A 144179-nucleotide genomic window follows, 5' to 3' on the forward strand; every position below is an offset into this window, starting at 1 on the left:
TACCATGTTGACAACAACGGGGAAAAAGAACTGGTGGCCGGCGTAGGGAATGCATGGGTGAAGGAGTTTCCAGAACCCTCCGCTGGGTACAAAATTGGTCCCTGAAGTAGTCAGGTGGCAGAGTTGATGGCTGTGCATCAGGCCATCCTCACTGCTGTCCAACATCAACTCCACGAACTGGTCATAATCACAGATTCGGATTATGTACGGAACGGGTTCGTGGAGCACCTGGTTAATTGGAAAACCAGAGGCATGTTATGTGCTAATTACAAACCCCTGAAACATGGGAAGTTAATCCAAAATATTGATGATCTGGTCACATCGAATGGGATGACCATCTACTGGAAAAAGATCAAGGGTCATTCCAAAGTAGAGGGACAAGACAAAACTGGAAATTACTTAGCTGATCAGCTGGCCAAAACCGGGGCCATCCAAGGGGATCTAATAGAAATAGAGTCCAGGTTGGGGGAAATCCAGGTCACTGCCATCACTAGGTCCCGGACCAATGCTCACAATGATCTTTCAACTGCACAATGGAGTAAGGAGACCCCTGATGCTGATTTGATTACAGCTCAGAAGGGGGATCCAATAATTGGTAAGTTTTACCAACACATTGAGGACCCTGAGAACTTTCCCCTGACGGATACCGATTACATTGGGAAAGAGGACCTAAGAGTGTTGATGAAATGTCCAAAAATGTTCCGAATCCAAGACGGTTTGTTGATAAGGAAATCACAAGCTGGCCATGATCAGTGGGTGGTCCCTACCTCATTCCGAAGCCTGATGTTAAGTCACGCCTATGATGCGGCCACAGCCGGTCATAGGGGGTTTCACACAACACTGGAAATCTTAAGAGAGGTTGCATACTGGCCACACATGGGGCAGGACCTCGACCAATACTTGAAGGGGTGTCTTGTGTGTGCACAATTTCAGCCATCATCCCTCACACACCGTGCACCTCTCCAAAAGAGGGAGATGATACTGCCATGGTCAGATTTGCAAATCGACTTTGTAGGCCCTGTAATTCGCTCGTCTAGAGGAAACAAGTACATGTTGACCGTTACATGCTTGTTTACCAAGTGGGTGGAATGTCTCCCAGCCCCAAACTGCAAGGCAGAAACAGCAGCTGCCCTGATGATTGACCACATCTTTTCCCGTTTTGGTCTACCTCAAAGGATTGAGTCAGACAGAGGTAGCCACTTCACCAGTGAAGTAATGACAAAGATGTGGGAGATACTGGGGGTTAAAAGGAAGCTACACATTGCTTACAGGCCAGCTTCTTCTGGAGCAGTGGAGAGATACAACCAAACCATTGTGAGCATATTAAAAAATTTTGTGGCAGATTCTGGGCCAAGTTGGGATATCCCATTACGTCTGGTCCTAATGGCCATCAGATCTACCCCTTCATCTGCAACTAAAATGTCACCATTTGAGTTGATGACCGGACGCAAGATGGTGCTTCTCCAGCATCTGCTCTACAGGACCCAAGAGCAGACACTGATAAATGCCTCCACAACTCATGAGTATGTGGAGAATTTAAGGAAGCACCTTCAGCATGCTTTTTCCTATGCTCAGCGGAATCTAAAAAGATCAGCTGATAGCATGAAAACCCACTACGACCTGAAGACCACCAGGAAGGAATATACTGTGTGGGACCGGGTCTATCTATACAATTTCCAGAGGAACCAGGCCAAACAGCGAAAAATGTTGCCTACATGGAAGGGACCGTTTGAAATTATAGACAAGATCTCCCCTGTAGCGTACAAGATCCGCAACCCCAAAGGTACTCTGGCAAGGGTGAAGACAAGTGGGTACATATAAATCAGCTAAAGTGTTGCCATCCCAGGCACACCCTGCAGCAACTCGAGGAGTCCTCTGCAATACCAGAGGGGGCCGCTCCATATTAATTCAGTTCCAACCCTAAAATATCCCACATATAGTCTCTAAAATATTATGACGCTTGTAGGCCACTGTCTCTGAAGTATATCTTGTTTTTCAAAATTGGAATGCTATGTCTATTAAAGTATAAAATGTATATGTCGCCCCACTATATCAATAGTGGGGGAGAAATGTCTATGAATAGGTATTGGCGCTTTCCTTTGTCGTCCTAGGAGAAAGAAAACCTGGGGACTGGCCAAGGAGGATGCCCAGGGACCGGGAGTAAAGATCCGAGGGGCCCGGGGTACCGTCCAATATTCCCATCAGGACCGGCGAGGAGGACCGATCGATCCAACTGGGTGGAGGAAAAGATGCTGAACTGTGCCATCTACAGAATTGGAAGAAGATAATGTGGACATACCAGCGCAAGGCCTCAAAACCTCCTTTGCACCCGACTTCCCCTCGACTTGAATCAAAGCGTAGTCGGGCGGGGGGGTTTGTGAAGGGTTTTGACCCATGCTGAATCAATAGACTGGGTAGATGTGGGGATGAGCTGTCGCCGCCCATTATTCTATCCCAGAACAAACTAAATCAATAGACTCAGTGGATGTGGCGATGAGCTATCACCGCCCACATTCACGCCCGAATCCAGGAGAACTGCGCAGTTGGCACAAGACCACTCCAAAGATACAACCTTCTTGTGGGGGGGTTCCACATCACCACTCTACTGTAAGGATGCCATCAAAACAATGTTAAGCAAGGGTCCTATACTATCAAGCAAAAGACCACTCTATTGAAATGCAGTATTTCAAGACAGATCCCAAAAATGGATGCAATACCGGTACTCACCACTATCAGAAAGCCGGCGTTTTAAAACCACCAGACTTTTTTGTAAAACTGAACAGAGGAACCAAAACTAGGCCAAGGAAAGACCTGCTAAGAGGTGGACACAATGTAAAACTATATTCTGAAATTACTTGAAGGAAGTAATTATTTAATGTATATGTAAAAATTGTAAGTTTGATTTAAACTGGGAACTAAAGTGACATTTAGCTGAATTCTGCCTGACAACTACCCCCGACAGGAGAAACCTGCTCAGCCACTCTTCCCAGGCCTAGCTGCATCCTGCTTCCCCACCAAAAGGAGTTGACACCTCTCTGATTAGATTAGCGGAGGGGCACCTGCAGGAGGTTGAACAAAGCCTTGTCCTGGACTCAGGCAAATGTTATATTGGGGGGGCCGTAAAGTGGCTTCCTCTTGGGAGAAGTGGGAGGAGAAGTGCCTCTGGGAGCCACCCAAGCTGGAGGCGGGGGCAGACAGAAGCTTCCCCCATGTGCGTTGGAACCTAAACCACACCCATCTGGGCCAGAGCATAATTTTAAAAAAGATGGATAATTCACAGTACGGACTTGTCAGAATTATATAAGTAATATCATTATTCTTGTGATTTTTCTGTGCACGTTGGAAAACTGGAAATTACTTAGCTGATCAGCTGGCCAAAACCGGGGCCATCCAAGGGGATCTAATAGAAATAGAGTCCAGGTTGGGGGAAATCCAGGTCACTGCCATCACTAGGTCCCGGACCAATGCTCACAATGATCTTTCAACTGCACAATGGAGTAAGGAGACCCCTGATGCTGATTTGATTACAGCTCAGAAGGGGGATCCAATAATTGGTAAGTTTTACCAACACATTGAGGACCCTGAGAACTTTCCCCTGACAGATACCGATTACATTGGGAAAGAGGACCTAAGAGTGTTGATGAAATGTCCAAAAATGTTCCGAATCCAAGAAGGTTTGTTGATAAGGAAATCACAAGCTGGCCATGATCAGTGGGTGGTCCGTACCTCATTCCGAAGCCTGATGTTAAGTCACGCCCATGATGCGGCCACAGCCGGTCATAGGGGGTTTCACACAACACTGGAAATCTTAAGAGAGGTTGCATACTGGCCACACATGGGGCAGGACCTCGACCAATACTTGAAGGGGTGTCTTGTGTGTGCACAATTTCAGCCATCATCCCTCACACACCGTGCACCTCTCCAAAAGAGGGAGATGATACTGCCATGGTCAGATTTGCAAATCGACTTTGTAGGCCCTGTAATTCGCTCATCTAGAGGAAACAAGTACATGTTGACCGTTACATGCTTGTTTACCAAGTGGGTGGAATGTCTCCCAGCCCCAAACTGCAAGGCAGAAACAGCAGCTGCCCTGATGATTGACCACATCTTTTCCCGTTTTGGTCTACCTGAAAGGATTGAGTCAGACAGAGGTAGCCACTTCACCAGTGAAGTAATGACAAAGATATTGGACATACTGGGGGTTAAAAGGAAGCTACACATTGCTTACAGGCCAGCTTCTTCTGGAGCAGTGGAGAGATACAACCAAACCATTGTGAGCATATTAAAAAATTTTGTGGCAGATTCTGGGCCAAGTTGGGATATCCGATTACGTCTGGTCCTAATGGCCATCAGATCTACCCCTTCATCTGCAACTAAAATGTCACCATTTGAGTTGATGACCGGACGCAAGATGGTGCTTCCCCAGCATCTGCTCTACAGGACCCAAGAGCAGACACTGATAAATGCCTCCACAACTCATGAGTATGTGGAGAATTTAAGGAAGCACCTTCAGCATGCTTTTTCCTATGCTCAGCGGAATCTAAAAAGATCAGCTGATAGCATGAAAACCCACTACGACCTGAAGACCACCAGGAGGGAATATACTGTGGGGGACCGGGTCTATCTATACAATTTCCAGAGGAACCAGGCCAAACAGCGAAAAATGTTGCCTACATGGAAGGGACCGTTTGAAATTATAGACAAGATCTCCCCTGTAGCGTACAAGATCCGCAACCCCAAAGGTACTCTGGCAAGGGTGAAGACAAGTGGGTACATATAAATCAGCTAAAGTGTTGCCATCCCAGGCACACCCTGCAGCAACTCGAGGAGTCCTCTGCAATACCAGAGGGGGCCGCTCCATATTAATTCAGTTCCAACCCTAAAATATCCCACATATAGTCTCTAAAATATTATGACGCTTGTAGGCCACTGTCTCTGAAGTATATCTTGTTTTTCAAAATTGGAATGCTATGTCTATTAAAGTATAAAATGTATATGTCGCCCCACTATATCAATAGTGGGGGAGAAATGTCTATGAATAGGTATTGGCGCTTTCCTTTGTCGTCCTAGGAGAAAGAAAACCTGGGGACTGGCCAAGGAGGATGCCCAGGGACCGGGAGTAAAGATCCGAGGGGCCCGGGGTACCGTCCAATATTCCCATCAGGACCGGCGAGGAGGACCGATCGATCCAACTGGGTGGAGGAAAAGATGCTGAACTGTGCCATCTACAGAATTGGAAGAAGATAATGTGGACATACCAGCGCAAGGCCTCAAAACCTCCTTTGCACCCGACTTCCCCTCGACTTGAATCAAAGCGTAGTCGGGCGGGGGGGTTTGTGAAGGGTTTTGACCCATGCTGAATCAATAGACTGGGTAGATGTGGGGATGAGCTGTCGCCGCCCATTATTCTATCCCAGAACAAACTAAATCAATAGACTCAGTGGATGTGGCGATGAGCTATCACCGCCCACATTCACGCCCGAATCCAGGAGAACTGCGCAGTTGGCACAAGACCACTCCAAAGATACCACCTTCTTGTGGGGGGGTTCCACATCACCACTCTACTGTAAGGATGCCATCAAAACAATGTTAAGCAAGGGTCCTATACTATCAAGCAAAAGACCACTCTATTGAAATGCAGTATTTCAAGACAGATCCCAAAAATGGATGCAATACCGGTACTCACCACTATCAGAAAGCCGGCGTTTTAAAACCACCAGACTTTTTTGTAAAACTGAACAGAGGAACCAAAACTAGGCCAAGGAAAGACCTGCTAAGAGGTGGACACAATGTAAAACTATATTCTGAAATTACTTGAAGGAAGTAATTATTTAATGTATATGTAAAAATTGTAGGTTTGATTTAAACTGGGAACTAAAGTGACATTTAGCTGAATTCTGCCTGACAACTACCCCCGACAGGAGAAACCTGCTCAGCCACTCTTCCCAGGCCTAGCTGCATCCTGCTTCCCCACCAAAAGGAGTTGACACCTCTCTGATTAGATTAGCGGAGGGGCACCTGCAGGAGGTTGAACAAAGCCTTGTCCTGGACTCAGGCAAATGTTATATTGGGGGGGCCGTAAAGTGGCTTCCTCTTGGGAGAAGTGGGAGGAGAAGTGCCTCTGGGAGCCACCCAAGCTGGAGGCGGGGGCAGACAGAAGCTTCCCCCATGTGCGTTGGAACCTAAACCACACCCATCTGGGCCAGAGCATAATTTTAAAAAAGATGGATAATTCACAGTACGGACTTGTCAGAATTATATAAGTAATATCATTATTCTTGTGATTTTTCTGTGCACGTTGGAAAACTGGAAATTACTTAGCTGATCAGCTGGCCAAAACCGGGGCCATCCAAGGGGATCTAATAGAAATAGAGTCCAGGTTGGGGGAAATCCAGGTCACTGCCATCACTAGGTCCCGGACCAATGCTCACAATGATCTTTCAACTGCACAATGGAGTAAGGAGACCCCTGATGCTGATTTGATTACAGCTCAGAAGGGGGATCCAATAATTGGTAAGTTTTACCAACACATTGAGGACCCTGAGAACTTTCCCCTGACGGATACCGATTACATTGGGAAAGAGGACCTAAGAGTGTTGATGAAATGTCCAAAAATGTTCCGAATCCAAGAAGGTTTGTTGATAAGGAAATCACAAGCTGGCCATGATCAGTGGGTGGTCCCTACCTCATTCCGAAGCCTGATGTTAAGTCACGCCCATGATGCGGCCACAGCCGGTCATAGGGGGTTTCACACAACACTGGAAATCTTAAGAGAGGTTGCATACTGGCCACACATGGGGCAGGACCTCGACCAATACTTGAAGGGGTGTCTTGTGTGTGCACAATTTCAGCCATCATCCCTCACACACCGTGCACCTCTCCAAAAGAGGGAGATGATACTGCCATGGTCAGATTTGCAAATCGACTTTGTAGGCCCTGTAATTCGCTCATCTAGAGGAAACAAGTACATGTTGACCGTTACATGCTTGTTTACCAAGTGGGTGGAATGTCTCCCAGCCCCAAACTGCAAGGCAGAAACAGCAGCTGCCCTGATGATTGACCACATCTTTTCCCGTTTTGGTCTACCTGAAAGGATTGAGTCAGACAGAGGTAGCCACTTCACCAGTGAAGTAATGACAAAGATATTGGACATACTGGGGGTTAAAAGGAAGCTACACATTGCTTACAGGCCAGCTTCTTCTGGAGCAGTGGAGAGATACAACCAAACCATTGTGAGCATATTAAAAAATTTTGTGGCAGATTCTGGGCCAAGTTGGGATATCCGATTACGTCTGGTCCTAATGGCCATCAGATCTACCCCTTCATCTGCAACTAAAATGTCACCATTTGAGTTGATGACCGGACGCAAGATGGTGCTTCCCCAGCATCTGCTCTACAGGACCCAAGAGCAGACACTGATAAATGCCTCCACAACTCATGAGTATGTGGAGAATTTAAGGAAGCACCTTCAGCATGCTTTTTCCTATGCTCAGCGGAATCTAAAAAGATCAGCTGATAGCATGAAAACCCACTACGACCTGAAGACCACCAGGAAGGAATATACTGTGGGGGACCGGGTCTATCTATACAATTTCCAGAGGAACCAGGCCAAACAGCGAAAAATGTTGCCTACATGGAAGGGACCGTTTGAAATTATAGACAAGATCTCCCCTGTAGCGTACAAGATCCGCAACCCCAAAGGTACTCTGGCAAGGGTGAAGACAAGTGGGTACATATAAATCAGCTAAAGTGTTGCCATCCCAGGCACACCCTGCAGCAACTCGAGGAGTCCTCTGCAATACCAGAGGGGGCCGCTCCATATTAATTCAGTTCCAACCCTAAAATATCCCACATATAGTCTCTAAAATATTATGACGCTTGTAGGCCACTGTCTCTGAAGTATATCTTGTTTTTCAAAATTGGAATGCTATGTCTATTAAAGTATAAAATGTATATGTTGCCCCACTATATCAATAGTGGGGGAGAAATGTCTATGAATAGGTATTGGCGCTTTCCTTTGTCGTCCTAGGAGAAAGAAAACCTGGGGACTGGCCAAGGAGGATGCCCAGGGACCGGGAGTAAAGATCCGAGGGGCCCGGGGTACCGTCCAATATTCCCATCAGGACCGGCGAGGAGGACCGATCGATCCAACTGGGTGGAGGAAAAGATGCTGAACTGTGCCATCTACAGAATTGGAAGAAGATAATGTGGACATACCAGCGCAAGGCCTCAAAACCTCCTTTGCACCCGACTTCCCCTCGACTTGAATCAAAGCGTAGTCGGGCGGGGGGGTTTGTGAAGGGTTTTGACCCATGCTGAATCAATAGACTGGGTAGATGTGGGGATGAGCTGTCGCCGCCCATTATTCTATCCCAGAACAAACTAAATCAATAGACTCAGTGGATGTGGCGATGAGCTATCACCGCCCACATTCACGCCCGAATCCAGGAGAACTGCGCAGTTGGCACAAGACCACTCCAAAGATACAACCTTCTTGTGGGGGGGTTCCACATCACCACTCTACTGTAAGGATGCCATCAAAACAATGTTAAGCAAGGGTCCTATACTATCAAGCAAAAGACCACTCTATTGAAATGCAGTATTTCAAGACAGATCCCAAAAATGGATGCAATACCGGTACTCACCACTATCAGAAAGCCGGCGTTTTAAAACCACCAGACTTTTTTGTAAAACTGAACAGAGGAACCAAAACTAGGCCAAGGAAAGACCTGCTAAGAGGTGGACACAATGTAAAACTATATTCTGAAATTACTTGAAGGAAGTAATTATTTAATGTATATGTAAAAATTGTAAGTTTGATTTAAACTGGGAACTAAAGTGACATTTAGCTGAATTCTGCCTGACAACTACCCCCGACAGGAGAAACCTGCTCAGCCACTCTTCCCAGGCCTAGCTGCATCCTGCTTCCCCACCAAAAGGAGTTGACACCTCTCTGATTAGATTAGCGGAGGGGCACCTGCAGGAGGTTGAACAAAGCCTTGTCCTGGACTCAGGCAAATGTTATATTGGGGGGGCCGTAAAGTGGCTTCCTCTTGGGAGAAGTGGGAGGAGAAGTGCCTCTGGGAGCCACCCAAGCTGGAGGCGGGGGCAGACAGAAGCTTCCCCCATGTGCGTTGGAACCTAAACCACACCCATCTGGGCCAGAGCATAATTTTAAAAAAGATGGATAATTCACAGTACGGACTTGTCAGAATTATATAAGTAATATCATTATTCTTGTGATTTTTCTGTGCACGTTGGAAAACTGGAAATTACTTAGCTGATCAGCTGGCCAAAACCGGGGCCATCCAAGGGGATCTAATAGAAATAGAGTCCAGGTTGGGGGAAATCCAGGTCACTGCCATCACTAGGTCCCGGACCAATGCTCACAATGATCTTTCAACTGCACAATGGAGTAGGGAGACCCCTGATGCTGATTTGATTACAGCTCAGAAGGGGGATCCAATAATTGGTAAGTTTTACCAACACATTGAAGACCCTGAGAACTTTCCCCTGACGGATACCGATTACATTGGGAAAGAGGACCTAAGAGTGTTGATGAAATGTCCAAAAATGTTCCGAATCCAAGACGGTTTGTTGATAAGGAAATCACAAGCTGGCCATGATCAGTGGGTGGTCCCTACCTCATTCCGAAGCCTGATGTTAAGTCACGCCCATGATGCGGCCACAGCCGGTCATAGGGGGTTTCACACAACACTGGAAATCTTAAGAGAGGTTGCATACTGGCCACACATGGGGCAGGACCTCGACTAATACTTGAAGGGGTGTCTTGTGTGTGCACAATTTCAGCCATCATCCCTCACACACCGTGCACCTCTCCAAAAGAGGGAGATGATACTGCCATGGTCAGATTTGCAAATCGACATTGTAGGCCCTGTAATTCGCTCGTCTAGAGGAAACAAGTACATGTTGACCGTTACATGCTTGTTTACCAAGTGGGTGGAATGTCTCCCAGCCCCAAACTGCAAGGCAGAAACAGCAGCTGCCCTGATGATTGACCACATCTTTTCCCGTTTTGGTCTACCTCAAAGGATTGAGTCAGACAGAGGTAGCCACTTCACCAGTGAAGTAATGACAAAGATGTGGGAGATACTGGGGTTAAAAGGAAGCTACACATTGCTTACAGGCCAGCTTCTTCTGGAGCAGTGGAGAGATACAACCAGGCAAATGATTTTTCTGTGCACGTTTTAAGAGGGGTTAGGACCCTCTGGTGTATGCTGGGGGGTTGCTAGCGGAAAATAGGGTCTTACTCCAAATGTCTGCACGTTAAAAATCTGACACTTCATCAATTAATGTCCATACTCCTTGCGCACATGTGTGTAATTTTTGGTAAATGTCCGATGATGGTAAACCAGTCAAAAAGCGCAAAATGTTGTCATTTTTGAATGCAAGCCCACAGGAAGATCAGAGGCGGACAAGCATGGACCATAAGGAATATATAATGTGTACATGTAATTTAAACAAATTGTGTATCTGGGAAATATGTATTTGAATCAAATATAGATTTGTGGGCAAATTGACCAGGGGAGGATCCTCTGACCCATAAACAGACCTCATCATGATGACTCACATTTCCTTCCCTCAATCAAGGGAGAGAGGAGGAATTGGCCAATGATAAGTGAGAGGGGCAGGTTTAGTTATGACCAACGCACACACCCACTTTCCAAAGCACATAAAAAGAGACTGCTGACACAGGTAGTGACATTCATGTTCCATTTCTTTGGAGCATTTTGACAGCCAACATCCCATCCAGACAGAGACCAGGACCAGAGACCCATAGACTATAGAACTTTGAACCTAGAAGGCCCACTGCAAGCAAAAGTATTCTCAGCAGGCCTTCCGAATCCAGCAAACCTAACCAAACTATTCAACAGCCGGGTGAGCTATTTGAATCCTTTGCCAAGAATTTTTGCCGGAACCGCAGACCAGACCCAGACCGCTGTGAGCAGAGCCAGAGATCCGGATCGCTGTGAGCAGAACCGGTGCCTGATTGACCCGCCGAGCAGAGAGAACCGCCGCTGGACATGCTGACCAGATCCGTGACGAGGCCCATTCATTTCAAATTAGGAGTGAGTATCCGCCAGAACTGTGTAGAACCCAATCTCTTAGTTAAAATAATCTAATCCAAACTATTTTAACCTAATTAGAACAGCCTCCTAGAAATCGTGTCATCTGTCATTTTTAAAGCTGCACAACTGTCACCTGTCAATTCTGCAGCTGTAAGCTGTCACCTGTCATTTTCAGCTTACTTTAAATTCGAAAATCTACCTTTATTAAATCGTCCGTATCTCTGGAACCGTTTGTCCTAGGAACGAGATTTAACTTTCTTCTGAAAGCTTAGAACCTAACATTCCAACAAGCCTAGAACCGACTTCCTACTCCTTATACTTTTACCGCAATCGCGATTTACGCACTTGCACAATTTACCACGATTTGCGATTTGGCTCAATTTCTCCACTTGTCAAAATAGCAGCTCCATTCCTTCCTTTGTTAAAATCTGTTTGCAACCTGGTAATAACTCATAGAGCATTGCTAAAGTGAGCCTGAACTAATACCAACAAGCATCTCTCACTCACCCTGAATCTCTAGAGGGAATTAAAATCAGTTAGCACATTTTCCCATCCATTGCCATCACATTTAAAAGCATTTTGGGCCTGCGTTTCAAACTTCTACCTGTTTCCTCTAAGCTTGCTGAGGGGGAACTGAATTCCGTATTGTATTTGATTGTATTCCTGAACACTGTGTGTGTTACTTCCATCTCCTTGCATTGCATATAGGGGGGGTGAATTGCCACCAGGGGAAAAGTGAACATAGTATCTCTTGTGAAACCATATCAGTTTATTTGCTGTACTGCATTTATTCCATCTTGCATTTCCTTGAAACCATAAAGCATTTCAGCTACCTCATCCTCTATACTACTTCTTTTTTATTTTAATGATTTTTATTGTTAAAATATTGATTTTGATACAGATATCAACAGGTTACAGACTTTGAATAAAACAAGAACAACAGAGAAATGACATAGTAATTGATTTTGATCCTTTGTAATAGTATTTCTATAAGGCTAAATCATTTGTTAAATTCACTTGCGAATGTAATATGAACTATAATAGATATAAACCGCATTAATATAAAATGTAGTTTAGAATTAATTATATCACAGGTCTGCAACGAGTGATTTATATATAGTGAAAATAGAGATTTGGGGGGAGACGTACAGGGAGACAGACTAGAGACATATAAGGATAAGGAGGGAAGAGGATAGGGGGGGATGGGTATATTGGGTTATTTCATCAAAATAATCTAATCATTTCAAACATTATCAAGTTCTAGCATTTTTGAATAAGTATGGCAATATGAATAATGATGCTAATATAAGAATGTAAATTTATGTACCATGAGCAGTTGCATTAAAACAGTTAAGATACCTGGTGAAAAAATACCATTTAGCATTATATTTAGGAATTGTGTTGTGATTATTGGCCATGCACATCTCTAGTTTATGAGTGTTACAAATGGTGTTCCACCAGATTTTGGTGGAAAGTGAACTAGAGTCTTTCCAGTTAGCCGTAATACATTTTAAAGCTATACAGATGAATAAGTCATAAAGTCTTGCAGAGTCAGATGGGAAATAAGTTGTAATGGCTATACTTCCTAAAAATATGTTAACAAAGGAAAAGGGCACATCAACACAGAAGATACATTTAAGAAGCTTCCAGATTTCCTGCCAAAATTTAACAGTAAATGAACATTCAAAAAACATATGCATATACGTGGCGGGAGATATGCCACATGACCAACATTTAGCATTATAATTCGGATTAGACTTAGCCAATTTGGTTGGAGTAATAAATGCTCTGTGCATGAAGAAATAATAGTGTTGTGATATATTTGCTGATACCGATATTTGTTTAATTTTAGCAAACAGACGATGCCATATTTCATCTTCAAACATGAAGCCCAAATCAAGTTCCCATTTCATACGTATAGGGCAAATCTTAAAATTTGAGGTGAGCATATTGTAAATTTTTGAGGCTCGAACTTCACCACCTGTGGTAAGGTGCATTAGTCTAAGGGCATCAGGAGTAAGAATTTCATTGGAAAATTGGGCAAGTGCATCAAGGCAGGAATTAATTAAGTTGTTATAAAATTGAAAGTCTTTCTTAGTAATGTTAAAAGTGGTGGAGAATTGCTGAAAGGAAAGGACATACGTGTCATCTATAATCTGTTGGATGAATCTGATGCCCTTTTGAATCCATGTTTTGCGGTTAAGGATCTTGTTATTAATTACTATGTTCTTATTATGCCATAATAGTGGGGAAAGATGCTTACTAGGAGTTATAGTGTGAGGAAAAAGAAAGGTTTGTAGAGCAGATATTGAAGCTTTAATAGGGTCTGAAATCTTTTTAGTTGAATGTTTGAAAATGTATATGTAGTCCGTGATTTCGTGTGGTAAAACTACTTGTTTTTCTAATGTGCACCAGGTTGGGATATCAGCGGATATAGGATCAATGAACCATTGACGAGATTGTTTTATAAGAAATGCATGATGATATGATTTAAAGTCAGGGAATCTAACTCCCCCCATATCATAGGGGGCTTTCAGTTTTGTCAGGGCAATTCTCTTACTTTTTCCTTTTCCCCATAGAAAATTAAGTAGTATAGAGTAAATGGATTTGAAAAAGGAAAGGGATAATGGGACGGAGAGAAGTTGCAGATAGTATAGTATTATGGGAGTAAGCATCATCTTGATAGTATCTAAGCGCCCCCACCAGGAGAGGTAAAGTGGAGACCATTTGGATGTTAGATCCTTGAGGGTGCCCAGTAGTGTTTCAGTGTTGAGTTTGATCGTATTTGGGATAGTAGGGGCAAAACGAAGACCTAAGTATTTGACTGAGCTATTGCACCATTTGAGGCCAAAAGTGACGATATCATGTTTAAGGCAGTATGGATTTAAGGGCATAATTTCTGATTTCTGTGTATTTAATTTATATCCTGATACTTGACCGAATTGTGTTAAAATACTCAAGAGGTTGGGAATGTGAAGTTTGGGGTTTTTGATTAATATAAGAATATCATCTGCATATGCAGCTATTTTATTTATTGAAGCACCGACTTGAATTCCTGGGATGTTTGTGGTAGATCTTATTGATTCTAGAAGTGGTTCAAGAGAGAGGATATATAGTAATGGTGAGAAGGGGCAACCTTGACGCGTTCCTCTTAGTAAGTGAAAGGAGGAGGAAGTTTGACCATTTAAGTAAATAGCCGAATTGGGGGCAGAGTAAAGCAGTTTGACCAGTGAAATAAATTTTTCACCACAACCATGCCACCGTAGAGTTTGAAACATAAAATTCCAGTTGACACGATCGAAAGCTTTTTCCGCATCTAATGCAATGGCCGCATAGCCTTGTGTGTCTTTTTTGTCATTGGCAGCAAGGTTGATGGCGTTTAATAGGAGTCTTGCATTAGAGGATATATTACGTCCCTTTACATATCCTGTTTGATCTGGTTTAACTAGACTTGGGAGTGAGGATTCGATTCTATTGGCAAGTATTTTGGCAAAAATTTTGCTTTCAATATTGATAAGGGAAATGGGTCGATAGTTACTAGGAAGAGTAGGGTCCTTGTTAGGTTTTGGAAAAATGATAAGTAAAGCTTCAGAAAATGATCCCGACGAACATTTTTGCGAGATAAAATATGAAAAAAGGTTTTTGAGCTTAGGTGTTAAGGATTGAGAGAATGTGTTATAGAATTCTGTGGATAGTCCATCAGGGCCTGGTGCTTTTCCTTTTCCGAGGCCATGGATGGCTTTGGTAATCTCGATAGACGTGATGTCTTTTTCTAGATGAGATAGATCAATGTCAGGGTAGGTGGTTCTACTGATGTTGTTCAAAAAGGAATCAATGTTTTCTTTGGGAATAGCGCATTCTGGAGTATATAGTTCCGTATAAAATCTTCTAAAGCATTCCAATATTTCATCAGGCCTATGATGCATCTTGCCCAGCTCATCTTGAATGTGAGAGACTTGAACTTTTTCTTTTTTGGTTTTTAGATAAGAGGCTAACATTTGACCTGCTTTATTAGAAGTATGATAGATCTTAGTTTTATACTTAAGAATGGTTCCTGGCCCCAACTCGGTAATTTCTTTATTGATTTCAAAGCGTATCTTAATGACTTGTCGTAGATTGGCTGAGTTAGTGTCAGTATAATAATGTTGTTCTGCAATAGTGAGTTTAGAGTAAAGATCGTCGAGATGTTTTTTCCTGATTTTTTTATCCTTGCCTGATAGGGCCATTATGTGGCCACGAAGGGCCGCTTTGAAAGCATCCCAATTATTGACAGTGGAGGTATCTTGATCTTGGTTTTCGTTAAAGTATTGTTGAATGAAAGCGTTGATGGATTGAATAGATTTAGGATCATTTAAAAGAAAATTGTTAAGTTTCCATCTAGGAGAACCCTTTTTCATATCTGTAAGGGAGAAGGAAGTAATGACAGGAGCGTGGTCAGAGATAATGATATTGGCAATCTTTGAGTCTATAATGGATCCCGAAAGAGTTTTAGTAGCAAAAATATAATCAATACGTGACAATGTGTTGTGTGGGGGTGAATGGTAGGTATAATCCAAATGTGAAGGATGAGATATCCTCCATGAATCAATTAGTCCTGTCTCTCCTAGACAATTTATAAAGGATTTGTGAGTTTTGTTGGGTTTGAATATGCAACTGGATTTTCGATCTAAAAAGGGGTCAAGAACCTGATTGACATCGCCACACATTATCAGGTTGACGAAATCATTTTTCAAAATCATTTGTTTGATATCATTCCAAAAGGAGGGATCTGGTAGTGTAGGTCCGTAAATGTTGAGAATTGATAATTGTGTCGTGTCAATTAGCAGTTTCACCCAAACCCATCTACCATTTGTATCTGCATCTTGGGCAAGGATTTTGTAGGGTTGTTTTTTGCTAATAAGTATCGCGACACCATTTTTCTTGGATAAAGCTGGGCTAGCAACAACCTCATTCACCCAAAGAGATTTGAGTTTCATTGATTCTTTGAGGGATAAGTGTGTCTCTTGTAGACAAGCTATTGTTGGTTTAAATTTATTTAAGTGAGATAGTACTTTACATCTTTTCATTGGATTCTTGCAACCCTTAATATTCCATGTTATGCATTTAAATATCATCTGGCTGGCGGAAATTTGATATTCATACATCTTATAGCAATCGTACAAAAATACACATATACCATTGTCATTCGATTGAAATAATGTATACACCAATATTTGTGCTGAAGGAGGGAACATTGAGGGTCAGGGAAGGGAGATAGGGGTTTGATCACATCTTGACCGATAGTATACCATGACGAATGAATGAATTTGGGGATCAAACAGGACATGGGATAAGGAGTTAAGGGGATATATATATGGGGGATAGGAAACGCCTACCGAGTCGCTAACTAGGAAAAAGCGACTTCCTGTGGAAGATGGACCCAAAAGAGCGCCCACCCCACATAGTTAATATCAATGTTAGTTCAAAGCATTAGGTAATTAGATACTTATGAGTGTAAAAGTCAAGTGATGGGGAACCAGTTTCAAGTAGTAGATGAATTAGAGGCCGTCGCTGGAGAAGAGATGTCCATGTTTTCATTTTTGATGGATTGTATGAAGAGCCTTAGGTCAGCGGGATCATCATAGACCGCAGAGCGTCCTTCGTATGTAACTTTAAAGGAGCAAGGGTGGAACAGGCCGTATCGGACATTAAGTTGTTTAAGGGCAGGCCGGAACGCCAGAAAGACCTTTCTTCTTTGGGCTGTACTTCTAGCCACATCCTGTGAGATAAATAACTTACTGCCATGCCAGATAAGAGATTTACGTTCTTTAGCTGTGGAGATGATAAGTTGCAGTTGAGAGTATTCTAACAGGTAAAAAATGAGCGTTCTTGGTGGCTGACGAGCTGAGGGAGAGGCTGAGGGTTGGCCAATCCTATGGGCACGTTGTATATTAAAAGTGGTTTCCAAAGGCAAATGTAGTATGGCCGGTAGGAATTTTTGTAGGAAGGCAATGGGGTCTGTGCCCTCAGCTCCTTCAGGCAGGCCCGAGATGCGTAGGTTGTTACGCCTACTCCGATTTTCCAAATCTTCGTTATGCTTTTGAAGTTCTTTGATGGATTTCTCCATTTGTGCAACCTTGGGTGATAAATCTTCAAGCGCGCCAATTCTTTTCTCTGCCTCATCTACTCTGTTGATAACTCCCATCCACCTTTCATCAAGTTGTTGTAACTTTGTGTTAGTGGTTTCCATAAAGGGTTTGAGTGCCCTTATTTCAGCTAGAATGGTTTCAATCGCGGAGTCTGAGAATCCAATTGGAGGTGGGGAGTCATTTTTGGGTCTTTTTAGAGTAGTTGAGGAGGCGGTGGCGTCTTTGGTAGAGGTGCCATTTTTTAGATTTGCCTTGCTGGTTGCCATAACTGAGAAGATGATAATATGTGCGAGTAGTTATGGCGTGTAATTTATTTATTTTTTTTTTTTTTTTTTGTGGAAGATATTTATGCTGACGAGTAGTATATAATTATTACATCCATATTATTCCCAAAGCTTACCTCTGACCTGGAGAGACCAAAACGTGGAAAAGCCCTGAATAATAAGGAATATACTACTGAAGGTTGCAATATATTTGTTGTTTATAGCTGTTGTCCATAGATAGGGTTTGGACTAGTGGAGCTGTAGGTATAAACCGGCTGTGAGATTATAATCCTGCTTGACAGACCAATATCGGTAAGTTGCAACTAGAAGGCATGGTAGTAATATAAGGTTTAACGGAGAAATGGGTTTTTGTAGAAGGGAGATTGACTGACGTGCTTAGTATTGTGAGCCTGTTCGCCCCTTTAATAACTTTTATCTTCCTTAATAAGGTTGGAGACCTGTGTTGCCTCTATTATACTTCAAACTTTTCAGTCTTTCTTGTTTGTTTTAAACGTTTTTTTTTTTTTTTTTTTTTCCTAAGCCTTTCCCACCAGAACGCTTTTAGATAAAATGTTAGCGTGTGTGCTTAAAAGCAGTTTCTTACTTCAAAGATGTTGGTTTTTTTTTCTCCAGTAGGTGGCGTTCCCGTGAAAAAGTGCTCGAGGTTTAGGCCCAGCCAGCGGTGTCAGCTGATGAAGGACGCCGCCCCTCTCCTCACGAGGGGCGGTTCGCGTTCCGACGTCCCTCCGATGCGGAAGCCCCTGACTGGAACTGCAGCGTGTGAAGTTCCCTCTGACGCCGGAGCCGCGGAGAAGTTCCACCGAGTGCGAGCGGGACATTCAAGACGCTCGGCATGAAGATAAGGTAAATATTAATAAAATATAATGTTCCCTAATGCTATTTTATTTTAATGTGAGGCGGAGCCGATCCTCTAAGCGGCCATCTTGCCTCGGCGCCAAGCCACGCCCCCTGTCCTCTATACTACTTCTAAGTAACCAAATCAGTTTACCAGTAGAACATTATCCATTGTTGATCACTGTCATATTTTAAGTGTGATATCCAATATTAATTTATTATAAAAGTGTGATAGATATATATTGTTATATTTCTCAAATAAACCTTTTAAATTTGCAAAACAGACCTACTTCTTGGCTCAGTGGGGTCAGGGGGATTCTAAGAGAGGGGTGTTATATAAGGGTTGTCATCCAGAGCACATGAACTGGACCTAAAAATATATCAATACGGGTTTCCCTCAGCATCCAGACTAGGCATTGACTTAGCTGTAGTGTTGAAGTGAAGCCGCTTAACAGTAAGGTGAGGAGCGAAATGAGGGAAGAGGCACCAAACGCTAATATGGAGGAGCAGGTGGACTTCGAAATTGTTCCCCCCTGCAGAGTGCTGTATTGCAGTAAATACACAGAGGACTGTTGTCTTCAAAAGATATGAATCAACAACCTCTTTTATTGCTTGCAAGGTAGCTGGTGGGATTTTGTGTCCCACAAAAGTAGGCTGTGTGGTTACACTACTGGTTGCGGAAAATGGGATGGGGGAAGACAGTCTACTACTTGCTAAGAAAGGAACAGCCTTTCTGAGAGCATTGCAGTAGTTTGATTGGGTGTGGTGGTGCATGGAAGTGGCCCCGTAGGAGTACTGTCCAGGTAGTCTGCGACTGAGTACAATTTCGCATTCAGTGCATTTCAATTTGGTAGCTTTAGTTGTTTTTTTATTTATTTTTGCAGGAGAGGTTAGAATGTAAGGTGAGGAGGGAAGTGGGGGAAGAGGCACCAAGCTCCAATATGGAGGAGCAGGTGCACTTTGACATTGTTTCCCCCTGCAGAGTGCTGTATTGCAGTATAAACACAGAGGACTGTTGTTGTATTCGAAAGATATGGATCAACAACCTCTTTTATTGCTTGCAAGGTAGCTGGTGGGATTTTGTGTCCCACAAAAGTAGGCTGTGTGGTTACAGTACTGGTTGAGGAAGATGGGATGGAGGAAGACAGCCTACTACTTGCTAAGAAAGGGACAGCCTTTCTGAGAGCATTACAGTAGTTGGATTGGGTGTGGTGGTGCATGGAGGTGGTCCTGTAGGAGTGCTGACCAGGTAGTCTGCAACTGAGTACAATTTCACAGTCAGTGCATTTCAATTTGGTAGCTTTAGCGTTTGGTACATTCCAAACAGTGGTAATGAACTGCCACACCCATAATTCTCTCTTGGTGCTAGAGGTAGGCACTTCCTCTACCTCATCTTCTTGGTCCTCTTCATTGTCTTTGGAATTACTGCACTTTTTTGTTGTGTATGTCCTCCCGCTGGAGGTGGTGGTGGCTCTTGGGGAGGAAGGATGGCAATAGCTGATGCCATTTTTAAGATAAATAGCAGTTTTGCTAACACTATTCAATGTATGTTCTCTGTACTCGATTGTTGATGGACAATGAGTAAGAACAGGTGTAGGAGCTGTGCAAGGGGAAAATGTTGAGCTTGAAAGTTCCTACATCAGTAGAAAAATAATTTCCAAACTGTCCATGAAGCACAGGCCCAATCATGAAGTGCCGATACGTTTGCGGACACGTCATCATGCCACGCACAAGCATGTGGTCACGTGTCCCTGTTCAGAAGGTCCGCATGATGTCAGACGTTCACGGATTTAGATGGACATAAAAACAGTGGAAAAAGTTGCAAAAAGTGTGTAGAAGTGTTCCAAATAATGCTAGAAGGTGGGAAATGGCAGTGTTTTAAGGTGAAACGTTCTAAATTGGGCAAAAATGTTGCTATTTTGGGATAAATATGATATTAGTAAGTTGTAGGAAATTAGCATGCACTGGTAATAACCCATGAATAAACTTTGTTAAACGGAGGTTATGGTTAATAGATTAAGTAATTCATGATAGATCTCCCGATCACCCCTGACATCAACATTTATTTCATATGTAATGTCATAAGTGATGTCATCAATGACATTTGTGATATCATCATTGATGTTCTGAGTGTTAGTCTTAGCAGTGCATGGTGGTGGTGTGAGTTATAGTTGCTTAGCTTACCATAACTGGCTAATTTCAGAGGTTATTCGGTTTTACATGTAACCATAACCTCCCTTTCACAATGTTTTTTTCATGGAATTTCATAGGTTTTTATTAGTGCAACTTAACCATAGCGTCCCTTTAACAAAGTTTTAACAGTGAATTTCAAAGGTTTTACTCAGTCATCGAAGTTCACAGAGAACGATGTTCAGTTGACTTTCTCTGAGGCTGGATGGGGAGCACTGTAGAGTAAAGCTAGTTATGAACTGGGAGAAAAAACACACAATGAAGAGGAGAATGAAGAGGAGAATGTTAGGTTGAAGTTCTCTGTCTCTACCACTGCTCTCATGCAGTGAGTCTGCACATTATGATGAGCTAAAGGTATCTGACTCTAGGATGCTACACTTTCTTTGGAACCCACAGGCACCAAGGAGGAAGAGAAGGAAGAGAAGAGGAAAGTTCAACACTTCCAGACATGGGAAGGAAATACACTGCTACTCGTGCACCTGTGTACAGTGTATTTTAAGCACAACCTGAAAGACCAAAAAATACAAAAGATAAGCTTATGGAAGCCTCGTCAGCAATGCCACTCACACTACCTTTGCAGCTAGATGAGCATATTAGGACGTGTCTACATTATATTGTATTGGAAATAAATTATTCTGTTGTAATTTACTTTGTCAGAATTCGTTTTTTTTTTTTGGTGGAGGTCCATCCACACCACTACTACCACCCAGAGCCCCCTATATCCTCTTACACTCAATTTACTTCCCCATGAAGAAACATTGTCAACATACATTAAAACAGAAATATTTACTTAGGCAAATCAATGGCATGCAAGTAGGACACTTTTGCCACCAAAATCTCAAGTGTGGCAATTGTTCAACCAGGACAAAAACTAATATCTCTGCATCAGTACTATGCACATGAAAACTGCGTGTCGATAGAAGTCAGAGAGAAACTTAGATCCCATATGATGGCGCACCAGACCAAGCTTACAGGATCTTAACTGCAACCTTCATACCAGTAGTAAATAGACATACTCGATGCAGCCAGCCCATATTGTCACCGCAGAAAATATTGCTGATTGTTCAGGACTCAGAACCCTAACTTCACTTGAACACTAATACCACTTTGCACCCGGCAAGTGTGAAGGAGGCATTTGAGCAAATATTCCCGTTCATATGAAAGAGTGTGCTGCCTTATCACTAATCTGGTGGAAATATTTTCTAAGGACCTCTTGTCAGATATCTTGGCCAACTCCTTTGTTGTATTGATTTAGGAGTAAAGCTAATTCTTTCTGGGCACCAGAGTCTGCAATCAGATACTATTTGCAGTGGGACAGGCCGTAGACCAGTCTAATGCCAGAATGCCCCCTTCACCATAAACATGTGGTAAATCTGACAGAGCATTGGTGGCATGAATGTGACAACACACTGAGGGACCTCCCATTCCCTTGCCAGAAGAAAGTCATTCCAAGCTTGAAGTAATCCGTGGTAGCAGCACATGCCTACAGTTCAGCACTAGGTCACTTTGTTCATGTACAGATGTGAAAACAAAGGCGGTGGAGGAGATTACATCTGCGAGAAAGTGGAGGAACTGGTGGCCCAGTGCCTTAACCCTTAACACCAACAGCTGGGATTTGTTGTTTATGATAATTAATCTCACACCCTGTCCTATGAATTGACAAGACGATGTATTTCTTTAATCATGTAGTCATACATTTCATCAAAAATTGCCAGCTTGTTAAGGACATTTTGTTGTTGCTCCAAAGATCAGCTCTCAATTGTATTGGGTTTACAGTACAGTGCAAAAACGGTGCTCCACTAATATCATGTCACCCTTTGTAATGCTGTTTTGCACATGTTAATGTAGCTAAAGTAACACTGCAAGGTCTTTTTTTAAAATTATTGTAACAGTCGAAGCCAACTATTAGATGGAATATTCTTTATGCTAAGAAGGTGGCAGTTACTTTCTGATTTCTATTGAGTGCTGTGGCGTTTTAGAAGGGTGCTCAATGTCTTACCCTGCATACTGCATCACACAGTCTGTTAATGCAACTGATGAAACCACGAGAACTCAACCTGGCTAAGCTGATTAGTGTGCGTTGCTCATGTGCTTTCACCCCTGCATGTGGATTTCCACATTGCCTCAATAATAAATTACACTGAAAGGCTCCTGGTATCATTTTTTGACCCACATTTCAAGATCAAAGTGAACGGTTTTCAAGTGCATTTGGTGGATGGAAGCTCTGAGAATCTGGCAGACTGACTACAGTTAAAATGTAAAAAGTGGAGTTTATGCATCAGGTGGAAATTAAAGTGCACCAAAAACAGAGACAGAAAGAAGACATACAACCCACCACCAGCACTGTCAAAAATGCCACCTTCTTCATCATCAGGAACTATATTTCTCTTGTCACCTACACCCAGAGCCAAATTCGGTTAACTCTACTGATAATATCGACAATTTGGAAATAAAGAGTCGGTTGGATATATTTTTCACTCAGACAGGTGTACCCAAAGCAATTGGATATTTAAAAACATACGACAGACGTTCAGAGGCTCAGACGGTTTGGGATCATTTACATGTTTGGCTCACAAGTCTGTGTCTTACCAGCAGCATTTTCTAGAGGAGCCTTAGAATGCTTAATCTGCCCCTGTGCCAGTTTGTAAGTGAGTGTTTAGTCCTGTTGTGGATAATATATTTAAATGCAGGAGCATCCTTCCAATATTAAACGATAGATCCCTTACAGAAGTCTCTGGGAGATCATGGTTGGGCGAGTAACTTCTTTACTCAGGTTCAGTAGACAATATTACAGGTTACAGGTAAGTTCATTGGGTAAAGACATGGGGAGATATCCACTGGCACCCACTCCCACAGGCACCCAGCTCTCTACTGACATCCAGGGAACACGTTGGGCCAATAACACATACACATTCCACACAAAAACATTCCGCAGACATTCCAACAGTTTGCATGCTCACAGCACAGGGAAAGGGGAGAAGTCAAAACACAACAAAATTCACCATTTTGAGCATTACACATTTAAAAAAAAAAAAAAAAAAAAAGAACCAACACTATATTGACGAAGACTATGGCAAGACTTGTAGACATAGCCAACATACCATCTCAAATAAGGAATGGTGTCCAGTTCAAACCATACACAGAGAAGAGGAGTGAGGCTGTGTAGTGTTGAACACACTGGGCCTCATTCTAAGTTTACCGGTCCGGGAACTAGAGTACCGGTAAGCTTGCCGGTACCATAGTTCCCGGACCGGCAAACTATGAATTGTGTTTGCGGCTGCCTTTCTGCCCGCCAGGTCGGACATGGCGGACAGAAAGGCAACCGCGAGCACAGCATCCAACTTCCCCATTCCCATTCAGCCCTATGGGGCTGAATGGGAATGGGGAGCATCTTTTTTCCAGCGCCCGCAAATGGGCAATTAATGGGTCCGGCAGGGCTGTAATTACCTAGTAATTGCCCATTCGCGGGCGTGGAAAACAATTGACACCGGCGGCACCGTGCCTGTATTACAGGCACACCTGCCGCCGATGTCATAATGAGGTCCATTGACTGCTTGTGAATAATGGTTAGCGATTTTTGTATTTTGTATTTTTTTGATTGTTTTATATAGTGCCTTAATTCAAGGTGCTTTACAGTTAACAAGTAACACATAAAACATGGAACAGTAGAAGCAAAACAGTAAATATGAATCAAAACATAAAATCGGTATTTAGAACAATTTGCAAGTAAGAAGGGAGAGGAGAGGAGGGGGGTAGAGAAGGATCTTGAGGAAGACAATAATGAGTGAAGTGAGCAACAAAAGAGAGGAGATCATAGGAGAGACGGGGACAGATAAAGATAAGGAGAACAGAGAGAGGACAATAGAAGGAGGCAGGGGATAGAGAGAGGGGGAAGGTATCAGGGAGGGGAGTGATGAAGAAGTTCTTTTAGTAAGGAGAAGAAAGATGAATAGGTGGGTGAGGAGCGGATAGAGACAGGTAGGGAGTTCCAGTGTAAGGGGGCAAGAAGCTGAAAGGAGCAGAAATGAGAAGAGGCACATGGTGGTGTGGGAACAGAAAGTAAGAAGAGATCAGCAGAACGAAGGGAGCAAGAGGGGGTATAGAATGAGAGGAGAGAAGAGAGGCAAGGAGGAGCAAGATCATGAAGAGATTTAAAGACAAGACAAAGGAAGTGGAATTTAAGCTGGGAGTGGAAAGGAAGCCATCCTAGGTAAGAAGGTGAGTTGGAAATAGAGTCATGAGAATAGAGTAGACAGAGAGTACATATGGCAGAGTGATAAAGGGATTTGAGGGGGGCAGGATGGGAAGCAGGAAGACCGAAGAAGAGAGAAGAACAATAGAAAAGGCGAGAGAAGATGAGGGAGGAAATTAAGAGTTTGGTAGCATGGAAGGTGAGAGAGGGATGGACTTTACGGATGTTGAAGAGATGATAGCGACATGCCCGAGCAGTGAGGGAGATATGATGAGAGAAGGAGAGGGAAGAGTCAAAGTATATGCCTAGATTACGAGCATGGTTGGAGATTGGAAGATTAGAAGGGGAAAATGGAAGGATGGAGGTGGCGATGGAGAGGGTAGGGAGTTGGAAGGAAAGAACAAGACTTCAGTCTTGTCAGTGCTAAGAGAGAGATAGTGAGATGACATCCAGTCTTTAATGGCAGTAAGGCAGGAAGAGAGGTTGAGATGTAAGTCAGAGGTGAAGTCAGAGATATTGACTGAATGCAGCAGCCTGATGAAATGACATTTACATTTTAGCTATTACTGTTCTCTTTTAAGTCCAGCTCTTATTCCGAATTGTTCAGATTCACCCTGCTCTTGGAGAGTCAGCAACATGATGCATTTGTAGATTCTCCTTGCTGAAAGAGACACGCAAAAATAAAATATGTCTGTTTGTATTGGCTACATGAAAAGCTCACCAGTAGACCTGACTATTTTCCACAATTTCCCTGCTACTATTTCTCATGCAATTTCTGAAGACACAAGTATTTACCTGCTACAATTTTTCAGTTTATCCCCTTTTACTATGTTTCAGGCATGCCTAATAGTATTTCTTAGGATCTAAGAAACAATACTGTGGAACTTATTTCAAGAACTTTTCTTTGGTCAAACTTGAAGAGAAAAGTATCAGAGTATCTCAAGGCTTGCCTGATCTGTGCCAGAGCAAAATATCCATCTGGCAGGCAAACCTCTCAGGTTGTTAACACAAACAGAACTACCCACTCGTCCCTGGGGGTTAATTTCCACAGATTTTGTGGTGGATCTCCCGGAGTCGGACTCTTGTACTTGCATCATGGTCACGGTCGATACATTCACTAAAATGGTGCACTTTTCTCCTTTGCCAGGCCTTCCTACCACGGCAGGCATGGCTGAAGTGCTTGCACGAGACATCTTCAGGCTTCATGGACTGCCCGATAAGATTATCTCTGATCGGGGTAGTCAGTACATGTCCAGGTTTTGGCAAGCCCTTTGCAAACGGATTGGGATAGAAAGGTCTCTCTCCTCAGGGTTTCACCCTCAATCTAATGGACAGACTGAACGTCTCAATGCTACCTTAGAGCAATATTTGCAGTTCTATATCAACTAGTACCAAGATAATTGGGTTTCCTTGCTCCCCAGAGCAGAATTTACCTATAATAATACTAAACACTCCGCCACTGGTCTTACTCCATTCTATTGTTCTTATGGGGTGCATCCAAGATCATTCTTGCCAATTATTTACTGTCCAACCATTTCACCATCTGCGGAGGAGGTACTACTGAACATTACAGAAGTACACACTACGGCTTTGATAAGTCTGGAGGCTAGCAGGAGGCATAACAAGACGTACGCGGACCGACGTCGCAAGGATTGTCCTGATTGGACGAGGGGTGACAAGGTGTGGTTGTCTACCAAGTTCTTACCCCGATGGGTGCATCCTTCTAAACTCTCTTCTCGTTACCTGGGTCCTTTCCCCATTCTTTCTAGGATCAATCCTGTCTCTTTTGGACTAGGACTCCCGCCTTCACTTAGGCGCATACACCCGGTCTTTCATGCCTCTCTTCTTAAGCCCTAATATGCTGATCCCTATCAAAGACCCATTCCCCGACAGGCCATACATCATAAACAAGAGAAAGAGGAGATTGAGGTCTCTGCCATATGAGACTCTAGGTATTACCAGGGTCGTCTACAATACTTGATCTCCTGGAAAGGGGTACCCTGAGTCTGAGGACTCTTGGGAACCTGCTTCTCATGTTCATGCCCCCAGGCTTCTGGCTCGCTTCCATTTTTTACATCCCAGTACGCCCGGGGTCCTTTGCACTGGATGGGGGCATACTGTCATCCCCCGCCGTGGCTGGCGATACTTCCGCATTGGAGCCTGCGGTTCTGCGTGTGGCCACGAGTGCTCCATTATGCGTCCTGTGGAACCCAGGAGTAGCGGTGTAGTGGTTGCAGCGCAGCGTCCGTCGGAAGGTACTTCCCCCCTCTCCTTCCGGCGGCTCTCGCGTTGCAACCCTTTGGATTTTGCATCCGCCTCTTGGGTCCGATGCTAATGTATCTTTCTATCCCTCCATATCTTGTTTTCTTCCTCCCTTCCTGCTTCCTGAAATTCCCTTGCCGAGTCCCCTTCCCGCTCGCGGAGCTCAGGTGGTGCTTTCCTTGGGCTCCTCCTCTCTGTCCTTGCGGACACGGAACCCGCCAGCATTTGCATCCTCGCTCTCTTTCTCCTTTCCTTCCTTCTCTCTCCCTACCTTACCGCTCTCCGGCGGTTCTCTTCCCTGGCTCTCCCTTCTTACCTGCTTAAGTATTGATTCCTTTGGAAGTACCCTCGGTCGCAGGACTGCAGCCACAACATCTACCCAGATATTCTCAAGTGCTCACACAGCCACTGGCTTGGGAAGTTATCGATGCCGCTGACATTCCATCGTAGAGGAGGAAACTGTGCTTCATTGGATAAGGGTTTTTTATGCCTTCTGGCTTTTTCCCTAATTTAGCCCAAAAACGGGAACGGGGCCACATGTCTGCTGTCTAACAAGCATTCACTGTGTCTTCCTTCTATGGCAGGCAGAATCCACCGTGAAAGGAAAGAGACTACTTGACCTGGCGGCGCCTTCACTCTATGGACCTGGAATCTGACGGTTCAGGTGAGGAAGGTGTGGAAGAGAGAGAGGGGGAGGTGACCACAGGATCTGAGGTAAGACACCCCCTTCATCTTCGTCCTACAACCCTGCATCTGAATTGTGTCCCACCTCCAGCTGCCCTTCCTCCTGCTCCTCTTCCAGTTCTGTGTGTTCCTCATGCTACCCCACATCTATTTCCTCATGCTCCACTTCCAACTCATGAGCCACCTGCTGGACCACATCCATCTCCACCTGCTGCCCCATGTAGAGCTTTTCATGTTTCATTTACTCCTCATCTTTAACGTGTTGTCCCATATCCATAAATCCACGTTCAACCACCTCCTTATGTTCCCACTGTTCCCCACATACGCTTCTTCATGTCCTACCTGCTGACTGAAATCCACGTCATTGGGTTCCTTGTGCTCCTGCCTCACATCCATCTCTTCATTTTCCCAATCGTGCTGCTCCTACAACTTTGCCTACACTTCTTCTACCTCCTGCTCACTCTCTTAGCTAGGGTAAAGATGTACATAGGCATTGATTGTATCATCAGCCTTTGACGCCATCTATTTCTAAAATCTGCATCATCCCTCATGCCCACTTCACCATACCTCATCCTAGCTCGTTGCAAACTATCCATGGCCTATTGAAGGTCAAATCATCCACCTTATGCACTCAAGTGAAATCTCAATCTATTTTTCTAAGTGGGATGACCAGATGTGGGGCCCAATCACACTGTGCTGAGGCATTTAGGTTGAACCTCTCTGAATGACGCAACAAGTAAGGCATACAGTATTGCTAGGGTAGCTTTTCTTCTCATACAGAAGGAAATTATCCTAGCAATTTGGGAATGACCCTTCATTTTCATGCAGGATTTATAACTGCTTTCTATATATTTGGTCTGCTGCTGCAATGTAACAGGATGAATGGATAGACAACCGTGGTTAAGAATGGTTCACTAAAGCTTTTCAGTGTACTTACTTAACTATCATTAATTTAGTCTGATTGCAGAGTTGAAGGTGGAGGAGGATTGTTGACCATATTGCCAGGTTTTCCCTTTCACTGCAGTTCCATTCCTTTCCCAACATTAATTGGCTAGCAGAATGGTATGGTAAGGTCTCTATAAGACCTCACTTGCCTTCATCTACGAGTTTCAGGGATTGATGGCTTGGCCCTATCCAAGTGTGCTGCCAGCTTTTGGGAATCTCCTCAAGATGCAGAAGGCGGCTGCATTTATTTTGAATAATGGAAAAAGAAGGACTACATATAACCACCATTGGTTGTTCTAGTTTCAGGCTAGGCTGCTTGGGAACTTGTGACATTTCCGGACTCCCTGCACACTGAAAGTTGGAAATTGTGACATGCTCGGTAGCACTGGCTCAGTATCTCTCTGTCCCAAACTTACATAGGTAGGAATTACTGCACAGAGTTAGTAATGAGAGTTTGTAATGATATGAAACCTACAGAAGCATTTGAAAATACAAGCTGATAAATATTTCATATCAAAGTCACCCTATCGAATTATCATTCTCTGTATGAAGTCATGTTTAATTACTATACTTTCAAGAAGTGCAACATGTTAACTGGTCAGTTTGTTTTAAAGTGCACTTTCAATACCAATCATCGCAATTTAAAACCATTGGACCAGCCATATTACACAGTGAATTCCACAAACTAATTTAAACTACTTTGTTAGAAATTACAAACCCATGAACTTCTCGAAGACACAACGATCCAGCCAATGACGACTGATCTCCTGAGGTCCCAATTTCCTATTTTTATTTTATTATTGTAATGTAGTTTAGTTTCAAAACTTTCTACACATTCACATTAATGTTTCCTAAAATGCATATGTCCCATTAACTTTTCAGCTATTTCTTCTGTACTCTTACACCTGTCTTCTTGTTATGACCATGAATTGCCCATTTTATAGTTCTCTTTCGTAGTCTAAACTAACTCTTTAGCTTGCTTTACATCTCTCATTACTTTTTCAAGCAGATTTATTCCTGCCCATGTTAGTCTTTTGTTGTTTCCTGTTAGAAATTTGGTCCACCAATCTGCCTTCATTCGTGAGCCATGTTCTCTTACCAGGTTTCTTAGAACTTTATCTCTTTTTTTGTTATGGCTTTGCATTCGAACAGCAGATGTTTTACTGATTCAAGTGTGACGTCAAGGTTACAGCATCGGCACTACCCATCATTTATCCCTCAGTGTCCTCCATTATGAAGCTATTCATTTGTAGGATACATGTCCAGACTTATTTGTAATAGATTCTCACGATGGAATTTGCTTGGAAATGTCACCAAGTATGTTGGCATTGTGTCTCTTTTCCTGTGTTTCGTTTGCTACATTTACTAATGCATTGTATGATAGTTTTGTTGCTCGTGTTTGTATCCAATCGAGCTTCATCAGTTTTTCCTTGACTTTATTAGGATTCATCAACAGCTCTTCCTTTGATGAATCAATGTGTTAGAGGTATTTAATACATTTTTCTTTCCTTTGGCATAGTAATATTGCACTTTTCCATCTCCCTTTGTAGTTAATATTTTGTAGCCAATCACCGGATCGTTTAGTGAAATTTTCCATAATAGAGATTATTATTTCCATTGTATTATTAAATGTATAGGGTGGAAACCCAACTCAGCTCTTATGTTGCTATTGGCAAGCTTTTTGGAAGTTTTAGGATCGGTTTCCAAAACCTGCTTTCAATTTCTTCCCAAAACTTCCATGATATGCTGAGGCCAGCCTCCCCTCCATATGTGATTATCAGCAGAACTTTATGAGTATAAAATGCTTGTGTTGGTATCAATGAAAACTTCCCATAGTGTCCGTTCATTATTTGACCTTGGGGGCTTAGCATTATAATATTTGTCTGCAGATCTTTTTTCCATCTGTCTTCCGCAATTGAGCGATTGCAGATGATGCCTAAATATTGTATTTCCTTTATTAATTCAAGATTGTTCGTGCCAATATTCCACTTAAAGGCCCTTGATCTGCTGTTTCCACCAATACTATGAAATTCCGACTTGTTGGTGTTGGTGGTTTGGTCGTTTTGCTTCATGTAAATCTGGAGTTTAACTAACAAATGTTGAAGCCCTATTTATGTCTGGTTTACCATGGCCAGGTCGTCAGCACTTTAGATCATCACTATTTCATTGTTATACATTTTTGGCAGATGGTGTTTTACATCATTTATTGCATTTGGAATGTCCGCTATGTATAATTCAAAGAGCATTGCTGCAAGTGGGCAGTCTTGTTTTACTCCACGTTTTGTTTTTTAATGAGTATCATTAGATCTCCTTTGTTGTTCGTTCTTACCCTCGTTGATGATTTACGCCATCAAAAGCTTGCCTTAGATCTAGATGCCAAGTATAATTTCCCTTTTGCAGGCATTTAGCTTTAGGATTGCCAATATAAACAAGTTAAGGTCTGTCCCTGTCGCCTTTGTAAATCCGGTTTGTCTGGTGTCAATATTGTTGATTCTTTGGGCCAGTTTGAAAGTTTTTCTTGGAAGATTGAGGCAAACAATTTGCTGATAACGTCGAGTAACGCTATCGGCACAACGTACTTTCATCGCCTGTATTTTCATCCCATGGCATTTTAATGTGCATATTACAACAAATATCCTCATTGAATTTTTTGGGGTGGTGGGAAAGGGCAGATAAGAGTTTGGGAGGGTAGGCAATATCCAAATATAGGTGTGTGAGGGGAGCTTGGAGGGAACCCCAAAAAAAAAAATGATGAGCATTTTCACTGGGGATGAAATTGCAGGTGACGGAATTACATGGAACCACGCTATCGGGCTATAGTTTGCTGGGTCGTTTCGTGGACCTTTTTTGAAAATGGGCACTGTAATACTTGATGTCCACGACGTTGGTATTTTCTTACACTTCTCGATGTTCTGGAAGAACGTTATTATTAACTTTGCCGATCAAATAGGATATTTCTTTAATTACAGGTTTGTCAACCCGTCAGGTCCTTCCGCTGATGAGTTTTCAAAAAGTTTTTTGCCTCTGCTCTAGTTTCTCTGATGTTATGTCCACTGCCCACTGCCGACAGCTTTCCTTCCGTTCAACTATTGGTTCTGTATCTGAGCTGCCAAAAACCTTTGAGAAGAATAGTATCCAGTATTGTTCTGATACACCATTGTTTAAATGGCTCTGTTGATTCAATGGCTGGTTATTCAATAGTAACCACAAATCTCTTGTTGTGGTTTGGCTCATTGCTCTTAGCATCAGTTCTCCCTGTTCTTGTTCTCGTTGTGATTTGAACCCAGTTAACCAGTTTCTATAGTATTGTTTCCTAAATTTGATTCATATTGCTTGTTGTGTAGTTTTTTCACACTTTGTCTTTATTTGCCATATTTTTTTTTATCTCTTTGTCCTCTCAGCTACCTACTCGCTATACTGATATTTATGCTCTAGTAGTGGCCATTTCATACCTGTTTCTTTTAGTTTATATGCAGTTACCAGTGAGTCATAGGAGGCGTCATCAACCTCCTTGGTCATTCGTGTTTGGTAGTCCTTGATTAGAGTCATAATATCTGCTTTTCTCAATCTGATTTGATTTCCTCCATGATTTATTTCTAATGAATCCTAAATCCCAGTTTCAGGTTTTACTTTTTTTTTGCTGATCCAAGTTACTCTTACAATGTTGTGATCACTAGTATTTTGTGATAAAATGACTAGCCGTTTGACCTGATGAAGATGGTTTTTAGAAATCCTTACATAGTCTATTATGGACTTCTGAGTTCCATTTTGACAGGTTATTCTACCTGGGGTGTAGCCATTTATATGTCCATTTAACATACATAAGTTATGGACATCTGCATTTTCACCGATTTGGAGTCATTTTTATCGCCTTTTTCGTGAACTTCCCTGTTTGTTGAGACAGTTTATGTTTAGGACTCCACAAATCACTATAATCTGTCTTCTCGTGTCTGTTTGTGCTTCTGTAATTTTTCCAGATATTCAACATTTTTGTTGTTCTTATTTTTGCATGATTCCAATAGATGTTAATTATCATTACATATCTCTCTTTGATTTGTATTAATGCCCATTGGACATAGCTATTTAGATTTCCATGCCTGAGTAATTTTATGTTCATATGCTTTTTACCAGGATCATCAACCCTGCGTAAGGTCTTCCCTGTATTCCTTTTAAGGCTGGGTTGATTAACAGTTCATGGCGTAAGCAATGCAGTGTTTCTTGTAGCCAAGTTTCTTGGAGGCAAATTATTGATTCATGTATCAATTGCTAATCTGGTTGGTTCAATGGGTGCTTAAATCCCCTCATATTCCAGGTGATCATCCTCGTTCTCTTCAACATTTATTTGTTAATCCTTTTTGGATTTCTCTAGAGCCTTTGCTAACCATTCCCAGTCATTATTTTTTGGGTGTATCTTTTTGTCGACAGTCTCTTTGTCAGTATTCTTATCAATCTTTATTTTGTTCCTAAATGTCACTTTGATTGGATTTCATCTCATGTCTTCAATGTCTGTTACTTTCTTTTTACTGCCACCCCCCTCCTCTTGAGATTTTAAGGTTTTTTTTCTGAACATCTCTTTTTTTTAGTGGTTCCATGTCTGGTACAGAGGAATAAGTGACTTTTTAACCACATTGAGCCAGATCAGACCTTCCGTTTAGCAACTGAGTTTTCACTTTTGCTGATTTTAAGTGTAGAATGACTTTATCTACTCTTTTTCATCGCAATATTCAACAATTGCGATGTTGTTTGATGAAATGTATCTCAAAGCAGGGATCCCCCAGTAGGCGTGTGATGTTGTTTTGATTTAAGTTGATTTCTCTCCGTTTACTTTGTGTATATTATATCCCAACCTTCAATGTCTTCTCTGCTTGAACTTTTGTAGAATTTGCAGCTTTAGAGCTCTGACTCTTGTCATTTAAACTTTTTGCTGAACTAATGGGGTTCCATTCCATTTGTTTTTTCAAATCTTTCAATTGTGTTTTTAAAGTCTGTGTGCTGCTTTGTTGTTGCAGATGCTCCATTTATCGGCTAGAGTGAGGAATTGCTCCTCATTGAGTGACTCCTCCTGTTCACTATCTTCCTCTTTGTTATCCGACAGACCATCCTTGCAATTGCACTGGATTCCCAGTTTTCTGTTGAAGCTCCTGCTCGTCGTTCTGTTTGTTAAGTGACTCCAATCAAGCACTCCCACTAAGTCAGTGCCTTGTCTGGGATTGCTCAAGGGAAGCCCTTATTTATATATTTTTATGACAAGTTATACTCTGGATGATAAACCCTTATATAACGCCCCTCTCCTTGAATCCCCCTGACCTCACTGAGCCAAGAAGTAGGTTTGTTTTGCAATTTAAAAGATTAATTGGAAAAGTAAACACGATATATATATATCACACTTTTATGAATAAATTAATAATTGATAGCACACTTATTAATGTTGATCAACAATAGATAATATGACACTAGCACACTTCTTTGCAAACAATGAGGAGTTAGTATAGGAAGGATAAGATAGCAAAAAATACTTTTATGGTTTCAAGGAAAAGCAATGAGGGAAAAAATGCAGCAAAGAAATAAACTTATGATTTCAACAAAAGAAAATATGATCACTTTTTCTTTGACAATTCCCTCCCCCCCTATGCAAGATAAGGAGATGGAAGGAGAGCACACAATTCTTAGGAATACAAAATGCAATACAAATTTCCAGTTCTCCCCAGCGAGCTTAGAGGAAACCTGGTATGATTTTAAAGCAGGCAAGATCGTTTTAAATATGGTGGCAATGAAGTGAAAAATATGCTGAAAATGCTTTTAATTCTCTCTAGAGGTTCAGGGTGAGTGAAAGATACTTTAAATCAGTTCAGGTCAGCCCTACCAATGATTCAGGGATGGTTATCAGGTTGAAAACGGGATTCAGTAATGGAAGCAAAAGTCAGATATTTTTACACGTGGTTGAAATCAAGCAAACTGTCAATTCGCGGCACTTCTTTCTGAGTGCGTCGATCGCGATTACGGAGGAACTATAAGGAGTAGCAAGTCGGGTTTAGGCTTGTTGGAAAGCTTAGAAGCTTAGCTTTAAGATGAAAGTTAAACCACGTTCCTGGTACAGTTCAAAAGATACGGACAATTTAATGGAGGTAGATTCTCAAAATAAAAGTAAAGCTCAGAATGACAGATGACAGTTTTGCAGAATGGACACACAATTTCTTATGATGCAGTTCTAAATAGGTTAAAATAGTTTGAATTAGATTATTTTAAACTAAGAGATTGGTTTTGCACAGTTCTAGCTGAGTACTCACACTATGAATTTGAAATAGGCCGTCAAGGTCTGATCAGGTTTTGACTGGACTCCTGGCGGGTGGTTCTGAAGTCACAGCTCTCTGGGTCAGCTCTGCTCTGCACTTCACAGCGGTCTGGTCTGGGTCTCTGTGGTTATGGTCTCTCTGGATACAGCACTGCGTTCTGGGTCTGCTACCGGTTCTGGCAAAAGTTCTTGGCAAAGAATCTAACAGCTCGCCCGGCTGTAGAATAGTTTGGTTGGATTGCTGGATTCTGAAGGCCTGCTGAGAAGAGTTCTCAGCTTGTGGGTTAGGCCTTCTCTTTAAGTTCTGTAGTCTATCTGGAGTCTAAGTTCTGGATGTTCCTTCTAGATGTTGTGTGGTCCGGCAAAATGCTCCGCAAGAAAATGGAAAATGAATCCCTTGCCTGTCCAAGCAGTCTCTTTTTATGTGTTCTGCAAGAAGGTGTGTGCGTGGGCATAACTAAGCCTGCCCCTCACAAGTTATCATTGGCCATGCTCTCCTCTCTGCCTTGATTGGGGGAAGGAAATGGAGTGTCATTGTGATGAGGTAGTTTATGGGTCAGAGAATCCACCCCTGGTCAATTTGCACACAAATCTATTCTTGATCCAAATACATATTTATCTATGTACCATTTTTCTAATATTATATGTCCAGTTAACATATTTTCTGTAGCACCAAACCATCCAATCCCTGTCTTTGTAAGATGTTGTGTCCACTTATGACAGAATTCTGCCCTTTTCATCAATAACACAACCTCTAAACTTTTCCAAAATTTACACAAACATGCACAAGGAATATGGGCATCAGATGATAAAGTGTCAGATTTTTAACATACAGACATTCGGAGTAATACCTTATTTTCCGCTACTACCCCCAGAACATAGCACAGAGTCCTAACACCTCTTAAAATGTGCACAGAAAAATCACAAGAATAATTATATTAATTATATAATTTTGACAAGTCCGTACTATAAATTATCCATCTTTTTAAAATTATGCTCTGGCCCAGAGGGGTGTTGTTTCCCAAAGCACATGGTGGAATTTCTGGTTTGTCCACTTCCTCCAACTCAAGTTGCTCACAGAGGCACTGCCCCTCCCAGTTTCTCTCAAGAGGAAGCCATTGTTCTGTTTCCCTGCTCCCAGGTGCTCCTCCCCTGATTCAATCAGAGAGGTGTAACCTCCTTTTGGTGGGAACAGCAGAAGGCAGCCAGGTCTGCGAATGCAGTGGCTGAGCAAGTTTCAACTCCTGTCGGGGGAAGTTGCCGGGCAGAATTCACTCTCTTGAAGCCAGGCTTCAACCAAATGTCACTTTTGTTCACAGTTTTTCTTCATTCAAATGAAACTTAAAATTTCTACACATGCAGCTAGAACGCTGATTCTAAGTTCAAAACTATAACCTTTAAACAGTTGCAACCTATGTGACACTCAAAGTAGGTCAATCATTTATTTTGAACATTTCGATTTTAGTGGCTTTAAGTCCAATTTCACTTCAGCTGCTGACATCCACAGCTCAGCCAGTTTTGTTATAAACATTGTTTTGGGCTCTTCATCTTTCCAGATTTTGTACGCACACAAGACTACATTCTGCCAAATGTCTGCTGGTGTTCAGTGAGATTTTTGAATATCTTGCAATGTTTAAAATAGGCATTTTTAGCTTGCATTTCAGAGAAACAAAGGTGATTTCAAAGTGCTTTTTCATCTAACAGGCACTGCTGTTTTTCCTTTGGCACCACGTTTCACTCATGGTGCTTCTGGCCCACCACACTCGCACTGGTGGGTGGCAGGTTAGGCGACAATTTTGGTGTGCACAAAAACTGCACGGTTTTCCTGGATTCTGGCGCAATGTAGGCTTTTTCGGCCATCTTGGATTTTCTGAGCCCACAGCACCAAATGTTGTAGCATATTAGTTCAAACGTGGGTCAGGACACCCAACAAGCCCCTCCGCCCGACTGCGCTTTGATTTCGAGTTGAGGGGATGTCAGGTGCAAAGGAAATTTTGATCCACGCGCTGGGATGTCCGCATCATCTTCTTCCGATTCCGCAGATGACAATGTTCAGCATCTTTTCCGATTCCACAGATGGCACAGTTCAGCATCTTTTCCTTCATCAGGGTGGATCGATCAGTTCTCCTTGCCAGTCCTGATAGGAGTATTGGGCGGTAAACCGGGCCCCTCGGATCTTTGCTCCTGGTCCCCAGGTCGTCCTCCTTGGTCAGTCTCCATGGTTTTCTTTCTCGTAGGATGACAAAGCAAAGCGGCAATACCTATTCGTAGACATTTCTCCCCCAATATTGATATAGTGGGGCGGCATATACATTTTATAAATCCATAGATATTTACATTCTTATTTTTAAAAAAAACAAGATAAAATCAAGAATTATTCAAGAATCATAATATTTTAGAGATTATATGTGGGATATTTTAGGGTTGGAACTGAATTACTCTGGAGCGGCCCCCTCTGGTATTGCAGAGGACTCCTCCAGTTGCTGCAGAGTGTGCATGGCATGGCAACACTTTAACTGATTTATAAGGACCCACTTGCCTTCCCCTTCTGCCAAACTACCTTTGGGGATGTGGATCTTGTAGGCAACTGGGGAGATCTTATCTATAATCTCAAAAGGTCCCTTCCATGTAGGCAAACATTTTCGCTGTTTGGCCTGGTTTCTTTGGAAAATGTATAGATGAATCCGGTCTCCCACATCGTACTCTTTCATGGTGGTTTTCAAATCGTAATGGGTTTTCATGCTATCAGCTGATCTTTCTAGATTCCGCTGAGCATATGCAAAAGCGTGTTGAAGGTATTTCCTTAAATTCTCCACATACTCATGAGTTGTGGAGGCATTTACCAATGTCTGCTCTTGGGTCCTGTAGGGCAAATGCTGGGGAAGCACCATCTTGCGTCCAGTCATCAGCTCAAACAGTGACATTTTAGTTGCAGATGAAGGGGTAGATCTGATGGCCATTAAAACCAGAGGTAATCGGATATCCCAACTTGGCCCAGAATCTGCCACAAACTTTTTAATATGCTCACTATGGTTCTGTTGTATCTCTCCACTGCACCAGAAGAGGCTGGCCGGTAAGCAATATGTAGCTTCCTTTTAACCCTCAGTATCTCCCACATCTTAGTCATTACTTCGCTGGTAAAATGGTTACCTCTATATGACTCAATCCTTTAGGGTAGACCAAAACGCGAAAAGATGTGGTTGATCATCAGGGCAGCTGCTGTTTCTGCCTTGCAGTTTGGGGCTGGGAGACATTCCACCCATTTGGTAAATAAGCATGTCACCGTCAACATGTACTTATTCCCCCTAAAGGAGCGAATCACGGGGCCTATGAAGTCGATTTGCAAATCTGACCATGGCAGTGTCATCCCCCTCTTTTGTAGAGGCGCACGGTGTGTGAGGGATGTTGGCTAAAATTGTGCACACACAAGACACCCCTTCAAGTATTGGTCGAGGTCCAGCTCCATGTGTGTCCAGTATGCAACCTCTCTTAAGATCTCAAATGTTGTATAGGGGTTCACGCCCCTATGACCGGCGGTGGCCGCATCATGGGCGTGACTTAACATCAGGCTTCGGAATGAGGTAGGGACCACCCACTGATCATGGCCAGCTTGGGTTTTTCTTACCAATAAACCGTCTTAGATTCTGAACATTTTTGGACATTTCATCAACACTCTAAGGTCCTCTTTCCCAATGAAATCGGTATCCATCAGGGGAAAGTTCTCAGGGTCCTCAATGTGTTGGTAAAACGTATCAATTATTGGATCCACTTTTTGAGCCGTAATCAAATCAGCATCTGGGGTCTCCTTACTCCATTGTGCAGTTGAAAGATCATTGTGAGCATTTGTCTGGGACCTATTGATAGCAGTGACCTGGATTTCCCCCAACAGGGACTCAATCTCTATTAGATCCCCGTGGATGGCCCCAGTTTTGGCCAGCTGATCAGCTAAGTCATTTCCAGTTTTGTCTGGTCCCTCTACTTTGGAATGACCCTTGATCTTCTTCCAGTAGATGGTCATCCCATTCGAGGTGACCAGATCATCAATGTTTTGAATTAACTTCCCATGTTTCAAGGGTTTGTTATTAGCACATAACATGCCTCTGGTTTTCCAATTAACCATGTGCTTCACGAACCCGTTCCGTACATAAACTGAATCTGTGAGTATGACCAGTTTGTGGAGTTGATGTTGGACAGCAGTGAGGATGGCTTGATGCACAGCCATCAACTCTGCCACCTGACTACTTCGGGGACCAATTTTGTACCCAGCGGAGGGTTCTGGGGACTCATTCACCCATGCATTCCCAACGCTGGCCACAAGTTCTTTTTCCCCATTGTTGTCAACATGGTAAGAGCATCCATCCACATAGACAGTGGGCATTCCCTCACACTTGTCTTCTTCAAAACATTTTGTGGGGAATTAAGGTATGCCTCCATGTTGTCCTTGATTTTTAGACTTTCGTCCTCGAGACAGTTTTCTCTGGCACAATCATGCAAGTCAGCCAGACCTTGTGCGAGGGGACTCTTCTTGTTTTGGCCATATCTGACCTCCACAGGAAAGCCTTGCATTGACAGAATCCAGGATGTAATTCGAGAATTACTCACGTTTCCGGCCCGGATTCTGTCACTTTGAAGATATTGCAGAGGCTGGTGTGGTGTCTCCACTATGATGTGTTCCCCCTGGATAAACAGGTGGTAATTCTTCAATGCCCACACAGTTGCCAGGAGTGCCTTCTCACAATCGTTGAATTTTTCCTCCACAGAGGATAAAGTTTTGCTCACATGGGAGATTACTTTATTGACCTTGCTTTTGGTATAATACTGCCGTCAAGCACGTATTAGAGAACCATGTCTCCAGGAAAAACTCCTTGTTTCTGACAGGGTAAGCTAGGCAGGGCGCTTGTGAGAGGCTTCTTTTGAGCTGTCTTACTGCCTCGGATTGTTCTGGACCCCATTCCCACTTGACCCCCCCCTTCAAGAGATGAATCAGGGGTCTGGTGATCTCTGCGTAGAGCTCAATGAACTTTCTGCTGTAATTAGTCAATCCAAGGAGGCTCCTTAGTTCCCGCAGAGTTGTGGGGTCTTTCAGTTTCTGAAGTGCTTCCACTTTCTTTTCCTGGGGACAGAGACCCTGAGGAGTAATCTCATGCCCCAAGAAATTAACACGGGTTCTACGCCACTGTGCTTTTTGGAAGGAAAGTTTTGCTCCGGCGGCTCTCAACTGTGTCAGAACATAACGGATCTCCGCTATGTGTTCCTCCACAGATGAACGTTTGATGAGGACATCATCTGCATAAGCCAGGTTACCCCTTGCACCCAGGTCGGGCATGGCCTTATGTAGGAAAATGTTGAATTAATTGCCGGAGTTGAGGTATCCGAAGGGAGTCCGGGTCCATGTGTACTGCTGGCCCCCAAAGGTAAAAGCCAGCTTGTATTCGACCTCCCTACTGACAGGCACGGTCCAGTATCCATTGGTCAGGTCTATTGCAGTGAATACCTGTGACCCTTAGATCTGGGCCAGCCCTTGGTCAATGTAGGGAAGAGGCCATCGGGAAGTATGGACCCATTTGTTGAGCTCCCTAAGGTCGGCGCAGAGTCTCCACTGGCCGTTTGGCTTCAATATTCCCAGCACCGTATTAATGAAGGTGCTGTGTAATGGATGGATTATTCCCCGGGACTCAAGGTTCTTAATTATTTCAGTAAGGGACTCCATGGATGCGAGAGGCAAGCGATATTGTTTCACAAACACTGGAGTCATGCCAGGGTCTGTGGGAATTGTTGTTGTGTGGATGTCGGTGCGACCACAGTCATATGAGTCTACCGCAAAGAGATCTTGGAAATCCAAGAAAACTTGTTTCAACTTTTGCTTCTGTTCCAGAGTCACACAGGCATCAGCTAGGTTGACTCTCTCTTCCACCATCTGCCTGAAGCCTGGAAAGACTTCTGGTTTTGCTATCTCAGCGGCCTCCTCCAGCTGGTTGGAGAAGTCCTTGGTCAGAGTGCTGATTTGGACTGGAGGCTTCAGGTGGGAAAGGCAGCCCTCATGCACCTGGAAAATCACCTCATCCCTCCTGAAGTCACAAGTCACAACTTCCTTACCATAAGGGCAGGAAGCGTACACCAGGAGGTTCCCCCCATGCCGGGTAAAGATCCTGTCTGGTGTTGTATTGTCATCACTATCACTGTCAAAACAGTCCTTGGGGATTGGTTCTAACAGTTAATTTCCTAAATCAATGGAGAAATGTCGGTCATCAACCGCCATTCCAATAATGGTGCCTGCGGCTAGAGTAATACGCTTTAAGTCGCTGTTATCCACCTCTATTGGAATGGTGTCATGTTCTAGGTTGACTAATGGTGTTGAGTTTACCCCCAACCCTTGCTGTTGGAGAGAAGCATTTAGATGAATATAAGCATCAGGGTTTTTCAATTTTTGTCCTCTATTAACTTTCACTTCCAGGGAGAATTGTCGGGTCCTTTCTGGAATGGTGACTCCCTCTTTAACCTGAATTTCAATTGCATAAGGTAGAAATTGAGCTGACCTAAATGTTTTTTCTGGATCATCAAAGCCCGTGGGATTATCCGCTAATCGGGACCAAGCTTTGAAGTTTATTAAGTCCAGACTAATGGCAAAGCGATTGAGAATGTCACTGCCTAAGTAAAAGGCGGCAGTGACATCTCGCACGACCCAACAATTATGGACTATGCTTTGTTGCCAATGGAGATTTTGAGCATACACCTACTTGGCAGGAGATGTTTCGAATTGGGTGTTTCCAGAACCATTTCCCATTTGTCTATCAGTTTGAATGTGGGAATGGCTGGATCTTTTGGGAGTTGGCGGAACATGGCTTCGCTGATGAAGCTCTTACCGTTGTTCACACACACTCGGGCGAGAACAGAGTCCTTCCCATCATTTAACTGAACAGGGATGAACAACTGCTCTCCAATTTGCTGAATATCAGCCAGGCTCTGAGCTGATTTCTCATCTTCTGGACTATAGGAGTGGGAATGTCTGATTGTGGATTAGTAAAGAATTTCGGAGTATTTCCTTCCAGTGTGGAATACCACCTTAAACTGGAGGGAAGGTTGATTTTCAGAAATAGAGAGGACCCCCCATCACCAGTCTGTTGTCCTACTGCTATTACTGTCACATCTGGAATTTGGTTGTTCTGGAAGTGAAATTCTACTTGGTCAGATTTTTGTTCAACGATGTGGCAGGTGCCGTTTAAACTAACATGGTTGATGCTCTGTTTTAATTTTATTGGTCGGCTAGTCTGGGTCCAGAGGACCTTGTTTACGCAATCTATTAGGGGTGACAACCTTCTCAGGAGGTCATTCCCTAGTAAACAAGGGGTGCCCTCTGGAGTCACTACTATGACCGGGTGTTTCACCTTGTGTCGCCCAATTTTGATGTCCAAATCTGCAGTCCCCTCGACGGGAATTTCCTTCCCATCTAAGTTTTGAAGTTGTCCAGGAAGAGAGGTGAGAGGAACACAGTAATTCTCCCCCCTTCCTGCATTTAGTTCATCAAAGGCCCTTTTGGATAAAAGGGTAGCTTGGGATCCAGTGTCCACCAGCGCCAAAATTGTAACCTGCCCCTGTACTTGTACCGGGGCATAGTATCTTCCCTCCTTCTCCTCAAGGGGGCACAGATAATGCACATTTTTGGACAACTGGTGGGCTAATCTTCTGGTTTTGGACATTGAGAGAGAAGAGATTTGGGCAAAATTCTGTGGAGAGTCTCTGGAATCTGAAAGAAAAAGTTGGCAACTGGATATGCTTTTTGGAGGCATTCACCAGGATGGGTTTGAACCAGGGGTTTTCGGTATTGTTGGTTCTGGGATAGAATGATGGGCGGTCACAGCTCAATCCCCACATCTACCCAGTCTGGGTTGGAATCCCTTGGGACCCATTTTTCCTTGCGAGAAGTTCCCCCATCTCTGAAGGAGAAGATCCTTTTCCCAAGATCCTCTGAGGATCCCTCTCCCTCAAATTGGAAGACCTGTACCTCCTCCCCAAAATGGGTCTGTTTGGGTCCTTTGTTCCTCCTACCTCCTCTCTGCTCCTTGGGGGCAGACTTTCAGGGGTAGGAAATTTTGTTTCCGGTTCCTGGGTTTCCAGAGGCTGTTTACAAGTGGGGAAGGAAGCTTCCTCCAAGGCTTTACACCCCCCTTCCTCTTGTGCCACCTCCCTGGGAACCGGTGGGTTATCGGGGTGCTGCCCCCGTCATTGTGAAAGGGGCCCCTAGGGGACCCTGATGTCTATGGAAACAAGGCGGGTCACCACACACGATAGAGACGCCAGACACGAGGTTGTATTCCCAAAGCTAGGGTTTTATTACAAAGCAAAAGTCTCAGTTGGCCAACTCGGTCTCAAGCCCCGTGACGAGTATCTCTAGACCTCGAGGGACGCAAGAGAGTGAATTACGTACATCAGTTACATATATACAAAATGCATATCAAACAATCAGCCCTGACATGTATAACACCCCTCTTCATTGGGTTTCTTTGAACTTGGTGTGATGATGGACATCTCCGACCACTATAGCACATTCAAACATCTATTCTAGTAACAATTTGCAATTTGTGAGTGCGTAGGCATCTTTCGGTTATTGAATAGAACATGGCGCTTCTGTTCTTGGAATCGAACTACATACAGAGGGAGTTGCATTCCAGACCTTGCTATCTATCAGGTGCTATTCGTGTCCTGGGAGCCGACATGCTCTTAGCGGGCTCAGCAAAGCGGGGCCGTTAGAAAAGCATAATTCAAGCCTTTAGTGGTATTATTCTAACATATTCTACCATATAACGAGAATGGCTGGCAGCTGTGAAATGATTAAATGCCCTGCGGCTCTGCTTCAAGGCTACATTAAGGAGGGAGCCGGGCATTCTTCCTGGCGCTGCCTAGGTTTGTGTTTCAGCAAAACTCTTGTTATCCTCTCGGCCTTGTGGCCTTGTCCTTTTCATATACAGACAACAATGTTCCACAGTCGAGCAGTGTAAGCGGAAAATATACTGCGAAGCAATAGGAACAGAAAGCAATGAGAAATGGTTAGAAAACAAAATGGCGATTATTGTTACATCAAAAAAGGCCGTTCATTGGAAAACTCGAAAACCTATATTCTGTCGTATCGTGCATGAGACGGTTGGCCCACGGCCACCAAAATGCGTTTGCGGTCTCAAATTAGATTTCTAGACTGACAAACCCTCCTTTGACCGTATGCCAAACGTCTCATCTATTTATTGAAACCTCCTCTAGTGATGATGAATCTGAAGTACTTATGTCTGAGTCTCGCATGCTATCGTGGTCATCATTGTCTTCCTTAATATCTATTGCCATCAACTCTTTCATTACTGTCATCTCATTAGGGTCTGGGCTAGTTCGATCATGAGATTGTTTTTTCTTTGTTATCATTTGCATGCATCCTTCCGTACATCCCTCAGTTACCTCTGCACAAACTATGGGTAAACAATGTATACAACAACAACCCGTTAGGAATATTCCGAACACCAATACTGATATTGAGATCAGCTTCCATCCCCAAGATCGTAGCATTCCCCAAAACCAAGATCCTATTTCCCAGCTCCCTTCTCCCATGGGGAGTTCAGAGCTTAGAACGTGCATTTTCTTTATTGCTTCAAAGATCATGGGGGAATAGTCATCGACATAAACGCAACATGCTGATCCCACTATTTTGCAAATTCCCCCACGATCAACCAGGATTACATCGAGAGCCATTCTGTTTTGCAGCATCATTAACCTGATTCCTCTTTCTTCCAACGTCATGTTAAATAATATATCTGTTGTTGTGTTTATTGTATCCTTTAGGATTCTGGACAGTTGCCTTATATTAGAGTTCACTATCTGTCCTAGAAATGGAATGAATGATTTTGCTACATCAGTTGCTATTAAAACACCTTTGTCAGTCCTTTTGACTCTAGTTCTGGATAATTTGGCCATGGCTACTGTTTCCAAGAGGAATACTCCTGGGAACAATAGCCCGAGATAACATGTACCTCCCCAGTTTCTGGGCAACCAAGGGTATGCTTTCTCTCCACATATAAAATAAACTGGATCACCTACGTATACTGGTTCTATTTCCCATTTTAGTACCACTGTATTCATACAACCAGTATATGTTCCGACTGAAAAAGATTCTTTCTTTTTTAGGCAAAAAGGGACAGTTCTTGGGCTATAATTCACTGTGTAAAATGGGGGAATCGCATCTTTGTTCCCTTCTGTTCTTACACGAAACGTCATTACAGATGTTTTTTCTGGCGGGGACAATCTATCTAGTCTATTTTGTCGTGTTATCTTTCGTGTGCTTTTCCTCGTGGGCTCTGGGGCTATTACTTGTGCTTTATGGAAAATGGAACAACCCACAGGCTTCATTATTATCTCCTCAAACTCATTCATGTTGGTTCTGTCTAATTGACCCGTATTACTCTTATTCCACTTCCCATAGAACATTGCACCTAAAGATGCACTACATGCAGAACTTAATGGTAATGGCTGCACATACCACCCTATTCCTTTCCCAGCATGCTGTGGTAAATGGGCACATACCCAGCAGTTTGTTTTCTTCAGGATTGCATGTGTCATGTTCATTATCATTAATAAGGTGTTATTCGTAAAACCTTCCCTGTGTTTTTCTTCCATTGCGGGTAGGGTATAAGTGATCACCTGAACCAGGTTTTCAGTAGTGGATATATTAATTATTGGTATAAACATTTCTAATGGGTGTATTGTTTCTACCCACCATAATATTAGGGCTGTCGATAATGGTGCTACCACGCTCATAAAGCACATTATTATCGTTAGTGTCAGCATACAATTTGTTTTACCATGCGTTTTCCTTAAACTTATAGTCTTTATGACTGACTCATTTTCAGCAGTGGTGGTGCAGGAGGAGGCTGGAACCGGTCCCGGCATGTTTCTCGTCATCCTTCTTCTTTCTTATCACAGTTCGTTGTGGATATCTCTCTTCGTCGCGTTTGCTCTGATGTCTATAAGTTCAATAGATTCAATAGATTCTCACAATTCAGTTTTGTCTGTCCTTTTTTTTTTTAGCCTGGATTCGATTTTTAGGTTTTAGGCGAGATCACTTGTCCCTTCTTATACTGCTTAGAGGACCTTTGATCAGTTTTAGCCTCAGTATCATGTGCGCCCAGCTTGTCCGCTCTGGTTCAGGACACATGTACTGTTAATTAATTATCTCACTTGTCATAGTATCATGTGCGCTCAGCTTGTCTGCTCTGGTTCCAGACACATGTACTTTTATGACTTGCACAATTCTCACGCTTCTCTCCTCTACACCCCTGGTTCCTTCTCTGTCCATGAGCTGAACCAGAGGTTGACATAAACACCAAAAGAAAAAGAATGCGGATCACTTTGTCTTCCGAGGCCGCAGGTTGTATCGCCTTGCTCCTTGTATCGTATGATCCGTGAACAGTGCCGGTGCACTTCCAAATTCAGGCTTGAAGTCAGCCTGTGGCACTTCTGCAGGTGCTGGTGTGCGCCATGCCAATGATGCAGATTCGTCTTTGGCGTGCTGGCAAGTGCTGGTGTGCGCAAAAGGGGTACACGATTTGGTATTTCTGGTATCTGCAAGGCAGATTTCATGTCAGTCAACAGTGATGTCGATTCTGCTGGGCAACGTTGGGGCACTCTTTGCCCTTCCCCCTCTTTGGCAATTGTCTCAGGCTTTGTTTCGAGTTTCACTTCACGTTTTGGCAGATCAGGTGGCTGCACACTGGCAACAGTTTCTTTCGTTTATGCGACCGCTGTCTCTTTCCGGTGATCAATGTCAGGCAAGACTTTCAGTACAGTTGGAATCTTTTTGGCATGGGTGGCATGGATCCACGACTTCCTTCCATCCACCCATATTGCCGTCTGCGTCGCCAAAAGTACTTGATGGGGCCCGCGCCACCTGGGTGCTAATGATGACTTTCTTTTGAAGTTTTTTAGCAGCACCCAGTCTCCTGGCTCCAGCGTGTGCCCCGGACCGGTATACCGCACGGGTAATGCCTCTTGCACCTGCTGAGGACTCAAACGCAATTTCTGTATTAAAAGGCCACAATAAGTACTAAGCACAGGATGTTCTATCTCACTGAGACGTTTTGGCTGAGGTGCGCACCATACATTTGCCGAGCTACCCATTATGATCTCGTATGGGAAGAGCCCAGTTTTAGCCTGTACAGACGTACGCATGCATAATAGTGCTATTGGTAATGCATCCACCCAACTCAACTTGCTTCCCGCACAAATCTTGCTAATCTTTGATTTAAGAATCCCGTTGTGCCTCTCCACAAGGCCGGCAGAACTTGGATGCCTTGAACTATGGAATCTCTTATCAATCTGGAGACCTGCACATATCTGTAACACCACTGCACCCACAAAATGTGGTCCATTATCGGACCAGAGGACACGGGGGAAGCCAAATCTGGAAAAATACTCCTTCAACATTACTTTTTCCGTAGTCATCGCTGTGCAGTCTTTTAAAGGATATGCCTCCACCCACTTACTGAATGCACAGATTACCACCAAGACGTATTTTAAGTTTTGGCACCTTTCCATCTCTATAAAATCAAAATGAATTACCTCAAATGGCATGGAGGGCGGGCCAAAACTGCCTGTTGGTGTCACTGTACCCTTTCCTACATTGTGTTGTAAACACGTGATACAGTTCTGCACCAACCTCTCTGCATTCTTTTTTATGTTTGCATTCTGCCATACTGTAGAAAGGTGCTGTATAATTTTCTTGGCACAGATGTCCGTAGGGCTGTGGGCCATTGTGACCATTGCAGTCACATATGAATTTGGCAACATCCAGTTTCTAGTTCCCTTGTCCCAACAACCCTCCAAATCCAACTCAGCAGATCCCTCTGCCCATCCCTGTATTTCATCGGCCGTAGCCTCGGCCTGCATTTCTTTGACAGTCGCAACTCCATCTTCTATCATACAGGGTACTTCCTCTGTCTGAACCGTCATCATCTTGGTATTCAAATCAGTGGCAGTTTGTTTCGCAATCCTGTCTGCAAACGCGTTTCCCTCTCCTATTTTGCATGTTACCTTTTTATGTGCCTCGCATTTCACTATTACTAGGAGCTTTGGAAACGTGAGTGCAGATAGCAATCGTACAATCAAAGGGCCATGTTGAATTCTGGCACCATGTGTTGTCAGAAACCCTCTCTCAGCCCAGAGTCGTCCAAAGTTATGAACCACTCCAAACGTGTACTGACTATCAGTATATATATTCACATTCAAATTTTCAGAAATCTCGCAGGCTCTGGTTACTGCTATTATTTCTGCGGCTTGTGCTGAATTATAGGGGATTCTTTTACTTTCTACAACACTCTCGAGGGTAGTGATAGCGTATGCGGCAGTTGTCGTGCCATCTGGTAATTTAAAACATGAGCCGTCACAAAATAACTCTCCATCTGGCTCTTTCTGTGGAATATCACTTAAATCAACTCTCCCCTTGGTTTCTTCCTCAGTGACCATTAAGCAATCGTGGGGGGTGATTCATTCTTCCCAATTTATTTTGTGGTTAATGGCATTAATTCTGCAGGATTCAAAGCGATACACCTCATAATTTGGATATGGGGCGCGAACAAGATAATCTCATATCTTGTCAATCTAGCAGAGGTGAGGTGTTGCTTCTGTGTCCTATTTAATAGAACGTCTATGGCATGTGGCACCATCAGAATTAAAGTGTGCCCCAATACCATCCCTTCCGTTTGTTTCACTGATGCAGCAGCCGCCGTGACAGATCGCAAACATCGTGGTAGTGCGCGCGCTACGGGGTCCAGCGCAGAAGAAAAATAACCGACTGGCCTATTTCTTCCACCTTGTTCCTGTGTCAAAACCGCCAATGCACATCCTTCACTTTCACACACAAATAGTCTGAAAATGCTCTTATAGTTCGGCGTACCCAAAACTGGAGCCGAGCATAATGCAGTTTTCAATCCATCAAATGCTCTCTGACATTCCTCATCCCACTGCAAAGGCATAACCGCATCTTTTCTAGTCAAATTCGCTAATGGTTTCACAATCAACGCAAAATTACCAATCCATTGTCGGCAATATGAAGCCATGCCTATTATGGCTCTGACTCCTTTTTGTGTCTTTGGAATAGGCATACAAGAAATACTTTCTATGCGTTCTGGCGTTAGTCTTCTCCCTCCTTTCCAAAGTAGGTAGCCCAAGTAAACTACCTCCTTTTGATTATACTGAAATTTCTTCAAACTAGCTTTATGGCCATGTGTCGCTAGGTGTAACAGTAGTAATACAGTGCTTTCTTTACAAATCTCCTCTGTGTCTGCAGCTAGCAATAAATCGTCTATGTATTGCAAAAGTACACAACCCACGGGTAATTCCAGCATGTCTAGTTGTTCTTTTAATGCTCTACTGTAAATACTTGGACTTTCGGTATAAACTTGCAGAATCCGTGTAAATGTAAATGATCGTCCTCCTAATGTGAACGCGAACAAGTATCTACTGTCCTTGTCCACTGGAATACTAAAGAATGCGTTCTTCAAATCAATTACACTAAAATATTCTGCTGAAACAGGTATCATTGTCAATATTGTAGTGACGTCTGGTACTAGAGGAAATTGCGGATGTACTACCTTATTCAATGAGCGTAGATCAATTATGAAATGGAATGGTACCTCATTACCTCCTTTTTTGTAAACCGGAAGGATCGGGCTGTTACATGTACTGCCTGTGATTTCCTCTATTACCCCTAATTTCACCAAATCAGTAAAAATACTCTTCAATCCTTTCTCACCTTCAACCGAAATTTTGTATTGGGGTATTCGCGGTAGGGTAACACCTTCTTTTAATATAATCTTTACTGGCTCTATCTTTAAACATCCCACATCGTTGTCATGCATTGCCCATGTACAGGTTGGTACTTTACTTAGTTCCCCTGGTAACGCTTCGGACATGAATTCTGACACAGGGGCATCGTGTGGCCATATCGTTAGAAACACTCCGTCTGCCGTGCAATGTATAACATAACCTAGTTTTTTCAACAAATTTAATCCCAACAAATTTTCTCCACAATTTTCTGTTAGAAGGAAAGGACAATGTTCGGTAAATGGTCTTATGGTAACTGGGACTGGTTTGGACACTGGGTTTATGACTGGTGTACCAGCGAACCCTACGGAAATACACTTTTGCCCTGAAAGTGGTATATTCGGAACCAAGTGATGGTCTATTGAACACTTCTGTGCTCCTGTATCTACAAGAAAGCGGTGTTCCTCATTCCCGACTCTCATTTCTACGTAGGGTCCTCTCTGATTCACGGGAATAGACACTGGTTCCGACCCCTGTGCTGGGCTGTCCTATTGGGGAAATAGCACATCGTCCGATGTGTAATCATTACTATTACTGTAATACGTGTTTGGCTGTGTATCGAAAACATTTCCACTCTTCCCTCTATTTCCCCCACTCTGATTTCCATATTGTTGATTTTGCTGTCCCTGACTCTGGTTTGGGGAATTTTGGTTTTGGCCTTGGTTTTGATTACCTCCATTATTATGATGCTGCTGCATACTATTCCTATTTGGTCCATTCGCTCCTGGGTGTCCTCTATGCTGTCTCCTCTGACCAGACCCATTTCTATTCTGTAGATGCAGGCATTGCAATCGCCAATGTCCTTCCTCTTTACAATATGCACACTGATTCGGCCCCACTGTTCCCCCATGCATATTCAAACTACTCCTTACTTGTGCATTCCCTCGCCCTCTATTATGTCCTACTACTTGCTGCATTAATACCCGTGTTCTAATTAGACATTCCTTCAAGTATGCCCCCACCTGTTTTAGCAACGATAATTCGTTCACCATCTCCTTCTGCCCCGGCGATGGTAACTGCCGTCGTTTATTATGCAACCCCTTTTCCCCCTCTCCAGGTCCCCCGATATCCCTACTCCTGTAAGTAGGTGTAGTAAACATTTTGGCAGGTGCAGTAAACATTTCGACATAATCATTATCTAATTCATCTCTAAACTCAAGAAGTCTATACACATGTTCTCTCACTTCTTCATCCCTCTCCCTACAGTGTGCTAATGCATTCAAATCTAACAATCGCTGCGGTGGTGATTTCCCAATTAGCTGTTTCCATCTCTCCACCAAATATTCACCCATACATTCCAACACTACCTGTCTTTCGTTGCTTCTACGAAAGTCATATATCAAAGCCAATGTTGCCGTCCCATCATTCCCGTCTATATACATCTCTGCCTGTTGCTGCAATTCCACCTTCCTTTCCTTGCTGATTGCACTGCGGGTTACCCTCATGCACTGCCGTTGGTCAGTCCCGCCTCTTGCCCCCGTGGTTTCAACTTCAACCACGGGAGGAACGGATGGTACCGAGTCTGTGTCTAAGGCGGGAGGTGCGGATGGGACAATGGGAACAGCAAGTGTCTGTTGTGGGCCTGGTTGGCTAGTAGGAAGTGTTACGTACGCGGTCTGTGGCTGTGGGAGGGCTTGAGCTACCGGAGGGGGAGCTTGAGCTACGGGCGGGGTCTGGGCAATAGCTACTGACGTATCTGGTCTTACGCCTGATCTTGGGCCTTGTTTTGTGTGGGTCAATATATTTTCTATCAATTCATCTGTCATGTGTAATTCTCGTTGTGGGTATATCTTTTCTATATTCAACTGGTCATGCCTGCCTGCCCTTCTTAGACTCTCAGTCCACTCCTCCTCTTCTTTTTCTTCCGCTACCTCACCTTTTGATTTATGCCTTTGCTCTGCTTTTAAATCGGGGCATTGCTTCCTTTCTCCAGTCTTTAATAGTTTCAAATGCTGCAGGACGCGCTTTCTTTCTTATCAACACCCTTTCCAAGTTTTCTATCCTCGCCATCTCAAAACTACCATTAATCGGCCACTGATGGTCTTGTTGCTTTCTGGTTTGCCAATGCCAAGTCTCACAGAATATTATCGCACCCACTCCATACTTCACATACATCTTATACGCCGGCGTTCCCCCGGGTGGTACAATTTGGCCATTTTCCAAAGATTGTCTACCACAGCGGAAAAACCCTGCTAAGGTGAACAATACCCCAGGCATTTTTCAACCTTCCCCTTGGTTAATCAACCTTACTAGGGCGTTTGATTTTGCAAAGTCAACTCTCAACCAATATCAGGATGCTTTGAATCGGGGAATGACTCACTTGATAAATCAAGTCGTCTGTATACTGACGCACCAAAGGACGTCGTGCCTGCGTTTATTGGCTTCCACCTCGTTTCGGGACCCTCGCCTCCTTGTTCTCTAGCCAGGCACGTCGATCAGGGATCAGATGTGTGCAGATCTGCAAAGGAGTCTCTCATCACTTTTACAGGGTGCCCCGAACACCTCTTGATCCCGGCTCGATCGTCCCGTCCTTGCCGTTCTCTGCCTTTCTCAATTACAATGTTATGCGAAGGAAAAAGTGGGGGAGGGCCTCTATTCGGGGGCCATCTTGAAAGGGGCCCCTAGGGAACCCTGACGTCTATGGAAACAAGGCGGGTCACTACACACGATAGAGATGCCAGACACGAGGTTGTATTCCCAAAGCTAGGGTTTTATTACAAAGCAAAAGTCTCAGTTGGCCAACTCGGTCTCATGCCCCGCGACGTGTGTCTCTAGACCTCAAGGGATGCAAGAGAGTGAATTACGTACATCAGTTACATATATACAAAATGCATATCAAACAATCAGCTATGACATGTATAACACCCCTCTTCATTGGGTTTCTTTGAACTTGGTGTGATGATGGACATCTCCGACCACTATGACACCTTCAAACATCTATTCTAGTAACAATTTGCAATTTGTGAGTGCATAGGCATCTTTCGGTTATTGAATAGAACATGGCGCTTCTGTTCTTGGAAGCGAACTACATACAGAGGGAGTTGCATTCCAGACCTTGCTATCTATCAGGTGCTATTCGTGTCCTGGGAGCCGACATGCTCTTAGCGGGCTCAGCAAAGGGGGGGGGGCCGTTAGAAAAGCATAATTCAAGCCTTTAGTGGTATTATTCTAACATATTCTACCATATAACGAGAATGGCTGGCAGCTGTGAAATGATTAAATGCCCTGCGGCTCTGCTTCAAGGCTACATTAAGGAGGGAGCCGGGCATTCTTCCTGGCGCTGCCTAGGTTTGTGTTTCAGCAAAACTCTTGTTATCCTCTCGGCTTGTGGCCTTGTCCTTTTCATATACAGACAACAATGTTCCACAGTCGAGCAGTGTAAGCGGAAAATATACTGCGAAGCAATAGGAACAGAAAGCAATGAGAAATGGTTAGAAAACAAAATGGCGATTATTGTTACATCAAAAAAGGCCGTTCATTGGAAAACTCGAAAACCTATATTCTGTCGTATCGTGCATGAGACGGTTGGCCCACGGCCACCAAAATGCGTTTGCGGTCTCAAATTAGATTTCTAGACTGACAAACCCTCCTTTGACCGTATGCCAAACGTCTCATCTATTTATTGAAACCTCCTCTAGTGATGATGAATCTGAAGTACTTATGTCTGAGTCTCGCATGCTATCGTGGTCATCATTGTCTTCCTTAATATCTATTGCCATCAACTCTTTCATTACTGTCATCTCATTAGGGTCTGGGCTAGTTCGATCATGAGATTGTTTTTTCTTTGTTATCATTTGCATGCATCCTTCCGTACATCCCTCAGTTACCTCTGCACAAACTATGGGTAAACAATGTATACAACAACAACCCGTTAGGAATATTCCGAACACCAATACTGATATTGAGATCAGCTTCCATCCCCAAGATCGTAGCATTCCCCAAAACCAAGATCCTATTTCCCAGCTCCCTTCTCCCATGGGGAGTTCAGAGCTTAGAACGTGCATTTTCTTTATTGCTTCAAAGATCATGGGGGAATAGTCATCGACATAAACGCAACATGCTGATCCCACTATTTTGCAAATTCCCCCACGATCAGCGGTATTATTCTTACATATTCTACCATATAACGAGACTAGCTGGCAGCTGTGAAATGATTAAATTCCCTGCGGCTCTGCTTCAAGGCTACATTAAGGAGGGAGCCGGGCATTCTTCCTGGCGCTGCCTACGTTTGTGTTTCAGCGAAACTCTTGTTATCCTCTCGGCCCTGTGGCCTTGTCCTTTTCATATACAGACAACAATGTTCCACAGTCGAGCAGTGTAAGCGGAAAATATACTGTGAAGCAATAGGAACAGAAAGCAATGAGCAATGGTTAGAAAACAAAATGGCGATTCTTGTTACATCAAAAATGGCCGTTCATTGGAAAACTCGAAAACCTATATTCTGTCGTATCGTGCATGAGACGGTTGGCCCACGGCCACCAAAATGCATTTGCGGTCTCAAATTAGATTTCTAGACTGACAATTGTTGTGGAGCACAAGGCCCAGAGTTTGGGGCATTCTGCGGTGGCATGCTCATCTGAGGGTTCCGTTGAGCCCTCAGTATGTGACCCTTATCCCGTGCCATATTTTGGACCTGGCGCTCTAACTGTGAAACCCGCTCAGGCTGATACGGGGTTCTATTTTCTCCCCTGGGCTGATCCCGGGAAGGGTAGCTATCCCTTCTCTGGTAGTACCCCGGGTAGGGAAGATTTGGGTACCCCTCCACCCTTTGCCTCCCCTCTCCCGGATTAGGTTGTCTGGGCTCAAGGAATTGGGGAAAGAAGGATGGATGATTTGGGGGCTGGAAGTTGGGGGGATACCCGGGGAACAAGTTCTGCCCAGGATTTGGGGAATTTCTGCCCTCCTGTGGGATGTTAGGAGGGAATTTCCCTGGGTCAGGTGCTTGGCTGGATCCCCCCCTTGGGCTGGAGGAATCCACACATAATCCAGGATGGGTCGGTTTCCCTTGTAGCGGGGACTTACATAATCAGGGGAGTGAGGGACCCCATTTGTGGGACTACCTCCTAGACTCCCTGTCTGTGACTGGCCCAAGAGCCTTCTGGGATGTGAATTATTGGGTGCAGGCAGGTTTTTAGGCCCCCCATCTCCAAATCTAAAACGGGGGCAACCTTTACCTCTGCCACCTTGGCAGCAGCAGGGGTTTTTGGGCTGATTCCTATTTTCCACCGGTTTCTGCACCTCATAGATGCGGGTGGCTTGCTCAATGACCCAGTCTAAAGATCTTTTCTCGTGAAAGTCTCTCACGAGCTGGGTCATTATGTATTTGGGTAAGGCATGGAAAAACGTATTAACAAATTCTTTACTGTCCGTGCGTACCCTTTTTGTAGTCTGCGCAAAAGAACGCTTTAACTCCTGCACAAATTCTTGTGGGGCCTGATCCTCCTCACATTGCAAATTGTAGGCTGCCATACGAGCCTCTTGGGGATTTCTGTGAACAGAAAAATTGTTCAAGATGGCTGACCTGTAGGTGGACCATCTTGAATGATTTTCGTCCTCCAGCCCCGCAAAGAAACTGGAGTATTCTGGGGAGAATGTCCATTTTACACACTAAATGCAGCTACTGCTGTCTTCCAAATGGAAAGTCTCTATCATTTGCTCATAAATCTCCAAGTGTTCCCAAACAGAATACTTGGCGTTCTTGTGATAAGGGGTGATGACACCCCTTATTGCCTTAATCTGTTTTAAGGGGTCCTTAAGCAAGGCCCGTTTTGCCTTATTGGCCTTTTTTGTTCAGGTAACCCTGGTCCATTCATCCTCTGACTCAGAAGCACTGCTCCCAGAGGTGCCCGTCTGATCTTCCAGGTTTTCCCGGATTCTGCGAGCCTGGGAATGGCTGGCAGAATGTGGGGACCTGGCCTCCGTTGTCCTGTGACGTTCAGAGGAGTCTTCAGATTCCTCCTTGCTGCCAGGATTTGATCGGTACCCCCCCACTGACCTAACTAGGCAGAGGTTTTCTGGATTCCCTTAGTGGGCCTACTCTCCTGGGGTTCCCCACTAAATTGCACTGTACTTAGGTGCCCATACCCGTATGCCCGCCCATCCATTCCTGGGTGGTACTGGCCTATGAGCCCCATACTTTTGGCTGGATAGTAATCTGCCATCCCTGTGGCCCTGTGCTCATGTGCGCCAGGGGACATGGGGGTGGCAGAGTCCAGGGACTGGGAGAGAGCAAGGCCTCTGGTACTAGGGCTCCTGAGGTTATGCTCAGGTGTTTCCCTTTCCCAGCGAACTTCATCTCTGTCAGCCCCTGCTCCCTGTTGCAATGCAAGAGCCTGCGCTGTTCAGTTCCTCAGTTAAGGCCTTACTAGACTCTATCAGTCTCTCCTGCATGGCTACATGTTGCTGGAGCCTATCATTGTGCTGACAGAGAGCCTCATTTTCTCTCTGTGCCTCCTGGTTGGTCCTGGAGTACTGGGCCAGTCTTTGCGGCAGGAGGGTTACCTCCTGAGTCCCATCCCTACTGGCCTGCTCCTTTCTTGCCAAAGCCTCCTCCACCCTCCTGGTGTGCTCTAACAAGTTCTGATGCTCTTTTTGGAGGTCACCCAGTCCCTGGAGGGCCAGGTGGTTTTCTTCAATTTTTTCTTTTAATTGGCAGACTTCCTGGCCTAAGGTGTCCCTTTCCTGACTAAGAGCCTGCAACTGTGCCGCCAGGTCATCCCTCTGCCTTTTAAGGGCCCCAGCTTTCTGGCGTTCTTGATCAAACTCTGCCTGGGTATCCAGGTCTTTCAAAATCAATGTATTGCTTTCCTCTTTCTCTCTGTCTACTCGGATTTGCAGGGTGGCTACCTGCTCTGTGCATGCCCTGTTGAAGTCCAGTTGTTGCTCCAGTGTTTTCTGGCTCTGCAGTAGGGAGTCTAAACCTTCTTGGTACTCCTTCTGCAAGGCCAGAAATCTGGTATCCTGGTCAGCCTTTTCCTGTTGCAGGATATCCATATCCTCCTTTATTTTAATGATGTACTGTCTACTCTCATTTTCTGACTCCTGGCTCCTCTGCAGCCTCTGCTCAGAGGAGGCCAGGTCAGATTGGGTCTTCTCTAATGTCCTCAGTTGCCTATTTGCCAGATCTTGGCCTTCAGCACATTTGTCCTGTATAGCTTTCATATATAAATATAAATATGCCGCTACGCTGGCAATCTTGTTGTGCTCATCCTTGGCCTTAGGGGGCATATATAGTTCACTCAGGGCCACATGTAATGGACCCTGATCTCTCCATTTGTCTGACCCTGTTTCAGTGATCTGGGGTGCGATTGCCTGCAACCAGACCGCCTGGTCCTGATGAGCCCACTCACCTCTCACAACTAGCTTATGTAAGAGGTGTTCTCTGGCTATTTTGATATCTACCAAGGTCGTCATTCTGGAAATTGGTTTCCTTCCTGATTTACAGAAGTTTGTATTTTATTTTGCAAAACAGACCATTTCCTTAGAGTGTTCCTTTGAGGGGTGTTTTTACAGTGTAACACGGCGTGGTGATCCAACAGGATTATGTATCCTGTCAGTTAGCACACTGTATTAATCTGTACAAGTGATAGATCTAATCCAGAATCCCGGACGAGCCCCCAATCTGTTAAGTGACTCCAATCAAGCACTCCCACTAAGTCAGTGCCTTGTCTGGGATTGCTCAAGGGAAGCCCTTATTTATATATTTTTATGACAAGTTATACTCTGGATGATAACCCCTTATATAACGCCCCTCTCTTTGAATCCCCCTGACCTCACTGAGCCAAGAAGTAGATTTGTTTTGCAATTTAAAAGATTTATTGGAAAAGTAAACAAGATATATATATATCACACTTTTATGAACAAATTAATAATTGATAGCACACTTTTGAATATAATGTTGATCAACAATAGATAATCTGACACTAGCACACTTTTTTACAATCAATGAGGAGTTAGTATAGGAAGGATAAGGAAGCAGAAAATACTTTTATGGTTTCAAGGAAAAGCAATGAGAGAAAAATGCAGCACAGAAATAAACTTGATATGATTTCAACAAAAGATAATATGATCACTTTTTCTTTGACAATTCCCTCCCCCCCTGTGCTAGATAAGGAGATGGAAGAAGAGCACACAATTCTCAGGAATACAAAATGCAATGCAAATTTCCAGTTCCCCCCAGCGAGCTTAGAGGAAACCAGGTATGATTTTAAAGCAGACAAGATCCTTTTAAATGTGGTGGCAATGAAGTGAAAAATATGCTGAAAATGCTTTTAATTCCCTCTAGAGGTTCAGGGTGAGTGAAAGATACTTTAATTCAGTTCAGGTCAGCCCTACCAGTGATTCAGGGATGGTTATCAGGTTGAAAACAGGATTCAGTAATGGAAGCAAAAGACAGATATTTTTACACGTGGTTGAAATGAAGCAAACTGTCAATTCGCGGCACTTTTTTCCAAGTGCGTCGATCGCGATTACGGAGGAACTATAAGGAGTAGCAAGTCGGTTTTAGGCTTGTTGAAAAGCTTAGTATCTTAGCTTTAAGATGAAAGTTAAACCACGTTCCTGGCACAGTTCAAAAGATACGAACGATTTAATGGAGGTAGATTCTCAAAATAAAAGTAAAGCTCAGAATGACAGATGACAGATGGCAGTTTTGCAGAATGGACACACGATTTCTTATGATGCAGTTCCAAATAGGTTAAAATAGTTTGAATTAGATTATTTTAAACTAAGAGATTGGTTTTGCAGAGTTCTGGCTGAGTACTCACACTATGAATTTGAAATAGGCCTTCAAGGTCTGATCAGGTTTGGACTGGACTCGTGGCGGGTGGTTCTGAAGTCACAGCTCTCTGGGTCAGCTCTGCTCTTCACTTCACAGCGGTCTGGTCTGGGTCTCTCTGGTTCTGGTCTCTCTGGATACAGCACTGCTTTCTGGGTCTGCTACCGGTTCTGACAAAAGGTCTTGGCAAAGAATCCAACAGCTCGCCCGGCTGTAGAATAGTTTGGTTGGATTGCTGGATTCTGAAGGCCTGCTGAGAAGAGTTCTCAGCTTGTGGGTTAGGCCTTTGCTTTAAGTTCTTTAGTCTATCTGGAGTCTAAGTTCTGGATGTTCCTTCTAGATGTTGTGTGGTCCGGCAAAATGTTCCGCAAGAAAATGGAAAATGAATCCCTTGCCTGTCCAAGTAGTCTCTTTTTATGTGTTCTGCAAGTGGGTGTGTGTGTGGGCATAACTAGGCCTGCCCCTCACAACTTTTCATTGGCCAAGCTCTCCTCTCTCCCTTGATTGGGGGAAGGAAATGGAGTGTCATCGTGATGAGGTAGTTTATGGGTCAGAGGATCCACCCCTGGTCAATTTGCACACACATCTATTCTTGATCCAAATACATATTTATCTGTGTACCATTTTTCTAATATTATATGTCCAGTTAACATATTTTCTGTAGCACCAAACCAATCGATCCCTGTCTTTGTAAGATGTCGTGTCCAATTATGACAGAATTCTGCCATTTTCATCAAGAACACAACCTCTAAACTTTTCCAGAATTTACACAAACATGCACAAGGAGAATGGGAATCAGATGATAAAGTGTCAGATTTTTTTACATACATACATTCGGAGTAATACCTTATTTTCTGCTACTACCCCCTAGAACATACCACAGAGTCCTAACACCTCTTAAAATGTGCACAGAAAAATCACAAGAATAATTATATTAATTATATAATTTTGACAAGTCCGTACTATGAATTATCCATCTTTTTAAAATTATGCTCTGGCCCAGAGGGGTGTGGTTTCCCAAAGCACATGGTGGAATTTCTGGTTTGTCCACTTCCTCCAACTCAAGTTGCTCACAGAGGCACTGCCTCTCCCAGTTTCTCTCAAGAGGAAGCCATTTACGACCCCCCCTAATTTGACATTTGCCTGAGCCAAGGAAGGCTCATTGTTCTGTTTCCCTGCTCCCAGGTGCTCCTCCCCTGATTCAATCAGAGCTGTGTAACCTCCTTTTGGTGGGAACAGCAGAAGGCAGCCAGGCCTGCGAATGCAGTGGCTGAGCAAGTTTCAACTCCTGTCGGGGGTAGTTGCCGGGCAGAATTCACTCTCTTCAAGCCAGGCTTCAGCCAAATGTCACTTTTGTTCCAAGTTTTTCTTCATCCAAATCAAACTTACAATTTCTACACATGCAGCTAGAACGCTGATTCTAAGTTCAAAACTATGACCTTTAAACAGTTGCAACCTATGTGACACTCAAAGTAGGTCACTCATTTATTTTAAACATTTCGATTTTAGTGGCTTTAAGTCCAATTTCACTTCAGCTGCTGACATCCACAGCTCAGCCAGTTTTGTTATAAACATTGTTTTGGGCTCTTCATCTTTCCAGATTTTGTACGCACACAAGACTACATACTGCCAAATGTCTGCTGGTGTTCAGTGAGATTTTTGAATATCTTGCAATGTTTAAAATAGGTATTTTTAGCTTGCATTTCAGAGAAACAAAGGTGATTTCAAAGCGCTTTTTCATCTAACAGGCACTGCTGTTTTTCCTTTGGCACCACGTTTCACTTATGGCGCTTCTGGCCCACCACGCTCGCACTGTATTCTGGCGCAATGTGGGCTTTTTCGGCCATCTTGGATTTTCTGAGCCCACAGCACCAAATGTTGTAGCATAATAGTTCAAACGTGGGTCAGGACACCCAACAAGGTCCTCTGACTCGTCCTCCTCTGAACTTGATTTTCATTTATTTCTATATAGTAAGAGACTTCATCGATCAGATCATATGGTTTGTCATGTCTGGATTCCTCAAGGTCTGGCTCGGCATTGCTAGATTTTGTATCCACTGTTGCATCTTCTATCTTTATAGTCCTTTCTTTGCATCCATTGTTGTTCTGTTCTTTGTATTGTTTAACTAACTCTGTTTTTTTGTCTCAGCAGTGTTTGCAGGTTTCGTAGGAAGGCCCTAGAGCCATTTTCCTTGTTCTTCGGTATATTCTTAAATTTGTTTGTCTTTTTATCATTTCTTTTTTACCCAGTCTTGCTTTTGCTACTAATTGGTTGATTTTTGGTCTTTTCTGTTTTTTCACCAGTTGGAAGGTTGTCTTGGTTTCCTTGAAATACTGGATAGCTCCCAACTTTAAATCCATCTTCGCCCGTTGTTTGGGTCTTGTCTTGTAGTCATGTGTCTAGTTCCTTTTTCTTTCATTCCTTTATATCTATTTCACACACCGTTTGCTTATTTTTCTCAAGTTTAGCAGTTTTCATTCTCTTTTCAGGTTCTATTTCTCTTGCTGGGAATTGAATTTCACTCTGATCATTTGTGGATGTTTGCTGCAACTGTTCTTAACATTGTCCTAGCTGCCAATTTTTATGATTTACTCTGTCTTGGTTGTTTACTGTACTTGTCTGTTGGTGCTGCATAGACGTTGTATTTCTGCCTTGTTGATGTGGTTCCGTCTTCTTACAGCCACTTCCCCACCACTCCCCGCTGTTTCTAGGCGGGAGTTAGCTCTGGTGTTACGGTGTCATGTAGAGTTCATGCTCTCACTTACTCCAGTCATTCCTGGATTATGACGGGAGTAAAACTGGACTCCTACTCGGACTCACGCGCTGGGCTACACGCCTGTGAGAAGATTTTAAAGGAAGTCCTTGTAATTAAAGGGGCAGTATCACTGATCCAAAAACACGGGTCCAATGGAGAAAACGGCCTGTTCTCTCGTGAGACTGGAGTAAGACTGGACTCCTACTTGGACTCACGCACGGCGCTATGCACTTGTGAGGAGATTTTAAAGGCAGTCCTTGTAATTAAAGGTGCAGTATCACTGGTCCAAAATCACAGGTCCAATGGAGAAAACAGTCTTTTCTCTGGTGAGACTGGAGTAAGACTGGACACCTACTCGGACTCACGCGCCCAATGGGTCAACATGCATTGTAGAGCATGACAAGCATAATGGAATGGAGACATGTTTCTAATAGGTTAGATAGATAAGGGTTGTAACAACCCATACACAAATGTTAAGTGTTCACCAAGCACTCATTAATTTCAAGCTGATCACCACCATTAGTCCCATTGAAATGATCAAACGAGTTGAGGACTCAGCTCAGAGTTGAACACTTTCGCTAAACCAATGCTCAAAAATCCCTCAATTTGTAAAGTTGAAGACTTGTTGAAAAAGTAAATGACTTCTTACATCTGTCCTGGTTTTATTAAGTAGGTGGTGCTGAGTTTTTGATTCAACATTTAGAAGGACTGCATGGAGCTGAGCAATCTATTTAGCATGTGAAAATCTCAACCAGTGCTTAAATTCAGGTCACTTGAGCAGCAGTGGAAAGCTCCTGGTTGAGCGTTCTATTGATGTTTTGATACAGGAATACCTGGTAGATGCTAAAGGTAATTTTGGTGGATGCACTTTAAGAGATGTACTGCTCATTATGTTATCCCCATTCTCCCCTATCAATACCATTCTCATGTTCCCCACTCACATATTAGTAGTTGTCATGAATGGTTCATGTTAGTAATACAGAGTTTAGTGCAATGAGGTTTGATGAGCTATATAACATAAACAGGCTTAATCTTAACAACTGCTCTGTGCTTGAATAAGCATATTCCCCCCTTTGTTTTGCTGACTTTGATATTCTTGAGATAATTCTAGCCCCACAAAGAGCTCCATCCAAGAAACACACAATCAGTACCTTTGCACTTAATATTGTTGATATTGGCATGCCCTATCCTTGCCATGCAAATCAATAAGCATTGGGGCATTTGCTTCAGCTTTCTCACATGCAATTAAATATGCTTTTACTTGGGCAGATACACAATAGTGTCCACATGACCAGGAATTCTGTAGAGTGTTTATTCAAATGCCTTCTGCACTTACCTTAACAGGTGGCAGGGTTTTTACCTTAAGTCTCGAACCCTCAAATGTGCTAAGGATTGCAGTCATCGATGCTTACAGTGGCACAACCTTTAGTTAAGTATATCAAGATGTTCCGTCCTCTGGCAATGTTAGTAGGAATTATAGTGTCCTTTTCTGTGCCCCACTGATTCGCTTAGGTGATTGCCAGAGTGTTGCATCTTTCAGGCACCACAGTGAAGAAGCTTTCGCATGTCTCTGGTGAACACTGTTTAGTGAACAGTGGAACAGACAGAGGGCACATGGTGTTGCAGGCAGGGCTAACAGCTGTACTGTGTTCCCAACCAGTATGGACATCTGCACTTGTGTCCAGGGACATCCAATGAAATGTCAAATTCAGTGATTCTTGCTCATACACCTACTGCCACAAACCTGCAATGGGAGGGCTTGCCCAGATTCTGTACTGCATATGAATATAGAAAAGTGCCCACCCAGCCACATGGTCATGTCTTGGAGCTAATCATTTTGGCCAAGGAAAGGCTGCTGCCATGTTTGGTGGGCTGGGCAAGGCATACTTCAGAATTAATTCTGCTTTACATCTGTTTTTTTTTACCTCCCTCAAACTCTTTATGCCCTCTCAGTTCACGCTTGTCCTCACAAAAAGCTTTGTATTTGGACTTGGCACCTTCTACATACGCTCTTGTAACAGACTCCTTTACAATGAAATGTGCATTAAAGGTTTTTCTCAACTATTCTCTTTATGTTAAAAGAACCACCCAATCAATCGCATTTCCCTCTTACCTTCAATACTGTCATCTGCAACTCCTCTCTCTCTCCGATGATATGATATAGGACATTGCTAATGCTCACAAACCCAGAAGCATGCGCTCACTGCTTATCGGAGCATAGCAGCTCTCCCTGCACACTTCCCTCATCCACACATTTATACAGCCACTTCACTATTCTAGGTTCACTCAATAGGCATTCATTTCCTTGAGCTGTTGGTCATCTTCCAGGCTACTCCTACACTTGTCCAGCCTTTTTCAGAATGTGTTCCTTTCCTCACTTTCCTGCATTTGGGCCAAGAAACCTTGACTTAAGTACCCATACTCTTAGATATTGCAAAATGGAAATCCCTACTAGGTCATGCACATGTAGGTATGCATCCTTATATATAGTCAACATTCTGCTCCAAGCATTTGCCTTAACTAATCTCAAGAGATTACACCTATATAGAACTCTATTTCCTCCAGTGATTTCTGGACTTTTTCCACATCTACGTTATTGTTCTCTGCTCATCCACCAGGCCGTGCAAGGCCATGCAAGGCACAGGACCAGAATTCTGACATACATAGCTGGTCAGATATTGACCTGAGTAAAATATTGGTTCAATATTGGTTCATAGATCCTTCTGGTAGGGCCATCGGTGGTGATCACGAAACTCAATGCCCAATATGCCTCTTTCAATATTGATGGGATTCTGATTGTGATCCTCTCCTCATTGAAGACATTGGGAGTCTACCTTGATGCCACTCTCTCACTTACTCGCAAAGTGAATGTCATTGCCTCCTCCGCTGCCTACACAACAAAACTGATCAATGCATCAGGACCCTTCTCATCCCTGGACAGCTGCCTAACAATTGCCCATGTGGGTACTGACTCAAGGCTAGACTACTGTAATGCGCTCTTTGTAGGCACTTCATCGCATAACATCCGGAAGATGCAGGTTATCCAGAATAACGACATCCGATCAGCTCTCAATATTCCCAAACTTGAACATATCTCTGCTGTAAGAAGAGATGTGCACTGACTGCCCATTTGAGAATGGATCATGATCAAGACCTTGTGCATCACACACAGATGCCTCACCAACGTTGCTCCCCCTTACCTTTCACAGAAAATCATTAAATCGCATCCCACCAGATCAGCCTACTCAAACCTTCTTGTCCATCCAAAATTTAAATGGACACAAGCGGGAGGCTCTAGCTTCCCCGCTATTGCAGCAAAGCAATGGAACTCACTTCCGCCCGCATTGAGAACCGAACAATCTTACTGGGCCTTCCAGAAGGCTCTGAAAACGTTATTGTTTGTATAAACCTCAGTTTGGGACTTCCTAGATTACTGACATGTTTTACATTTCTTGTGAGTAACTAGTTTTAACAGCGCCTCGATGCCCTTGGGCTTAGCGCACTTTATAAATGAAAAAATAAATAAACCGCTCACTCACATATGTTTCTAATTTCTTGAGAGTGTACTAGGGAGAAACGTCCTTGGCTGTAGAGTCAGTCGAGTCTGTAGTGCCACAAATAGAGCCTGAAGTTTCTCTGTTACATTCATACATCCCAATCAATGTTATAAGCCTAACTATGACACCTTATAGCAGATAAATCTTCAAGATGTTCCCACATACTGAGCTGTAACATTGCAGTACTAGGACTATTACATTACATTAAACAAATCAATACCACTTTATCCTCTGCTACATATGCATGCATTATTCAGCAACACATTTCAAAACAGCATGATCCACGACATATTTTGGACAATCATGTTCAAAACCTCAGCTTCACATGTCATGCCAAATCCCACTCAGCCATGCATGTAGGCTTGGATGAGCTTGCATCAACTCTATCTCGGAGTTAAATATCAGACTTATACATGTCCATCAGCTACAGCAATATATAATGCAGTGATGCCAACCATTCTTCTTAAAAGATGAAACTTTGCAGCATTGGGCACAGCCCATCTCAGTACTCTTGCTGCCATGCAAGATGACTATGGCCTTCTAGCACCGGGGAGAGCACAGCAACGCACCATCCATTGGACACAGCTGTAGGACGCAATTTGTTTTATTAAATCATTTCATAGTTTACAAAAAAACTTTTAACACTCACAGAATTCTAACAAACACAATCCTTCAAATATTCCAATTGTGTTTTATTAAGATGTATAAATGTCTCAATGTGTCGATTTCTAAGTTAGTGCAGTAACAACACTTGCTGAGATTACACAGGGTGTTAGGCAATGCACCTATAACGTCTTGTGTTCTGAAATGATAACAGTTAAAATAACATAAAGAACCTCACCTTTGAACGACAAGGAAATTCACTAAAGCACTGGGCTGGACAATAAACATTAGGAGGATATTTACATACTTTGCTAAGCTACTTTTAACTTGCAGGTCAGATTGAATATATTCTATGTCCCTAAAGAACATTGAAATTGTAAACTCCCCTTTAGTAGGTAACTGATGTCGTGCTTCTTATTTTACTTAGTGGGCATGGCCAAGGGTTTAGCTTAAGCAAATCCCTATGTAATGGACTATCAGAGAAAACTAAATCTGTGTGAATGAGAGTTTGCAGATTAAATATAGTTTTTGAAATAATTATATTACCATCGTACAATGCTGCTGTCTTGGTCAGGGTCTCTATTTGTGAACTCTAGCAGAATCATGGATTAGGAGATAACAAGAACTTTCCTATAACATTTCCCTTTCAGGGTAGTAATCAATTGTAAGTCATCATAGTGTGGCATAATATATAATGGTAGGAATTCATGTCCCTTCAATTGCTCTCAGTAAAGGTGACAGTGAGAACTCATCTAGGGAATGACCCTCAATTATAATAATATTCAAGAGCTGATTCACTTTAAAATAGAACTCCCTAGTATGTGCACCCCACAGCATATTTGTGCTTAGTGTCACTCCCAGATACTTAAATTGAGAGGCAAGTGATGACTTACCATTTCATTTCCAGTTAAACCTGCACTTCTTTGATTTGTTCATGAATCTCATTGTATTCCTTTTCTACAAGAAAATTAATAAAGGCAACATTTTGCCAGGTGTCTAAGGACCTGTTTAAACTAATCCCACGTTTGTCCATTAGTGTTGAACTCATCTGCTAGGATAACCACATTAAGGGGATAATGCCCCGTTTTGGCAGAATAGGTGCTAAGCATGCTATCAAGTGAGCTACAACCAGAATAAATAAAGTTGGATCCAGTACACATCCTTTCTTTAGACCCACAATAATTGGCTACCTGTTAGGGAGAATTCTCCAAAATGGCTAATTTACCTTACCTACTGAGTCCCTCAGCAGCTTTGTTGGATTTCTGGGATTTATTTTTTTCACCTGGTAAGAGTGTGAGCCTTTTTCCCACTCTTACATGTGTTTTGCTGTGTGTGTTTGACATTTTTGTGTTCATAGGCTGTGGAGCCTCACCTACTCCATAGGCATCATCTGTTTACTGTGTGTTGCACAGCACCTTCAGTGCAGTGACACAGGGTTGTCTTTTAGACTTCCCAACTCAGACTCCATTTTCTGGGACTGACTACTGTCTCCCAGAACATGGAAAGTTGCCATTGACTTTATTAGTCTTTTTAAATCCACAGAGCCAGTACTAACTATGTTACATAGAGTACTGGAAAAGGTTAATACTTATCCCTTTTTGTCTGTTTCTCATAGAACATTGTTTGTTCCCTTTTCATTAAGATTTGGCTGGTAGCCGTGGTAACTAACCCATTTTCCCTACCGCCGTTATATGAATTAGCCTTGTATTAATTAGGCTATCTTGGTAGTCTCAAACTTATCCCGCTGGACCATATTTACTTTTATACGGTTCCGGCTGGGTTTATTCACCATTTCTTTTTGTAAAAGTCTTTCTCGTGTTTTACTATGCGCGCCAAACCAGGTTTGGTTCCTTTGTTCACTGTCCTTTTGCGGGATTCTGCACAGAAGCCCTCCTTAGGCGCCTGTATGTCTGAGAGGGACAGGATGCAAGGGAGGGGTTTGAGACTCCCTGCACAGGGATTCCTTGGAGACCCATGTCGCACTCTGGTATGATTGGCTGTGGTGACTGTCCCGGCGGGGACAGGGAAGATCTGCAAGGAATCTTCTCCCCTTGAACTTGTGGGAACAACCAGTCCGCCAAACTGCAAGTCAGACCTCCCTCATCTGGTCGAATTTCCTGTGCACACCTACAGTGAACCGGATTGCCAGGAAGGTCGGACCCTGCTTGGGTTTAAAGGAGCGCATCTTTTATTTGTTGTTTTACTCTGCTGCTGGTTTCTTCCCTGGGCAGTACAGGACCCTCCAGTCTTCCTCCTTCTTGTCAGTCCGACAGTCGCTTCAGGAACTGTGAGCCTGCAGGACCTGCCAGGAACGTCTTCCGCAGCTGCAGCATTCTTCTGCTCTAAAGGTACTGTGCTAACCCGGTTGCTCGTTTCGTCCAGCCGCGGTGAAAATGTGTGAAATCTTTTGCCAATCTTAGGGCATGTCCTTCTCTATTCTTTAAAGTAACTTTTTGTCTGACCAACTTCATTCTGAACTCTTGACAAAGACTTAACCGCAAACTACCCTGAACTGTGTGATCCTCTCCAAGGACTTTGGTCCATTGACTTTGGGCCAGGCCCCTTGATTTGATTTCCTCCCTGTAGTTCCTATTTCTAGATTGCCCTGCTTACTCACTTGTTGGTGCTGCTCAATTTCTGTTTAACTTTCAGGGTAATTCATGGAATAAATGTGCGCCGAAAAGGGGAGCGCAAGTGTGAAAATCGCAGCGCACGCGTGCCAAAGCCACGCATGCAGCCGTTCATCGATTCATGGAATGCGCTGCGCTAGTAAAACCTGGGATGTGCGCCAAATCCATGGTTGGCGTCTGCGGGAGCAAACATCACAAAACGGCGTGCGGTACGCACACAGGGAAAGCGCATATCGTGTAGTGCACACAAGAAAAGTGGGCAGAAAATAGGGCGGAACACGCGGAATGGTGAACAACGCGTGAAAATGTGGGCGTTACGGGCAAGTACAGGAGGTAAATGCTTACAACGCTCACACGCGCGCTAACAACACATATTCATGGAATCGAACAGGGGAAAGCCGTGCGCCAAAAAAGATGCGCTAATCCGGAAACACATACGCCAGCAGGAAGCAGGCGTAAGCGGACCTGCGCAGCATAAAAGTGCGCGCAAACAACAAACAAGCTCAAACGCTACAATGAATATACCGTTCCTCACAGCAGTGGTCGTGGAGAGCCAGGCCCCGCATTGTTTTACACAGGACCAGCCTTTTTGGGATGCCTGATGACCAGGTGTATGGGAGGTACAGGTTTCCACCACACATAATCCTAGAACTGGTCAGGGAGTGGGAGGATGACCTCACATCACCCACCCTGTGCTCCCAAGCACTGAGCCCCTTGGAAAAGGTGCTCAATGTACTGCACTTCTTGGCGTTTGGGTCCTTTCAGCGGACAAGTGCCATAGTGGGGGGTGTGTCACAGGCCACGCAGTCACGCTGCCTACACCAGGTGTTGGCCATCATGACTGCACGCCCCTCAGTCCGCAGGCACATATACATGCCCAGAACACCTGCAGAAAGGCAGGCTGTTGTCCAGGACTTTTATGGGGTGGCACACTTCCCCAAAGTGCTAGATGCCATTGATTGCACCCATGTGGCTCTACGTCCTCCCAGGGCCACTGAGCATATCTATCGAAACCGCAAGAACTGGCATTCCATCAACGTGCAGGTTGTATGTGATGCGATGGGAATCATCACCTCAGTATATGCCAACTAGCCAGGGTCCAGCCATGATAGTTTCATATTCAGAATGTCACCTGGAAGCTGGGTGGCATGGCAACACATGGCTAATTGGTGAGTATAAATGCCTCTGCACATGCATGCATGCATGTCAGAGACTGAGAAATGTGAAAACCCCACTAATGACAATCATTATCACCTCCCCAGGGGACAGTACCTACTCTCTGAGCACCTATATGATGACGCCAATTCGGAACCCCACCACACCACCCGAGGTAAGATACAACACAGCCCATATTGCAACCCGCGGCATAGTGGAGCGCACATTCTGAGTGCTCAAGTCACGCTTTCGCTCCCTTGACTGCTCTGGTGGGCAGCTGCTATATGCGGCCCAAGTAGTGGCAGCATGTGTCCTGCACAATGTTGCAACCCGGCGGGGTGTGGCGGTGGACATGGTGGTGCCCCCACATCCCCAACCACATGCACGCCCGCTGCTCATGGGAGGTGAAAGGGCACGTGGTGAGGCAGCCCGTACCCAGCTTGTGGCATATTACTTCACCTATAATCCCACCCCTGCGGAGTGCACACAGGCCTGGCACATACTAGCTCACAATCAATGATGATGACAAAAGGGACAGTCAACTGTCACAACCATACCAGCCTGAGATTGTCCACCTGGAAGTGCTACATTGTGTGCATCCCTAGCTACTCAAAGACACCCAATGGTGTGTCAGAAAAAGGCACACATTTATGCAGCATGAAGGACTACCCCCTTGCAAAATACCACATCAAAATAGTGGCATATCTCTCAACCCCTCCCCATCTCACCTACCCAATACACCATGGCATGGCATGCAATGTGAAAGCAACCAAATGAATGCACAACACATGACACAAGTGTCACAAAGTGCACTGTCCCAAATGGAAACAGGCCACAGACAATTTGCTCTCAATAATGAATAAAAAAACAACACACATGAACAAATGCTTACCAGCAAGAGAAAACATCAGTACATGATCAAACAGTGGCAATATATGAGAATAAAAAATTAAAGTAGTGCAAGTTTCCCAACCAGACTAGGGCAGCACATCGACCCCTTCCAACTGCAGAGTGTTGATGGTAGGCAAATGTTTCAGTGTACTGCATACAACATGAACTGCATCTGCAAAGTAGACAGGCTTGTTAAGACATGAAGAAGGTACATGTATATAAGGAAAAAGTCATGGATGTAGAACCATACATAAATCCACCATGCAGTGGAGATTTCAACAACAATACCCACTAGGGTTGTATACACAGTTTTGACTACAGACTGTCCACACAACTTATGGGAGCCCAATGTCACTGTTTAAGTTACTGTCACTTGGTCACACCATTGGCAAGCCCATGGAAAGGGGAAGCAGGAGGGGTGTGTGTGTCTGGAACCCAAGTTTCTAACCCAAAGACAGGACAAACCTGCATGTGCCCAGCTGGAATACACAGTGGATGCCTATGGGAGCCACACAAAGCAACACACTGTAAAATAAAATATTTAAAAAAAAGAAAAATCAAAATGGCCATGTGCGGACTAGGGGGGGGGGTCACCCAGGAGGGACGAGGTACAGGGTGCACCCCAACACCCACATGCGTGGATGTTGAGAAAAAAAAAAACCTCCATGGGCTCATGGCCTGCATGGCTACGCTACAGTGGGAGAACTGACGTCGCTGTCATCACCCTCTGGTGGTACATTAGAAGGTGGCCGTGATATGGGAGGCAGACCACGCAAATCCCTAGCATGCTCCCACATGGCAGCAAGCATGCAGGTCTGAAAGGTTTGGTTCTGCAGGATGATGTTACGGAGATCCCCATTCAGCACCTTACGTGTAGCACGCATTTCTGCCTGCATGGCCTAGTGTGATGCCTGGATCTCCTGATGGGTTGCCTGGAGCTCAGCTGAGAGTGTGCGTGTCAGCTGCTCCAGCTGCTGTTCTTCCCTTGTACTCCGGGACACCTCAAGTTCACACAGAGTATCTCTGAGGGAGCTGTGTTCCAACCGCAGGGCTTCATTGTGGGCCTGTGACTCTACAGATATGGCTGTGCTCAGAGTCTTTAGTCCAGCCCGTCGCTCGCTGTCGGAGGCCAACATGTCCTCCCTCTGTGAGTGGCAAATGGACTCTGTTGCCTGCTGCTGGAACTCCATCTGCCTTTCAGGAGGAAGAATAGAAGTGGCCACCCTATCCATTGCCTGAGCCATCATTACACACAATGCCCCTGTTGTGCTGCTATAGTGTAGATGGAGTTATCCCACACAGTAATGCCTGGTGGCGCACGGCCACCGCTTTGGCAGGCACCACACCTGTTTGGGGCAAGGTGATGTGCACCTTGCTGTGCTGGCACTGCCTGAGGCTGCAGGACTGCATTCCTCCTTTGATCTGCTGGCCCAGGAACAGGAGCAAATATTGTGGAGTGTGACCCTGCATCTGTAACCACCACATGCAGACTTTCCAACACTGTAATCCCCATAGAGGGGTCTACCCCCGGTGCAGGTGGGTTGGACAGAACAGCATCCCTGCCAGAAACACTCACCTGCGACGGGACATATGTCTCAATGTCCGATTCAGCACCTGATTGATAGAGGTCTCTGGAGGTGTACCCAGAGACACCCGTGGACAGTATGGTCTGTAGGAGGATTGGGTTTTCACCCACCACCACCCCACGTCCTCCACTGGTGCCCGGTTGTGGCTGTGAGTACTCCTGGCTCTGCGCCATCTCCTCCTCCTCAACAGCATCACGTGCCTCATCACCTGCAAAAACATGAAAGATAACTAATGAAAACAGGCATGTGGACCATAGCACACACACATAGGCATGACGAGGCAGATATCCAGTACATAAATGATACATGTCACACATGACAACAACTCTGGCATGCATGCACTGTAAATGAGTTGGAAGGGGAGGCAAAAAGCAGACACTGATGACGCCAAGATGAAAAACCAACACATGTGCTGCATGCTGGATAGCACTGGCATCACACATTAGCCTGTGAGTGGCATGGACAATCCATACATGACACATGCCAGCACACAGATGGCACGTAGCATAGCCATGGCAGATTTGACAAGGACACCCAGATGGTAGCAAATCACTACTGTCACCTATCCATGTGAGATGGACATCATGAAATTAAACATGGATAAAAGTGTGACAAAACACACATGTGCCACACGCTACAACAAAGCCAGTGTTTACTGATGCAGTGATGGCAGGCACATCGATACATCAATGGTTGCTCACTTCGACATGACAGAATACAATTGTCATGCTCAACATTCAAACAGGGCCCCAAAATGATTGTGTGCAGGCCATGTGTAGGTGGACATTACTAAATCAGCCTGATTGTTCAAATCATTCCCATAATAAGTTGAGAAATGTGGGCCATTGTGGGGTGTAATCTATGACTGAAGTATGTCAAATTTGGGGCAGTAGGCCACAAAAATGTGTGTAAAAATGCTAATTATTTCATCAATCAGGCAGAATGAACAAGAAAACAGTATGAACAATGTTGTGGCAAGAGGACAGTTGAAGGGCAAGTGCAGTAATCATGTGCAAATTGTCAACTGCGGTCTGAAGGGATACTGTGAAACGGAAACCCAAGGCCGGGGAATGGTCTGGAGGGACCACATGGGTGACCCATAGCAGTCATGATTACACAGCCTCACCTGGCACTCAATCAGAACACATCACCCAGGCAACATACACATGGATTGCACACACATGCATGGTCACTCACCAGACATTGCTCCAAGATCTGACAGGTCTCCCACACCCTGTATCTGATCCTCTGTGATGAATACTCCAGCGATAGACTCATGTTCAGTGAGTTGTTCCTCCTCTGGTGGAGACCCAGCCCCAGTCACCAGAGTAGAGGCATGATTGGAAGAAGCCAGCTTGTTCTTTTCTCTGCGTGTCAGGTCATTCCACCGCTTAGAGCAATCATCAGCTGTGCGCTTCACAAATCCAATGGAACTAATGTGGTCCGGGATGGTCTGCCAGTGGGCCCTACGTGGAGCAGTCGTAGTCTTGCACGCTGCAGTCACCACCATTCCGTGTCCATGGGCCGACACGTAGCCCACAAGTGCATCTAGTTCTGCATCATTAAAACTAGGCTTCCTTGACGTGCCGGAGTGGGTAGCCGTGTCTGGGGTCCCAGCCTGTACCGAGAGCACCCTTCTTCCTCTTGGAAGGTGGTGTGGACCTGAGTGGCTTACGCTGCTCTGGTTAGTAGGGGCAGAAGCGCAGGTGGACTGGGCACTGGAAGTAGCCAAAGGCACGATGACCAAAGGTCTCACTGCAGGCATTGGATGCTGGGTGATGTTGGCAGGACCAACCTCGGTGTGATGGACTTGGACCGACACTGTCCCGGCTGGGAGACTAATGGCTGGGGTGGATTGAGCTGCAGCTGCCCCTGCAGCCTCCTCACCCTGGCTACTTGGGGCAGCAGATGACATTGCTGTCCCAGATCCAGGTGGCCTGGTGACAGCAACTTTCACCGCCACACGTGGCTTCGACTTGGTGACACGGAAGTCAGCTTGGGAGTCATCCTGTGCCAGTTCGGTTGACAATATGGGCTGGGTTAACAAGGCCTGAGCTGGGATGTTGTCAGCTACATCTCCCTGACCCATTGGGGGGGCATAGGTGTCCCTGATTGGTCCTCCACACACTGTCCTCTTGGGCCACCCTGCACATCCTGGCGATGTTCCCTACCGTGCCCACCTCTTTGAGGTCGGCCACCTTGCCTCCCTTACTACTAGGTCACCTCCCAACAATGGCACACATGTTGTTGTGTGAATGAGAGTTGCAGTAAACAATTGTCCTGGCCAATTTGGGTGAAAGGGGGAGGGCACTAGATGGAATACATACCCTAGTGCTCTAGCAAGGCATGTCTGTGACCCCTGGGGGAAGATGAAGGGTCACGCAATGCACAGGCACCCCGAAAACAAAATTTAACATGCACGCGACCCCTGGTAGACCACGTGCGTGGAATAAAGAACCCGCACTATGCTGTGGCACTCAGAAACACAAAAATAAGCGTACGCGTGGTACACGCAGTCTACAATGACCTATGAATGGGTACGCGACAAACGGGGGCAACCACAGTTGAAAAATACATGCGCGACTCACCGTCTGCCTGGAAAAAGAACGTGAAAAAGACGCGCATGTGCATGTTGGCAACACCCCCGCCAAAAGAAGAATTGAACCATTGTGAAGTAATTGCGTGTGAACCGACAAGTACAAGAATCACCTGCTCGCTCTCCACAAAAAGCACATACAAGAAAATGGCGTCCTATGCGTACCTTTTAACCCAGCCCACACGTGCAAAATCACTTACGCGCGTACAAGCTAAGGGCCTTTCCTCCAATTACACCCAGTGACACCCGGATGTGCAGTTTTTGCACGTGTACAATCAACATGCACCCGTGCAGGGAAACACCCTTGTGCATCACATCACAGACACGCTTACGCGCTAAGGGCCTTTCCTGGAATTACACACAGACGTGCAGTTTTTTCACGTGCCAAATCACTCCGTATCAAGCTGGCCATGGAACAACATACAGAAGACCATGCTCCTGCCCAGAAGGCCATTTTCCTGCCCCCTAAAGCCCCGAGCACGCTCCCACCTGCCATCTGCTGCTGCCTGCCTGCCTGCTGCACATGTGCCCTGCTGTTTGGTGCCTGCACGTCAGCCATCTACAGGGGTGCAGTTGCTGTGACGACCCTTGCTGGAACAGAAGACTCCCGACTGGTATTCCATCGCTCCACAGCCCAGCCCCAGGACCCAGTTGCCCACCCACACCTGCCTCTGGGGTTGCCATGTCGGACACAACATCATCTTGCACCACTGGCAACCCCCAGCAAGAGAGGCAGAGGGCTACCAGCTTCAGTGCCAATGAAGTTGGTATCCTGGTGGAGCAAGTCCTGGGGCAGTATGATGCCCTCTTTGGAAGTTTGCGCGCCGACAATGAAGGACGGAAGAGGATCTGGATGGACATCGTGGCTGCCATCAACGTGGAGGGGGTGGCATTCAGCGACATTCAACACGTCCGGAAGTGCTGGGAGGACTTCAGGTCCAGGACCTTCAACAAGGCCCAGCGCCTCTTGAAGAGAGCGGATGCTGAGGGATGCCGGGTCCACCTAAACAACAACCAGATGAGGGTGCTGGAACATATACGCCCAGCGCTCCACCTCCAGGTCCTTGAGAGGCAAACACGTCTGGAGTCGAGCGGTAAGTGTACATGCATACTGATTGGATGCTGTGCATGTTGAGGTGTGGCAGGAGTGTGCAGGTTGCATATATGTCTTTGTAGGGCCATGTATGGATGTGTATGTACAGGGACATGAGCCTGCCGCATGTGAGCCCTCTCATGTGTGAGACACATCAATGGTGTATGTGTTGGTAAGCATGCTGGCCAAATGCAGGTGTGGGTGCACACATTTTTTAATTTCTGTGTATGTACTGTGGCATGGTTGTGGTGTCACACATGGATGCTGCTTCCACCTGCATGTATCTGCACTATGTACATTTGCATGTATGTGTATTTGACAAGTGTGCAACTGTGATACACCATGGATGCATGTGATTCTGACATGTAGGAGGCTGATTGCCAGATATGACATGGGTGGCGATGTTATCACTGTGACAGGTGGTGGAGATGTACAGATGCATGTACGTCTGGTGGTGTGTGTGCATGTGTTCTGCACTCCCCGTGTTGCATGTGACGTCAGGCTCACCTTTGGCTGCTCATGGTGTTGTTTGTGTATGGATGGTGCTGCCTGGTACAACATTCCTGTTGATTTGCTCATGTGTGTGAGTTGAAATGACATGTGTGTTGGGGAGTGTGATGCCATGTCTGAAGTTTGACACTGCCACTCATGTACAACTGTCATGTGAGTATCAGACCATTGTACAGTGCCCTGATGCCTGGGTTCTATCTCTCCCTGTCTGCAGTGTCAACTGATGAAGAGGGCAGAGACGGTGCTGTGGAGCAAAGTGGCAGGGATCGCACCACCAGCCGGAGACGCAAGGCCCGGCTCCCCTCCCATGTTGTCATCTCATCGGGGAGTGAGGAGTCTGGTGCCGCGTCCGTGGCCGCAGCTGCAGAGGGTAGGTCCAAGAGGCGGAGGTCAGAGGTGGACTCCTCGGCAGCAGAAGGGACAGCTGAGACCCCACAGGGTCCAATGGAGGAAGATGGCACAGAGTCATCCAGGTTGGTGGGGGGTTTGGTTGAGGAGGTGGCCATGGAAGGGACACACACGGGGTCTGGAGGGGGGATTCCACTGGTGCTAGTGGTGCAGTCCAGGGGCAGGGACAGGAGGCAGCACAGGCTGCCACGGAGGTGCCTGTGTGTAATCCTGTCCCCGATCCTGTGAATGCATCATCCTGCACCAGCAGGGATGCCTACGTCCAGACCCGTTCTCAGGGAGGGGATGACCGCACAACAACTGGCCTTCCTCTCCCTGCAGACGTGGCAATCTGGGACCATGTTGAGCCTGTCCTGGCTGGGATGGCGTTGTGTCAACGGGGCATGCGAGATGACCTGCAGTGTTTTCGTGAAGACTCTGCACGTCATCTCGGATGCCTCTTTGACCGCGTCCACCTACTAGGACGGGCCGTGCCATCTTCCGGCCCATGTATCACCTGGGTACCCTGTGGAGCTGCCTCTGATCCAGCGGCCAGGCTGGTGGAGGACACATCCCTGCCACAGTCGGGAGTCGGAGGTCCAGCAGGGGTGGCCACACCAACAACTGCACCCCAGCATGAGGAGGACATGCAGGCATCAAGAGGCAGGGCACAGGCACGGCAGCAGCAGGCTCAAGGTGGGAGCGATGATGGCTTGGGGCCATCAACATCAGAGGGGCAGGCATCGGCCGGAGGGCAGGACGACCCAGGATTGGGAGTGTCTTCTGTGTGGCAGCGTTTGGGCCAGCAAATAGATGCAGAGCGGCAGCGCGCGGAAGAGGCATGGCTCACTATGGTCAGGGCGGAGAACTCCATGTGCAGTGCGCTGAGGCGGGTTGAGTGCCTTGAGGCAATTTGCAAGGAGTTGGAGGTGGACATGGCTACATCCCTGCGAAACCTCGGGCCATGAAGCAGGCCCGCCTCCAGGACGTGGAACAGTAGTTTGATGATGCCCTGGCCCGGGAAATCAACAAGTGAGCCTTAGGATTTTCCCGCCGCCATTGTATATAGTTAATTAGTGTTAGGTTTCCTTTCTGTTTTTATTTATTTTGGGGCGCTTGGACAATGCCCCACCTTTTTGTATATAGTTGTTCATTAGGTAGGGTTTTCTGTAGGTTTTCTTTCAATGGTTGGGCTCATGGACCCTGGATTTGTACTTTGTATATAGTTCTATACTGGATTTTGCTTCTTTTTTTTTTTTCCATGGATCAATGGTTTTGTCTTATTTTTTCACTTTGGATTAGTTTTGACAGACAGACACTTTAGACCCATGTGCTTTTGGATTGATTTGGATTCTGCTTTCACACATTTTTATTTTATATTTTGGACATGCAGCTTTTTCTTTATTATTTCCATTATTGTGTGTTTCATTTCATTCCCTTGCTTTTGTGTTTAATATATTTTTATTTCATACTTCAATGTGTGGTATTCTCTTTTTGGTTTCATGCATTTCACAATGTGTGTTTTCTCAATCACTTGCACCCATTGTGTGTGCGTGTGAGGGTCATGTGTTGATGTGCATACTTGCCATTTGGGATGTATCATGTGATGGGGATTTCAATGTGGGGTGAATGTAATAATTGGTTGTGTGTTTGGACTGGGATTGGGGTGGTGTGGTGTGTGATTTGGGTGGCCATGAGGCCCATGATTGTGGATCATGATGATGTTTTGGGGGGGACATGAGTCGGGGCCTGCTGGCAGGTGCCTGTCACTGCTGGGTGGGTGAATGGTTGGGGGGACATGAGTCGGGGCCTGCTGGCAGGTGCCTGTCACTGCTGGGTGGGTGGGGGTGCAGGGGGACATTAGTCGGGGCCTGCTGGCAGGTGCCTGTCACTGCTAGGTGGGTGAGTGGGTGGGGGGACATGAGTTAGGGCCTGCTGGCAGGTGCCTGTCACTGCTGGGTGGGTGGAGGTGCAGGGGGACATGTGTCAGTGCTCACTTGTGCATGGCGACATGTGGGCTGGCTGGGGGGCATGACCAATGTGGATGGGCTGCCTGGGGGGCATGGCCAGGAGTGCAGGGTAGTCCCCTGTGTTGTGGGCTGCCTGCAGGGCCTAGGGAGAGGGCACACCTGGGAGGACACACACTGCCAATTCGCATTGGGGCACCCCAGGAATACACATACCCCGCTCACCCAGCAAAATCGCGTGTGAATCTCCCAGCACACCCATCAGAATACACGTGCCCCGCTCGCCCAGGGCCTATCGCCTGTACAACTTCCCGCGCACCCCCAAAATATACGTACCCCACTCGCATAAGGCCTATCGTGTGTGCAACACCCCGCGCACCCCCAAAATACACGTACCCCGCTCGCCCAAGGTCTATCACATGTACAACTTCCTGCACACCCCAAAATACACGTACCCCGCTCGCACAAGGCCTATCACGTGTGCAACAACCCGCGCACCCCGAAAATACATGTACCCCACTCGCCCAAGGCCTATTGCGTGCAACACTTCCCGCGCACCCCCAGAATACACGTACCCCGCTCGCACACGGCCTATCGCGTATTCAACTTCCTGCGCACCCCCAAAATACACATACCCTGCTCGCACAAGGCCTATCGCATGTAAGACTTCCCGCGCACCCCCAGAATACACATACCCCGCTCGCACAAGGCCTATCGCATGTAAAACATCCCGCGCACCCCCAGAATACACGTACCTCACTCGCACAAGTCCTATCGCGTGTGCAACACCCCGCACACCCCCAAAATACACATTCCCTGCTCGCACAAAACCTATCTTGTGTAAAACTTCCCGCACACCCCCAGAATAAACGTACCCCGCTTGCACATGGCCTATCACATGTGAAACTCCCCGCACACCCCCTGAATAAACGTACCCCGCTCACACAAGGCCTATTGCGTGTTCAACTTCCCGCGCACCCCCGAAATACGTGTACCCCGCTCGCACAAGGACGTTCGCGCGTAAGACTTCCCGCGCACCCCCAGAATACACGTACCCCGCTCGCACAAGGCCTATCACGTGTAAAACTTCCCATGTACCCCCAGAATACACGTACCCCGCTCGCTCAAGGCCTATCGTGTGTAAGACTTCCTGCGCACCCCCAGAATACACGTACCCCGTTCGCACACGGCCTATCGCATGTGAAACTCCCCGCGCACCCCCAGAATACACGTACCCCGCGCACACAAGGCCTATCACGAGTTCAACTTCCCGCACACCCCCGAAAAACACGTACCCCACTCGTCCAAGGCCTATAGCGTGTAAAACTTCCCGTGCACCCCCAAGATACACTGTATCTGTATCTGGCCCTGTGAACTGGTGCAGGGTTAGCGCTGCCCTTTGCACTGCATTGGGCATTTCAATGCCTTATCCTTGCGCAAGGGGCGTTCTTGGGGGCGTAACTGGCGCTGCGGGATGTTCCCTGCGCCAGCGCTCAAAATGGCTTTGATATTCCATGAATACGCAGTGCACCAGAATGCTGTTTAGCACGCACGGCTGGCGCACGCTGGCGCATGCTACCTCTCTGCGCTGCTTGCATGCACTGCCTCTGCGCTGAAATCTATGAATTACCCCGTTTGTCTTTCCACCCCTTTTAAATTACTGGAGTGCCATTTTGCTCACACTTCATTGTGAGCCTAACTTGTCCAGAATCTATTGGGTGTGGTGTACTGTTTTAGAAACGTGATTTTTCAACTGCTTGATAATAGTGAAATGTTTAATAACTGATGTGTAAATAAATGTATATTATTTTACTCAGAAACCTTGAGTCAGTGTTTGTTTGATTCATAAGAATTGCTGTCCTTTGTGTAACTATTGATACTGCTCACTTTACTCTTGAGATAAGTCTGGCTGCTTAGCCATCGCTGCCACTTTACTGTGTAGTACAGGCTTGTATCAAAGGTGAATTTGTACTGTCACTTGTAGTCCTAATTGTGTGTGGTGTTCCCAAAGGGTACTGCATATAATTCTGCCTAACTCTAGCCCACAATTAATTTGTGCTTCGATCTTTAGTTGTACTTGAACACAAGCATCCTCATGTAAGATTTAAAAAAAAATTGCAGAAGCACAAGGAGGGTCAATACCACACTATCAACTTCTCCCATAATCTTTTCTGGTTAACACGAAGAAAGGGTGCTGCAAAATTAATAAACACAGTATGTAGTTAGAGCTGTTTGCAAATTATTGCTCTCTTTGCCATTAATGTATTGTGGAGAGACGTTAACACTCATGTAAATACCTGCACAGACACCTGTTTGACCAATGGCTAATATTAATGTATTATCCATCTAGATGTTTACGGCAGGCAGACATAACTTGGCAAAGATTTTGGAAGACAAATCCAGTAATGCTATTATTCTATAGTTAGTCAGTTGACTTCTGAATGCCATATTCAGTTATTTCTCCTCTTTTGCAAAGTACCTAAAATAGTAGCAATAGGTATGGAGGCCAACAGTCAGGATTGGCCTTAAACCAAACTTTACTCAGTTGATCTGGATCTGACACCATTTAGGGTTTCAACTTGAGAATTGGGTCCCTTACATTGTCTACTGAGAAGTGGAGATCCCAGGCTGAGAATTTACCAAAATTGGGGATGCCACTTCCTTCCCACCTAAACTGAAATGTAACATCTATTTATCTCATTCATGTGTGATACAGTACTGGGTTTAGCACTTGAAACGTGTTTCCATTATCAATCGCATTACCAATTTGCTAGAACTGCCTATGGTTGTTCAAGGAGACAACTGTCAGCATACTGCTCCTGTTCTGTGAAAGGCATTTATTTTCACTAAATTTTGTCATGCTAAATGCATTTAGTTTCAGTTTTCAATGTACTCAAAGCAAATATCCATGAAAAAAGCTGTCATATTTAATTATATGTTAGATACAACATCCAGGTTCATGGCACCTCCTGACAATTCCCTTAAAATACTTGTTTTTGCTGCTAAAATCCTTATGGATCTGTCACTGAGAGGAATGTCTTGAAGGTATTTATTCTGTCAACTTCGAAAATTCGTTGATCGCATTTGGGGCATCTAAAATTCTGTCTCATAGCTATTCACAAAGCTTACTGTGGCACAATATCACTGACAATGGGCCTCATTACGGGTCTGGCGGTAACCCTGCTGGTGCTACCGGGTTGTTGCCCCTGTACCTGAAAAAGATGACTGGGACCTGACTTCATGGTGCCACCGGGAGATTACAAGTCGACCGGCTGGGAAGTTAAGCACCAGTAATGTTGCTAATCCCCATTCCCATAGAGTCACATAGGACCCTATGGAATGGGGACACGGAAGCACCAGCATTGGTGCTTCTGTGATGGCTTTGCCTACCTTGACCGCTGTGCCCGGCAGGGGCAGACCTGTCAGGCACAGTGGCTCTGGCAGACAAACAAGTAGTTTTCCAGTGCGGAAACAAGGGTGACGGTGAGCTTACCGGCACCGTTATTTCCAGACGAGCAAACTCGGCATGAGGCCCAATGTTATTTGCTTCAAGTAAACATCAACTTATCCATTTTCATCCTGAGTTTATTAATCTCAGTTAGTTTCAGTTGGGGAAAAGATCAGCTGACACAAAATTGCCAGTGCTAATTACGTGATGTATGATATCCATCTTCTCTTGGAACAATTTCAAACATTGTGGTGCCTTTGATATCCTGTCAAAGTACCAAAATATAGTCACATTTTTAAGCTTTTTTTGGTGTAATTTTTGTATAATTGTCAATATTATTTCCTGGAATAGTCCAGGTTATACATTCGTTCAGCATTCTCCATTGAAATGTGGAAAATGTCTTAATATAATCATAAGCTTTTTGTATTTTAACATAGACGCATAACTCCATCACTTCTCCAACAAGCATTCATTAAATAACTGTCTTCATCCTTTTATTTTTAATTCTGTTGGGCACTATGCATTTAAGTACCCAAAATAATAATATATTCATTAGTCTGCTAATCTTCATCTACTGGCTACAGTGTACAGACCCAGATATGTCCTGTCTTTGAATATTTTCAAAATGTTTATTTATGCCTAATATCATACTCCAGGCAAAGTCTTGAAAGACGATATCAAAAGATAAATGTCTATGGCCACTGGAATGTATTAATGGATGTAGCTCTGTCATTGGGGTAGAGGTTCCCCACCCAGCCTCAATATGTTGTACCAGAGGATAGTCAGGAAGCAGAGCTTGCCAGATTACCGGAAGACACATTTGTCTAAGGCAACCATTGGTGGTTTCTTTCTTCAGATTTCTTCAGCAATTTTTAAGACAAAGGTATCACCAGGTTTGAATAACGATGAGTGGTTTCATGGATACAGATAATGATATATGCTAAATACACCCCCACGTTATCGCTTTTCAGACCATAACTCCCATAACTCAGTCACCCTCTTTGAAATGTTGCCTGGTACCATTACGCAGAGGACAGTGGCAAATTTATATGTGGAGAAGTAACAAAGAATCCCAGTTTTGAAAAAAAGAGTTGGGAGACCAACAGATTAATTGGGACCGCAGTCAGTAACACTCAGCATCTGCTAGCTCTGAAGTGATCCAGGCAGTCAATGGGATATAGTGCTCCGCCTGTATTTGGGATCAAGCTCCACAAAGTTGAACTCTGACAAGGGAAGAATAGGGTTAGTCTGCAAACAGTACCTTCTATATTGAGAGGACCAACTGTTTTGCCACATTAGCCCTCAGTGTATTTACATATTGTGATTAGACTACAATATTAGGCATTGAGAAATGGGAGACTACCTCACAACAATATTCTTTGGATATTCTTTTGATATGCACATTGTGACCGGGGGTTATTGGTTTGGATAGCTACAATCTTAGTTCCATCAAATTGCACCCCTACCAATCATGCCTGTTAGCACTGCTTATGTATGGGACACATGATAGAGGAAGGGCTTGCTGGGGCATTGATGGCATCTTCCTCCATAGCCTTGGACCCTCAAATCCCCCAAATAATAAATCTTAAATAGTGAGAGTTTAACAATGTTTGAACCAGCTAAAGCATTGTATAGTCACCAAGTACAATTAAGTTTATTGTTTTTAAAAAAAGTGTACCGTTTTTCCCCCCAAAGTATATGGATCCTCTGTCCCTTTGGATGCTTAGATTCACATAAGTTCAGTATGAAAGTTATAATTCAAGTTAACTTGTCTGTCCCTCCCTTTGCATCACATAAACGAGTAAGCATTGATACAACACATAATTCAAGGTGCACACTGGTATGTCAACAGGATATTTAATAAGGAGCTATGCACCCCATACAGTGCCTCAGTTTACAGCAAGTTCATTGAAATAAGATAAGGATCTATCACACCTTCCTATCATTGTTTTCCTTAGTGGATACCGCTTCATTCGTGATTTCATTTTGTTTGTTATTTCAACAGAATTTACCAATAAGTGTGAACGATTACTCTTACATGAAAATGAATTGGTATTACCCTTTGATTTGGGGGATCAGATATTAATGAAGTGGATAAGTTACAATCTCAGAATATGTCTAAGGGGGTGAATGCTGGGTCTCCCAGTACATGTGCATCAAGCCTAAAGTATAAAGATTTGAGGAGGCCTATCTATTCTGTGTTTCTTTGTTTCTTGTGTGGGTGATCTTGTCAGTCAGTCCTTGTGGAGCATACACACTGTGCTCTGATTACTGGAGAGGGTGCTGTGTTGTGAAACTGATTAATTCATATATATATATATATATATATATATATATATATATATATATATATATATATATATATATATGGAATCAATTGAAGCTGTTTCTAACATTGGTGATGAGTTGATTGAAAATGTCATAGTTGTAAAGTTGTATCAATATATGGTGGCATTTAGCAAGTATCAATAAAGGATATCAGTCTTTTGACCCTTGACAGATACCTTCTTGCAAGATTAGTCATTTACCACTAAGATGTGTTGAAACATTTAACTATGATTTATAATAAGTTTCATTGATTAAACAAAATGATTAACCAAAACATGGATGTGAATGGACAATCATTATAGTATAAAACACGGGAATGGAATATACCTATAAGGAATGGCATTTCTCTTTTATTGATTTTTTGATCAGTTCACTTATAATATGGATGAAAATGATCCAATGCCTTACATTGCACTCAAGGAACACACAAACGCCTGATTGTGAGCCTATAAACACCCCTCTATCTACCTTGGAGTTGACTCTCTCCTTATTCTATGTTGGGGTGAAAGTGCAACAGCCTAGTCAGGCGAATGGATTCAGACTGCTAAAAAATATATTAACAGGCCGCCTAGTGCTAGCTGTTCTCCTTGGGCCTGGCAGAATGTGCATGTATCCATTTGTAGTTAGCTTTAACACATATTAGAAACACCATATAGCCATACATAAAGACATCAATGTATTCATGTTGCGGTTGCAGAGGTTAAAGATACGGTGATGTATATCACATTTAGCAGTAGTGAACTGTGTTATGTTGTCAGGGATGTGCAAGTAGGTAGCTGAAATGGGTAGTATTATGAGATGGAGTCAGGGAAGTGTTGCAGTAAAGGTGAGGTCCAGGGGAGAAGGTAGCAGGAGTTCCACCATGCTGGATTTTAGGGTATGTTACAAGTTGTGTTTTTGAAAGTATGAGAAACATGTTCAATGCGGAGATGAAGCTCTGTCCAGTTATTCCTGAGACAAGTTCCCCTTCCTTACCCCCAGAGAGAAGTTACACTTTCAAGGTTGAGTCCATCTGCAGAGCTCAGAGAAACTGGGAAGGAAATGTTGGCTCCAGGATGGAAGGGTAGGGATGCATCTTTTGATGGTTGAATTCATGTGAACAGGGCATCGGATTCTGTGATGCCAGGAGGCCTGGCAATGATTTCAAGCACTACTGCCCTCCACCGATGAGCTGCACTCTAGGGTTCCATAAATATGTGAAATTCAGTCATAAGCGTGGTGCCCCAATAATGTAATTCATGGGCACCTGGGTCCCAAAGCGATTAGAGGGAGATTTGCTAGGACTCTACTGTGATTGGGGATGGGAGGAGCAGAGGTGATGCCAATGCACTTATCTACAAGTGTAAGGAGCTGTTTGTGCATGCCGCAGTGTCTGATATACTGAGGAGGCCCATTGTAGTATCATATCAGAGTTGGCCTCACTATTTACACTTTGATCAGGATCCAGCAGAGGGGTGCACATCACATGATTGTCAAAGGAATGTATTATGGTAACCCCTTCAGCCAATGGAGAGTGTGGGATCATGTTGTAATCTTTGTTATGCATCGTTTAGATAATTTGTGATTTTCTGCTATAAAAGATATAACTTCTTTGGATGGGGTGAGCTCTGTGTTAGTTTGGTTCTACTGGACCGTCTGATACTTTTGTATGTAATAGAATGTTGTTTCCTTTGCAAACAGTGCTTTCATCATTTGGGGTTTGGTTCAATCGCCCTAAAGAATTGGTGACCCTGGTATGATCCCAGACTCTCCATGAGGCCATAGTTCGGCCTGCCGCCCTCCAGCAGTGTCCAGATCTATATGCAAGACTTGAGGAGGTTTGTAGGTGCATTTTTGCCAGAAGACTTGCATGTTCATTAGTGTGGGGCGCTGCACCCAGCTGTGCAAGCAAATTGCATGGGATCCCACATCGGAGGTGCTCGTGAGAAGGCATAGATGTAAGTGCACCTTTGTGTGAGAAAACAACGGGAACAAGAAAACAGTGTGGAATTGAGTGTTTGTGAGTGTATGGAGAGAGCAGACCACATGTCGATATATTGGTTTTATAACAGTGGGTAGAGGGATTTCCTCCGACGAGATAAAAGAGGCCATCCGAAGTACTAAAAAAAAGATAAAAGAGAATATAGGAAAAGGAATACCCTCATGTAAGAGGAAAGGCAGCACTGACAGTAGAGCAGTGGTCCATTCTATAGACGGCCAGGGATCCCTCCGCTCTACACAATGGGGTGTAAGGATGGGAAATGTCCTAGTCTTGAGGCAAGGAGACAGAGAAAGAGTCTAAACCATTGTGTAAATAAGTGTATTTTTATTTTGACTATGTTTTGGATATTAATTGTGGGTCAATGTGTATATAGAATTTTTGTGGTGTTGGGGTGATGGTTGCCCAATTGTATGAATAGGGGTGTGTGGTGGTGAGTATATGTTTGAGCGGGAAGGGACAAGGGGGTGTGGTTTGGGTTGAGGGGACAAAGAGAGTGTGTGCAGTATTTGGAGGGTGGGGTAGAATGGTGCAGCTGCATTGGCTATCTGAGAAATAAGTATTTGTGTTAAGGAGGGGCGTGGGTAGAGTTATGAGTACCCCACTCAAGTATATGTGTGTCATGCTTTTGCCATACCAGGAAAATATTCTCAAATACAAAAGAGGGAATGTTCAAGCCATGGTCTAAAAAAGGGCTCAAATAAATAAGATGTGTTGGGACTTATGTATACCTATCTGGTTATGAAGTATAGAGGTATAGAGGTAGAAAGTTGAGAAGTAGGGAGGGTATCCTCAAACTCTCCAGAATGGTCAAAGATTTAGAAGAAACCCTAGAGGAACAAAAAGAACAAAAAGGTGGTAACACTTACACCTAGGGCCTCATTACGACCCTGGCGGAATGGGTTTAATGGCGCCGGTAAAGGTGCCGGTGCCGTTAAACCCATTCCGCCCTATTACGAGGTTCCCTTGCGGGTCCCACTCTGGATGTCTGGTCAGACCAGACGTCCTTTGCAGGTCCCGCGAGGGGACAAGGGAGTTAACAACGGGCCCATTATCAACGGGCCAGTTGTTAGCTCCGTCCCCTTTCCTATTGAACCCTGCGGGGGCTCGAATGGGAATGGGGATGGGTACATTGAATGAGGAATTACCGGGTCCTCCAAGGTTGGAATGGCCCGGTAATTCCTCATTCAAGGAACCTAGACCCGTACCCGAGTTTGGAGGCAGCCATACCCTTGTTAAGGGCATGGCTGCCTCCAAACTCGTAATGAGGCCCTAGTGTTGGCCCCACAGCTCCACCTTCATATGGGTGTTTCCCGTTGCAACCCGCTGCAGGTTATACAAACCCCCAGTACGTACTCCAACCTGCACCAAAGAAGGAAGCTCCCACTGCTAGTGTGAATACTGCATGTGACTCAATGGCAAATGCTACACGAGACCCATTGAATATGGAAGTAGAAAATAGGGTGCATAGAGAATTAGAAAAGGCGCTCTACAGGACAGAGGCAGAGCTGGTGTGAGTATCTCAGGAGCAGGGGGGATGGAATGTAATGATAGGTGCAAACAAATGGAGAGCAGGTGACATTTGGTTTTTAATTGATAGTAGATTGATCAGGGACGTGCAGGTTGCAGCAAGCAAAGATAACCCAACTGCTGGGGTGCATCCAGAGTGTCCATTGCATGCTGTCAGTGACATTATGACTTGACTTCAATGGCTTAGGACATGACAAGGCAGAATGGCTGTAGCAAACCATACAGGCTAAACAGTTAGGAACACAGATTCTGCTACTACACAAGGGGCATGGGAGGGAACAATATGTGCTCTGGCCACACATGGACAGAAACAATTTAATGAAGGTATTATCCTCACTCACAGCGGGGATAGGCAAATGTATATTTGCATTAGAAAAACAGACTGCAGTGATTACATTGGCAGTAGGGGACATGAAAAGTGTTTTGCTGCACTTCTAAGAGATGAGGCAGATGACATATGGAGAAAGGCGGGGTTCCGAGGGGTACAGATAAATAATGACAGTCATGATGGAGCACAGTTTAATGACTGGTGAGGTAGAGTATTGGATGCCTTCAGGTCAGCATAACCCAGACACAACAGATATCAATTTGATTAGGGCCTGTACCATAAAGTTAGATGAAGACCCTGTATTGTATGTAAACCAGATTCAAGAAATGTGATGGACGGAGACAGCACAAGGGGATCCCAAGAACACGAATGTAGCAACATCTTATTATATGCTAAAGAAGGGACAACCCAAAGAGGTGCAAAAAGTTCTTTGTTAAATGGTAGCAGGCGCCCTTCTCTAGAAAGAACATGGCATGATAACCTGTTCTGTGTTTTTCCCCCACTTTGAGAGTCTGCAGCCATCGCTTTTTGCTCCCTGTACCTTTCACAGATGGGAAATATCCATTTGCATATCAGTCATTGTCCCGTCCACATGGGCAGTCCAGCACCGACATGCTATGGCAATTCCCTTCTGAACAGGAGTACCTACAGCAACCCCATACACGTGTTTTAGCCTTGTTGGGTCTCATCAGTGAGGTGCAGCTGTGCCTCTCTGAGCACAGTAAGCAGGGGGTCCACGTCTGGGTTCCCCCAGGTAACTTAGGGTGACCAACAATGTGCAAAAATGGTTTAGATAAGGTAGTAGGGATAGAAGCGAAGGGATGGGCTGATCAACCAATCATAGTGCATCATTGTAGGAAAAGGCATGAGCAGGAAAAGGAAAGAGAGGAGAAGGCACATAAGGCTGAAGTGAAGTTGGTACAGAAGAAGTTGGCAAACTTAAGTGTAGAATGAGTTCTGATTACCAGCTTCACTGAGGGGCAGCAGGGCACAAGTCAAGCATTGGAATGGACAGAGGGTTGCCAAGGGTACCCGGACAATAGAAGGGACATGGGACATTATCAGAGGGGAAGAGGAGGTTTCAATGGAGTATGAGGAGTTGGATCCACATGGATGAGGCTGAGGTTTGGGGTACTGGCACAGTGTTGGACCTGTGGCAGGGCAGAACACTTTGTGCGAGAGTGTAGGAGCAGACCAGTATATTCATATCATCTCTGCGCTTATCCTAGTTGACCTGAGTTTCCACTCACATATGATCCACCATCAAAGATGATGCCCCCAATTGCCATGTGCCCAGCAGAAGTACCTAACCCTGGACAAACACCACAGTATCAGTATTTGACACCTCCATACCAGCAAATGCAGAACCTAGTTCCAATTTCCACGCCAGTATATATGCAGCAGCAAGCCCCACAGTATCTGCCCCATCTCAGCTCTAGGACAAGAACTCCCTGACACAGGGTACAGTAACCCATTACACCAGACTGAGTGTACTAGGAGGGAGCATTTTGCCACTTTCACGTTAAACAACTATCCCCAACAGGACAGCCTAAAGAGAGCCATGATGTGCCCAGTCCTGTCAGTCACTGCCGGCCCAGAATAGGAACCCCAGGTAGGTGTGAGGATAGGTAGTAAAACATTTACCTTCATCGTAGACACAGGAGCTACAAAGTCCTGTATTAAGGAAGGTTGCTTTCCCTTATCAGGAAAAGTTATTAATACACATGTGTTCTCTGGGGCAATAATGTTGGTTCCATTTACAGAAGACATTCCCATCAAGGTAGGTATCTAAAAGGTGGTCGCCCCTTTGTAATTTTTAAAAGATACCAGAGTGTACCTGCTATGTAGGAACCTCCTGAGCAAGCTAAACATGACTGTTGCATTTACTGAGGATGGTGTAGTGTGTTCAATCCCAGAAATATATCATTCTAGGCCTCTGCAATAATACAATCACTTTATAGTGATGGTGTTACAAGAGGGGTGCCGATACATCCAGATTCGTTCCTATATGGAGTCACAGTGTTGGTGGGATGGGTGCCAGGAATCAAATATAAAACGTGGAGAGTGCCAGTGGAGGTTTTGTTTAGGCCAGCAGTCCCTCAGGAACATGTCCCAGATACCACCTTCACACTAGATATAGAGGCGGCAATAATACAAAATGATAAGTGGGTACTGTTAGGGATTTACACAGAAGTAGATGAGTGCCTCACCGTTTTGTGTATAGATTCTACACAGCCAGTAAGTGGAGTGTCTGATGAAGAGTTTTTCAGAGATGTTGACAATGATGGAGACATTACTGTTGATATATGTATCCCCTGTCAGGTTGTGGTGCAGCACAGAGAAGTACTGCACACTACACGTATTGCTAGACCAGTACCCCCTCACTTGCAGGAAGACATGGCAACATTACCCAGCACCTCGTGGACTAGTAGCACCCATGATGTAGGTTTTTTGAAGAGCATAGGGGCAGTTCACATAAAGCTGAAGTACAGTGCAGTGTTACCTAGAGTGCGTCAATACCCAATGTACAGAAAGACAGATGAAGGGATTTATGACACAGCTATATAACCTGTCAAAAAAAATCAAAGGGTTCAGGTTGGAGCATGATACAGGATCTCTGCCCTTTGAATAACATTGTAGAGACAGAATGTCTGGTAGTAGCAAATCCCTCCACATCCTTTGTCACATACCCACTGTGGCCACATAATTTACTTTAATTGATTTGAACATTTATTTTTTCTCCATCCCGAGGAGGTGCCTGTGTGTAATCCTGTCCCCGATCCTGTGACTGCATCATCCTGCACCAGCAGGGATGCCTACGTCCAGACCCTTTCTCAGGGAGGGGATGAGCACACAACAACTGGCCTACCTCTGTCTGTAGACGTGGCAATCCGGGACCATGTTGAGTCTGTCCTGGTTGGGATGGCGTTGCGTCAACGGGGCATGCAAGATGACCTGCAGTGTTTTCGTGAAGACTCTGCACGTCATCTCGGATGCCTCTTTGACTGGGTCTACCTACTAGGATGGGCCTGCTACAGTCGGGAGTTGGACGTCCAGCAGGGTGGCAACACCAACAACTACACCCCAGCAGGAGGAGGACGTGCAGGCATCAAGAGGCAGGGCACAGGCACTGCAGCAGCAGGCTCAAGGTGGGAGCGATGATGGCTCGGGGCCATCTACATCAGAGGGGCAGGCATCAGCAGGAGGGCAGGAGGACCCTGGATTGGGAGCGTCTTCTGTGTGGCAGCGTTTGGGCCAGCAAATAGATGCGGAGCGGCAGTGGGCGGAAGAGGCATGGCTCACTATGCTCAGGGCGGAGAACTCCATGCGCAGGGCGCTGAGGCGGGTTGAGTGCCTTGAGGCAATTAGCAGGGAGTTGGAGGTGGACATGGCTACATCCCTGCAAAACCTCGGGGCCATGAAGCAGGCCCGCCTCCAGGACGTGGAACAGTAGTTTGATGATGCCCTGGCCCGGGAAATCAACAAGTGAGCCGTAGGACTTTCCCGCCGCCATTGTATATAGAACATTTGTGTTAGGTTTTCTTTCTGTTTTTATTTATTTTGGGGGGCTTGAACAATGCCCCACCTTTTTGTATATAGTTGTTCATTAGGTAGGGTTTTTTGTAGGTTTCCTTTTAATGGTTGGGCTCATGGACCCTGGATTTGTACTTTGTATATAGTTCTACACTGGATTTTGCTTCTTTTTATTTATTTTTTTCCATGGATCAATGGTTTTGTCTTATTTTTTCACTTTGGATTTGTTTTGACGGACAGACACTTCGGACCCATGTGCTTTTGGATTGATTTGGATTCTGCTTTCGCACATTTTTATTTTATATTTTGGACATGCAGCTTTTTCTTTATTATTTCCATTATTGTGTGTTTCATTTAATTCCCTTGCTTTTGTGTTTAATATATTTTTATTTCATACTTCAATGTGTGGTATTCTCTCTTTGGTTTCATGCATGTCACAAAGTGTGTTTTCTCAATCACTTGCACCCATCGTGTGTGTGTGAGGGACATGTTTTGATGTGCATACTTGCCATTTTGGATGTATCATGTGATGGGGATTTCAATGTGGGGTGGATGTAATAATTGGTTGTGTGTTTGGACTGGGATGGCATGGTGTGTGATTTGGGTGGCCATAAGGCCCATGATTGTGGATCATGATGACGTGTTGGGGGGACATGAGTCGGGGCGTGCTGGCAGGTGCCTGTCACTGCTGGGTGGGTGAGTGGGTGTGGGGACATGAGTTGGGGCCTGCTGGCAGGTGCCTGTCAATGCTGGGTGGGTGAGGGTGCAGGGGGACATGAGTCAGGGCCTGCTGGCAGGTGCCTGTCACTGCTAGGTGGGTGAGTGGGTGGGGGGACATGAGTCAGGGCCTGCTGGCAGGTGCCTGTCACTGCTGGGTGGGTGGGCGTGCATGGGGACATGTGTAGGTGCTCACTTGTGCATGGTGACATGTTGGCTAGCTGGGGGGCATGACCAAGGTGGATGGGCTGCCTGCGGGGCATGGCCATGGGTGCAGGGTAGTCCCCTGTGTTGTGGGCTGCCTGCAGGGCCTGGGGAGAGAGCACACCTGGGAGGGCCCACACTGCCAATTCGTGTTGGGGCACCAAAGGAATACACACACCCGCTCGCCCATCAAAATTGTGTGTGAATCTCCCTGCACACCCCTCAGAATACACATACCCCGCTCGCCCAGGGCCTACTGTGTGTACAACTTCCCGCGCACCCCCAAAATATATGTACCCCACTCGCACAAGGCCTATCGCGTGTGCAACACCCTGCGTACCCCCAAAATACACGTACCCCGCTTGCCAAGGCCAATCACGTGTACAACTTCCCGCGCACCCCAAAATACACATACCCCGCTCGCACAAGGCCTATCACGTGTGCAACAGCCTGCGCACCCCCAAAATACATGTACCCCGCTCGCCCATGGCCTATCGCGTGTACAACTTCCCGCGCAACCCCAAAATATATGTACCCAACTCGCACAAGGCCTATCGCGTGTGCAACACCCTGCGCACCCCCAAAATACACGTACCCCGCTCATCCAAGGCCAATCACGTGTATAACTTCCCGCGCACCCCAAAATACACATACCCCGCTCGCACAAGGCCTATCACGTGTGCAACACCCCGCGCACCCCCAGAATACACGTACCCCGCTCGCACACGGCCTATTGCGTGTGAAACTCCCCGCGCTCCCCCTGAATACACGTACCCCGCTCACACAAGGTCTATCACGTGTTCAACATCCCACACACCCGTGAAATACACGTACTCTGCTCCCACAAGGCCTATAGCATGTAAGACTTCCCGCGCACCCCCAGAATACACGTACCCCGCTCGCACAAGGCCTATCGCATGTAAAATTTCCCATGTACCCCCAGAATACACATACCCCGCTCGCACAAGGCCTACCGTGTGTAAGACTTCCCGTGCACCCCCATAATACAAGTACCCCGCTCGCCCACTGCCTATCGCATGTGAAACTCCCCACGCAATCCCAGAATACACATACCCCGCTCACACAAGGCCTATCATGAGTTCAACTTCCTGCGCACCCCCAAAATATACGTACCCCGCTCGTCCAAGGCCTATAGCGTGTAAAAGTTCCCGCGCATCCCCAAGATACACTGTACCGGCCGTGTGAACTGGTGCATGGTTAGCGCGGCCCTTTGCACTGCATTGGGCATTTCAATGCCTTATCCTTGCGCAAGGGGCGTTCTTGGGGGCATAACTGGCACAGCGTGATGTTCCCTGCGCCAGCGCTCAAAATGGCTTTGATATTCCATGAATACGCGGTGCACCAGAATGCTGTTTAGCACACATGGCTGGCGCACGCTGGCGCACGCTACCTCTCTGCGCTGCTCGCGTGTGCTACCTCTGCGCTGAAATCTATGAATTACCCCGTTTGTCTTTCCACCCCTTTTAAATTACTGGAGTGCCATTTTGCTCACACTTCATTTTGAGCCTAACTTGTCCAGAATCTATTGGGTGTGGTGTACTGTTTTAGAAACGTGATTTTTCAACAGCTTGATAATAGTGAAATGTTTAATAACTGATGTGTAAATAAATGTATATTATTTTACTCAGAAACCTTGAGTCAGTGTTTGTTTGATTCATAGTAATTGCTGTCCTTTGTGTAACTATTGATACTGCTCACTTTACTCTTGAGATAAGTCTGGCTGCTCAGCCATCGCTGCCACTTTACTGTGTAGTACAGGCTTGTATCAAAGGTGAATTTGTACTGTCACTTGTAGTCCTAATTGTGTGTGGTGTTCTCAAAGGGTACTGCATATAATTCTGCCTAACTCTACCCCACAATTAATGTGTGCTTCGATCTTTAGTTGTACTTGAACACAAGCATCCTCATGTAAGATTTCAAAAAAAATTGCAGAAGCACACGGAGGGTCAATACCACACTATTAACTTCTCCCATAATCTTTTCTGGTTAACACGAAGAAAGGGTGCTGCAAAATTAATAAACACAGTATGTAGTTAGAGCTGTTTGCAAATTATTGCTCTCTTTGCCATTAATGTATTGTGGAGAGACGTTAACACTCATGTAAATACCTGCACAGACACCTGTTTGACCAATGGCTAATATTAATGTCTTATCCATCTAGATGTTTACGGCAGGCAGACATAACTTGGCAAAGATTTTGGAAGACAAATCCAGTAATGCTATTATTCTATAGTTAGTCAGTTGACTTCTGAATGCCACATTCAGTTATTTCTCCTCTTTTGCAAAGTACCTAAAATAGTAGCAATAGGTATGGAGGCCAACAGTGAGGATTGGCCTTAAACCAAACTTTACTCAGTTGATCTGGATCTGACACCATTTAGGGTTTCAACTTGAGAACTGTGTCCCTTACATTGTCTACTGAGAAGTGGAGATCCCAGGCTGAGAATTTACCAAAATTGGGGATGCCACTTCCTTCCCACCTAAACTGAAATGTAACATCTATTTATCTCATTCATGTGTGATACAGTACTGGGTTTAGCACTTGAAACGTGTTTCCATTATCAATCGCATTGCCAATTTGCTAGAACTGCCTATGGTTGTTCAAGGAGACAACTGTCAGCATACTGCTCCTGTTCTGTGAAAGGCATTTATTTTCACTAAATTTTGTCATGCTAAATGCATTTAGTTTCAGTTTTTAATGTACTCAAAGCAAATATCCATGAAAAAGCTGTCATATTTAATTATATGTTAGATACAACATCCAGGTTCATGGCACCTCCTGACAATTCCCTTAAAATACTTGTTTTTGCTGCTAAAATCCTTATGGATCTGTCACTGAGAGGAATGTCTTGAAGGTATTAATTCTGTCAACTTCGAAAATTCGTTGATCGCATTTGGGGCATCTAAAATTCTGTCTCATAGCTATTCACAAAGCTTACTGTGGCACAATATCACTGACAATGGGCCTCATTACGGGTCTGGCGGTAACCCTGCTGGTGCTACCGGTGTGTTGCCCCTGTACCTGCAAAAGATGACTGGCACCTGACTTCATGGTGCCACCGGGAGATTACAAGTCGACCGGCTGGGAAGTTAAGCACCAGTAATGTTGCTAATCCCCATTCCCATAGCGTCACATAGGACCCTATGGGAGTGGGGACACTGAAGCACCAGCATTGGTGCTTCTGTGATGGCTTTGCCTACCTTGACCGCTGTGCCCGGCAGGGGCAGACCTGTCAGGCACAGTGGCTCTGGCAGACAAACAAGTAGTTTTCCAGTGCGGAAACAAGGGTGACGGTGAGCTTACCGGCACCGTTATTTCCAGACGAGCAAACTCGGCATGAGGCCCAATGTTATTTGCTTCAAGTAAACATCAACTTATCCATTTTCATCCTGAGTTTATTAATCTCAGTTAGTTTCAGTTGGGGAAAAGATCAGCTGACACAAAATTGCCAGTGCTAATTACGTGATGTATGATATCCATCTTCTCTTGGAACAATTTCAAACATTGTGGTGCCTTTGATATCCTGTCAAAGTACCAAAATATAGTCACATTTTTAAGCTATTTTTGGTGTAATTTTTGTATAATTGTCAATATTATTTCCTGGAATAGTCCAGGTTATACATTCGTTCAGCATTCTCCATTGAAATGTGGAAAATGTCTTAATATAATCATAAGCTTTTTGTATTTTAACATAGACGCATAACTCCATCACTTCTCCAACAAGCATTCATTAAATAACTGTCTTCATCCTTTTATTTTTAATTCTGTTGGGCACTATGCATTTAAGTACCCAGAATAATAATATATTCATTAGTCTGCTAATCTTCATCTACTGGCTACAGTGTACAGACCCAGATATGTCCTGTCTTTGAATATTTTCAAAATGTTTATTTATGCCTAATATCATACTCCAGGCAAAGTCTTGAAAGACGATATCAAAAGATAAATGTCTATGGCCACTGGAATGTATTAATGGATGTAGCTCTGTCATTGGGGTAGAGGTTCCCCACCCAGCCTCAATATGTTGTACCAGAGGATAGTCAGGAAGCAGAGCTTGCCAGATTACCGGAAGACACATTTGTCTAAGGCAACCATTGGTGGTTTCTTTCTTCAGATTTCTTCAGCAATTTTTAAGACAAAGGTATCACCAGGTTTGAATAACGATGAGTGGTTTCATGGATACAGATAATGATATATGCTAAATACACCCCCACGTTATCGCTTTTCAGACCATAACTCCCATAACTCAGTCACCCTCTTTGAAATGTTGCCTGGTACCATTACGCAGAGGACAGTGGCAAATTTATATGTGGAGAAGTAACAAAGAATCCCAGTTTTGAAAAAAAGAGTTGGGAGACCAACAGATTAATTGGGACCGCAGTCAGTAACACTCAGCATCTGCTAGCTCTGAAGTGATCCAGGCAGTCAATGGGATATAGTGCTCCGCCTGTATTTGGGATCAAGCTCCACAAAGTTGAACTCTGACAAGGGAAGAATAGGGTTAGTCTGCAAACAGTACCTTCTATATTGAGAGGACCAACTGTTTTGCCACATTAGCCCTCAGTGTATTTACATATTGTGATTAGACTACAATATTAGGCATTGAGAAATGGGAGACTACCTCACAACAATATTCTTTGGATATTCTTTTGATATGCACATTGTGACCGGGGGTATTGGTTTGGATAGCTACAATCTTAGTTCCATCAAATTGCACCCCTAACAATCATGCCTGTTAGCACTGCATATATATGGGACACCTGATAGAGGAAGGGCTTGCTGGGGAGTAGATGGCATCTTCTTCCATAGCCTTGGTCCCTCAAATCCCCCAAATAATACATCTTAAATACTGAGAGTTTAACAATGTTTGAACCAGCTAAAGCATTGCATAGTCACCAAGTACAATTAAGTTTATTGTTTTAAAAAAAGTGTACAATTCTTTTCCCCCAGAGTATATGGATCCATTGTCCCTTTGGATGCTTAGATTCACATAAATTCAGTATGAACGTTATAATTCAAGCTAACTTGTCTGTCCCTCCCTTTGCATCACATAAACGAGTAAGCATTGATACAACACATAATTCAAGGTGCACACTGGTATGTCAACAGGATCTTTAATAAGGAGCTCTGAACCCCATACAGTGCCTCAGTTTACAGCAATTTCATTGAAATAAGATAAGGATCTATCACACCTTCCTATGATTGTTTTCATTAGTGGATACCGCTTCATTCATGATTTCATTTTGTTTGTTATTTCAACAGAATTTACCAATAAGTGTGAATGATTACTCTTACATGAAAATGAATTGGTATTGCCCTTTGATTTGGGGGATCAGATATTAATGAAGTGGATAAGTTACAATCTCAGAATATGTCTAAGGGGGTGAATGCTGGGTCTCCCAGTACATGTGCATCAAGCAGCCTGAAGTATAAAGATTTGAGGAGGCCTATCTATTCTGTGTTTCTTTGTTTCTTGTGTGGGTGATCTTGTCAGTCAGTCCTTGTGGAGCATACACACTGTGCTCTGATTACTGGAGAGGGTGCTGTGTTGTGAAACTGATTAATTCATATATATATATATGGAATCAATTGAAGCTGTTTCTAACATTGATGACGAGTTGATTGAAAATATCATAGTTGTAAAGTTATATCAATATATGGTGGCATTTAGCAAGTATCAATAAAGGATAACAGTCTTTTGACCCTTGACAGATACCTTCTTGTAAGATTAGTCATTTACCACTAAGATGTGTTGAAACATTTAACTATGATTTATAATAAGTTTCATTGATTAAACAAAATGATTAACCAAAACGTGGATGTGAATGGACAATCATTATAGTATAAAACACAGGAATGGAATATACCTATAAGGAATGGCATTTCTCTTGTATTGATTTTTTGATCACTTCACTTATAATATGGATGAAAATGATCCACTGCCTTACATTGCACTCAAGGAACACACAAAAGCCTGATTGTGATCCTTTAAACACCCCTCTATCTATCTTGGATTTGACTCTCTCCTTACTCTATGTTGGGGTGCAAGTGCAACAGCCTAGTCAGGCGAATGGATTCAGACGGCGAACAAATATATTAACAGGCCGCCTAGTGCTAGCAGTTCTCCTTGGGCCTGGCAGAATGTGCATGTATCCATTTTTAGTTAGCTTCAACACATATTAGAAACACCATATAGCCACACAGAAAGACAACAATGTATTCATGTTGCGGTTGCAGAGGTTAAAGATACAGTGATGTATCTCACATTTAGCAGTAATGAACTGTGTTATGTTGTCAGGGATGTGCAAGTTTGTAGCTGAAATGGGTAGGATTATGAGATGGAGTCAGGAAAGTGTTGCAGTAAAGGTGAGGTCCAGGGGAGAAGGTAGCAAGAGTTCCACCATGCTGGATTTTAGGGTATGTTACAAGATGTGTTTTTGAAAGTATGAGAAACATGTTCAATGTGGAGATGCAGCTCTGTCCAGTTATTCCTGAGACAAGTTCCCCTTCCTTACCCCCAGAGAGAAGTTACACTTTCAAGGTTGAGTCCATCTGCAGAGCTCAGAGGAACTGGGAAGGAAATGTTGGCTCCAGGATGGAAGGGTAGGGATGCATCTTTTGATGGTTGAATTCATGTGAACAGGGAATTGGATTCTGTGATGCCAGGAGGCCTGGCGATGATTTCAAGCACTACTGCCCTCAACCGATGAGCTACACTCTAGGGTTTCATAAATATGTGAAATTTAGTCATAAGCGTGGTGCCCCAATCACGTAATTCATGGGCACCTGGGTTCCCAAAGCGATTAGGGGGAGATTTGCTAGTACTCTACTGTGATTGGGGATGGGAGGAGCAGAGGTGATGCCAATACATTTATCTACAAGTGCAAGGTGCTGTTTGTGCATGTCACAGTGTCTGATATACTGAGGAGGCCCATTGTAGTATCATATCAGAGTTGACCTCACTATTTACACTTTGATCAGGATCCAGCAGAGGGGTGCACATCACATGATTGTCAAAGGAATGTATTATGGTAACCACGTCAGCCAATGGAGAGTGTGGGATCATGTTGTAGTCTTTGTTATGCATCATTTAGATAATTTGTAATTTTCTGCTATAAAATATATAACTTCTTTCAATGGGGTGAGCTCTGTGTTAGTTTGGTTCTACTGGACCGTCTGATACTTTTGTATGTAATAAAATGTTGTTTCTTTTGCAAACAGTGCATGGATTATTTGACTTATTTCAGATTGTTTTAATCATTTGGGGTTTGGTTCATTCACCCTAAAGAATTGGTGGCCCTGGTATGATCCCAGACTCTCCATGAGGCCAGAGTTCGGCCTGCCACCCTCCAGCAGTGTCCAGATCTACATGCACGACGTGAGGAGGTTTGTAGGTGCATTTTTGCCAGAAGACTTGCATGTTCCTTAGTGTGGGGCGCTGCACCCAGCCGTGCAAGCAAATTGCATGGGATCCCACATCGGAGGTGCTCGTGAGAACGCATAGATGTAAGTGCACCTTTGTGCGAGAAAACAACGGGAACAAGAAAACAGTGTGGAGTTGAGGTTTTGTGAGTGTATGGAGAGAGCAGACCACATGTCGATATATTGGTTTTATAACAGTGGGTAGAGGGATTTCCTCCGACGAGATGAAAGAGGACATCCGAAGTATTAAAAAAAAAGATAAAAGAGAATATAGGAAAAGGAATACCCTCATATAAGAGGAAAGGCAGCACTGACAGTAGAGCAGTGGTCCATTCTATAGACGGCCAGGTATCCCTCTGCTCGCCACAATTGGGTGTAAGGATGGGAAATTACCTAGTCTTGAGGCAAGGAGACAGAGGAAGAGTCTAAACCATTGTGTAAATAAGTGTGTTTTTATTTTGACTATGTTTTGGATATTAATTGTGGTTCAATGTGTATATAGAATTGTTGTGGTGTTGGGGTGATGGTTGCCCAATTGTATGAATGGGGGTGTGTGGTGGTGAGTATATGTTTGAGCGGGAAAGGACAAGGGGGGTGTGGTTTGGGTTGAGGGGACAAAGAGAGTGTGTGCAGTATTTGGAGGGTGGGGTAGAATGGTGCCGCTACATTGGCTATCTGAGAAATAAGTATTTGTGTTAAGGAGGGATGTGGGTAGAGTTATGAGTAACCCACTCAAGTATATGTGTGCCATGCTTTTGCCATACAAGGAAAATATTCCAAATACAAAAGAGGTAATGTTCAAGCCATGGTCTAAAAAAGGGCTCAAATAAATAAGATGTGTTGGGACTTATGTATACCTATCTGATTGTGAAGTATAGAGGGAGAAAGTTGAGAAGTAGGGAGGGTATCCTCGAACTCTCCAGAATGGTCAAAGATTTAGAAGGAACCCTACAGGAACAAAAAAGAACAAAAGGTGATAATACTTACACCTAGGGCCTCATTACGTCCCTGGCGGAATGGGTTTAACGGCGCCAGTAAAGGTGCCGGTGCCGTTAAACCCATTCCGCCCTATTAGAGGTTCCCTTGCGGGTCCCGCTCTGTATGTCTGGTCAGACCAGACGTCCTTTGCAGGTCCCGCGAGGGGTCAAGGGAGTTAACAACGGGCCCTGTGGGGGCTCAAATGGGAATGGGGATGGGTACATTGAATGAGGAATTACCGGGTCCTCCAAGGTTGGAATGGCCTACTAATTCCTCATTCAAGGAACCCGGACCCGGACCCGAGTTTGGAGGCAGCCATACCCTTGTTAAGGGCATGGCTGCCACCAAACTCGTAATGAGGCCCCTAGTGTTGTCCCCACAGCTTCACCTTCATATGGGTGTTTCCCGTTGAAACCCGCAGCAGGCTATACCAACCCCCGGTATGTACTCCAACCTGCATCAAAGAAGTAAGCTCCCACTGCTAGTGTGAATACTGCATGTGACTCAATGGCAAATGCCACACGAGACCCATTGAATATGGAAGTAGAAGATAGGGTGCATAGAGAATTAGAAAAGGCGCTCTACAGGACAGAGGCAGAGCTGACGTGAGTATATCAGGAGCAGAGGGGGATGGAATGTAATGATAGGTGCAAACAAATGGAGAGCAGGTGACATTTGGTTTTTAATTTATAGTAGATTGATCAGGGTCGTGCAGGTTGCGGCAAGCAAAGATAACCCAAATGCTGGGGGCATCCAGAGTGTCCATTGCATGCTGTCAGTGACATTATGACTCGACTTCAATGGCTTAGGACATGACCAGGCAGAATGGATGTAGCAAAACCATACAGGCTAAACAGTTAGGAACACAGCTTCTGCTACTACACAAGGGGCATGGGAGGGAACAATATGTGCTCTGGCCACACATGGACAGAAACAATTTAATGAAGGTATTATCCTCACTCACAGCGGGGACAGGCAAATGTATATTTGCATTAGAAAATCAAACTGCAGGGATTACATTGGCAGTAGGGGACATGAAAACTGTTTTGCTGCGCTTCTAGGAGAAGAGGCAGATGACATATGGAGAAAGGCAGAGTTCCCACGGGTACAGATAAATAATGACAATCATGATGGAGCACAGTTTAATGACTGGCGAGGTAGAGTATTGGATGCCTTAAGGTCAGCATAACCCAGACACAACAGATATCAATTCGATAAGGGCCTGTACCATAAAGCTAGATGAAGACCCTGTATTGTATGTAAACCAGATTCAAGAAATGTGATGGGTGGAGACAGCACAAGGGGATTCCAAGAACACGAATGTAGCAACATCTTATCATATGCTAAAGAAGGGACAACCCAAAGAGGTGCAAAAAGTTCTTTTTTAAAAGGTAGCAGGAGCTCTTCTCTAGAAAGAACATGCCATGATAACCTGTTCTGTGTTTTTTTCCCCTACTTGAGAGTCTGCAGCCATCACTTTTTGCTCCCTGTACCTTTCACAGATGGGAAATAACCATTTGCATATCAGTCATTGTCCCGTCCACATGGGCAGTCCAGCACCGACATGCTATGGCAATTCCCTTCTGAACAGGAGTACATACAGAAAACCCATACACGTGTTTCAGCCTTGTTGGGTCTCATCAGTGAGGTGCAGCTGTGCCTCTCTGAGCACAGTGAGCAGGGGGTCCACGTCTGGGTTCCCCCAGGTAATCTAGGGTGACCAACAATGTGCAACAATGATTTAGATAAGGTAGTAGGGATAGAAGCGAAGGGATGGGCTGATCAGCCAATCATAGTGCATCATTGTAGGAAAAGGCATGAACAGGAAAAGGAAAGAGAGGAGAAGGCACATAAGGCTGAAATGAAGTTGGTACAGAAGAAGTTGGCAAACTTAAGTGTACAATGAGTTCTGATTACCAGCTTCCCTGAGGGGCAGCAGGACACAAGTCAAGCATTGGAATGGACAGAGGGTTGCCAAGGGTACCCGGACAATAGAAGGGATATGGGAGGTTATCAGAGGGGAAGAGGAGGTTTCAATGGAGTATGAGGAGTTGGATCCACAGGGATGAGGCTGAGGTTTGGGGTACTGGCACCGTGTTGGACCTGTGGCAGGGCAGAACACTTTGTGCGAGAGTGTAGGAGCAGACCAGTATATTCATATGATCCCTGCACTTATCCTAGTTGACCTGAGTTTCCACTCACATATGATCCACCATCAAAGATGCTGCCCCCAATTGCCATGTGCCCAGCAGAAGTACCTAACCCTGGACAATCACCACAGTATCAGTATTTGACACCTCCATACCAGCAAATGCAGAACCTAGTTCCAATTTCCACGCCAGTATATATGCCGCAGCAAGCCCCACAGTATCTGCCCCATCTCAGCTCTAGGACAAGAACTCCCTGACACAGGGTACGGTAACCCATTACACCAGACTAAGTGTACTAGGAGGGAGCATTTTGCCACTTTCGGGTTAAACACCTATCCCCAATAGGACAGCCTAAAGAGAGCCATGATGTGCCCAGTCCTGTCAGTCACTGCCGACCCAGAATAGGAACCCCAGGTAGGTGTGAGGATAGGTAGTAAAACATTTACCTTTATCGTAGACACAGGAGCTACAAAGTCCTGTATTAAGGAAGGTTGCTTCCCCTTATCAGGAAAAGTTATTAATACACAGGTGTTCTCTTGGGCAATAATGTTGGTTCCATTTACAGAAGACATTCCCATCAAGGTAGGTACCCAAAAGGTGGTAGCCCCATTGTAATTTTCAAAAGATACCCCAGTGAACCTGCTAAGTAGGAACGTCCTGAGCAAGCTAAACATGACTGTTGCATTTACTGAGGATGGTGTAGTGTGTTCAATCCCAGAAATATATCATTCTAGGGCCTCCGCAATAATACAATCACTTTATAGTGATGGTGCTACAAGAGGGGTGCCGATACATCCAGATTCGTTCCTATATGGAGTAACAGTGTTGGTGGATGGGTGCCAGGAATCAAATATAAAACCTAGAGAGTGCCAGTGGAGGTTTAGATTAGGCCAGCAGTCCCTCACGAACATGTCCCAGATACCACCTTCACACTAGATCTAGAAGTGGCAATAATACAAAATGATAAGTGGGTACTGTTAGGGATTTACACAGAAGTAGGTGAGTGCCTCACAGTTTTGTGTATAGATTCTACACAGCCAATAAGTGGGGTGTCTGATGAAGAGTTTTTCAGAGATGTTGACAATGATGGAGACATTATTGTTGATATATGTATCCCCTGTCAGGTCGTGGTGCAGCACAGAGAAGTACTGCACACTACAAGTATTGCTAGACTAGTACCCCCTCACTTGCAGGAAGACATGGCAACATTACCCAGCACCTCATGGACTAGTAGCATCCATGATGTACGTTTTTTGAAGAGCATAGGGGCAGTTCACATAAAGCTGAAGTACAGTACACGGTTACCTAGAGTTCGACAATACCCAATGTGCAGACAGACAGATGAAGGGATTCATGACACAGCTATATAACCTGTCAAAAAAAAGCAAAGGGTTCAGGTTGGAGCATAATACATCATCTCTGCCCTTTGAATAACATTGTAGAGTCAGAATGTCTTTTAGTAGCAAATCCCGCCACATCCTTTGTCACATACCCACTGTGGCCACATAATTTACTTTAATTGATTTGAACATTTATTTTTTCTCCATCCCATTGAACCCTGATGCTTAGTAACTAACTGTGTTTACATATCACAGGGAGTGATTTCAAGACAAAAGGCTTCCTAAGGTGTACTGCGAGTCCCCCAGTATTTTTAACAGAGTGTTGCATATGGTTTTAGGTGACATACACATTCAGAGCATCATCATTCAGCACGCAGATAGCCTCCTAGCGTGCAGTAACCGCGAAAAGCAGTGTAGAAAGAATTCAGTGGTACTGTTGACATTACTTGCAGAAAAAGGGTACAAAGTAGACAATTATATCCTCAGCAGGAAAAAGGTTAACTCCAGAGATATCAACTGCAGTACAACACACAACACAGCCTACCAACATGAAAGAGATGCAACAGTTTCTAGGATTGTGTAACTATTGTAGAGTGTGGATGTTCGACTATGCTAGCTACACACAGCCCTTGCTGCAAGGACTTGAAGGAGCACAGAAAGTAAAAAGGTCACTAAAATGGACAGGAGAAATTATCACAAACTCAAGAATGCTATAAGTAATAGTTCAGTGTTAGCTACCCCAATTTATACGAAAGAGAGATATTTGTTCTCAAATTCTAATGGGGAAGTAATAACAGGAGTGTTGACCTAGACAACATATTTGGGACTCAAGCCCTTCACTGGGATCTTAGACTCAGTGATGCAGGGTAATTTCCTGTGCAAAACAAGTTTTAGCAGCTACAGCCTTTGCAACTGAAATAGTCTGCAATAACATGTTGGGCTCAGTAACATTATATGTGGACCACACAGTTTTGGCTACATCAATGGCAATACCTGTTCATCCAGAAGTGGAGGTGCATGACTGTGTTACATATGAAAGTTCCTAGGATGACCTGATTCAAGCAAGGAAGGATGACTGGAGGAGGATGAGGTGCTCTTCATTGATGGTTCACTGACGATCGTTCAGGAGACGGGACAGAGTTATATGGGTGCTGCGGTGGTGCACCTCAAAGACATGGAGTACGATGCAGAAATTAAAAAGAGGTTACCAACACATTATTCTGCACAAGCAGCAGAACAGATTGTATTGATTGAAACACTAGAAGTATCACAAAGGTGTCTAGTAACAATATATTCTGATTCAGCATACGTAACATCTACAGTACATTCAGTATTGTCCAGATGGCGAAGGAGAGGGTTCAAGAGGTCTGATAGTGCGCCTGTGCAAATGTAGCATGGTGGCTCAGCTCAACGCCGGAGATTTTATATATGTGCAGTCCTTAGTGAGGAAATGCAATTACTGTCAACACCAAGTCTTGTTCAAGGTTGTGTATGCTGCTCTGTCTGCAGTAAGAGTGAAAGAACTGTGGTACTGGGTACACTCATCTGACGCTCAAAGAGCTACTGGCAGAACCTACCCTCATGCAGACCCCCAAGAACATTGATATTCAAAAATGAATGTAGTGACTTTTCTAGTGCCATTCTTGCAACAGATGCACTCCCGTGGTCACCATGACACTAAGTCATTTTCTTCCTTTGAGCTTCTAGGATTAAAAAGTAGTGCAATGTATATAAAGTTATATTAAGGATGCTTCTGTTTCTGTTTCTGTCTTCTTCTTTCCTTTTTTGTAGATCATTTTATATGGTTTGTGCATATAAAAGGGGTATAGTAATGACACAGAAATATTAAATAATGGGATGGCAAGAAATAAAAGGGAAACAGAAAATGAAATTCAATATAATGAATATAAAAAAGTTATTTGGGATACAGTTGTTTATGTGCACCACTCCAAAACAGACAATATGTGGTACAACCAAATGAGGTAGGTAGGAAGAGCAAAGTCAAATGAGAGCTGCTACATTTGCATGCTCATACCCCATGCAACAGACACACCCAAACTTTATCCCGCAACGAATGCCACCTTGTATCGCCCATGTTTAGTGCACCTGTCCCTTTGCAGAATATGAAGCCTGTTTCAAGGGCACAAGTTCCCAGCAGTCATAATGGACAGAGATGAAAGCGAGTATGCCAAGAAAAAAGAAAAAGCTCATTGGCAAATAAGAACATTACTGAAATTGGAAAGTGCACTGTTCTGCAATAACAGATAGGTGAAAGGACTAGTGGTTTGTGAAGCGGGGGGTCTACTGGAGTTCTCGGATGATGTTGTGGCACGTGTCAAACAGAAATGTTCTAGAAATTGGAGCACCTTTGTGTGTGAGGCAAGGCAATCTTATCATCTTGTACACACCCCCTTTCATTGCCGTAAGTAAATCCAGAACATACCGGTTCTGAAGGGTCTTGAAACGAATAGCCTACAATTCTGCTTTTATTGGATTGAGACCCTGCTCTTTCTGGTTCGCTACATGGATCATCTCCCACCTAGTAATCAGCAACCACATTGCATATGCTGCTGTTTGGAGGGAAGTAAAAGATGTTTCAGTTTTTGTAAATCGACAGAATTGTTCTGGGATCACTTTCAGCTTGTCAGAAGAGTCTCGGGACCAATAATTCAACCTCTTTTGTCAGTGGGATCTTCATCAGCGGCAAGCAAAATGATTGGGATGGGTTCAATCGCAACTGGGTGTGGCACCTTTATGGCAGTCAAATGCGAGTTGGGCACTATGAGAATGGCTGAGTACAAGATGGAAAATGAGCTGATGCCTCTACAGGATGGGGGAAGGTGGAAATAAGCAAATTGTCCGCACACGCAGTGGAGATCCATCAATGCGGATATGCAATTAGTCAGATTGGAAAAAAACAACGTTTTATGGCACCTTTCATTTGTCCCTATGAGTACAGAGACATTTTCTCTAAAGCAAAAAGGGAAGTATGTCAGTATCTGCACCTTAGCAGGCTTTTCATTCAGTTCGATCCAGGTGAGTTTTGATGGTTTAGCCCAGACTGCAAGCCAGGACTCCCTCTTCTGGTCAAATTTTCTGTGCAGAGCTACAGTGGGCCGGATAGCCAGGAAGGTCGGACCCTGCTTGGCTTTTAAAAAGCGCACCTTTTATTTGTTGCTTTGCTCTGCTGCAGGTTTCTTCCCTGGGTAGTGCAGGACCCTCTAGTCTTGTTACTTCGTGTCAGTCCGACAGTCGCCTTAGGAACCGTTAGCCTGCAGGAACTACCAAGAACGTCAGCTTCAGCTACAGCTTCTTCTCCATTGAAAGGTACTGTGCAAATCTAGTTGTGCGTTAGGTGTGTGAAACCTTTCGCCAATTCGAGGGCTTGTCCTTCTCTTCTTTTTAAACTAACTTTTCTGCCGACCAACTTCGTCCAGAACTCTTGGCAAAGACTTAACCACGAACTACCCTGAACTGTGTGATCTTGGGCAAAAGACTTTTGTCCTATTGACTTTGGCCCTAAGCCTATTTGATTTCATTCCATCACTGTAGTTCCTCTTTCAAGATTGCCCTGCTTTCTTACCTGGTGGTGCTGCTCAATTTTAGCCTAACTTTGTTTTTCCCTCCGTTTTTAAATTGCTGGAGTGCCATTTTGCTCACACTTAGTTTTGAGCTTAAACTTGTCCAGATCTATTGGGAGTGGTCTGGTGTATTGGTAACATGATTTTTCAACTGCTTTACTTTAGTGAAATGTTATAAAACTGATGTGTAAATACATGTATATTCTTTTACTCAGAAACCTTTAGTCAGTGTTTTTTTTAATCATAGTAATTGCTGTCCTTTGTGTAACTATTTGATACTCACTTGCTCTTGAGATAAGTCTGGCTGCTCAGCCATAGCTACCACTTTTACTGTGTAGTACAGGCTTGTACCAAAGATTTATTTGTACTGTCACTTGTAGTCTTAATTATGTGTGGTGTTCCCAAAAGGTACTGCATATAATTCTGCCTAACACTGTGTTTAAATTGATACATTTAGATGTGTACACATGCAGCAAGATACATGTAAAAAGCGCCAAGGACATATACATGTAATGTAGGTATAATGTGCCTCAAAGCACCTAGAAATGGGACAACGAGGAGCTTCATCATGCACATGCAAGAAAGAAGATTTGTTATGAAGCAAACACTGTGAAGAGATCGCCGTATACACTGACATATATACGTGGAGGTCTCAAGGGGCATATGTTTGGGGTACATGGTGAAAATGTACATATCTGTACACTGTGTGCTATTTCATAGTTTGGCCAAGCCCTGCCATCAGGGTGTTGCGAGGTGAACTGTTGTGACTGGGAAAACTGTATTTTTCAAGGTTGGAGGCCGAGGGAAGCCAATGAGTAGCCGTGACATTATCAGATGGTCAGTTACAGCCAGGTTGGGTTTTTATGACTTGCCATTCTTGTGGGAAGGAGGTGCAATCTTTTGAAGTACAGGAGAGCCTGTTATTCATTGTTCAGATAGGTCCGGCCATCTGTACATGGCTGAACAATAAACCTGGGATGAAGAGACACCTAAGGGCAGTGGTGACCGATACTTTATGGGTTTCAATTATTTTCTCAGGTTTTGTCTGGAGGTCATGCGTGTTGAATTGGTGGTCATTTAGACCATATTGAAACAAGGATGCCAGCAAGTCTGGGTGGTTGCGATAGTTGTCACCAGTTTAAAGGAAACACATTTATTCTCGCCCTTCCCATAGTGTGAAGTGCCTTTGCAAACCATGTGCAATCACGTCTGGGATTAGAAGATCCCAGGCTAGCTGGAACTTGTAATGAACTATGCTTATGTTTAAATGTGCAACTATGTGATGATGTCACAACCTACCATGGAGGACTCCAGGAAAGGGGTGTGCTACACATATGAGCTGATGATGGTGGATAAATGAATGTGAATGAATGCTTTCGAATGTGGGAATTAGAGAAGACTGGATTTCTTTTATATAGATTTTTCCAATCATGTATGGGGGATGATTTGTAATAAAATATGTGGGAGTATTTTAACTGTTGAAAAAATGTATATAATATGTCAACTTGTGTGGCACTGGGAAACGCAGCTTAGTTTGACTCTTCAGCGTCATCTAGCTCCTTCCAGCTAATTGTACAATAAACTTGCTTTACGTACAAATGTGTACTTGCTCCTTAAGTGGTGGACATTCTTTGGGTTAAGGTGATTAGAGGCCCATCCGCACACTTTCATGAAAACTACCAATGAGTTCCTCTTGGAAATAGAGGAAAGGTAGCATAGATTAGACTGTCACGTCAATGGTATGGAACAGAAGCGTGTTGCCTCTCGGGCATGGGCCCTAAAAATCTCAAATCTAGAAAAAGTTTAGGTGGCACAGCTGATATATGGTAAAGATACACTTTCGGAACAACCTATATCTATATGACCCCCTCAGGGAGTCTTAGGGTCATGATGTATTTTATTCTCAAGTTAAAAAGGCTCCAGATGTCAGCAAATGAAACATTCAAATTGCACACAGTCTAGTTCAACAAGGCGCTAGGTCTAAGAAGTCACTTACTAGCAAAAAACCCAGAGGGATAATTATCTTTTTCCAAGAGTAACACAACTCTGGTTGGAGCTAAAGATAAAGAGTCCAATTTCGTAGAATGCATTTTGACATCCACGAGCTCTAACAAGAGCAATGGCAGAGTAGCGGAATTAGTTCCAAACCCTCAGATCAAGTGGAAAAATAAAAGAAACACCTTCACACAGCCAAGGAAATTGAGGACATTTATCTACAGGCAATAGCAGGAAGAAATGGATTTGTAAAATCAAATTTAAAATTAATTAGTTATTGCAAGAACCTTCAAGTTGTTACTGGACATAAGTGCTGCTTGACTTTCAGGCAATGCTTTCATTATATTGGGTATGTAGTTAGGTCAGTAGATCTCTCTTGTGAACTGGTATTCTCTGTTTGTTTCACTCACACATTCTGCTGACTTTACTACGCAGTGGCTCAATACCTGCAATAGAGTAGTGTTTTGTAAATGGCTTGATTCATTGTGATTGATCTTGCAATAGCCACATGAAATTGCACCTCTTCTTTAAGTGTTGATCATGTGGGCCTTACTCAATTGCATTGCTGAACATGTGGTGAATTATTCTGATGAATTATTTAGATTGCAGGCTCATTAGCCTGTTTTAAGGATGTGTTACAAACAGTTCACCTTTTCATCTACCTTGGGGTGGTGTTTTTGGCTAATCTGCTCTACTGTTCATGTTTGTATCACAGTCCTGTAGATGCCTATTGGTATGGTATACAGTCAGGCCCTTCTCTTCCTCCCTCACTTCACTTGTTCTTTTAATCTCCCCATCTCATCCAGGTCACCCGTCCCCGATTTTCCTCAGATGTGTGGAGACATTTTAGCCACTGCAATCTATGAGGCACCTGTGGCCAGATTGTGTAAAAGCTATGTCAACATTTTTTTCAGAAATGTATATATTTGCTGCTTAACATTGCCACATGGAATGTTAAAGAGATCAACTATCAAAAAAAGAAAATGACAACCCATATTAATAAAACCAAGACATCAGTTGTTTTATTGCAAGAAATGTACTGAATGATCTGGGCGCAGGGAGGTTAGAGGAGTCTTGGGTTGAGCAGACAATTGCATCTCCAACCAGTTCACAAAAGAGTACAAGCAATCTAAACAAAAAGTGTCTAGGAGTCAAAGTTGTTAAAGTGGAGAGGGACAGAGGTGGGCAACGTGTCCTGGCTGATCCCAACGTGGGTTACTCCTTGTCACAATTGTCCATGTGTTTTGACTAAATCAGAACAACCATGAATGTTTCAGAATGTGCATAAAATGCCCCTACTAGAGCATACATTCTCAGATTTGTTTGTGGTTGATGATTGCAATTTGACTCAAACAGTGATACAGATCATTGAATACTCGATATCACAGGTATGGATTTAACAAGCACAAGGAATCTATTATTATTATCATTACTTTGACATGAGCAGAAGTATAGATACTGATTTGTATTTTTTCTGTTTTTACAAATTTCCCATGGACTACCAATTAGATTGGGTATGTGCAACCTACAATTTGTTTGATTTATTCCAGAAATGTGCCATGCTCTACATGTGATTTACTTATCTGTTTATAATGATATGGTTTCTGATGTGTTTTGATGAAAGTGGACACTGTGACAGGTTGATATTAGAAGATTTAAACTCAGTGCCTAGGAGCCCTGAAGATGGACATAGTCCGAAATACATTGGCAATGAGAAATGGGCACTGATTTGTCAGACATAATCGCAAAGCAGCAATAAAATTTGACACGTGTGTGTCAAAATAATGATATATATTAAACTCTACTTTGCCTGAGTTGTTTTTGGAGTTGTTTTTGGAGTAGATTTAACACAATACCGATTTTGGAAATAACCGAATATCAAATATAAATATACTCTAAAGGGAGTATTAAGAGCGATCACACTCAGGAACAGAAGGTCCTTTGTCCCTAATTTTTCGTATTTTGATGATTGCAATTAACCATTTTACAACTTTATTGATAGACAATTGAAAGTAGTGTTATGCCAGGATAGGATAGACAAGACAATTGGAGGTTTGGTAGAAGAGCTGGGCTTTGGCGATTCGTGGCATCTTGAATACTCTGACAGAAAATTCACTTTCCTTTCACAACCCCATGGATTCCTATGTTACGTAGATTATATGTTCAGGGCTAAAGGGCTAGTTCCTGCAATTGTGAGGTCTATCATCTACTCGACGGAAGTGCTCCCAAAATGCTCAATTGTTAGCTAACTTACTAAGAATTAGTCAGCCAAAGAATGCAATTTATAACATTCGGGGAAGTGATTGGTCAACTGTCATGACATATAGTACAGCATTGTTCTGGTTTTGCCAAATTTGAAAATTATTTTCAAATGCCTAAGTCTGCTCCAACTGGGCCCAGAATTAATTACTTTCACACTGGTGTGGTTCCACAAGAGCAGGATGTGGAATTAGGATAGCAGCATGCGAAGCTCTGAGTCTCCTCATTAGACAGCCATCCAGAAACTCAGAAACGGGAAAGCTGCAAGTACTGGAATATTTATTGAGGCTTTTTTCTATAGTCTGCTATCAGGCTTATTAGGGCTATTTAATCGTCTGCTATCCAGTGACTCTGCTGGATTTATTTTCCTATACTTTATGATAAAGAAACTCACTAAGACTGGCAGAGATCCCATTTGACCCCAGAAGTACTGGCCAATAATGAAATTGACATATGAGCTAAAAGACATCTCGGAGTCTGATGGAATTGCTCACTGTAATTATTACACAATGGGCCTCATTACAAACCGGGCGGCTGCGGCATGAACGGTGCTGGTAAGGTACCACCACATTACGAGTTTGCTCACGGGTGGCGGTATGCACGTCTGGTCTGGCCAGACATGCATACCGGCACCCGCGAGCAGACCAGGATGCTAACAACGGACCCGTCATTGACGTGTCCATTCTTAGCATCCTCCCCATTCTCATTGAGCCCTATGTGGGAATGGGGTAGTACCAGGTCTGGGTCCCGAAAATGGGATTTACCGGGCCCACAAATGTCAGAATGGCATGGTAAATCCCATTTTTCGGGACCCGGACCGGAATTTGGGGGTAGCCATGCCGCTAAAAACGGCATGGCTACCTCCAAACTTGTAATGAGGCCCAATAACACTGTATTTGATAAGGGAAGAGGCTCAACGAGCTTTAAACCCAAAAACGGTCCACAGTGATCTAATGCGCCAAAAAAGCCTCTGATCAGTTGGACTGGAAGTACTTTGATAAGTCCTGGAATGGTACGCCCTGTTTCCAAGGACTTAGAAAATAATTGAGCTTTTTGTACATCACTTTTTGAGTTTCAGTATTTGCTAATGGTGCTTTCTTACAGCAATTTCATTTACGGCAAGGATCTAGGCAGGGATGCCTTGTTTTCTATCCCTGTTATTGTTCTTTCCTTTCTCTGGAACCATTATTATATACAATTGAACCATTATTATATACAATTATGAACTCCCTATATATAAATGACATTTCTACAAGAGGTGTTGAAATTCATTTATCTGCATCTGTGCATGCATATGTGTTGGCTTACCTTAGCAATCCAAAGACCCCATACCTACCTTAATGGAACTAATAAATACGTTTTCAGCTGTCTCAGGGTACAAGCTTAACTTTGAAAATCCTCAGGCCGTGTTGCTCTGGAACTCAGTAGATAACTCTTTCAAATGGGTGTGGTTTGTAATGTCAAGAAAATGAAGTCCTCGGGGTCCAGGATGCATTTTGTTGGCCTGAGACAGGGAAGCTCAGTGCTGATTCCATTTTCATAAACGTTGTAAGGTCACTGTAGACCTGATCCATTCAGGTCCTCTCCTGCTGGGAGAGGTTGGAGGTAGTTAAAATGATGATTACAAAATATGTTCCAGTTTTACAAACAATAGGGCAGCCCCTGTGTGCGAACGTGAGGCGGGGCAAAAACACAGGGATGCTCAGGCTTTTGACAATCATCACTCTTGTCATTGAGTTCCAGTTAATTCTGATAATAGAAAAGAATATGTTCTAAGAGTCACAGAGAAACTGTAGGGGAGGAGTGGTCCAAAAGACCCTCCTTGCCTACATCCCCTCCCCAGGTGAGGGCCATGGCTCATTGGGCGTCCCCTCAGACCACCCGGGCCCAGGTGGTGGAGGGTTCACCTGCTGAAGACATTGCCCACACGTATTGAATTTAGCTAGGCCCAGAAACCATTTTGTCTATCAAAGATGGTGTGAACTCAGCGCACTGTAGCGCGGCCCCCACCCTCGGAGAGTTTCAATTATCCCTGTCGCCACAGCACCCTGGCAGATCCGCTGTGAGCCCGTTCCCACGAACAAGACGGACATGTGCTAGCAGAAGATACTAACACTGTAACATTTCACCGTCCACAGTGTATCACTGCTCCCAGAGTGACCCGGTCAGCGAGGCCTGGGTGATGGGGAGATCTGTAGAATGGTCATCCGATGATAGCAGAAAAATACCCAAATGCGAATGTCAAAAACTACTTTTAATACGTGTATCCTTTCCATAAAACTACTTCTACTAAAGAAACCTGTAAAATTGTGTAATTACTGTAAGAAACGCATGTTTACATGACACCAGCAATGAAGGACCCACACCCCTGCAGGGGTGTGAAAGTGATAAAAGCATTCCGGGGGATTATTCTCTATATGTATCATTGAAAACCGTACACCCCGCAGTCCCGCGCCATAACTGAACTAATGCTGCTAGAGTACACAAGAAGACGAATGTAACCATGCAGAGGGCTCATGTGAAGGATGCGCGAGAATGCACTTGTCATGCGTGTATGTCTAAGCCCCTTATGTGCCACCACCGTCACGTACGGTGGCGGGTCATTTTCTATGTACTCCACCAACCTCACTACTACCTCACTTACTGCAAATGTATATGCATATAACTAAATACTGTAATTGTTAAAACATAGTGTACGAATAAGGTGCTCAGACTGGATATAATCGAGACACATCCAGCAAAGTTGAAATGTATGTTTTCAAGTGATTCAAACAAATATTATAAAGTGTTCAAATGATTGTGATGTTTTCACCTCTGAAAGCCGGCAACACACGAGGAAGATACCTTTGTGAATATGTGCAAGGCCATTCCCCCTCCCACCCTGCGAAGACTGCCAAACATGAGAACAGAGGCCCGCGCCGCGCTGCTCCACCTCCCCCAACCAGACTGGAGCCGCTTCAAAGATGTGTAGCCCCCTCTGCAGCACCCAAGGTCACGGCGCGCAACCTGCATAATTTACAGCACAGCAGTAAACCTCTGCCTGAACACACACTTCCAAAGGCGCCCCCTCGTAAACCCCACAACCCACCGGATCATCTTAGACTTATGGCCCTGTGCAATCAGGACACCCAATACTGTGGCAACACACAGCGGCACATTTATAACCACATCTAACAAGACAGGGAGGCATGTACCGCCCGTCCCATGCCCTGAAGCTTAGCCCCTCAACCTATGGCTCCGGTCAACAGGACACTGGTAACCATGCCCTGACGAATGACCATCAGACCCCTCACAAGGTGCATTCCTCCTGTGTTGCATTAACCTGTAGAATAACCTATTGGAAGATTTACTAAAGAAGATAATATTGTAATGACTGAATGACTGCGGTGTGCATGGCCTAGGTCAAATAAGTCAGGAAAAGACATTCATCTCTGACACTGGCCGCGATGGCACAACAACACCGCCCGGATGAACACAGCCAACCTTCCAGGCCCAGCCTAACCCACGAGGCTGACCAGTGACGTCTTCCAGCCAAAGCCAACCGCATCGCAGCAGCACCTATAGTTAGTCATCGCCACCCAATCCCATCGAACTTGTGCCCCCTATAGTATGTAGGTTCTGATGACGTTTTTTGTAAATATATACGCCTGTCTTTGCTATTGTCAGACAGAGCGCTTTCGGATTTTGCAGAGTTCTTTGCATGCCCTATTCTGCTTGATAAACTCCCATTTAAGATCACCCGCACTCTGTCTTGGCTTTATTCCCGACTTGGGAGAGTCCGTCATTGTCTTTCATTACGGGAAGGATCGTGCTGGCTGGGGACGCTTGCCTTCAGTGGTGACCCCGAAAGCGTGATTATTACTATATTATTATTTTTTCCCGACCTAACATTACCGTCCCCTTTTGGCACGAGAATCTCCGGTCGAAAAGGGATATGCACGGTGTGCCGGCTCCGGGAGGCTGCCCGCCAACGGCGACCGGTACACTAAGAAGTGCGCACTCAAAAGAGAGAGGGTACGGGATCCCAGTTGAAAAATCCCCCCGGGGCTGACTGTTGAGCGGACGGCAACACTGCCTGGACGGACCCAGTTTCGGAGACTATCGGTTCAAGACGGGCACGTGAGTATTGAGTGCGAGCGATCGTAAAGGGAGTGGGGGAAGAAGTCTAGGACAGAGAACGAAGAGGGGTAGAAAAGGGGTTACGCAGATCTACTAAGGATCATCCTAAAATTTCTTTGCTTTTTCTTTGCATATGGCCATTAGGATTAAGAGGTGAATAAGAGATAAAAGTGACGGGAACCTAGCTCCGAAAGGGGGTGGAAGGCGGCGCCGCATAGTGCTATCTTGACTAGTACTGGGAATATATGAAGAAGTGGATTATAAGATAAAAGTGTCTGGCAAAGGGGGACACGGAGAATATATTAGTGACTGCTATTTCTTCTTTCTTTTCTTTTCTCTAGGGTTGGGGGGAAAATAAAAGTGAGATCAATACAAAACGTTAGGGAGAAAGTAAAAGAGAGAGAGTCCTACTAGAAGAGGGAAGAGCAGACCAATATATATATATGCGCATCCATATATCTGAATAAGACAGACAGGGACAGCCGGCTAGGGAGGAAAGGGAGGGCAGCTTGAATTGTGAATAGAGTGTTACAGAGAGATGTGTGCACCTCGTATGCGTCAGAAGACAATTTGGTGCTGTGGGTGTGTAAAATTGTTATAAATGTATAGTAATTGAATGGTCATGGTAAGTGTGGCCGGATAAAGCTTCTTGAAAAAAAAAAAAAAAAAAATGACAAGGTGAAGTGAGTGTGTACCTTTTTGATTTCCGGGTTAATATTGTCAAAATAACTGATGGTTTGCTCTTGTATGTGCCCCCCTCTCCCCAAAGAGAATAGAATAGAGACTGGGTACAGCCAGTTTTGTATTGCGCAGGCAGGGGGAAGAGCACAAAGGAGCCCATTATTGAATGTGAAGTAGAAGACGAAACCCATATTGGTAATAGGGTTAAATTGTAATTGTGGACACACAGAGACACACAAGTACTAGGAAAACACAAAGATGGGGGCCGAAACACCCTTATCACATATTTGTAAGAACCTACCAGGGTACGCGGAGCGAATTAAGAAATATCATGACCAATGGATAACAGAGCTGAAGGGAGAGGGGTTACCCCAGATATGGCCCGAGGGGGGGTCATTTGATAAAAGTGTTCTGGATATGGTGGCCACATGCATTTGTTTGAAATACAAGGGGAAGCAGTTGCACAATAGGAGGGAAATATTAGATCTCTGGAGGTTATTTGAAGAGATACCACCGCCTAAAGCACCAGCATTAAATCCTGACCTCCCATCCACCACTGACAATCCACTGATGATACAGAAAGATGCTAAAGAATCGTCAAATGTAGCGCCACCAATAGAGGTAATAAGCTTGTACCCGATATTAAACAAGCCTGTGCCCGCAGAAGGGTACAGTGACCCCACTTTTGTGCCTTCCCCTGACAACTACTACACCCCACAGGCCAACGGCACCCCCGCCATATGAAAGTACAAGGGAGCGAGCCCAGGCAAGTACACAAAGGGTGGACATAGAAAAGCTAACAGATGATTTACAATCAAGACTTTCAATAGCGAAAGATGAGCTCTCAAGGATAAAAGACATATGTGAACAAACAGCACTTAATGCAGCAAGATCAGGGCGCACGTCTAGAGCGCCGAGTGAGAATAGAACACTTGAAGACGGGTGGAAAAAAGGCGAGATACTGTTCAGAATTGAGGAAGAACCGACACGAATAATCGAAGTAGGGACACGAGAGGGAGGTATTGATAATGAAGAAAGGCCTATAGGGGACAGAGAGGAACTACTATGTGATATAAGGGACGATTTAGAAGAAAGCGACAGGTTGAGCATGGCAATGGGAGGGGGAAGTGAAGGGGTGGATGGTACATGTTCAATGAGAACACTGGATGATGAGTGGACGGGGCGATTAAGGAACAGGGTGGGGAAAATGGCATCACTGGGAACATCAGCAGCCAAAACGGGTCCAGATGCAACGACAAAAGGAAGGCTACAGCTCCCATTGATACATAGGGGAGGAGGAAGGCCGAATTATATCCCATGGGCTCAGATGGATAAAGCCAATTTATTAAAGCTATTGCCCCCGTTATCGGGAGGGGCAAGTAAGTGGATATACGCCTTTGAGAAACACACTGCCGGGGTACCCCTAGCAATAGGAGATGTGAAGAGCTTGCTCATATCAGCAGTGGGGGATCAGGCTGATAGAGTATGGGTCAAGGCCGGTTTCCCGGGAGTAACATTAGACTGCGACCGCCATGACGGAGCCTCCTTTAACACAGTGCGCGCGAGGGTATGGTATGCCTTGCGAGAAACGTTTCCAGATACGCCAGACTTACAGTCAGTAATGCAGTGTACAATGAATGACGGGGAGGAGGCTATGGATTATATTTTTCGGGTCCAAGAGATGTGGAGAGCAGAAACGGGCACGCCCTGGTATCAATCGACATCTTTATTTTACTTCATTATAAAAAGAGGGCTCCCAAAAGCGGTGCAAAAGGCGCTTGACAAAATAGCGGGCATTGAAGCGAAGGGATGGCCTGAGATTCAGAGCATAATAGTGCACCATTGTAAGCGAATAAAGGAAAGGGAGAAGGAGGTGGCGCAGAGGAGATTGGCAGATGAAGCAAAACTAGTGCAGACAAAGTTGGTGAAGGTCGCAGCGGCTGTAGCCGCACTCCCCCACAGCAGGGAGGGAGATGAGGAGGAGGAGGGGCTGATAGCCATACAAGGAAGGATGGCAACTAGTTGGGCTGGAGCAGGACAGCGGCAGTGGAATGAGCAGGAGACAGGCGGAGGGTCGCAGTGGCAGGAGTGGGCCCCTCGAGGAGGATGAGGTGGGTATAGGGGCCGAAGGGGTGGACCGGGGTACGGGGGAATGGGAGGAAATGGATGGCAGAGCCCTAGAGGTGCACAAGGGAGTTGCTGGAACTGTGGAAGATGGGGGCATTACTCTAGGGAGTGCAGAGCCAGACCCAACAACGGGTTCCAAGAGGTAGAACAGTATGGCCATCCCCACCCGGGGAGCCCATATGGTCTTCCAATGGGACAACAACAACCGAGAAACCCAGGCCAAGGTAATAATGAGCAACAACCGGGGCACCAGTATAGAACACAGAACCACCCACAAAACAATGACAATATGCAGTACATGCCAGGCAACCCTTTTGCGACAACGGCAAACGGGGCCCCCGCACCAGCACCCCATAGCGGCGTATCAGTGGTTTCAGGGAGTGTCTTCAATCAAGGGGGGGCGATGAGACACCCCACATAGGACAGCCCACAGAGAACACTTGCGTGTCCAGTTCTATCTACCACCTACGATGCAGCAGAGGAACCATTGGTAGGGGCGCAGATAGGAGACAAGCAGTTCATATTCATGGTGGATTCGGGAGCGGAGAAATCATGTATCAGGGAGGGCCGGTTCCCGTTATCTAACAGGAGGTTAGAGACGCAGGGGTTCTCTGGGGCTGTAATTGAAGTTCCTTACACAGAAGCATTGGATGTAACAGTGGGGGGTAAGACTGTAAAGACACCCTTACTGTATTATGAACACTCACCAATACATTTATTAGGGAGGGATCTCCTGAGTAAACTCAACATGACCATATCATTTACTGAGAGAGGAATAGTGTGTTCAACACCTGGAATATGCCCATTGCGTGCAATGTTGGTAGTGCAAGCCTACACAACCACACAAGAAGTACGAGGGTTGCCGGAAAATGAGGAAATGTTTATTGAAGGGCTAAAGACATTGGCCCTCATAATTCCAGAGCTGAGAAGAATGGACTGGAGGATTCCAGCGGAGTTCCTCTTCCGCCCCATAGTGTGCCCCGACACAGCACCAGGATCAGTGGTATCATTAGACTTGCACGCTGTACAGGTATCAGCGAAAAGGATTGCTGTGATTGGATTAGATAGGGAAGGATGTGAGTGGCGTACAGTGCTGTGTACAAATGCCAACATCGCCCTAAGAGGGTTAACAGATGAGGATCTCTTTTCAGATGCAGAAGGGGATGGTGAAATAGTAATGGAAATAGCGATGCCCTGTGACATTTTGATTCAAGCCAGGGAAATCCCCGTTCAACTGATGGCAGTGGTGGGAGCACCGCCGTCATTCTTTGATGATGACATGAGGCTCGTACCAAATAATTTGTGGACAACAGGCCCCCATGATGTAGGGCTGTTGCATGGAGTACAACCTGTGGTAATAAAACTAAAGCAAGGAGCAATTTTACCCCGAGTGAAACAGTATCCATTGTCCCGTGAAGCTGAAGAAGGGATAAAAGAGACAATAAATGCACTACTAGCACAAGGGATAATAGTGCCTTCAAACTCCCCATGTAACACATGTATTTATCCAATCAAAAAAGCAAAGGGAGGGTCTTGGAGGATGATACAGGATTTACGCCCCCTAAATGATGTAATTCAGAAAGAGTTCCCTTTGGTCCCGAACCCTGCATCAATATTATGCAGCATCCCAAAAGCGGCATCACACTTCACAGTGGTAGACTTGAAAAACGCATTTTTCTCAATCCCCCTGGCTGAAGAGAGTAGATACCTGACAGCATTTACACTGGGGGGAAAGAGATATGAACACTGCAGATTACCACAGGGATACTGTGAGAGCCCAAGCATATTCAACCGCATATTGCATGAAGACTTGGGAAACCTATCAGTTGTGAGTACGATCATTCAGTACGTAGATGATTTACTAGTGTGTGCACAAGACGAAGAAACATGTAGAAAGGATTCAACAACGCTCCTGACTCTATTGGCCAATAAGGGGTACAAGGTAGACAAGGAGAAGCTACAGTACTGCCTGACAGAGGTCTTATACTTGGGACAGCTGATATCAAAAGATGGAAAAAGAATAATCCCCGACAGGGTAGAAGCGATAAGATCAGTAGGAGAACCCACAACAGTAAAAGACATGCAGAAATTCTTGGGAATGTGCAACTATTGCCGAGCATGGATATTAGACTATGCAGCATACACGAGACGCCTACTACAAGCACTCAAAGAAGCACAACAGGAAAATAAAAAAATAGAATGGTCAGAAGAAATGAGCGCGTCATTCCAACCATTAAAAGAGTTAATTTCAAGCGCTCCAGTGCTAGCAAATCCTGATTATGGACGCGAATTTTACCTATTCTAACACTGCAAGGGAACACTCATGACAGCTCTTCTGACACAAAAGACGTCCCTAGGACACAAGCCTTTGGATTACTATAGTGGTACTTTAGATGCCGTGATGCAAGGCCATTTCGCGTGCGAGCAATCACTCGCTGCAGCCGCGTTCGTGATTGAGAAAAGTGCCACAATAGTAATGGGTTGCCCTGTGACATTGTTTGTGGAACATTCATTATTTGCAATACTTGAGAGGTCAAAAAGCACACTGACAACACAGCGGGCAACAGCCTATGAGATCATATTGTCTAGCGCCAATATCCATGTGGTGAGATGCAAGACAGTGAACCCCGCAACAATCATTACAGAAGCATGCACACTAGAGGACATGCAGGACCACGATTGTGCAACTTACACAGGAGAAAGAGGGGAGGACACAGTGGTGTGTGAGAACGCTCTGAGCGAGGGGGAAGTGTCCTTCGTGGATGGGTCTGCATCGATTGACGTGGACACGGGAGAAAAACATGTTGGTATGGCGGTGGTGAGGTTAGAAGACGGTGAGTATGAAACACTAGTACAGTACCGCTTCCCATCACATCACTCCGCACAAGCAGCAGAACTTATTGCGCTCATAGAAGCACTACATGCAGCAAAGGGTTGCGCAGTGACAATATACACAGACTCAGCTTACATGACGACGACAGTACATGGAGGTCTACCGAGATGGGGGCGGAGGGGATTTCGACGGGCAGACGGAACACCAGTACAGCATGCAGAATTGTTGAAAGAGATAATTGAGGCCCTACAAGACCCTACTGCAGTAGCAATAGTGAAGTGCCAAGCACATACATCCAACACAGACGTTGTGTCTTTGGGAAACGCGGCAGCGGACGCTGCCGCCAAGGAGGCTTCCTATTTTCAGAAATATGAAGCAGGTGAGTACATGCTGCAGCACAAGACAAACGAAGAGCTCCCAGAAGGCTACAACATGATGCCTATATCACAAATACTAGAATTACAGGAAGGAGCTAGTGCAGACGAAAAATTGATGTGAACAAAACCAGGGTGCAGCAAGTCGGCAACAGACTTACTGCGGCGACAAAACAACTCAGGGAAAGTGGTAATGCCAATAAAGTTATTGGAAATTGCGTTTCAACAACTACACTTCCCTGCACACAATACCAAACAGCACATTGCAGCAGAAATACAGGAAGAATGGTTCGTGCCCTGTCTCCAGGAGCACGTATCTCGATTAGCGATGGAATGCACAACATGTCAGATATACAATTCAGGAATGACATTACGCACACTCCGGGGAACAATTCCAAAACCCATTGGCCCATTTAGAGAGCTACATATTGATTACGCGGACATGGGGGAAAGGTGTAATGGCGCACGGTACATGATCGTGGTTGTATGCCCATTCTCAAGGTGGGTAGAAGCAGGACCATGCGCACGACCTGATGCCAAAAGCGCTGCAAAGTTCCTAGTGAGGGAAGTGTTCCCGCGCTGGGGAATTTGTGACGTGATTCGCTCAGATAATGGCACTCATTTTGTAAATGAGCTTTTCAAGGAAGTTACTACATTATTGGGAATAAAACATAAATTGTGTTCGATTTATCATCCTCAAAGTAATGGCGTAGTGGAAAAGATGAACGGACTGTTAAAAGGCAGGTTATCAAAATTATGCTTTTCATTGAAAAAGAACTGGATTTATTGTCTGCCCCTTGCGCTATTCGAGCTGAGGAATCAGCCAAGCAAAGACCACCATTTGTCCCCGCACGAGATCGTGACTGGGAGACGAATGTGCACAGCACACTCTCCACTGCGCGAACACTCAGATGCACACAGAAGCGCCGCGATATTGGGAGATGAGTTCACAGACTATTTGAAGAAATTGACAAGGGCAGCGCGCGCAATATCAAAGCAGCTCTCGCCACCCTTCACGAGAGAGGAGGGAAACATAACAGGGTCTGTCACGGAGCCTGAGCAACAGCTACAGCTGATGCCGGGCGAATTGATTTATGTCAGGAGTTTTGTGCGTCGATGGAATGCTCCACGATTCCATGGCCCATACGAGGTAGTGTTCTGCACGCCCACGGCAGTAAAAGTAAAGGGCCTAAAATACTGGGTACACTTGACAGATGTACGAAGAGCATATAGTAATGTGCAAGAGGAGGTAGATGAGGAGGCACAGACAACAGCAAACGATGCAACTGAGCAGAATGTCTGAATATGAACTTGTGTATGTGTGTCAGTAATGGACCTGAATGGGAAAATGACTGATAAGTATACTTGCATTCTTTTTAAGATGTTACTGGAAAAAAAAAAAAAAAAAAAAGTTTCTTTTCTTTTTTGGACTTATATGTAGTTAATGAAGTGATCAAATTATGACGTGTTTACACCCTTGTCTGTGAATACCCTTCCCTACAACACTACCCGCTTCCATTCCCCGTCAATATATATTGGCACTAATAGTGCCAACAAAATGTTTACATGCATGCACTTAATGCACTTTTATATCTCGAACAGGAACTACCATGGCATCTAACGGGCAGCCTGCAACGGATAGAATTAGTAGAATGAGAGTATTATTAAATGAGAGATGCAGATATTCGTATGAGTGTGGATTATCTGTGTGCATTACGTTGTTTTTTATATTAATGTTTGGCCTGGTCACATATTGGTTTGTAGCGTTCATCTCTATCGAGATGAACGAGGGGGGAGGGATTAACAGCACTGGGATTAACAGCACTACTGGGACCAATACAACTGCAAGTGTCAATCCGAGGGAAGGTGATTTTCTGGTATGGGACGGAACTAAACTTGTATGGGGTTACTATACGACACCATCCAATGCTGTCATCTTAGAAAAGAAAGAGCCACAGGGTGGAATGCAAAACAACACAGTGTCTCCACCAAAGATATCTAATTATAATGCTCGCAGTTTAAATGACCGAAACCCGTCTGCCATATCGTGGTTGTATAATACCCCCACCAGCCAACCTGCCCCCATATTAAAAAACAACCTGCAAGATAACGTCAGGGACGAAAAGGAAAAGATGCTAGCAGCACACGATATCTTATATGATGAATGGGCCAAGGGGGGCGGGAATGAGAAAGGGGGGTCTATTTTGTCCCTCGCCCAGGAGGCTGGGAAGTACATGAGGAACAAGAACAACAGACGAAAAAGAGACGCAGGGGGAAGGAGGTATGATGAGTACTATGGGTTAGGACTAGATAAAATGGAAGACCCACGACACCCCCACCAGACAAATAAATGGTATGCGGATATGAGTGCCACAGCTAAACAAACAACAAATGAGAGCTGTTATGTCTGCTCCCTCATTCCTCATGCTTCAGGTACACCCAAAGTGTTGCTACCCAAAGAGTTGCCAATTATAGATGCCCAATGTCTCCTTCATCTCACGTTATGCAGGATTAAGAACACCTTCCAGGCACATGAAGTTACTTTTAGAATGCTGCAGAACGAGAAAACTTGCTATCCAAGGACGGCAGGGGTGGTATGTCTGGAAGAACCATTTTTTGTAATACAAGGGACACTTTTTTCGGACAACAAGTGGAAGGATGAAGAAGTAATGTGCAAAGCTGAAGCACTGAAAATTGTGGCACCAGAGAAATTGCAGTGGATAGAAGAAACATGCACACCAGTATGGAAGGAACACATTTCAAAACTAACTTGGGTAACCGCCATTGAAAAACCCTTCAAACTACAGAACGCAATAGACTATGAACTATGTTTTAAAGGAGAGGGGAAAACCTCCATGGGAACAAACAAGAACTGTAACAAGACCCTCACCATCCCAGATCTGAGAAAAGGGACAGCAGCCCTGATGGACACGTACTGGGTATGCGGCAACCAGGCATACCTGCACCTTCCCCCGTCATGGAGTGGCAGCTGCTCAATGGCCACTCTGCACTCAGCCCTAATGGTAATACCAGAAAGCCACATCGATGGGAGCAAAAAGACACAAGAACGCATACAACAGAGTGCAGCCCAGCCGACTGCGGAGTCACAAATGTATGTCCTGTCTTTCGGGAGCAAGGGAGAGGTGCTGACCCGTAACAGACGAGCATCAAACTACATATCAAAGAGATCATCAGAACTGTTGGCTCAGATCCCAGACAGATATCGATTATTCAGCTCAGCAGAAACATTCTTTGCCTCACTCATCTCAAGTGTCCAAGCAAGGGCAAACGCAAAATGGCTCCAGATAACACGTTGGGAATTGATTCAGCTGGCCAATGACACTGAAGAAGGGTTCAACGTAATAAAAGTGGAACTAAGGGCTTTACGGCTGATGACAATGCAAAACAGGTATGTCTTGGACCTGTTGACGGCGATGGATGGAGGTGTTTGCCGAAAAATTGGAAGTGCCTGCTGCACTTTCGTACCTTCCGAAGACGCAGAAAACGGCTCCCTGTCCCATGTGATCGAAGCAGTACACAACCTAGGAGAAAAAATGAAAATGGAAGGTGGAGCAGAAGACAGTACGTGGTTCGATAACATCTTCTCCTGGGTCCCCTCATGGCTTGGAACAATTGTGAAATTTTTGATGCCAGCTGTGGTATTCCTCCTTTTAATTTTTTGCCTGTGCCAGGTGGGTCTTCGATGTTGTGCTAACGCAGTACCTAATGGTGCAATGATGATGGTGACAATGGGCAACACCCGGGGGACAATGCAAATCATGCAGGAAGTGCAGGAACAAACTGGAACTGATGATACACCAAGGTATCAACTAGTGCCGAGGTATCATGACAAGGATATCATAGACAAATTATGGCACACCACCATCAGAGAGCCCCGTGTATTAGAATGGTACCAGGAGGTGTGGGTAGATTTGGCGGGAGATGGCGGATGTATATACCTGTCTTGTACCCCAGATGAATATGCCAGAAGAGGGGAGAGCTTACGGGGGGTGTGCAGAGCATGGATGCCCATAAAAGGCACACCTGCATGGGATGAGGCAGTGATGGACGAAGCAGAATGTAGAAGGCTGGAGGACTCAAAGTATTCGTTACTTAAGTAACGAAAGGGGGGAAATGTAGGGGAGGAGTGGTCCAAAAGACCCTCCTTGCCTACATCCCCTCCCCAGGTGAGGGCCATTGGCTCATTGGGCGTCCCCTCAGACCACCCGGGCCCAGGTGGTGGAGGGTTCACCTGCTGAAGACATTGCCCACACGTATTGAATTTAGCTAGGCCCAGAAACCATTTTGTCTATCAAAGATGGTGTGAACTCAGCGCACTGTAGCGCGGCCCCCACCCTCGGAGAGTTTCAATTATCCCTGTCGCCGCAGCACCCTGGCAGATCCGCTGTCAGCCCGTTCCCACGAACAAGACGGACATGAGCTAGCATAAGATACTAACACTGTAACATTTCACCGTCCACAGTGTATCACTGCTCCCAGAGTGACCCGGTCAGTGAGGCCTGGGTGATGGGGAGATCTGTAGAATGGTCATCCGATGATAGCAGAAAAATACCCAAATGCGAATGTCAAAAACTACTTTTAATACGTGTATCCTTTCCATAAAACTACTTCTACTAAAGAAACCTGTAAAAATGTGTAATTATTGTAAGAAACGCATGTTTACATGACACCAGCAATGAAGGACCCACACCCCTGCAGGGGTGTGAAAGTGATAAAAGCATTCCGGGGGATTATTCTCTATATGTATCATTGAAAACCGTACACCCCGCAGTCCCGCGCCATAACTGAACTAATGCGGCTAGAGTACACAAGAAGACGAATGTAACCATGCAGAGGGCTCATGTGAAGGATGTGCGAGAATGCACTTGTCATGCGTGTATGTCTAAGCCCCTTATGTGCCACCACCGTCACGTACGGTGGCGGGTCATTTTCTATGTACACCACCAACCTCACTACTACCTCACTTACTGCAAATGTAAATGCATATAACTAAATACTGTAATTGTTAAAACATAGTGTACGAATAAGGTGCTCAGACTGGATATAATCGAGACACATCCAGCAAAGTTGAAATGTATGTTTTCAAGGGATTGAAACAAATATTATAAAGTGTTCAAATGATTGTGATGTTTTCACCTCTGAAAGCCGGCAACACACGAGGAAGATACCTTTGTGAATATGTGCAAGGCCATTCCCCCTCCCACCCTGCGAAGACTGCCAAACATGAGAACAGAGGCCCGCGCCGCGCTGCTCCACCTCCCCCAACCAGACTGGAGCCGCTTCAAAGATGTGTAGCCCCCTCTGCAGCACCCAAGGTCACGGCGCGCAACCTGCATAATTTACAGCACAGCAGTAAACCTCTGCCTGAACACACACTTCCAAAGGCGCCCCCTCGTAAACCCCACAACCCACCGGATCATCTTAGACTTATGGCCCTGTGCAATCAGGACACCCAATACTGTGGCAACACACAGCGGCACATTTATAACCACATCTAACAAGACAGGGAGGCATGTACCGCCCGTCCCATGCCCTGAAGCTTAGCCCCTCAACCTATGGCTCCGGTCAACAGGACACTGGTAACCATGCCCTGACGAATGACCATCAGACCCCTCACAAGGTGCATTCCTCCTGTGTTGCATTAACCTGTAGAATAACCTATTGGAAGATTTACTAAAGAAGATAATATTGTAATGACTGAATGACTGCGGTGTGCATGGCCTAGGTCAAATAAGTCAGGAAAAGACATTCATCTCTGACACTGGCCGCGATGGCACAACAACACCGCCCGGATGAACACAGCCAACCTTCCAGGCCCAGCCTAACCCACGAGGCTGACCAGTGACGTCTTCCAGCCAAAGCCAACCGCATCGCAGCAGCACCTATAGTTAGTCATCGCCACCCAATCCCATCGAACTTGTGCCCCCTATAGTATGTAGGTTCTTATGATGTTTTTTGTAAATATATACGCCTGTCTTTGCTATTGTCAGACAGAGCGCTCTCGGAGTTTTCAGAGTTCTTTGCATGCCCTATTCTGATTGATAAACTCCCATTTAAGCTCACCCGCACTCTGTCTTGGCTTTATTCCCGACTTGGGAGAGTCCGTCATTGTCTCTCATTACGGGGAGGATCGTGCTGGCTGGGGACGCTTGCCTTCAAAACCAAAGAGAAGTTCTTGGAGTACAAACTTAGTTTAATACAAATTTAATTAGATACAAAGAAGTATATTTTTTTTGAAATCATTAACCCTTTTTTACATAGATTTAGTACAAATATTAGAAAAGAAAGAGAAATAAAAAGACCAAGTATTCAAAATATACATGAATCAAGACAAACCATCATTACTAAACAATTAAAAATGGTTTTGGCCCGATTGGTGGGGTACTGTATAGGAGACAGATGCTACTGCAGAAGGACTACCATGGTGTATTAGAAATGACCCTGGTAGATTAGTGGAGAGTATTGTCATGGTTAATTAATAAATATGTCCTTGTTATCTGCCTAAACAAAATACGTTCCATACATGCTGAACATGTTAGCTGCCTTTTTACCTGCACACTTCTTTTGTGTGCTGGAGTACAACATTAGTAAGTTCCTGGAGAGGGGGAAGTGTAAGCGACTTCAATTCAACACTACAGCTAAGCCAATGCCTAGTCTGGGATGCTGATGGAAGCCCTTATTGATGTATTTTTATGTCCAGTTCATTTACTCTGGATGACAACCCTTATATAACACCCCTCTCTCAGAATCCCCCTGACCCCGCTGAGCCAAGAAGTAGGTTTGTTTTGCAAATTTAAAAGGTTTATTTGAAAATGAAACAATATATATCTATCACACTTTTATAGTAAATTAATGTTTGATAGCACACTTGTGAAGATGATAGTGATCAACAATGGATAATGTTCCAGTGGTACACTCTTTTTGATGGCTTAGAAGTGATATAGAGAGGATTAAGTAGCTGAGAATGCTTTTATGGCTTCAAGGACAATGCAATGATGAATGAAAATGTAGTACAGAAAATAAACTTGATATGACTTCAACAAAAGACAATGTAATCACTTTTCTTTGACAATTCACCCCCCCCCCTTCATGCAAGGTAAAGAGATGGAAGGAAAGCACACAGTTCTCAGGAATGTAATCAAATGTAATTCAGTTCCCCCCCTAGCAAGCTTAGATGAAAACAGGGAGGAGCTTGAAACACAGGCAATATACTTTGATGTGGTATGCAAAGAAGTGAAAAATATGCGAAAAATGCTTATAATTCCTTATAGGAGGTTCAGGGTAGGTGATAGCTACTTTGTATTAATTCAGGATCACTTTAGCAATGCTCTATGAATGATTGTCAGGTTGCACATGAATTTCAGCAAGGAAAGCAATGACAAATATTCTTACACGTGGCTAAAATGAAGCAAAATGTCAAATTGCGGCAAATTTAGTCGCGTGCGTCAAGCGAAATTACGGAGGCACTATAAGGAGTAGGAAGTCGGATCTAGGCTCGTTGGAAAGCTTAGAATCTTAGCTTTAAGATGACAGTTAAAAACGGTTCCGGAGATACGGCCGATTTAGTAAAGGTAGTTTTTCGGATTTGAAATTTTAAAGCTCAGAATGACAGATGACAGTTTTCAGTTTTAAAAATGACAGAATGACACGATTCTAGGAGGCAGTTCTAATAGTCTAAAATAGTTTGGATTAGATTATTTTAAACTAAGAGATTGGTTTTGGCACAGTGCTAGCTGGGTACTCACACTAGATTTTGGACAGGAATGCGACTTTGTCACCGATCGGGTCAGCATTGGCTGGACTTCTGCTAGCAGTTCTTCACAGCGATCTGGTCTCTGGTTCTCTCTGGTTCCAGATACAGCACTGCTTTCTGGAAACTGCTACAGGTTCTTGCAAAAGTTCTTGGCAAAGATCTCAAACAGCTTGCCCGGCTGTTGAATAGTTTGGTTGGTTTTGAGGCCTGCTGAAGAGGATTCAGCTTGTGGATTCAGGCCTCTCTGCTACAAATTCTGGAGTTAATCTCTGGTCTCTGGAGATTGATGGATTTGAAGTCTGGATCTCTGGATGTGAAGTCTGAAGTCTCCCGGCAAAGCGTCCCGCAAGAAAGTGGAAAGTGAATGTCTCTACCTGGGTTTCAATGTTCCTTTTATGTGTTTTGAAAATGGGTGTGTGCCTGGGCCTAGCTAAGCCTGCCCCTCTCACTTATCATTGGCCAAGCTTTCCTCTCTCCCTTGATTGGGGGAAAGAAATTTAGTGTCAGAGTGATGCTGTAGGTTTTATGGTCAGAGGAACCTCCCCTTGTCAAATTGCACACAAATCTATTTCTAACCCAAATACATATTTATCTATGTACCATTTTTCTAATATTATAGGTCCAGTTAACATATTTTCTGTAGCACCAAACCATCCGATCCCTGTCTTTGTACGATGTTGTGCCAACTAATGACAGAATTCTCCCCTTTTCATCCAGATAACGACCTCTAAACCTTTCCAGATTTTACACAAACATGCACCAGGGATATGGGTTTCAGAGGATAAAGTATCAGATTTTTAACATGCATACATTTGGAGTAACAACCTTTTTTCCGCTACTATCCCCAAGAACATACCACAGGGTCCTAACACCTCTTAAAATTGCACAGAAAAATCACAAAAATTATGATGTTATTTATATAATTTTGACAAGTCCGCACTGTGAATTATCCATCTTTTTAAAATCATGCTCTGGCCCCAAAGGGGTGTGGTTTTCCAAAGCACATGGTGGAATTTCTGGTTTATCCACTTTCCCCAAGCTCAGCTGGCTCTCACAGGCACTGCCCCTCCCAGTTTCTCCCAAGAGGAAGCCATTTTATGACCCCCCCAATATAACATTTACCTGAGTCCAGGACAGGGCTTTGTTCAACTTCCTGCAGTCCCCAGGTGTTCCTCCCCTTTTCCAATCAGAGAGGTGTCACCTCCTTTTGGTGGGGGCAGCAGGATGCAGCCAGGCCTGGGAAGAGTTGTTGAGCCAGTTCAACTCCTGTCGGGGGTAGTTGTCAGGCAGAATTCAGCTAAATGTCACTTAGGTCCCAGTTTTCTACATTCAAATCCAACTTACAATTTTTGCACATGCAGCTAGAATGCTGATTATAAGTTCAAAACTATGACATTTAAACAATTGCAACCTATGTGACACTCACAAGGAGGTCACTCATTTATTCTAAACATTTCGATTTTAGTGGCTTTAAACCCAAATTCACTTAAGCTGCTGACATCCCCAGCTATTTTTTTTTATATTATTTAAATAATTACTTCCTTCAAGTCATTTCAGAATATAGTTTTACATTGTATCCACCTCTTAGCAAGTCTTTCCTTGGCCTGGTTTGGGTTCATTTGTTCAGTTTTACACAAAAGTCTGGTGGTTTTAAAACGCCGGCTTTCTGATAGTGGTGAGCACCAGTATTGCATCCATTTTTGACATTAAGAAAATGAATACCCCACAGTTCTGGGTTGCTTTTGGCAATCAGCATTGCCATTCCCAATGGTTTCAGTCTACTGTGTGTGTAGCCCAATGGTGGTTTTAGGCAGTGCCCTCCTGTTCTCACAACATAGGCAAAAATGGGTGGCAGCCTATTCTTCATGTTTTCCCTGTGCACTCTCTGGGGAGTTCTGGCCATCATGATGTTTTCAATGCCAGTAATGCACAGTTTTATGGTAGGGCTTGGATGCATGGTTAAAAACATCCCACAGAAGAAACCTTACATCTCATTCCAAAGTTAAACTTGGATACATCTCCAGGAGGAGTTAGGTTTCCAGACTTCGATCTGGATAGTGGTGGAGAAGAGCTTGGTAACACCTTTCACATTTATTTGAAGACTTTCTTTTTTGAAATGATATACTAAAAATCACAGGTTTCCTGTGTTAACCAACTCTAGACATGTACTTCTACAGTACCTTGAAAGGTCTCCAGCCCCTCCCCCATCTTACAGATCATGGTGGAACAAATGAACCATAGTAGTTGGGAATCTGGTGTCTTGGGATAGTGGTATAAAAAAAGATAATCAATCATGTCACTTAGCTGTTTGATAATGACTAATTTACGAGCTTTGACGAATCAGATGTAAATCTTATTGCTAAACGTGAGTTCCTGCAATAGTTTAAATTGAAAAACCTCCTATTCTCCCCAGCTACTTGAGGTTCCTGCCTCACTGGATGCTGACAACCTATTAGCTGTGTGTACAAAGACAGAATGTTTGTGCAGCAGTGCCCCTGTGATTTATAAACTTAAGAGAGACATGAACAGCACCAGCCGTACGACCCTGAAGGCTCAGGGGGAACAGGACTCACATCATGCCACAGAAGAAAGATGACTGAAACCAGATTGCGTCGAAACTTCGGGCCAGTGTTACATTGGACTAAGTGAGCCAATCTATATGTTCCTCACATCACAGGACATACTTCAGCCAAAGTAAAGCCTTGAAGTTGAGATGGGTCATTGCTGGTCCATCCTGATCTTGCTCGGCATCCTCTAGGTCTTTGCCGCACTCTTCCAGCTCCATCATACTTATAATTCTTTAAAGGATTTCGGTATGGCATTTGCCAGATTACCGAGTTCTCCCCTTTACATCACTTTCTAGGTGGTTTGCTGGTGGACTCCCGTGGGAAAAGCTAGTTATTCAAACTGCTCGGGACAATTATTATGCCTGCATTTCAGTGTCTGACATCAAAGTGATAAACGCTGTCATTAAGTAGGGTTGGAATAGTGAGTCCAGGCACACAACATTGAAAAACATGCACTAAAGTCTAGTTAGCATTTTCACAAAATATGTAATGTCTGAACCCCTTTGCAACTGTACCTCTCCAATCCCATTGCAATTAAGGTGAGCAGGGATAGGGCCACAGATGGAGGTGGACAACCCCCGTGAACATTCCATATATCTATTCATCCTGTGCAGCATAATTCTGGCAAATACTACACGGTCTACACCTGCTTTTCATTGTATGAATTTAGTGCTATCTTTGGTCTTCTGCTGATGGTGAGGTCATGGTTGTTGGTTTTGGCGCGTTGGTGGCGTAAACCACCTAATAGATAAAACAGTGGTACTGTAAATATAAAAAAAGGAGAAAGGGGACTTCTAAAGCAGTGTATGGCGTTGGCATGGGAACTTGCCAATGTTTAACTATAAAATGTCTGAAGCATCAGCCGGGCCTACACCATCTCAGCCGGTGAGCTGTGCGTGCTACACTTAACTAGATGCCCGTTAGATTTTCATTTGTATGCACCAATCCTTTTTGTCAGATGAACTCCTGTTGGACTATGTTTAAAGTCTGCAGTGCAGTGATCTCTGTTAGGTCTGCTTTGCATAGACCTTGATTTTGGCCACACAGTGGAGCAGCAGGCTGACGGGAGTTGAGACAGCCAATGCCACTGCAAGAATCAAAGAGCTGAAACACACCTGTACGGAGTGCTTAGATTTGTTGGTGTTACGTAGAGATATGGATAATATTATAAAATGATTTATCAACTATAGATCACAATTGTATAATACCTCGAACTTTGTCACTGTGGAAAGGTTACAGCTATTGGGCAGACATTTTGCAAGATGTGTTAAAATTGTCAATTTCTTACTATAATGAGTTTACTTGCAGGAAACATGTATTTTGAAGGAGTGTACACTGCGCTTGGTTATACAACAGATTAACAGTGCCACTGGATGTAGTTTATAGAACCACGAATTGTGGGGCAAAATGCGATGTGCCTGGGCCATCAGGCGAGAGAATGCGCATTTCACCCGAGTTGATGCTACTTAACGTGTAATTTGCATTTGATTAACAATAAGAAGAGCCAATAGCAACGTGAGCGAATTCAATGTCAAGGAGTATGCAGGCAGCGTTGCATGGCATGTATACATTAGGTAAGGGTCCCGTTCAAGGCATATAGTGAGAACCCACATTCGCTCCAAGAAGGGTGGTTGTACGAGTGTTTATCTATAAGACATCATTTCTCACTTTAGTGTTATTAAGGGCCCGATTCATGGAATTCTTTGGGGGGAAAATCGGGGACTTGTGTGCCAAACTTTGTGTAAGTCCCCGTTCAGCGATTCATGGAATCGAATGTGTGGAACTTCTCCTGGACTTGCGTGGAGTTTGCGCAGGCTTGGCACATCTCTATGAGCTGTCGAACACCTTGCACAAGACACCATGCAGAGCAAAGGCGTGGCTTGCAGGCACAGAGGGCTGGGAAGGGGCGGAACACCAAAAATGGGGAAGAACTTGAGAAAAAGTGGGGGTTCCGAGGCATGGCCTACAGGCAGTCTCTCGCATGCCTACAATTGCGCGGCACAAGACGTATTCATGAATTTTATCGTGCAACCTCTCGGCAGGGAAATGGCCACGCAAGTACCTCATACTATCCACCACCCAAAGGCAGGTGTAAGTACAATTGCACATAGGAATCGCAACTCAAAGGTGGCTTTGCATGTTGGATTTAGGGGTGTGTGTGTACGCAACCGAGGTTTCGATCGAATTTAGGGGTTCTCATACGCAGGGTGCGCATTTTTTATTCTGTGCACAGGCTTGCACAGTGTCCTTCTCGGCGTGGAGCCCTTGCAGGATTTCTGCAGGCATTTCCTTGAATTGGGCCGAAAGTGTGCTCTTATAGTCGTCATCGACAGTATGGGAGGCTGAGCCGATCTAGTGAGGAAGGACTCGAACGTGTAGTCCTGCAGGTTACATAAACATTTATATCCCGAAGGTGGACGTTCAACCTGCTTTACATTTTAATAATCTAACATGTTTGCCATCATTTACCATGTTGTACTTTTAAGGGCGACAACACAGCTGCATGGAGGTGATACAAACGAACGTAATACTTATAATCAAGTTAGTGTTTCACCCATTGCACTAATAGGATGTTACTGTGAATTATCCGACGCACCATTTTCGCTCACAAGTGCAATTGTGTTATGGGATGTGCTTTTTCGTTTCATTAGTTGTTGTAATTTGATAGCTTTCACATGCTTTGTGTGTAACAGTGAAAGTGTGTGTGCGGGGCAAATGCCTTGCTTTGTCACGCGTGTTATTAGCACCATGGGATTGTTGGGTGTAGGCTTTCAATGTGGTTTTGCAGTATGAGCAATGATAATATCCCGAATCTGGTCATATGTCCCTGGGAGTTGTTTTAAAGTATGCATGTGCCAGATTTCAATTTCACTGAGCTTTGTGTCAGCAGGCGTGAGGAACACATGTTTGACTAGTGTTTTATCATCTCTAGCAATATAATGTTGTAAGTATAAAAATGAGTGGTACGATTTTGTGCTTCATTGGGGTTTTAAGTTTTGAGCAACACAGCAGCATGAGTATAACATGTACGGTAGCTCTACCTTGCATTGTGGGACATGTAGTATTGCCTTTACAATGTCAAAAAGAAATGTCTAGTACCAGGTCACAACTACTGGAAAACAGGGCGTTGTGACGTATTTGCACCTGACCTGAGGAATAAATAGAGTTTTAAACATGATGACTGCGTGGCAAGTGTCGTGCATTAAAGTGCTTCAATGTTTAAGCTGCTTTTAAAGGAACAACGCAGAGTTGTGCTGATACAGGATTAAGATTGCCTAAAGCACCCCCCTCCCAAAATAAAGTGGCAGCTGTGCTCTAAGGGCCACACCTGGGAGGGTGCAGCTCACCATCTCTCCATTTGCCAGGCTTTACGAATTAAGCATAACTCGGTAGGAACCCCACGGGCACGTTCTGCCCTGAGCCACCCCAGCCCCTTGTGCTAATTGTTTTCTAAATGGGACTTTTCACCAGAACAGCGGGACAGTTGCAGTTTTCACGCCTTGTGGCAGGTGTAGGAAGCAGGGGTGTTGCTAGGTCTGGAAACGATCAGGGGCTAAGCTAATGTCGGGACTGGTGGGATTCGGGGCTAGCTATAGCCTTTGGTTGTAGTCCCTGAACATCTATCCAGGGCTATAACCAAAAGACCCGGGTCTATATCCCTCTTACCCCCCCCCCCCAGCAATGCCTCCGGTAGGAAGGCATGGAGGCGTTTGGTGTGCTATCAGATTTGCTTCACCCACTTGCATGATAATTACTCTTGGAGAGAGATGAGGGTGATGATTGTATTAACCCGAATAGCAATTTGTAAGGGTGGAGACCGCCATGACAGAATTTGCCCTAGGTCTCTGCTGCATTTGGTTGTCAAAGGTGCTGAAGAGCGGCTACCAGTTTAGATATACGGAGGAATATTGGACAGATCATTTGACTTAGAATGACTATGTTTAGAACAGATCAGGTACCCCAATTTGTGTCATAATGTCCAACTGAGGTATCCAGACTTGAATGGTGGGCACATTGAGCACTGGGAGTTTGGTCAGGGAACAGGCCTTGGACTGTAGGGCTTGGGCCATTGGTATGAAATAGCGCTGCCTCTCTGCACGCGCAGTGTGAGCAGAGCTAGTGAGCATAAGGCCGAATGGGGAACATAAGCCAACGTTGTGTGCTCTGACCATGAAGCTACAACAGCACAGCAACGGTGCCTGGCTATTTGTTAGCAGATTATTTTCCGGAGCAACGAACATCAGGGAATGGTTAGCCAGTTTGAAGATTGTTGCTCTGTATGAATGACGTGTGTGGGGGACCTTTATGTTAAGTGAGCTAGCTCAGGCTCTTCATAACTAACATTGCTGAGTGCACATGGTACTATACCATGGGAATAATATTAAAGTGCACTAACTCAGGGCTTGTTTAAATGACGGGAAGGTTGCAACGACAGCTCACTAATGGTGCGTTAGGATGGGATAGGTGAGAGGACGATTTAATGGCTTATGTACATACATGGTACCCAGAGAGCAGAAACTCTAGAATGACCAAGTAGTGGAAAACTCCAATATTTTGGAAAAGCTGTTTATGACCAATAGGAAACAAGTATGTAGGTTAAGAATTAAAGCAAAGTGTACATACTTGTTTTCTATTGGTCATAAACTGCTAACCTGCATACTTGTTTTCTTTTGGTCATAAACTGCTTTTCCAAAATATTGGAGTAGTACACATCTGGGTCATTCCTGAGTTTTTGCTCTGTGGGTACCAAACTATTCCTGATCTCATGTATATTTTGTAGCGATTATTGAATCGGGGTGAGGATAGGACTGCACGTACATCACATACAGGTGCAACCCATATTGTCCCCTCTTATTTTAAGGACTATGTACATAATGGCCATGTTAACTTTATTGTTTAGTGACCTGAGATAGCTCACTGGGTTGAGCGCTTGCTGTGGTGATGTGTGCTGGATCCGTAGGTCTCAGGTTCAGATCCTTGCAGATACAACTGTGCCAGTCAATTTTCCAAGGTCCATTATTGAGTACCGGCTACAGCTGGGATAATAATTGCATGTGAATTTGTGCTATTTACAGCACTTGAGAAGTTACCTGACACTATTTGCTCCAATGAGGAACTTTTGTAAGATACAAGTCAGACGCCTGGCTTTCCATTTCCCACCTACAGTTATTTCATATTAGGCTATTGCTCTATTCTCCTTCCTTCTCATACACCCCCACCCCTTATTGCATCCTCATTTAATACTTTGCACCCTCCTCCTTGTAGCCTGGGAGCTATAAATGAAGAAAAGCAAATAACCTCAGCAAACACCAAAACTATTGTCATTGCCAATGCTTGTTTTAACACTGCATCTTAATACTGCATCAATGATTGGTGTAGGTTAGGATGCAGAATGGTTCAGTGAACCAACTGGGAAAAGATTGCATAATGTTGAATATCAATGTGGAGGAAGACTTTTTTTTGCATAAAGTAATAGTTTGCACTTATCAATAACATTGGAATCGACTTTCATATTCCTCTATTACTCTGGCAGTCGGTTCAACATGAGACATATTTACATAAACTGTTATCGGTGGCACGTGCTGCAACCTGACGGGCCGCCGGACATATCGTTTGTTTGCAATGCTATGGGCAGCTTCTCATCAGCCCAAGTGAGTAGTGAGTGATGAGGCGCATAGCACATTCTGGGGGGATTTACCAAGCCAATATCCCCAGTCATGTGCTTTCATGCTGCCAATGCACAGTTTGACTTTAATATTTCTTAAATTATTCATTAAGGAACAATGGAAAACAATCTATTTTTCATGGAATTGCACAGGAAAATAGAAGATGGAATAGAAAATCACTTTGCCGGTTTATTATTCATGAAAATAAATGTAAATAGCGCCTGCCACTGGTACTCACTTAACCCGAAGATCTGTATGAAATCATCATCCCACGTGGTTATTATTTGGCCGATTGGCTTTAGCGATCATATATATATATATGTATAAAGGTAAAGTATAAATAATTCATAACATATCTGTCAAAAGGTTATTTTGGTGAGGCAAAATCTGAAGGGCAGAATGCAGGCAGAACGTCAGGAAAGCGACACTTGATGGTAACATCCTGGAATGCAGGCACCCGAGTCACTTTTGTTTGTGTAGTGTGTTTTAAAGTGATCAGTGAGAAACCGTCCTGCACGTGGGCTTGCAGACAGAATATGATCTTGAATACTAAGGCTTCCTACGGAGCCCAGGTAACACGATAACGTGCTATGTGCAATGCAACATATCCAAAAAGTTCCCATAGAATTCCAGTCACGTGGATGGACATATTCCAAACAGTGAACATGTGTTGCTACGTAAAATAGTCTCTCTAAGTCTACTGACGATCATTGCTCTTAATAGGTTCCTCACTAAAAGTACTACCCCACTCTACGCAACAGCGAGGGGGTGAAGGGTTAAATGATGTTGTGGTTGCACAGTTTGCTCTTCAGGGAATGTACAGTACCCACAATTGCTTTGCACAGCAGCAGCACGTGGCAAATTCTCAAATACAGGAGTTAAGCTGCGAGATGTTTTGAGGGCCAGTTGGATAGTAAGCAAAGGATAGGTCAAGAGAAAGCTTGATCTGGAGTCCGATGGCCCGTTCATATAGCGGTGAACTGCTCAGTCCCATTAAGAACATAGTTAGGCCAGATGGTTATATTGTGTTAAATGTGTCATATTCAGCACGATTTAACCATGAATCTGGCGGCAATACTCTTAAGAGTAAAGCACACAGCATTCATGATCATTTTGATTATCCTTCTGAGGACTAAGGCTTCATATAAAGAGCAAGTGATGGTCTATGCCTCTTAACTCAGTAGGAATGGAAGGTTGCTGTTTGGCCGTGGAATGGGCAAATGGGCAGCTAACTGCTCCATGTCGCAGAAGTTAGCGAGAATCCCGAGTCTTTAGCTATGTGATGGCAAGAGGTGATGTGGTTGAAACATCGAGAACTTGTATCTTAAACGAAAGTCTGAAACAGTGGATGGCTTGTTGGACTGTATGCAAGGCCATGAATTTGACTGCGGCATCAACTGGCTATCAGTGTAGGGATTGCAGTGCCGCTGACACATGCATGAACCTTTCTGGTATCTGTAGCACATGTGCAGCAGCGCGTTGTCTTCTCTGCAGCCTGTCGGTTAAGATACTCAAGGGACCCAAGACATAGAGGGCTGTCTCCTGAGTGATTTCTTCACCTGCTTTCCTCACAGCATAGCTTCCTGACTCCTAAAGCGTTATAACCTTTGTGTTGCCAAGGACTCTTCAGAGAGTACATGTTTGTGGAGCAATGCTCCCTATCTTTCCCAGGCTGTACTGGGATCCTTTTTAAGGCCGACCTCGTTGATAAACCCAGAGTGTAGCATTCTTACCAAAGTGTTAGCTGCGGGGGTGGATAATGGTGTTGTGCTTATGTCCATAGGGATCTGACCAGTTCCTCTAAAAGCAGGGGGGTGCTCTGAGAATTCTAGATTGTTTGAAGACACCATCAGTTGTGCCCAAATCTCTCGGCATTCTGAGTAACATAACATGGAGGAAACAACTGAGCGAACTCAATGAAATTCTTTGGCAGAGGCAAAATACATTTTCTTCCTTTGATTTTCTCTGAGAAGAGGCAGAAGACAGGGTTGCCCCACCCTAATTTCTTTCAATCACGAGACGCTTTATTTAGCAGGTTAGAGTGAATCCTCTCTTTCGTCCCAACGGATTTCAGATCAAATGTGTGCTTCTCAGCCTCTTTTCTGGAGGAATGAGTTCACAATTCTGCCTCTATTTACTGATATTTGCAATACTGGCTGACAGGCAGCGCACAACCTCTAGAGCATTGCCCCTTTCTACACTTGTGCTAACTTCAAAGTCATGTTGTTTGTACTGCGTTTGAATCCCTCCTTCAATGTCTTTTTATTTTATTTCTGCAACAGATTGCAATTATTCAAAAATGTGATTAAAAGATGTGGATTAAAACAAAATATTCGATTTATTTTTACTGAATTTTAACATTAGTTTAAGAAATACTTAATTCTGTTAGCAGGTAATCTCACAGCGTGGTAGAGAGGGGATGTGTCTGTGCACTTGGGCTTCAGGTGTTTTGTCGGTTTGAACTGATATTTAAAGTTCTTCCATTTGAATATGTTGGGCTGCAAAGCTCAGAATATATCTAGGAATGAACAGAAAGCACTATCTGCTGCTGAGTTGTTGTTTAGTGAAGACGGCACATAGTTTGTGCTGACATTTAGGGAAGTGCCTGACTTTGCTTGAAACATGTGACTTGGGGCAGCAATCAGCTTCATTGGTAGTTCGGGCGATCTGCCCCAGCTGTGCAACGTATGGTAGGTAGTCCAAGGGCGGCTGAAAGTGTCAGAACTCGCGGGCCCTTACCCACCAATGCCTTTTTTTTCTAAACAGTTTTGTTTTTTAAAGGCCTAGAGTTAAATGAAAATGCTAATACTTAATAGTATCAATTTTAATTGTTTGTTAGACTCATTTTCGAATTAATTTTCCTCCCCTGCTCCTATGGCTTCTATCTGCCTCCCCCTCTCCCTGTGTGTGGCTCCTTCCCTTCTTGTCTTTAAAAGCCTGTGTTCTGTGTTATGTTTCTTTGTCTTAATTTAAGTACATTTTTGGCTGTGTTGTTCGCCTTCCCTGGCTGCTGTGAGAGCTTCATGCCTCTCTTTGTATGTCTCTTCCCCCTCCTTGTCTACCAAACCCGCCTCACTACTGCGACGCTCGCCTGGGAATTGCAAGGAACGAGCTGACAGAAAACAGAAGCAAGGGCTTCAACACAACAATGCCTGTTTCTTCCTATTAGGGCTTGGAAAGGGCCAAGGACCAGAACCACTGTGCAACACACTCCAGAGAACCCTGCCACCATGTGCATCACTCCTCATGAATCCCAGTCTATTCCCACCCAAACTCTCACATGCAAACAATCAACCTGCACCGAGCACCATCACAACTCTAGCGCATACCACCTCATCTACATCCTACTCACAACAACTTAGCCTACTCCACTCAAACACGCAAGCAACCTTCTGCTCATCAACATTCACTCTGTGTTACTCCACGCTACAGACATTGCTGAAATCATCACCACCACAACTTTTATGCACTCTTTATCACAGCAACATGGATTACACCCTCCTCCTCTCACATTTGTGATGCGCTTGCCCCTGATGACCTCAGCATCCAGCCTGTTAATCATACAAAGAAGTACAATTGGGGCTTTGCAGTACTCCTCACGTATTCATGGACATCCACAATGCAGGGTCCCTTGTCCCTCAACTTCGTGGTGCTACATGCATGTCACTTTCTACTTTCGCATAACGCAATAGCTACTTTTCACCACTTATAGCACCCGTCACTGACCAATGAAGCCTTCCTGGATGAAATCACCCACATCATCACTGCACCAACAGTCAAACATGTCAACAACATCTTCAAAGCAAAACTCAATCTGCCAGGAACTCGAGGAACGAAGACAACCAAAGAAGCTCCTCTTAAACTCCTGTGTACCCTCTTCATTACACAACACTTATCTGAACCCACCTATACCAAAGACTGCTCTCTCATTCCGGAATTCACCTCAGCACCAGAAATAAACTGCATCTTTCCCAAACAACTTAACTGGACCGACCACACAGCCATAGCTATCAAGCTCCACCACTCAAACGTCTTCCATCGATAGCAGCGAAAGCCAACAAAGTCACTGCACTGTTCATTCAAAACCTTTGCCCTGGAAGCCATAGAAGAATAACTCACTAACCTGGCTTCCACACTCACTCTTTTCTTCGGCGTCATCATCCTTCTCAACTAGCTCAACTGCAATATAAGTGACTCTGCCAACATTCATGCACAACTGAAACTACAAACCATCAAAACAAACCCATCCACACCATGGTACAAATAAGAACTCATTCACACTAACCATGACATTCACAAACAAGAACAGATCTGGATAAAAAAAAAACAGAACTGCAAGAAGATCTCAACACTTTAAAAGCCTCTGCTCAGAGTGCAGGACCCTCCTCAATTCAGCCAGAGAACATTACCAAGCAACATACGTAGAATACGCCCCCAACAAGTGCAGATTTTCCTTCAAGTCTGTCAAAAACCGTATCAGCTTCCTGCCAGCCACCTAGAGAAACCAAATCAATGGAGAGATGCAGTGAAATCAACACTTTATTCACAAACAAAATTGACAGGATCTGTCACCACAATGATGACACACCATCCACCACTGACCCCCCTGCCATAGCATTGTAGCATGTCTCAGGAACATCCCAATACAAGACCCTATCACTGGGGGAACTAGAACTCACAAACGTTGGTAACTTGAGGCAACCTCCTCAGAGGACAACGCCATCCCAGCCACCAGCCTGAAAACTTCAAGGGAAATGCTTGCACTCTTCTCACTACCAACACCTCACTCATGCAAGACATCTTCTCTGATACATTGAAAACAAAACAGATCCTACCCATTCTAAAGGTGCCCACCCTTGATTCTGAAAACCAAGCAAATTAGCGACCCATCACCCACACTTCCTTCATTGGTAAGATCAATTTAAAGACTGTCATGATTGACCAGCACAACCTACTTCAAGAGTACCAGTCCAGCATCTGTTGCAACACTAAGATCACCATCATACAAGTAATCAACAAGGCACCCCTCATCACTCTATTCAAACACAAAAAAAGAGGGACCTGGACAGAAAGGGGATATAATGGGCACTGTTACACTTTTGTATACATAATACATCCCCTCTCTTAAATGTGCCAGATGAGAAACCCACAGAACACAATACTGTATGCATCACACAATGTAGCAGACATATATAGGTCTTTATTATTTCATGATTGAAACATGTATGTTTATTTCAAAAAAGGAAACTCCTCCATGAATTTCCCTACCTTAAAAACATTGAAAAACAAGGTTGTCACATCCATTGTGGCGCAGCTATGCCACTGGTCACATGCACACTTGCACATATATAAACACTCAAAAGAAAAATGAATAATTGCAGACTCGAATCAAAACAACGGTTTTAACACACTTTTAACTAGACCACATGAAATACAACTACAAACCAAAGGTTATAACTATTCATCACCTCACCCAAGTGAAGAAAATCTCTGAACATAACATATACCCAATTGTCAATTGCCATTTGTTAATTAGTAGCACAATATTGTGCACCATATCCTACTGCTCCTTATACCCCAACATGGTTCTGTTCTTTTGACTTCGAACATTCCTCAGGAGGACCTCATATGGTATTGTTTCGAACCCATCTAGAGATTGGTATAGAAGAGTTAATATTGATGTGCATGCTAGTGGCATGACGTGAAATACATCTGAAATACATCTGTAAAATGCTCGTCAGACTTGCAGCAAAAATGTGACATTGTTTGAAAGGAGTATTTCTTATTTTTCAGTGTGCTTGAAGTGCAGGCTTTGAAGGTGCAACATATTGATGTGATGCACATATTTCCTTTCCATATGGGTAGTTACAATGTTTATATAAATGGTAGCGCATGCTCTTTTCCTATATTTTGGCCTCCGGGGTAATTTCCATGCAGTACACTAGCCCCAACACATGTGC

Source organism: Ambystoma mexicanum, chromosome 6p, assembly GCF_040938575.1.
Source record: "Ambystoma mexicanum isolate Mex_15411 chromosome 6p, UKY_AmexF1_1, whole genome shotgun sequence".
NCBI classification, from domain to species: domain Eukaryota; kingdom Metazoa; phylum Chordata; class Amphibia; order Caudata; family Ambystomatidae; genus Ambystoma; species Ambystoma mexicanum.